This window comes from Polistes canadensis, unplaced genomic scaffold (genome assembly GCF_001313835.1).
Source record: "Polistes canadensis isolate GaletaPanama2010 unplaced genomic scaffold, ASM131383v1 scaffold_67, whole genome shotgun sequence".
NCBI lineage: Eukaryota > Metazoa > Arthropoda > Insecta > Hymenoptera > Vespidae > Polistes > Polistes canadensis.
In genome coordinates, this window is record NW_014569614.1 from 268,955 (window position 1) to 409,746 (window position 140,792).

At 34.2% G+C, this 140,792-nt stretch overlaps 10 protein-coding genes across 14 annotated transcripts in view; 6 read left to right on the forward strand and 4 right to left on the reverse strand.

The window, feature by feature from the left end:
* Positions 1 to 11,286, forward strand: part of LOC106786185 (ecdysone-induced protein 74EF) — a 214,458-nt gene extending 203,172 nt beyond the window's left edge. For all 3 annotated transcript variants that reach the window (XM_014747302.1, XM_014747303.1, XM_014747305.1), the window contains one exon: positions 9,705 to 11,286. In XM_014747302.1, the coding sequence (XP_014602788.1) occupies positions 9,705 to 10,255 (551 nt within the window). In that variant the 3' untranslated portion in view covers positions 10,256 to 11,286. The remainder of the gene's footprint in view (positions 1 to 9,704) is intronic.
* A 3,745-nt stretch (positions 11,287 to 15,031) lies between these two features.
* Positions 15,032 to 24,033, forward strand: LOC106786190 (spectrin alpha chain). Its single transcript, XM_014747323.1, has 9 exons — positions 15,032 to 15,119; positions 15,226 to 15,499; positions 15,618 to 15,849; positions 15,941 to 19,557; positions 19,937 to 22,464; positions 22,552 to 22,606; positions 22,700 to 23,078; positions 23,170 to 23,336; positions 23,436 to 24,033. Exons 2-9 carry the CDS (start codon positions 15,350 to 15,352, stop codon positions 23,562 to 23,564), a joined length of 7,257 nt encoding a protein of 2,418 aa, XP_014602809.1. The 5' UTR covers positions 15,032 to 15,119; positions 15,226 to 15,349; the 3' UTR covers positions 23,565 to 24,033.
* Positions 24,034 to 24,289: 256 nt separating this feature from the next.
* On the forward strand, positions 24,290 to 27,309 carry LOC106786206 (tRNA-splicing ligase RtcB homolog). Its single transcript, XM_014747346.1, has 11 exons — positions 24,290 to 24,426; positions 24,544 to 24,643; positions 24,726 to 24,921; positions 24,999 to 25,129; positions 25,209 to 25,335; positions 25,420 to 25,526; positions 25,669 to 25,828; positions 25,939 to 26,114; positions 26,193 to 26,327; positions 26,666 to 26,830; positions 26,925 to 27,309. The coding sequence occupies exons 2-11, from the start codon at positions 24,548 to 24,550 to the stop codon at positions 27,150 to 27,152; spliced, it is 1,521 nt and encodes a 506-aa protein (XP_014602832.1). The 5' UTR covers positions 24,290 to 24,426; positions 24,544 to 24,547; the 3' UTR covers positions 27,153 to 27,309.
* Positions 27,310 to 28,098: 789 nt separating this feature from the next.
* On the reverse strand, positions 28,099 to 104,196 carry LOC106786167. The gene is given in 175 exon segments (XM_014747277.1): positions 28,099 to 28,623; positions 28,807 to 28,993; positions 29,086 to 29,324; positions 29,430 to 29,700; positions 29,799 to 30,052; positions 30,149 to 30,301; positions 30,377 to 30,625; positions 30,706 to 30,858; positions 30,964 to 31,332; positions 31,422 to 32,369; positions 32,461 to 33,048; positions 33,113 to 33,295; positions 33,383 to 33,595; positions 33,715 to 33,906; positions 33,991 to 34,203; positions 34,282 to 34,650; positions 34,740 to 34,934; positions 35,018 to 35,215; positions 35,297 to 35,509; positions 35,599 to 35,952; positions 36,043 to 36,231; positions 36,313 to 36,582; positions 36,661 to 36,981; positions 37,091 to 37,414; positions 37,832 to 38,155; positions 38,251 to 38,550; positions 38,637 to 38,942; positions 39,036 to 39,335; positions 39,424 to 39,780; positions 39,865 to 40,191; positions 40,275 to 40,592; positions 40,690 to 40,995; positions 41,086 to 41,385; positions 41,467 to 41,799; positions 41,902 to 42,207; positions 42,297 to 42,620; positions 42,703 to 43,020; positions 43,092 to 43,397; positions 43,469 to 43,771; positions 43,850 to 44,182; positions 44,272 to 44,590; positions 44,669 to 44,985; positions 45,077 to 45,394; positions 45,486 to 45,791; positions 45,867 to 46,163; positions 46,243 to 46,578; positions 46,662 to 46,976; positions 47,054 to 47,374; positions 47,442 to 47,756; positions 47,855 to 48,160; positions 48,284 to 48,589; positions 48,682 to 49,011; positions 49,124 to 49,435; positions 49,513 to 49,824; positions 49,913 to 50,215; positions 50,331 to 50,636; positions 50,709 to 51,008; positions 51,090 to 51,413; positions 51,516 to 51,824; positions 51,906 to 52,232; positions 52,307 to 52,624; positions 52,717 to 53,022; positions 53,096 to 53,398; positions 53,471 to 53,800; positions 53,883 to 54,191; positions 54,290 to 54,613; positions 54,697 to 55,014; positions 55,088 to 55,393; positions 55,466 to 55,768; positions 55,840 to 56,169; positions 56,241 to 56,552; positions 56,644 to 56,964; positions 57,044 to 57,361; positions 57,452 to 57,757; positions 57,881 to 58,180; positions 58,271 to 58,597; positions 58,682 to 58,984; positions 59,086 to 59,385; positions 59,496 to 59,819; positions 59,926 to 60,231; positions 60,322 to 60,621; positions 60,695 to 61,018; positions 61,101 to 61,403; positions 61,507 to 61,821; positions 61,902 to 62,219; positions 62,306 to 62,599; positions 62,686 to 63,003; positions 63,086 to 63,415; positions 63,489 to 63,800; positions 63,882 to 64,205; positions 64,304 to 64,621; positions 64,702 to 64,998; positions 65,080 to 65,397; positions 65,476 to 65,796; positions 65,875 to 66,183; positions 66,289 to 66,612; positions 66,696 to 67,016; positions 67,118 to 67,420; positions 67,533 to 67,820; positions 67,933 to 68,262; positions 68,447 to 68,755; positions 68,866 to 69,192; positions 69,272 to 69,589; positions 69,788 to 70,093; positions 70,171 to 70,473; positions 70,565 to 70,894; positions 71,000 to 71,302; positions 71,405 to 71,716; positions 71,821 to 72,138; positions 72,240 to 72,534; positions 73,470 to 73,783; positions 74,092 to 74,415; positions 75,625 to 75,942; positions 76,034 to 76,339; positions 76,407 to 76,739; positions 76,826 to 77,146; positions 77,233 to 77,856; positions 77,936 to 78,253; positions 78,331 to 78,639; positions 78,723 to 79,034; positions 79,124 to 79,453; positions 79,529 to 79,831; positions 79,914 to 80,243; positions 80,328 to 81,293; positions 81,373 to 81,699; positions 81,778 to 82,086; positions 82,176 to 82,490; positions 82,566 to 82,868; positions 82,941 to 83,237; positions 83,342 to 83,665; positions 83,789 to 84,169; positions 84,267 to 84,587; positions 84,659 to 84,841; positions 85,321 to 85,398; positions 85,477 to 85,620; positions 87,281 to 88,066; positions 88,928 to 89,065; positions 89,205 to 89,447; positions 89,531 to 89,933; positions 90,054 to 90,322; positions 90,408 to 90,583; positions 90,655 to 90,856; positions 90,955 to 91,599; positions 91,701 to 91,883; positions 91,977 to 92,171; positions 92,251 to 92,506; positions 92,591 to 92,857; positions 92,946 to 93,142; positions 93,239 to 93,503; positions 93,598 to 93,850; positions 93,940 to 94,090; positions 94,171 to 94,586; positions 94,667 to 95,048; positions 95,129 to 95,317; positions 95,410 to 96,129; positions 96,221 to 97,261; positions 97,346 to 97,594; positions 97,679 to 97,972; positions 98,070 to 98,501; positions 98,584 to 98,835; positions 98,922 to 99,107; positions 99,214 to 99,729; positions 99,808 to 100,041; positions 100,135 to 100,269; positions 100,365 to 100,487; positions 100,577 to 100,814; positions 100,897 to 101,030; positions 101,355 to 101,474; positions 101,599 to 101,844; positions 102,326 to 102,575; positions 102,691 to 102,938; positions 103,072 to 103,188; positions 103,288 to 103,392; positions 103,867 to 104,050; positions 104,164 to 104,196. Coding segments are annotated over 175 exon segments (53,736 nt in total). The 3' UTR covers positions 28,099 to 28,387.
* A 16,322-nt stretch (positions 104,197 to 120,518) lies between these two features.
* On the reverse strand, positions 120,519 to 123,198 carry LOC106786203 (pescadillo homolog). Its single transcript, XM_014747340.1, has 8 exons — positions 123,042 to 123,198; positions 122,671 to 122,904; positions 122,093 to 122,600; positions 121,861 to 122,000; positions 121,527 to 121,786; positions 121,216 to 121,403; positions 120,947 to 121,143; positions 120,519 to 120,860 (listed from the first exon to the last, which is right to left on the reverse strand). Exons 1-8 carry the CDS (start codon positions 123,063 to 123,065, stop codon positions 120,597 to 120,599), a joined length of 1,815 nt encoding a protein of 604 aa, XP_014602826.1. The 5' UTR covers positions 123,066 to 123,198; the 3' UTR covers positions 120,519 to 120,596.
* A 145-nt stretch (positions 123,199 to 123,343) lies between these two features.
* LOC106786198 (translation initiation factor eIF-2B subunit alpha) lies at positions 123,344 to 124,919 on the forward strand. Of its 2 annotated transcripts, XM_014747332.1 has the most exons (7): positions 123,344 to 123,385; positions 123,516 to 123,617; positions 123,741 to 123,880; positions 123,950 to 124,066; positions 124,151 to 124,408; positions 124,495 to 124,620; positions 124,731 to 124,919. In XM_014747332.1, the coding sequence occupies exons 1-7, from the start codon at positions 123,373 to 123,375 to the stop codon at positions 124,878 to 124,880; spliced, it is 906 nt and encodes a 301-aa protein (XP_014602818.1). In that variant the 5' UTR covers positions 123,344 to 123,372; the 3' UTR covers positions 124,881 to 124,919. The 2 variants fall into 2 exon arrangements, with proteins under 2 accessions (XP_014602818.1, XP_014602819.1); XM_014747333.1 differs by lacking the exon at positions 123,344 to 123,385 and having other exon boundaries at positions 123,744 to 123,880.
* Positions 124,920 to 125,022: 103 nt separating this feature from the next.
* LOC106786197 (tyrosine-protein kinase Fps85D) lies at positions 125,023 to 131,575 on the reverse strand. 2 transcript variants are annotated; one of them, XM_014747331.1, is made up of 15 exons: positions 130,914 to 131,575; positions 130,640 to 130,813; positions 130,459 to 130,555; positions 130,182 to 130,377; positions 129,891 to 130,028; positions 129,599 to 129,808; positions 129,282 to 129,465; positions 128,768 to 128,938; positions 128,083 to 128,310; positions 127,769 to 127,945; positions 127,466 to 127,679; positions 127,238 to 127,390; positions 127,026 to 127,148; positions 126,820 to 126,942; positions 125,023 to 126,739 (listed from the first exon to the last, which is right to left on the reverse strand). In XM_014747331.1, the coding sequence occupies exons 1-15, from the start codon at positions 131,148 to 131,150 to the stop codon at positions 126,597 to 126,599; spliced, it is 2,568 nt and encodes an 855-aa protein (XP_014602817.1). In that variant the 5' UTR covers positions 131,151 to 131,575; the 3' UTR covers positions 125,023 to 126,596. The 2 variants fall into 2 exon arrangements, with proteins under 2 accessions (XP_014602817.1, XP_014602816.1); XM_014747330.1 differs by lacking the exon at positions 128,768 to 128,938 and having other exon boundaries at positions 130,914 to 131,568.
* Positions 131,576 to 131,740: 165 nt separating this feature from the next.
* LOC106786173 (cytochrome c oxidase subunit NDUFA4) lies at positions 131,741 to 132,683 on the forward strand. The gene is made up of 3 exons (XM_014747283.1): positions 131,741 to 132,000; positions 132,100 to 132,246; positions 132,355 to 132,683. Exons 1-3 carry the CDS (start codon positions 131,923 to 131,925, stop codon positions 132,406 to 132,408), a joined length of 279 nt encoding a protein of 92 aa, XP_014602769.1. The 5' UTR covers positions 131,741 to 131,922; the 3' UTR covers positions 132,409 to 132,683.
* A 333-nt stretch (positions 132,684 to 133,016) lies between these two features.
* Positions 133,017 to 134,818, forward strand: LOC106786200 (phosphopantothenate--cysteine ligase). The gene is made up of 6 exons (XM_014747335.1): positions 133,017 to 133,420; positions 133,501 to 133,631; positions 133,716 to 133,813; positions 133,934 to 134,148; positions 134,221 to 134,403; positions 134,496 to 134,818. Exons 1-6 carry the CDS (start codon positions 133,292 to 133,294, stop codon positions 134,703 to 134,705), a joined length of 966 nt encoding a protein of 321 aa, XP_014602821.1. The 5' UTR covers positions 133,017 to 133,291; the 3' UTR covers positions 134,706 to 134,818.
* A 103-nt stretch (positions 134,819 to 134,921) lies between these two features.
* LOC106786199 (vacuolar protein sorting-associated protein 16 homolog) lies at positions 134,922 to 139,011 on the reverse strand. Its single transcript, XM_014747334.1, has 16 exons — positions 138,882 to 139,011; positions 138,584 to 138,770; positions 138,368 to 138,496; positions 138,130 to 138,274; positions 137,927 to 138,054; positions 137,661 to 137,836; positions 137,189 to 137,561; positions 136,978 to 137,105; positions 136,753 to 136,897; positions 136,516 to 136,650; positions 136,278 to 136,439; positions 136,018 to 136,167; positions 135,704 to 135,945; positions 135,479 to 135,575; positions 135,299 to 135,402; positions 134,922 to 135,153 (listed from the first exon to the last, which is right to left on the reverse strand). The coding sequence occupies exons 1-16, from the start codon at positions 138,935 to 138,937 to the stop codon at positions 135,015 to 135,017; spliced, it is 2,496 nt and encodes an 831-aa protein (XP_014602820.1). The 5' UTR covers positions 138,938 to 139,011; the 3' UTR covers positions 134,922 to 135,014.
* Positions 139,012 to 140,792: the final 1,781 nt, after the last annotated feature.

Sequence of the window (140,792 nt, forward strand, 5' to 3'; positions counted from 1 at the left end):
TATATATATATATATATATATATATATATATGTATATACAACTTTGTACAAACTTTCCGGGTAACCCAATACACACATATATATATATATATTTAGTCTCTCTTTTCTTACCGAAGACATAACTATAGTTCTTCTCTTCCTCTTGACTCTTTCTGTCTCTTTTGCGCTTGCATTAGTTCTTTGTCACACGTATACGGAACCGTAGTAAGTATATATATATATTCCGGCTCGTTTAGGCGCGTACAGGTCTGGTTCGGTTGCATCTCACGTTTTTAGGGTTCCCTTCTTATCTCTGTGATCCCTGTCCTTCTTCCTTGCTAATATGTTTGCATATGTGTATGTATATTTTTATTTTTTTTTTTTTTTGTATTTTTGTAGACACCTTTACTTAAATATTATTATTATAACATATATATATATATATATATAATTTTTTTGATTACATTTTTATTCTACGTTATATATTCGCGCACATAATAATAATTTATATCCTTTGGTATAAATATTTGCGTGCAACTACAGTTTCTTATTTGAACGAGAGTATTTACTTATTTACTTACATGTACACACGAGGCCGCGTATGTAAACGCTCACTTTCATTCTCGCGCGTATAAGCAACGAGACGACGACGACGACGACGACTTTTGCTTTTCGCTTTTGTCCTTCTCTCATCTCGTCGTCTACTTCCTCTTTCTCTCCTATTTTATATATACACGAGCCTTTTTTCATTTTTATTTCCTTTCTCTCTCTCCTTTCTTTATCAACACCAACAAAGAGACAAACTTACACACACTTTTCCTATCTATTTATTGTCTTTCTATTTCTATTTTTCTCTCTCTCTCTCTCTCTTTGTCTCTTTTTCTCTTTCAGATATCTAAAAAACACTAACTCTTTAATTTCAAATATTTGGTTTCTCCTTTCGTGTTCCGTGATAACGGTCAAACTGTATAATCTCACACTACTTTTAACGATTGACGAAAATGCATTTCCTGTTCGCGAGAAACAAAAGGAAAAAGAGAGAGAAAGAGAAAGAAAGAAAGAGAGAGATCCAAAATGAAAGAAAAAGAATCGTCGCGTTGAAAATTGACGATTTTTAATGATTCATTTCCGGCGCTTGACGAGGACCATACAGCTCTTTTTCATCTTCCTATATACTCCTACACTCCTCTTCTCTTATTCGTAGTAGTAGTAGTAGTAGTGTAGTAGAGTAGTAGTTAAACGTCGTTGTATTGTATCGTTGGTTGTTTTGCGTGTAACAGCGAGATGACGCGCGGAAGCGGACTTTTGAAGAATAAGAAGAAGAAGAAATGGTGGAACGAGTGGGAAAGGACCAAAAGATGAAGAAAAAAAGAAAAAGAAAGAGAGAGAGAGAGAGAGAGAGAGAGAGAGAGAGAGAAGATACGCAGAGTTCTCTCGAATGAGAATATATTCACGAACACACCCGCGCACGCTAACGCGCGCGCGCGCGCGCACCCGTGCACTCACTCGTCTCTCTAAATATAATGTCGCGAGTTGAAAGAGTTTAGTAGGAAAGAAAGAGAGAAAGAAAAAGAGTACAAGAGTACAAAAGAAAGAAAGAGAAAGAGAAAGAGAAAGAGAAAGAGAAAGAAAAAGAAAAAGAAAAAGAAAGAGAGAGAAGTTAGAAAAGGTGACGCGTTGGCTTGCGCACGATAATCTTAGTGGCGCGTGCACGCAGCTGCATCGGCGGTGCATACTGCACGCACACGCGACGTTGCAGCTAGCCTAGACCTAGACCCACTGAGCTAGCCTAGACCCGCGGATATATATGGTCGAGGCAGCTTGGGTGGAGGAAGAGGAGAAAGAGGAGGAAGAGGAGGAGGAGGAGGAGGAGGCGGAGGTAGTGTATGCTCGGAGGAACGGATGGAGGAACGAACTAAACGAATGGACGGACGGACGGACGGACAGACAGACGGAAGGGGGAAAGCCCCAGAGCAAACAGCCTGTCTTCGAGTACTATACTTACTTACTATCGGAGAAAGTGAGCGGAGGAACATTCTGTCGCGACACTGTTCAACCTCTTCCTCCTCCTCCTCCTCCTCCTCAATTCACCCTCCTCTTTCTCATCATTCTCATCGTTACACGCTTCCATTTTCCTCTTTCTTTCTTTTTTCCTTCTTATTTTTTTTTTTAATCGCGTTCTAAATAAACGGACATAATATATCTTTTTCTTATCTTATATTTTTCTCTTTCTTTTTTTTGCACACACACATATAATGAGAGAGAACGTTTAACACCGTTTCTATAACCTTTTCGAATTATCGATTACGTCGATTACGTTAAAAGACCTGCTGCTGTGTTGTGTCGTCGTGACGTGTATTATTACACCATTACCATTACTATTAATACTAATACTAATACTATTACTACATTATTACACTGCTACTTATTCATACCTTGTTTCTCTCTCTCTCTCTCTCTCTCTGTCTCTCTCGCTTTTTCTATTTCTATTTCTCTCTTGTTTTCTCGTTTAACTTATTTACAATTTTCAGCTGCAATTGCCGGTTTATCATATTATTTGAATCGTAACATAAGAACGATAATAATATTGTGCGATCGGTGTCAATATTACTGACCCAAATCACCAACGACCGACGACGACCACTCAGAGTTTCAATATTATCGTTATTCGTTAGCTTTTGGCAGTGTCGCATTATACAAAAAGGTTATCGTTATGCTTGTAAGGAAGAGAAAACTAAAAGTAAAAAAAAAAAACTAAATAAAATAGAAAAAGTATCGCGATAATTCAATGCGTGATTCTGGTTTATATCGGAGAATGTAATATAATGTCTCAATTGCAAAAATCATTTTATATTATATAAATTGAACAAATTCGTAGATTTTCAATCGTTAAAATTCATTCTCTGAGGGGTGTACTTATATATATATATATATATATATATATACAAATAACCCTCCTTGTCACCGTCTCGTCGTAACCCTAACGCATATATAACACAAGAGACCTCCCGCTGTTTCCTATACCCGGCAGCGAAGAAAGAAAGAAAGAAAGAAAGAGACAGATAGACAGAAGAAGAAAAGAGACACTACTCGTGTAAGTAGTATTAGTAATAGTAACTCTCCTGCAAAGTATACCCTAAAGTCCAGAAGTCTCTTTTCTCATTCCCTATTATATCTCGTCGACATTTAAGAACATTTCTATATACATTCGTATATACCGATATATATACACATACTATACATACACCTACATAGATATACTGTCAGGATCGACGCGTTCCTTGCGAGCCGTTCTATATTAGCTCGAGTATATCGCATACTACGTTTACGAAGTATTCGTTCCGCGTCGCATTTTCCAGCTCGAAGAGACGCGACCCATCCTTAGATCTATCTATCTCTCTCTCTCTTTCCCTTTCATACTATTTTACTCCTTTACTCTCTCTCTCTCTCTCTCTCTCTTTCTCTTTCTCTCTAAGTCGCGCAAGAAGTCGCGCCCACCTTGTACGCGCTTCTCTCTTCATGGTCACTGACCTCGCACACGTCGCGTACGCGACGACGGAAGAAGACTCACGCATTCTTCCCATTCGACCATCCTCCTCCTCCACCTTCTCCTCCTCCACCTCCACCTCCTCTCAGTTCTTCTCTACCTCCACTTCACCCTCTCATCGTGCCATCGTCTTCTTCTTATTCTTCTTATTCCTCTTCTTGACCTCTGTCCACGTCGGCTCGCGAAAAGAAATAATGCGTGCGACGTAGGCAATGCACGCACCGGAGTTGGGACCGGTCCCCTAACGTATAGATAGATAGATACATACATATATATATATCTATGTGTTGTACATGGAATTGGTAGAGCTATGTGTATACGTGTTCTACGATAGAACACGATAATGGACTATGCGTGGTGAAGCATAGGGTGCACCTAGTACTACTCCTCTTTATCCTTCTTCATCTTCTTCCTTTTTCTTTTTTATTTTTCTTGTTATTTTTTCTTTTTTATTTTCTTCTTTTCCTCTTGAAACGCTTTCGAGACTTCCGTGTACGCTTTGCGAGCTCTTCTAGAGGTAACCTATAAAGAAAGAGAAAGAGAGACAAGACTACTATGCTGTACTGCCCACCACCAACGTGATACGTGCAGCAGGAAGCTGGCAATAAGAATCTCATCGAACGATCGACGAACCCGCGAAGAAACGTAGGCCACGATACTTCTCTCTTCCCTTTCCCTTTCCCTACCTTACCCTACCTTACTCTACCCTTCCCTTCTCTTCGCTTCCCTTTCTTCTTCTTCTTCTTCTTCGAGGCCCTGCGGGATATAAATCGAACGAACGTGCTCACGGGCGTTCTTTTCCATGGCCTAGGAACTTTTATTGGTTCTCGCGAGAATAGCTCACACAATCTCTCTCTAGTCTCCTCTTCTTCCTAACCTATGTATGTATGTATGTATGTATGTGTGTGTGACGGTAAAATAGAGGACGATCTTCCTTGATTTTTATTATTAACACCGATGACGACATTATAAGGATTCTCTTTGCCAAGACACAGATCAACTCCAACAGTCTTTAGTTATCTTCCTTTTCATCGTCCCATCCTTTTTTTCGTAGTTTTTCCTCGAATGAAAAAAAATGAAAAAAAAAAAAAAAAAAAAAGAAAAAAAAAACGTGAAGAAAAAAAAGAGTTGAAAAAGAGAAGAAGGTATGCGGTCATTGCGGATTCGTGAAACCGACACGACGATCGGGGTAAGGTAGGGGGAGTATAAAGTCTGTCTTTTGTACGCTTTATTACGAGTCAAGGTAGTCGCGTAGAAGAAAAACCACGCCTGTAGTCTGGAACGTGATTATCTCTCTCTCTCTCTCTCTCTTTCTCTCTCTATTTCTTCTTTTTTTTTTTCGTTGTTTCTTTTTATTTAACTTTTTCTGTCTTTCTTTTTTTTTTTTTATTCTCTCCTCGTCAGTAACCGCGAATAACATTTAATACGATGAAAACAGATAGGCCTGAGCAAGTTTCCTCGCCAATTTTCATTTTCGTCGTACGTAGGATACGTATGCTTGTATATCGCGACATGGAGATCTGCCAATTTTCTTCCTTCTTTTCCGGATAAGTTTCTTTCTCTTTTTATTTCGAAAAATAAAAAATAAGAGAAGAGAAGAGAGAAAGAAAGAAAGAAAGAAAGAAAAGTATTCACACTCGAGTGTAAAGAGAGCTGACGATTTTCAACGAGTTTTGGGGGGTTAAAGATAGTAGCTCAAGGCAGTGGGGTAACATAATAGGCTAAGAGAGAAAGAGAGAGAGAATAAGTAGGAAGGGAGGAGCAAAAGAGGAAGGGCTACTTTAGGCCTAAAATGAAAGAAAGAAAGAAATAAATAAATAAAGATAGAAAGAGAGAGCAAGAGAGAGAATGAGAAAGATAGAAAGAGGAGCGGGGTGGAGGGTAAGGAAGGGTGTAGGTAAAAGGCAGTAAAAAGAAAATAAAAAGATGAAGAAGAAAGAGGGAGAAGAGAGCGCATCGGCAGAGAACGAAGACGACGAAGACATGAGGACGTTGACGACGAGATATAGTAAGGAGAGTTGAGGGGAAAGAAGAAGAAGAAGAAGAAGACGAAGAAGAAGAAGAAAAAGAAGGAGGAGGAGGTAGAAAAGAAGAGAAAAAGGGGTGAGGAGGAACGTCTTGTCGCGTCGTCGGCGTCCGTGAACACCAAGTTCCTTCATCGTGTGTTCTCTTCTCTACTCTATACATATATATATGTACATACATATGATACGTATATATAATATGTGTGTGTGTATATATATATACTTATGCGTGATGGTAGCACGGTGCATCGGACTAGCCGCTCGCGAATGGAGGTGGAGAGAAGAGAGAAGGAGGAGAAGGATAGAGCAGTTAAGTTAGTCTGTCGGTCAGTGACTGCCTGACTTTCCCGGCGCAGCTGAAGGTCAACTCTCCCCTTCTCTCGACCTCCTCCTCTTCCTCCTCCTCCACCTCTTCTTCTTCTTCTTCTTCTTCCTCCTCCACCGCCACCGCCACCACCACCAACACCAAACCAATACCAAACCAACACCGTTGCATCTCTCCCGCTTGCACCCTACCACCCTGCTCCCTCCCCCCTTGCATCGACGCACACCGCCGTGGCCCATCTTTATCCTACTTCCCTCCATCTCCTCCTCTCTTCCCACTCTTCCTTTTCCTCCTCCACTGGTGTATGCACCGCTATATGTTGCACGCCTCGAGACTACACCAGCTCGAGGGATTCGTGATCCATGATCGCTTTGTTTATACCGTCGTCGAATACTTTCGGCTGTTCTTCTCCCGCCCCTCCCCCACCTTCTCTTCCTCCTCCTCGTCCTCCTCTTCGTCTTCTTCTTCTTCTTCCTCTTCCTCCTTCTTCCTTTTTTTTCTTCTTATTTCTTCTTCTTCTTACTTCTACTCTTCCTCACTTGCTACTACAGACACCATCGATATGCTTTCCATCCCACATCATCTATAACACATTCCCTTCTTTACTCGATCCACGCACGCACGCACGCACGCATGCACGCACGCACACGCGCTTAAAATCATCTTCCTCTCTTTCGTTTTGCTTCAATTCCCCGTGCTTTTAAACCGATCAACTTGTCTTGTTCTCTTACAATTAAAACCAGTAACCAATCCCGAAAATATGGTGGCTGTCGTATAAATGATCGAGTAAACTTTATAGACGGATTTCAAATAATTCAATCCATTATAGCATACACATCTATATATATATATATATATATATATGTTTTTAATTATTAGAAATAGTATGCTGTTATAAACTCATTAGTAGCGTACATTTACCTTCAAAAAAAAGTAAGGTCGCGACATTCCTTCTGCGTTCCTCTTCATCCATTTTTCTCTCTCTTTCTTTCTCTTTACGTCGCCTCTCTGTGGTATAGGTCAGTGAAGTAGTATTTCCCCCACTTGAGACCTCCTAGACAACGGGTCTACGAGATTGACTCATCTAGCCAGTCATACCGCGCGTAAACACGGTCCGCTTCAGCTGTTCTATCTCTTTCTCTCTATCTCTCTCTGTCTTTCTCATTCTCATTCTCATTCCCTCTCTTCGTCATTCTTTTTCTATCTCGTTCGCACAGCCATTCTTTCTCTTTCTTTCTTTCTTTCTCTTTTATATACATACACAATAGTATACGCGTACATATATGTGTATGCGTATGTGTATGTGTGTGTACACATAGCTCGAGAGAACAGTTCTCTCTCTTTATTTTTAGAGCCACGACCACGAAAATCCAAATCTCCCCCTATATTTTGTTCTCTCTATCTTTGTATATTTCCCTCCGTTCATCCTTTTTTTTTTTTTTTTTTACCCTTTTACTTCCCCAATTTCTTTCTCTCTATTTCTCCTACCAATTTTGTCTCTTTCATTTTTACAAAAGAGGCTAGAGGAAGTCAGGAAGGTTTCGCGAATAAAATCCCCAAGGAACATCGAAAGCTCTAACTAGAGTCCCCCCCAAGGAACTGCAATGAGATTGAGACGGTTAGGAAGAAGTATAGTGGAATAGGGGGTAAAGTAAAGAACGAAGGAACGAAAATGTGGACGAGGAACGAGAGAAAACGGTGGAATAGGGGTTGGGAGGAGTGTTAGAGGAGACTCTGAGAATGACGATGAGGAGGAAGAGGTAGAGGAGGAGGAGGAGGAGGAGGAGGAACGGGTGGTAGAAAGGGAGGAGTAGAAGAGGAGAGGTGAAAGCGCAGAGTTCCGATTTTAGCGCAGTCGCGGCGCTATTATGCACTAGTAGCGGCTTGATGGCGTCACCCGTGCAACCTTGGCTCGGGTCAGTCCTCTATCATACTACTGCAGGCAGAATCCGCTCTCTTTCTCGTTCTCTCCTCTCCTCTTCTCTTCTTTCTCTCTTATTATTCCTTTTTCTCTTCACCTCCTCACTCTCACTCTCTTTCTCTCTCTCTCGGGTTCTTATCCGTTTCTCTAACTTCTTCTTCTTCTTCTTCTTATTCTCTCCTTCATTTTGCAATGCTCTATACACATACCTACCTACCACGCTTATGTACATGTAAAGGCACTGACCACACGCGGTCAGTGGCGTATGTATAAAACGTTTCCTATTCGCAGGGTAACCTTGCTTGTCATGTACTAAATATAAAGAGAGAGAAAGAGAAAGAGAGAGAGAGAGAGAGAGATGAGTAATACAGTTAGCCGTCGTTGTCGTTGTTGTGTCGTTCGACGTTCGTAATGTTATTTCACATTAGCAAGTATTATCAATCGTTCGAACGTTTCAAAGTCGAGATTATATAGAAGTTGAAAAATGAAATCAATTATTTTTCTTATTGCATGCTTGTGTTCTCCTTTTTTTTTTTTATTCATATGTACGTTTCTGTACGCCACGCCTCCCTCTATCCCTCTCTCTCTCTCTCTCTCTCTCTATTTTTCATACACACGATATATATTTATATTCTTTTCTTTCTCTTAAAAGAGACAAATCGTACAACGAGAGAAAGAAAAAGAGAGAGAAAGAGTAACTCGTATCGTAAGAGTACGGATGCACCGAAGGAAGAGACAAGCAACAACACCCTGACACCGGGATCGAACCGGCACGCGGCCATAAACGATGTTTCCGTCGTCTACGGATCGTGAATTCGACTCCTCGTTCCTCTTTCCTTTTCCTCTTTCCCCTTTCATCCGCGTTCCTTCTACATTCCCTCCTTTTCCCTTCCTTTCCCTTCCCAACCCCATCCCATCTCTTCCCTTTTCTCCTCTTCCTCCTTCTCCTCCTGGTTCAACCAGAATAGTCGGTTTGTTCTCGTCGTTTTGTTAAAAAGAGATGGACAATCATTGTCAGGAAAAAGACGGACCAACAGACAGAATGATAGAAAGAGAAAGAGAGAGAGAGAGAGAGAAAAAGAACGAGAGAAACATGCACAGAGAGAGAAAAAGAGAGAGAGAGAGAGAGTGAGAGAGAGTGAGAGAGAGAGAGAGGACGCGGGGAGATCGATGGGGGAGTAAACAGGAAAAAGGGGCTCCGTTATCGAGCCCGGCCAACGCGTTCTCGAAACATCGATCATCCGGCGACAGAAAACGACGGCAGGACACCGCCGTCGCCGTCGGCGACGATCGTGTCCGTGGAGAAGGGCTATTAATAGTGTGTTTCTCGTTGCACGTTCAACCGCGACCATATATCCAAAGTCGTGGCGCGAAAACTCTCGCTCTCTCTCTATTCTATGAATGCCTTGTTTTTGTTTTCTTCAAATTTTGTAATTCAACCAATGATAAGATTTGAACATTTATAAATGAACCCGCGGTAACGTTAAATCAAAATTGGATCCTAATCCTGCATGATTATTTACGTTTTATCGTAATTACTGAAAGATACGATTGGTTCTTGAAAAGTCACAAAACAAAAAAAAGAAAGTTACGATATTTATTGAATATTTCAAATTATTCGAAAACGCGGCGTATAAAATTTGATTGATTAAAAAAGGGCTTTGTATCGTGAGATAATATAAGAGAGAGAATATTATTTGGAAATTTGAATTTTTGAATCAGGTGGCGCTATCTAGGTGCGCTATTGCGTAACTATCCGTTTATCAGCGGGGAAAGTTTTTTGAATTTCGAACGTACGCGCGATTTATTTTTTTAACGCGATGTGTATTATTATTATATTGTATTTTGAATTTGATAATTTTCTTGGAACGAATGATCATACTAACGTGTTATCTTTTCTCGTTACAGTATCCGAGAGTTATAGCAGTTACGTAAACTCGATGTACGGTAATGGAGGACAATTCGCGACACCTTGTACACCGAGCCCACCGAGAGGACCTGGTGGTGTACCAACGAGCGTAATCCAAGCAGCGACGAGTTCGGTATCGGACGATCTTTATCTTTTGGAACTTGGTTTTCCGCCACGTTCGAAGAAAAACAAATTGAAGAAACCACGTCAAGGGGAGGGTGCTACGGTTAAAAGGAAATCGCGGGAAGGTTCTACGACATATCTTTGGGAATTTTTATTGAAATTGTTACAGGACCGTGAATATTGTCCGCGATACATTAAATGGACGAATCGCGAGAGAGGAGTATTTAAATTGGTCGATAGTAAAGCCGTATCGAGACTCTGGGGTTTGCATAAGAACAAGCCTGACATGAATTACGAGACGATGGGTCGCGCCTTGAGATACTATTATCAACGTGGCATTTTGGCGAAGGTCGACGGACAGAGATTGGTATATCAATTCGTCGACGTACCCAAGGATATAATAGAGATCGACTGTACGGGCGCGTGAGATAGGTCTCGTTGCTGTTTCTCGAGAAATGAGTATGTTAAACGAATACGACGAAGAGGAGGAGGAGGAAGAGGAAGAGGAAGAGGAAGAGGAAGAGAAGGAGGAAGAAGAAGAAGAAGGATAAGAAGAAGAAGAAGAAGAAGAAGGAGAAGAAGAAAAAGAAGAGGAGGAGGAGGAAATTACCGCTACCTTGAAAACTTCATTTTTCTTAAGATATATCATTGTCCTCCATGGAGTACCAATGATTATTTATGTTGAGACGTCCCATCGACGACCTGCCGCCGGACACCCTATATAAAAATTGTCAAATATCAAGAGCTCGCCCTCTCTAACTCCCATACGTTTCTCTTCTATCCCCTTTTATACGGTTGAAACTTTTACGAGAGAATAATCGAATAACACGATGTTGATGATGTTTTCACACACAAAAAAAAAAAATTAAAACTATCTAAATATCTAAATAATTCGACGTAATCGTTGCACGATATATATATATATATATACAGTTCTCTCTAATCGTATCGTCTATCGTCCTCCTTTTGGTCTTTCTCCTTTGTTAAGAAAAAAAAATATAAAAATGAAAAATCATACATTGTTCTTGGCTGTGTGAGTGCGTGATCATTATTACTTGCGTCCACGTATGTATGCGTGTATGCGTGCGCGTATGTTTGTTGGATTACGATATATAGATTATGCGAAGGGGAAATAGTTTGAAGTGAAAGAAAGATAAAAAGAAAAATAAGGGGGCAAAATATTATTAAATAATAATCGAATCTAATTAATTAACGTCCACACGTATAGAAATCTTAAGCTCACGTATATACGAAATATATATGCATACGTACGTACAGACATAAATCGTATATGCATATAATGCACTTACGAGTGTATTCTTAGACTCTTTTACAAATTTGTACAAAATTTAGTTCTTATATTTACATATGGCAGTCGTTATTAATTGAGAATGAATAAACAAACAAAGATAAAAGATAGATAAATCATTGTGGAAGAATTACTTAAGAATTATACAACAAGAAAGAAAAAAAATAAAAGAAAGATAGATAGAGAGATAGAGAGAGAGAGAGAAAGAGAGAGAGAGAGAGAGTAGAAGTATATGCGAAAATTGTATATCGGGGATAAAAGAGATAAATTATTTATTATATATTAGATGATTATATATGTTATCTAGAAAATTGTTATATGTGACGTGGTGAGGTTACGTTTAAATAAAACCTGAAAAGTTTTAATGCGAAACGAAATGAGGGCTGTGAAGAGACTTGAAAAGTAGAAAGACACAGAGAGAGAGAGAGAGAGAGAGAGAGAGAGAGAGAGAGAGAGAGAGAGAGAGAGAGAGNAGAGAGAGAGAGAGAGAGAGAGAGAGAGAGAGAGAGAGAGAGAGAGGGAGAGAGAGCGAAAGGGGCGCGTAAGTTTGAAAGAGAGAAAGAAATTAAAATAGAGAGGGGACGAAAGGGGACAAATTTCCTTTAAATAATTAGAGAATGTGTCCGTTTAAAAAAAAGAAAAAATAAACATTTAGCGGAGCGAGCTCAGGGAGGAGGAAGAGGAGGAAAAGAAGAAAGAGAAGAGAGAGGATAGGAAGAATGGGGTAGAGACTATATTTTTTTAAATATAATCGAAGGGATGGATAACTCTTCCGTTCGAGCTGAAGGTTCAACAACGTAAGGTGCTGGCTATATACAAATGAGGTCCAAGAATGTTATTTAGCAAAAACCTAGTGTTACTGATTCATAAATATTATTGAAACGGAGAGACATTTAAACATCAGTGTATATATATATAAAAAAACAAAACAAAAAATATGTATATCTTAAGTATAAATAAATAAATAAATAATTAAAAAAAAAAAATATATATATATATATACATATAAATATTATTGAATATTATATATATTATATGAATATATATATTGTATGTTATGTAGAGCAAATCATGGGTGGGAATCGGGGGGGGGGCAGAGTTAAAGAGGGAAGTTAATGAGTCTACGAGAGAGACGATTTTCCGTTGCGTTGATATGCAGGTGTGTACGTGTAAGAGTACGGAATAGGAAGGGTGATAAATGTGGAAGTTAAAAATGCTTCACCGTCTCGTACGATGTCTCGAATTTTATCTATAAAACGTCTAAACGTTTTGAACTTTTTTTCATATATATATATATATACATATATGTTAGTGTTAAAGCGTAAAATTCGTAAATTCATGAAAATTCTTAAAACCATGAAATAACTACAGTGATCACGATTTAACTGAATTATACAATTTAACGCTGACATATGTATATGATTTCTTTTTATACCGATGTATAGTACATTGCGAATGTTGATTGTAATTTGTAATTAATCGTCGATTATTCGTATATTCGATGATATAACAAATAAAATACTTCGAATTGTAGCTATTTAACGCACACTCGCCGATTTGTTCATACTCACTACTACTACTACTACTACTGCTCAAGTAGTAGAAATCGAGGACATCGTACTTTTTTGTAATTGTAGATGAACCTTTCTAAAGTTCGGGAAAGGGGAAAGTGTATAATAAGGAATATAATATTATTATTAATAATAATAATAAGAAGAAGAAGAAGAAGAAGAAAAATAATGTTAACGTTAAGGATAATAATGTTAGGATAATTAATTAATAATATTATAAGATAAGATAATATAATGATAACAATAATAATAATAATAGTAATAATAATAATAATAATATTAATAATAATAATAATAATAATTTAGAGAATAAAAATTTAATTTATTGGACGCCCCTACGATGATGGCGGCGGTGACGTACGTATGAGTGCAAGTGTATTCTGTATATTAAATAAGTTTTTTGTACATAAGGATTCGTTGAGAGAGGATATTACTTACGAAAGATATAAACCAACAAATAAAAAAAAAAAGAATGAAAGAAAGAAAGAAAAGAATAGTATGTGCTAGTTTAATATTCTTCGTGACTGCGCAAGACAATGGGAAGTGAAAAAAAAATTATATATATAAATAAATAAATAAATAAATAAATAAATAAATAACTGTAACAAATCAGAGAGTATGTTGTGCAAAATGTTAAGACAAAAATGCTCTCTGAAGTTCTACATAAGTCGTTAACGATTAACGTTGGAATGGAATATTTTCAAGAAGATATGTGGAATACAGTGAAACAAAAACACATATATACACACACGCGTATACATACACATACATATATATACATAAAGTGATCCAGTGCTGCCAATAATGCCTGTAAAATGGTCCCTTACATTTGCCACTTTGAAACAAAATATATTTCAGTATCATTTAAAAAAAAAAATCACATAAATGTTCGTTGGGGGACGCCGTATATACCGATGATACAAAGCAAATTGCCTTTTTGTATTAACAAAGACATGTTGCCTTTTAACAAAAAAAAAAAAATGAAAAAAGAATGAAAGAAAGAAAGAAAGAAAGAAAGAAAGAAAGAAAGAAAGGGAAGAGGTAGGTAGAGAAAATATGAAAAGAAAAAAAAAGAATAAAACATAAAACTTTTAGCGATTTATATTGTAATACCATTACTTTGTCCAGGTACTTAAAGATGAAGAAGATAAATAAATTAAAGAAACGTTAGTACTATCCTCGTTTAATGAAATAAATTTTTGTCGACGAATAAAAGGTCTTTTGACGTATGAAGATTTTTGAAATAATCATTTTTCTATACAATACGGAACCATTGAATATATATAATATGCGTATTCATACAAAAATTAATAAAAAATAGAAGATGAAGGGGAAGAATAAAAAAAATATCAGAGTACAATGGACAAAAGCAAGTACCTATACCTAACGTACCACTTGTATACATGATAGCAGACACTTATAAACGATGAATGAAAACACTACAACAAAAAATCATATTTTTAGGTGAATTAAATTTATATATATACACACATAATGATTGACTACGCTACAAGATATTTTAACGAATAAGATTTTACTGTAATAGGGATAAATATATAATTATTTACCTGTAAAATATTATGAAGACACGATGGATTGATGTAAGGAACTCTAATGTAACGTTCTGTGATTCGTTGTTTGTAGGTGAAATTTAATAAAAGATTATTGTACCATAACGTAACAGTGACTCGTGCCTAATTTTTAATTATCTATTTCTCTCTCTATTATGTGTAAGTTAAGGGTTTAAAGTATAAATAAACAACTATCATAAAAATTCCTTATATTATCACCTGCAAATTTGAATATTTCCGCGCGAAATTCAACATTTATCGCTTCTTCGCTTTGATTCGTCCAACGCTTTAATATTTAAAAAAATATATATATACTATCTTATCTATAAATATACTTACATTTTTGAAGAACATTAAATATTTGCATATATAATGTTTCTAAATAACTTAAAGGAAACTTACTATCATAAATTATATATAAATATCACATCAATATTTTAAGTGAGCAAGACATTATAATCCAATTAAAAAACGCGATTAAAGTAAATATTATCATCTTATTTCGGAAACACCATATATATATGTTTAGGTACATGACGTAAGTTTCAAAGATAAACGTAACGTCATAATCATGATTGCATGTTGTGTATGTACGTGTATGCATCTTCTATATATATGTCATATACATTCTAATATATATATATATATATATATGTAAAGAGAGATTCAAGCAATGTGTATTTGACCTATTGAACTAAGGTAAGGTTAGATTGGTAAAGTAGGAAATAAATCGACCAATCACGTATCAGCCGCACCGTTACGTGTTTCCTCGAAACGTCACTGTGCAGAAAGAGCGCATCAGTAACGGATCTAACCGAGTTATTGGAGCGTACGAAGAAAGTGCGTATTCTTATTCGATATTATTCATCATTCGTAGAAATAAATTAAATAAAAGAAAGTATAGAAGTTATGTGAATCTATATTGTTAACAATAATTACTTTTCAGATAAGGGAATTGTCGATTTTTGAAGAGAAAGAACGAGTTAACAGCCACACCCTACGGCCATCTTGGCCGCAAGTGGATATCCATTTTTAAAGACGTTTGACGACGTTTAAAGAATTTTACAAAGATGGATCAGATAACACCGAAGGAAGTGAAAATTCTGGAAAATCCGGAAGATATTCAAGAAAGACGTGAACAAGTTCTTGGACGTTATGCTAATTTCAAGGCGGAGGCTCGTAGCAAACGAGACAAACTCGAGGACTCCCGTCGCTTTCAAGTAATATGATATTTTTAATTATTTACAAGATTTATTTTTCTTACCTAAGATATGATATACAATTGATGTCCTTATTTTTGTATTTTTTTAATGACCGAATTATTTGGTTTGCTTTTAGTATTTTAAGCGAGATGCGGATGAACTTGAGGGATGGATATATGAAAAGTTACAAGCAGCATCAGATGAAAGTTATAAAGATCCAACTAATTTGCAAGCCAAGATTCAAAAGCATCAAGCATTCGAAGCAGAAGTCGCTGCTCATTCCAATGCTATCGTGTTACTTGATAATACTGGTTCTGAGATGATAGCGCAACATCACTTTGCTAGCGATGTTATTCGTAAAAGATTAGGTAAATATAGATAGCTGACTTCTCTACTATAAATCATGATTAACGATATACTTTGAAATACCTATTTGTTATATACTTTGAATTTTTACAGAGGAACTTCACAGCTTATGGGAGTTATTATTATCACGATTAGCCGACAAGGGATTGAAATTGCAACAAGCTTTAGTACTTGTCCAATTTATCAGACACTGCGATGAAGTTATGTTTTGGATCCATGATAAGGAAGCGTTTGTAACCACCGATGAGTTTGGACATGATTTAGAACATGTTGAAGTATTACAAAGGAAATTCGATGAATTCCAAAAAGACATGGCAAGTCAAGAATATAGAGTAACAGAAGTTAACGAAATTGCAGACAAACTTCTTTTAGACGGTCATCCAGAACGCGATACCATTTTACGTAGAAAAGAGGAATTGAACGAATCATGGCAAAGATTGAAACAACTTGCTATCTTGAGACAAGAGAAATTATTTGGAGCGCATGAAATTCAGAGATTTAATAGAGATGCTGATGAAACGATGGCTTGGATCGCAGAAAAAGATGTTGTATTGTCATCCGATGACTTTGGACGTGATCTTGCAAGCGTGCAGACACTTCAACGCAAACATGAAGGTATTGAACGTGATCTTGCAGCTTTGGAAGATAAGGTATATACATTAGGAGCAGAAGCGGATCGTTTGGCAGCTATTCACCAGGCAGATCATTCCAAACAAATACAATCTAAGAGAGCAGAAATCCTTCAATCGTGGGAATGTTTAACTGCGAAGGCTAAAGAAAGACGTTTGAAACTCGACGAGTCGTATTATTTGCATCGTTTCTTGGCTGATTATAGAGATTTAGTTTCTTGGATGAATGATATGCGCGCAATTATTTCGGCGGATGAACTTGCCAAAGATGTGGCTGGGGCTGAAGCACTTTTGGAGAGACATCAGGAACACAAAGGAGAGATAGATGCCAGAGCTGATAGTTTTGATTCTACAATTATGGCTGGTAATAAACTTTTGGAGAAGAAACATTATGCAGCTGAAGAAGTTGCTCGTAAATTGGAGTCACTTGCAGAAGATAAAGCATCCCTTCTTAGTTTGTGGGAGAAACGTCGTATCTTATACGAACAGTGTATGGATTTACAATTATTTTACAGAGATACAGAACAGGCTGATGCTTGGATGGCAAAACAGGAAGCATTTTTAGCTAATGAAGATTTAGGTGACTCTCTTGACAGCGTAGAGGCTCTTATAAAGAAACACGAAGATTTTGATAAATCATTGGCAGCTCAAGAAGAAAAGATTAAAGTATTAGACGAGTTTGCTGGAAAGTTAATCGAGGGAGAACATTATGCAGCAGATGATGTTGCCCAGCGACGACAAATGTTATTAGAAAGGAGAGCCATACTTCTCGACAAGTCTGCCCAACGAAGACATCGTTTAGAAGATGCATACAAATTACAACAATTCGAACGTGATTGCGATGAAACGAAAGGCTGGATTAATGAGAAACTTAAATTTGCTACCGACGACAGTTACTTGGATCCAACTAATCTTAATGGAAAAGTTCAGAAGCATCAGAATTTCGAACAAGAATTGAACGCCAATAAAACTCGTATGGAAGAATTGGTAGCAACTGGAGAGGAATTGATAGGAAATAATCATTACGCCAGTGATCGCATTCGTACTCGTACGGAAGAAATTATATCATTATGGGAAAGTTTAGCACATGCTTCAGAAAAGAAAGGTGCGAAATTACAAGAAGCCTCTCAGCAACAACAATTTAATCGTACGGTTGAAGATATCGAATTATGGCTTTCGGAGGTTGAAGGACAACTCATGTCGGAAGATTATGGAAAAGATTTGACCAGTGTTCAAAACTTACAAAAAAAACATGCTCTCTTGGAAGCTGATGTAACATCACATGCAGATAGAATTGATAGTATTGCACAGGCTGCAGAACAGTTTGTTAAGCAAGGACACTTTGATGCAGACAACATCAAATCCAAACAGGACCAATTGCAAACACGTTATTCAGCCTTGCAAAGACCCATGAGTATTCGAAAACAGAGACTTCTAGACTCCTTACAAGTCCAACAATTATTCCGAGATATCGAAGATGAGGAAGCTTGGATTCGTGAAAAAGAACCAGTTGCCGCATCCACTAATCGTGGACGTGATCTTATTGGGGTTCAGAATTTGCAAAAGAAACATCAAGCTGTCCTGGCAGAAATCAATAATCACGAGCCACGAGTAGCTGCTGTATGCCAAGCAGGCTCAACTATGTTGCAAGATGGTCATTTCGCATCTGGAGAGATTAGTCAACGTCTAGCAGCTTTAGATGAACATTGGGGACAATTGAAAGAGAAAGCACGGCAACGTAAAAATGATCTTGACGATTCACTGCAGGCCCATCAGTATTTCGCTGATGCCAATGAAGCTGAATCTTGGATGAAAGAAAAAAGACCCATAGTAATGAATGCTGATTACGGTAAGGATGAGGACAGTTCCGAGGCTTTGTTAAAGAAACACGAAGCTCTCGTTAGTGACCTAGAAGCATTTGCTAGTACTATAACTGCATTACGCGAACAAGCGGCTTCTTGTCGTCAACAAGAAACTCCTACGATTGATATAACTGGTAAAGAATGCGTCGTCGCATTGTACGATTATGCAGAAAAATCACCGAGAGAAGTATCCATGAAGAAAGGTGATACCTTGACTCTTCTTAATTCTAATAATAAAGATTGGTGGAAAGTAGAAGTGAATGATCGCCAAGGTTTTGTACCAGCTGCATATGTCAAACGTGTTGAACCAGAAGCAGGCTTGAGTGCTTCTCAACAGAATTTAGCAAGAGAGCAAAGTTCAATTGCAGCAAGGCAAGCACAGATTGAAGGACAGTACGATGACCTTTTGAGATTGGCACGAGAACGTCAAGTTAAATTGAACGAAACTGCTAAGGCTTATGTTCTTGTAAGAGAAGCCGCCGAATTAGAAACGTGGATAAAGGACAAAGAGAATCATGCTCAAGTGCAGGACGTTGGTGAAGATTTAGAACAAGTAGAAGTGATGCAAAAGAAATTCGACGATTTCCAGGCTGATCTGAAAGCTAACGAGGTACGTCTCGCTGAAATGAACGAGATTGCTGTACAACTGATGAGCCTGGGACAGACGGAAGCTGCGTTAAAGATTCAAACGCAAATACAAGATTTGAATGAAAAATGGAAGAGTCTGCAAACACTTACGGCTGAACGAGCCAGTCAATTAGGTTCTGCTCACGAAGTACAACGTTTCCATCGTGACGTTGACGAAACAAAAGATTGGATTCGTGAGAAGGATGCGGCTTTGAACAATGACGATCTTGGCAAAGATTTGCGTAGCGTACAAGCATTGCAACGTAAACACGAAGGGTTAGAAAGAGACTTGGCAGCCCTTGGAGATAAAATAAAACAGTTGGATGAAACAGCGAATCGTTTGATGCAATCTCATCCGGAAACTGCTGAACAAACTTATGCTAAACAAAAAGAAATTAACGAGGAATGGACTCAACTTACAGCTAAAGCCAATAGTAGAAAAGAAAAATTATTGGACTCTTATGACTTGCAACGGTTCCTCAGCGATTATCGCGATTTGATGGCATGGATCAATTCGATGATGGGTCTTGTTGCTTCCGAAGAACTCGCGTCGGACGTTACAGGAGCTGAGGCATTGCTCGAACGTCATCAGGTAAACTTCTTTTATTGTTTATTCTATCAGAAAATATTTAATTCCTCGTAGTCCCACTAGATCGTTCACTGTTAAATGCGTTAAATTAATTGTCACTCATATATCTTATAATATCAAAGCTCATTGGAATAAGAAAAAAGCGATCGGGTTTTTTTGTCCGTGAAAATATTAGCTCATTAACCATCTCAATAATTTTTAGCTTATTAGTTTTTTGTTGCTTATAGTATTTATTATTGAGTGGATTGAAATGATACATAACAATATCATTATGCGTTTCATATATATATGAAGATACAGAAAAAATGCAGGGTTCTTTTTTTAAGCAAAGATATTTTTTCAATATCATTTGATTAATTTAATTTGTAATATTAATTTACAGGAACACCGAATGGAAATCGATGCCAGGGCTGGAACGTTCCAGGCATTTGAATTATTTGGCCAACAATTATTGCAATCGAGTCATTACGCCAGTGTAGAAATCCAGGAGAAATTAGAATCAATGGCTGAAGCTCGTCAAGAATTAGAAAAGGCTTGGATTCAACGACGCATGCAATTAGATCAGAATTTGGAACTACAATTATTCTGCAGAGACTGTGAACAGGCAGAAAATTGGATGAGCGCACGAGAAGCTTTCCTGAAAAGTGCGGATACTGTTGACAGCAACGATAACGTTGAGGCATTGATCAAAAAACACGAAGATTTCGATAAAGCTATAAATGCGCACGAAGAGAAAATCGGTACTTTACAAACTTTGGCCGATCAATTGATAGCAGCTGAACATTACGCAGCCAAACCCATAGACGATAAACGTTGTCAAGTGTTGGATCGCTGGAAAGATTTGAAAGACGCTCTTATAGAAAAACGATCGAAACTAGGAGAATCTCAGACTCTTCAACAATTCTCTCGAGACGCCGATGAAATAGAAAATTGGATAGCCGAAAAATTGCAATTAGCCACGGAAGAAAATTACAAAGATCCCGCTAATATACAGTCGAAACATCAGAAACATCAAGCATTCGAAGCCGAACTTGCAGCTAATGCTGACAGAATTCAGTCGGTTCTAGCAATGGGAGGAAATTTGATAGAGAAACATCAATGTGCGGGCTCAGAAGATGCGGTTCAAAAGAGATTAGCATCTATTGCCGATCAATGGGAATACTTGACCCAAAAGACTACAGAAAAATCCATGAAATTGAAAGAAGCCAACAAGCAACGTACATACATTGCGGCAGTTAAAGATTTAGATTTTTGGCTTGGCGAAGTTGAAAGTTTATTAACTTCTGAAGATGCTGGCAAAGATTTGGCATCTGTGCAAAATTTGATGAAGAAACATCAATTGGTCGAAGCGGATATTCAGGCTCACGAAGAAAGAATCAAGGATATGAATGCTCAAGCTGATTCTCTCATTGAAAGTGGACAATTCGATGCAACTGGTATTCAAGAAAAGAGACAGAGCATAAACGAACGATACGAACGTATCAGAAATCTTGCTGCTCATAGACAAGCGAGATTAAACGAAGCTAATACTTTGCATCAATTCTTCCGTGACATCGCTGATGAAGAATCTTGGATCAAAGAGAAGAAATTATTGGTTGGATCTGACGATTATGGTCGTGACTTAACAGGCGTACAGAATCTTAAGAAGAAGCATAAGAGATTAGAAGCTGAACTTGGTAGTCACGAACCTGCTATTCAAGCAGTTCAAGAGGCAGGTGAAAAATTGATGGATGTATCTAACTTGGGTGCACATGAGATTGAACAACGTTTGAAGCTTCTCAATCAAGCTTGGTCTGAACTTAAACAATTGGCTGCTAATAGAGGACAAAAATTGGATGAATCTCTGACTTATCAACAGTTCTTGGCGAAGGTTGAAGAAGAAGAAGCTTGGATCACTGAAAAACAACAATTGCTTTCAGTAGAAGACTACGGTGATACAATGGCTGCTGTTCAAGGTTTGTTAAAGAAACATGATGCCTTTGAAACTGATTTCGCTGCTCATGGAGAACGCTGCAAAGACATTTGTGAAGCTGGGGAGGCACTGATCAATGCTGGTAATCATCGAGCTGATGCTATTGGACAGAGATGTACGCAATTGCGTAACAAATTGGAACAACTTGGTGCACTTGCAGCAAGAAGGAAGACCCGTCTCAATGATAATTCGGCATATTTGCAGTTTATGTGGAAAGCTGATGTCGTTGAATCATGGATCGCTGACAAAGAAACTCACGTACGTTCAGAAGAGTTTGGACGTGATTTATCAACCGTTCAAACTTTATTAACCAAGCAGGAAACTTTCGATGCCGGATTACACGCGTTTGAACACGAGGGTATTCAAAATATAACATCTTTGAAAGAAATGCTCGTTGATGCTGGACACGATCAAACTCCGAGTATTCAAAAACGTCATGCTGACGTGATCACTCGTTGGCAGAAACTCTTGGCAGATTCTGACGCTCGTAAACAGCGATTGTTAAGAATGCAAGATCAGTTCAGACAAATCGAGGAACTTTATCTTACATTTGCCAAGAAAGCTTCTGCTTTCAACTCATGGTTTGAAAATGCTGAGGAAGATTTAACCGATCCAGTTAGATGTAACAGCATCGAAGAAATCCGTGCATTACGAGAAGCTCATGCTCAATTCCAAGCAAGTTTGTCTTCTGCTGAAGCTGATTTCCAAGCACTTGCGGCACTTGACAGACAAATAAAGAGCTTCAATGTTGGTCCAAATCCGTATACGTGGTTTACAATGGAAGCACTGGAAGATACCTGGCGTAATTTGCAAAAGATTATCAAAGAACGTGATATAGAGCTTGCGAAGGAAGCCCAACGACAAGAAGAAAACGATAAATTACGAAAAGAATTCGCTAAGCATGCTAATGCGTTCCATCAATGGTTGGCAGAAACAAGGTATATCATAATTTATATTTTCATTATTTAAAATTAAAATTGATTTCATGATAATTTTGATTATTATATCTTTTTAATATTTTATAGAACATCTATGATGGAAGGTTCCGGTTCTTTGGAACAACAATTGGAAGCAACTAAGGTATGTATAATATTGTAAGAAAAATTTCAAGATTATATCTAATTGTAAGATAAAACGATTAATCTTGGTATATACGTGATTAAATTATTACAGAGAAAAACTCAGGAAGTACGAGCTCGTCGTCAAGATTTGAAGAAGATCGAGGACCTCGGTGCAATATTGGAAGAACATCTAATTCTCGATAATCGTTATACCGAACATAGTACAGTCGGATTGGCACAACAATGGGATCAATTAGATCAACTTGGAATGCGTATGCAACATAATCTCGAACAACAAATTCAAGCAAGAAATCAATCTGGTGTTTCTGAAGACGCTCTTAAAGAATTCTCTATGATGTTCAAACACTTTGATAAAGATAAGAGTGGACGATTGAATCATCAAGAATTTAAATCATGTTTGAGGGCTCTTGGATATGATTTGCCAATGGTCGAAGAGGGTCAACCTGATCCAGAATTTGAGAACATACTTGGTACGTTGATTTCTTATTTACAACAATCATTTTTACATTTCAGTGTTTTCCATAATATCGCACATTTACCATGGAATTTGTTTATTCGCAGATATCGTAGATCCGAACAGAGATGGTTACGTTTCGTTACAAGAATACATGGCGTTTATGATAAGCAAAGAAACGGAAAATGTACAGAGTTCTGAAGAAATTGAAAATGCCTTCCGTGCAATTACAGCGGCAGATCGGCCATATGTAACGAAGGAAGAATTATATGCCGTACGTAGAATTTCATACAAGTGTATACTTTCATTCTAATTTGTAAATGATTTTTATTACATCGTTATATGTAATTTGTTTCTTTTATTAATTTTTCAGAATCTTACGAAAGAAATGGCTGATTACTGCGTGGCACGTATGAAAGCATACGTTGATCCTAAAACGGAAAGACCAATTACAGGAGCATTGGATTACATTGAATTTACTCGTACACTTTTCCAAAATTAATTATCTGCATATAGTATATAATATATATATATATAAAGTACATAATATATAATAATTGTTTGCACTGTTACTGTTTACAATATATACAATCTTTTCAAATCATAGCTTTAGAGGAATATTACAATATCCTCGTTTTGATATACGTACTTTATTACTATAACTTTCTCTCTTTCTTAATCTCTTTTTATACTCAATTATTTTATTTTCTGCATTTAAAAACATTATATAAATTACTATCACAAAGACTTGCTTCCAGCAACGAGCAAATGACAGCTTTTGAGCGATTTAAATTATGAGATATGTCATAAATAAATACTGAAATTTGTGACGTATATGCTTAATATATAAATCATTACAATAAAATTATTTAATTAATTTATAAATATATATATATAACATTTACAAGCAAAGTAGATAAAATATTACACGTAGTTGTAAATAGAATTAAAGAAAATAAATATTATTTGATCGCAATCGATTTTTATTACCTTACTTGTCAATTATGTGTTTTAAAAATACTTTTGCCTTATGTATAAATTTAAAAAATATATTTTAAATGTAGTATTTTTTTATAATTATTTATTTATGAAATATTAAACGAAAATTATATTTGATAATTCAGTATATGCAGTGTTACATTGCATGCGCAGAAATTTCTTTGGTAACACTGATTTTATCTGGTAACATTTAACATATGGTAAGACTGGTTACTTTTTTCAGACTGTCAAAGTAAATTTCAGTAGTCGTTGCATTATCTTACGAGATACAAACCGGTGTTTTAAAAGTTTATTAAAAAAGATCTTACGTGTAAATAATAATTGAAATAATTATTTTCCAATTTATAATTGCACACTTAATTATTGTAAGTTTAATATATTATCATAAAAAATATCATTTCTTCGTTAATCGTAATTGTTAACATATATTTAGTTATTAAATTAATTTATAAATATTATATTAATTGATATTTGATTTTTAGTAAAATGGTTGTCAGACAGTATCAGGAGGAACTTAAGTACTTAGAAAAAATAAATCAATGGTCTTGGAGAATTAAAAAAGGTTTCCAACCTAATATGAAGGTATACATTTACAAAAAATACTTTTATTCAAATTTATCTATTTAGTTTGTAAAGTTAATTAATTAGTATGAATATTATTTAGGTCGAAGGAATATTTTATGTTAACAATACGTTAGAACGTTTAATGTTCGACGAATTAAAAAATGCATGCAGGCCAGGTGCAGTTGGAGGTTTTCTTCCAGGTATGAAACAGATTGCTAACGTAGCTGCTTTACCTGGAATTGTTGGAAGATCAGTTGGGTTACCCGATGTTCATTCTGGATATGGTTTTGCTATTGGTATAGTATTTTCTTTCTAAATGTCTTTTTTATTTACATGATTTATCATAGAAATAATATATTAATTTACTATACAGGAAATATGGCAGCGTTTGATTTAAATGATCCAAAGTCAATAGTATCACCAGGTGGAGTAGGATTTGATATTAATTGTGGTGTACGTTTGTTAAGAACAAATTTGTTTCAAGAAGACGTTCTACCTATTAAGGTATTCAATTATATAATTTGTATATATTTTATAATCCAATTTGTTAAATTATGTTTGAATACAATATTACATGTAATAGGAACAACTTGCGCAAAGTATGTTTGATCATATTCCGGTAGGAGTCGGATCTAAAGGGATTATACCAATGAATGCTAAAGATTTAGAAGAGGCATTGGAGATGGGTATGGATTGGTCTTTGAGAGAAGGTAAATATTTCATTAAAATTTAATAAATGAAATGTCTGTTGAATAATTTGAATATCAAGATTATCATTCTGATGTTAATTATAGGCTACATTTGGGCAGAGGATAAAGAACATTGCGAAGAATATGGTAGAATGTTAAATGCTGATCCTTCGAAAGTGTCAATGAGAGCAAAGAAACGTGGTCTTCCTCAGGTAAATTTTTAAAATAACATCAATACTATATTAATAAGCCCTTTGCACTCGTAAGATCATCTGTACTACGTCCCAACGTATAATCAAATTGCTTGATGTGCAAAGGGTTGATGTCCTTGTAATAATAGTAATATTATTTTAGTTAGGTACATTAGGTGCGGGTAATCATTATGCTGAGATTCAAGTCGTAGATGAAATTTATGATAAATGGGCTGCATGTAAGATGGGTATAGAACAAAAGGGCCAAATCTGTGTGATGATTCATTCAGGAAGCAGAGGTTTTGGACATCAAGTTGCTACAGGTAATTTGAATGAAAGAAAAAATTTAATAATAGAGAAATATTTTTTACTTTATTTCATTATTTATCTTATAATCATTTCTTTTCTTTTTCTTTTTCTTTTTCGTTTTTAGATGCACTCGTGCAAATGGAGAAAGCTATGAAAAGGGATAATATCGAGACAAATGATAGACAATTAGCTTGCGCTCATATTAAATCTCAGGAGGGCCAAGATTATTTAAAAGCAATGTCGGCTGCTGCTAATTTTGCATGGGTCAATCGAAGTTCTATGACATTTCTTACTCGACAGGTTTGTGTCTACAAAAATATAAATATAAATAAAAAATTCAATTACGCGTACATTTTTCATTTTTGATTTTATTTATAGGCATTTGCAAAACAATTTAATCTTTCTCCAGATGACTTGGACATGCATGTTATTTACGATGTATCGCATAACGTAGCTAAAATTGAAGAACATTTGGTCGACGGCAAACCGAAAACCCTTTTAGTTCATAGGAAGGTAAGTTGTAATATATGATATATTTTGTCTTATAAATATACAGGGTATTCTACATAATTGGGGGTTGATATGTTGCTAATATTTGGTGAATGTAAAAGGAATGCACGTGAAGCAGCAAATCTGTATGCTGCAAAGTACCCAGAGAGGCACCTGTATACAAAATTTTTGTCGAACTTTTTTTTATTGCAATGTATAGTCAATCAAAAACAGATCAACTTTTGTTTAAAGTATTTTTTTGTCAGGGTTTCGCAAGTTCTTGAAAAATCGTGACTAGAGTTATGTGGGACACCCTGTATAATAGATAAAAGAAACTAACTTATTTTTTTCTTTCAACTAAGGGATCAACCAGGGCTTTTCCACCTCATCATCCATTAATTCCTGTAGATTATCAGTTAACAGGTCAGCCGGTTTTAATCGGCGGTACTATGGGAACATGCAGTTATGTTCTTACCGGAACTGAACAAGGAATGCAAGAAACATTTGGATCTACGTGCCATGGAGCTGTAAGTTATATTTTAAATTTATTCTGTTGTTTTTAATATTATTTAAACGAAAACAAATTTCATTAAATTTTGTATTTTTCTTTGATATATTTAGGGTCGTGCCTTGTCTAGGGCCAAATCACGAAGAAATTTAGATTACAAAGATGTTCTAAATAAATTAGAAAGTTTAGGTATATCCATTAGAGTTGCCTCACCAAAATTAGTTATGGAAGAGGCTCCTGAATCTTATAAAAATGTAACGGATGTTGTGAACACGTGCCATTCTGCTGGTATCTCGAAAAAGTGTATTAAACTGAGGCCAATAGCAGTTATTAAAGGATAATTTCTATAAAATGTGTTTGAATGAACTGCTTTTGTATTTAATGTAAGTTACATATGCTATGGAATTCTCCGCTAGACGGTCAACCAACTATCGATGATATTAAAAAACTTGTATAAGAATTTATTTAAATAATTTAAATTAAATTAAAATTATTTTATATATTTGCACACTTACCTTAATATCAATTCTTTCATTTGCATGTATCTTAAAAAATGAAAGATCGATTATGTTGTGATAAAATAGTAATTCTTACAACTTAAAAGTACAATACTAAATTATGAAATTCATATTTTTATGGAATATGGATGCATTTAATAAATATCGCATAATTATTTTGTAAAATGTTTTTTTAAATTTTGTAATCGCAAATGTTACTACTTTACAAGTGTTCGTATGTGATTTGTATGTTACATGTTTAATGTTATTTAATCTTATTATTTTGTCTTTATCTTCTAATATATATTATATATAATATATATATATGTACTTTATTTTAAATGTATAATAATTTGTCAAAAACTATTTTAACAATATCTGCACAATTATTTGGCATCGCGATTTCGCCACTTTTATAGAACCATTTGATCGAAAAAAAAGAACATTTGCAATATATTTTAATTGGCATTAGTTAAAATATACAATTGTCTATTTTTATAATAATAATAATAATAAAAAAAAACAAGTCTACATTAAACTACTTTGTTTGACTTTACACGCAAATAAATTCGCGATTTCGTGTATGTGAATGTGTTGTGTATAAAACAAATCCTCCACTGACTAGAAAAAATAATACAGAGGATGATGCTCATGAAAAATAAAATTGTTTCATGTATACACACATAGAAAGAGACCTAGAAAAAGAGAGAGAGAGAGAGAGAGAGAGAGAGAGAGAGAGAGAGAGAGAGAGAGAGACAGAGAGAAAGAAAGGGAGAGAATAAAATAATAAAGCAATCCCGTCACCTTAAATAGAAAATACATATTTTGTAATAGTAAAGTTATTTTTTTTTTAGAAAGATAGTGACACTGATTATGTAAACCCTTGAGAGCATATTCTAAAAAGTAGTCATTGGAGGAGTTGCATTTAGAAATACAAGACTGACCAAGTTAGGAAGAGTGGTCTGAAATGCATTCCGCGATAAAAAAAAAAGAGAGATTATAAAATTATATTATATATAAAATAATTATACTAAAAAAGGAAACATAGATAGAAAGAGATAGGAAGAGAGAAGATCTTATTATAAGTGATAATCAGGAGAAGGTTCAGCTACCGATTCGGTAGTGAACAAAGGATTTGGAAACTCTGGTGGATGTGGCAGTGGTCCAGCAGTCTTTGGCTGACGTCTATATGCCATTAACCAGCATGAAACAGCAATAGCAACAGCAACTAGTGCTAAAAGTGCTGTTATTACTAACGCTATGATAAATCCAACCATGGAAACACAAATGTCTTCTACCCTTTGAGCTGAAGGAACTGAAAATTATAATATTATATGATTAATTTATTGAACTCGCATAATATATCAGGGGTGGGCAACATACAGATCACTGGTATCACGATAATCTATTGGAATAGTAATCGATGATGAGGAGTGAATATAGTTTGAAACGAAGAAGTTGCCCACCTTTGTATTAAATAAATAATTGAATGGTATACCTTCAGCTGGATCTGCTGTTAATCTTTCTTCTCTTCTTTCTAAAGTAAATATTAAGTTAGATTCGATTGTTATTTCTTCACGAAGCTGTCCTTCGAAATCGTCAGAAACACTTAGGGCTGTATTGTTTGATTCTGCCTCGACGTCTCTGCGACGGCGACCAAATGCATTGTATCCACGACAATTGACCTAAAATTAATATTTAATTATTTATGAATATTTTTGTCAGGATTTATTTCAGAGATAAAAATAATAAGAATAATTATTAAATAAATATTTACAGGCTGACATCGTCCAAAACAGACTCGTATGTTACATTGGAATCTGATATTATCGCTACTGGGAAACTTGAATGCATTAAAACTAGCCATCAATGACTGAGTTTCATGATTCTGTTCCCATTCTCCGAATATTGTTGGATCCGTTGCACATCCATTTTCATCTGTCACGATATATTCGTTTTCCATATTATCTTCCATTGTTTTGGCAACACAATTTCTCGCGAAACCTCCATAAATTGCTATAGATCGAAATAATGAAAAATAAAACAAAAAAAAAAAGAAATTAGTTATTCATTATTATTGAAAAATGTATAGTATAAAAAAGAAATAGAAATTATACATACATGATGGCTGAACTTCAACTTGTAACATAAGATTATCTCCTATTTCGGCAGAATTGATTTCATTTCCGTTTTGAGTAACTATTTTCATTACACACGTTGGAGGTGGTCCAGTATTTGCAATAGTACCAGCAGTAGTTAACATTGAAACATTAAAACCAAGTGTAACATTTTGTTCGCCAGTTTGATAGATACATTTGATGTGATAGGCCTGTGCTTTGTATGTTACTAATTTAGGATGTTTCTGAACAACGAGTATAAAACTAGCTTGTCCCTGTTGATTTAATTGATAATATAATAAATATATTAAGAATGACAAATGTATAATTAAAATAATTTCAGAAAAAGTAGATTTACTCAAAAAGTACTTACGTTAACATGTATTAATCCGCAATTGCCGAACGCAACTTTAAATATTATATCAGTTTTATGTATAGTTTCAGCGGGTATTGAAACAACGCGTCTACATTGTTCATCTTTGCTGCGTCCTTTAACGTACAAGACCCCGTCAAATTCGTGATCTTGCAAATATATTTCAACTTGAACTCCGTCCGATAAACAACTGACGCCCATGTCCGGTGTTGGGAAATCTGTCTTGGGTGTTTTCTCTTTGGAGACATAATCTTCTATATAGAGAATATAATAAAAAAATTTCATTCAAATTTTAGCCATACAATATTATATAATCTATGTTAATGTGATTGTTTTCTTTTTATACTCACGGCAATGAGCTTTATGTCTCGTTACATTGCAAATTGTATTTACATTACAAGGATTAATTAATTTTAAGCAAGGATCTTCGCAAGTTCTTGTTGTTAAATCGCAGTATCTATTATCTGCGCAATCGTCATCTATCTTGCATCCTATTATTCCGACTGCAATATTATGTCAATGTTTATTAATATAATATTAAAAGAGGAAATAGTTTAATGTAAAAACTGTATGCTTACTGAGTTTGCAATATCCATTAGCGGTTATTCTGTATCCATTTTTAGTTGGACATATGCAACGACCATATTCGTCTATTAAAAATCCTTTCTCTAAAGCACAAGTACAATATCCTTTATTATTAATGATCATTCCAGTTTCTTCGTGACACGGTACGCAAACATCGTGTTGGTCTTTAGCCATATGTTGTAGACAAATGCAATTACCGTATTCGTCAGGTATTTGGCCTTTTTCGACTGGGCAAATATCTTCTGTAAGAAAAATAAATACATGTTATAATACACCGAATAGAATGTATCACTAAATACAATTATAAAATATAATAAATTACTTGTATCGCAGATCATCGTTCTGACTGGTTCGGTGTCTAATACTTTGCAAATAGCATTTACGCCGCAAGGTGCAATTTTGACGCAAGGATTTATACATTCTCCATCGAAGCATGCAGTTTGTGGTGGACACTCGTAATCCGCTTTACAAGTTTCTGCAAGCAAACGATAAAATAGTTATAATAAGGCAAAAAAAATATGTAACTACAGTAATATAGTAAAATTATTTAATGTTTTCTTATAAATATGTAATGTTTTACCTTGGATACATCCGGATTTGGAATCAGCAATGTATCCTGGAGGACAAGAACACTCGACAACATGATTATATACATTGCATTCAGTTTTACCAGTACATGGGTTAGACGTGCAAGGATCTTCGCAGCGATTGTTAATGCATGCTTTATTTGTAGGACAATCTGTATTGCTTCTGCATCCTAATAAAACACAAGATACTGTTGGATTGCCTTTCAAGCCTGGCGGACATTCGCAAATGGCTTTGTGATTTATAGCTCGACATTCTGCTCCTTTTCCACAAGTTATTGTTGTCGATGAACAAGCAGGAATGCAATTATGCCTCACGCATACGTGTGTTCCACTACAATCTTCATTCGTGCGGCAACTGGTGACTAAAGTATAGAATAAACGATTAGAGACACAAAAATAGTCATAGTAATAACTTGAAAGTTATCATTTAGAGATCGTAAATAAATATTACCTTCGGTACATGCGATGTCCGCACTTCCATCGTAGCCCAAGACACAAGAACATACTGGTTTATGATCGACTACATTGCAAATTGCATTGGGACCACAGGCACATGGATTTCTACATATACCATTGATACAAGATTTGTCATGAGCACAGTCGTTATCCTTTGTACATTCGATTTTAACTATTGGTGTGGTAGGTTGACAAGTTCCACTACCACTACTAACGTATCCACTTGGGCAAACACAAATCATCGTTCTTACAGGAGATGTCGGTAATACTCTACATTCTGATGGCGGAGTACAAGGTTGCATGATCGGACAAGGTTCTTCGCATTTGTGATTGAAACATGCTAATTTGTCTGGACAATCGCTGTCTTCTCTACACTCGGGTTGTTCTTCCAATTTGCAAAGGATATATGGATTTCCAGTATAATGAGATGGGCAACGACAGATCGGGATATGATTAAGAACTTTACATTCGGCACGAGAGGAACAAGGATTGTCGTGAAGACAAGGATCTATGCATTGCATGTTGATACACGAATGCTCGCTAGGACAATCTCCGTTACTGTGACAACCAATAACTCGACATTTGTCCAAAGGATTACCATAATATCCTTTGCGACAACGACAATCGGCTACGTGGTTTCTTACATAACATTCGGCATTCAAACCACATATATCTGTCAGTAAGCATGGATCAACGCAGTAATTATTCTTGCAGGATTTATCTTGAGCACAGTCGTAGTCATGTTGGCATTCCACCGAAACACATGAAATTTCAGGATTACCTTGGTAGCCTTCTTTGCAAGAACATATGGGCTTATGATTTTTTACGAAACATATTGCATTGGTACCGCAATTGCAAGGATCTCGGCATTGTCTATTCACGCAAGCTTCGTTGTCATTACATTCATCGTTTGTAACGCAAGCACCGATGTTTGTTAATTGTACTATAAAATACAAAGTGTATACACAGTTAAAACGAGCCAAAGAAACATTATCGTACGAATTGTTAACGAAAATAAAAAGTTAACAACTTACTTGGTCTACATATTCCATCAACATGAGTGATCCATCCTTCTGGGCATGTACAAGTCATGGTTCGAACAGGTACGGTGTCTAAGACATCGCAACGAGCATTTTCTAAACATGGTTTTAAGACTGGGCATGGATCGATGCATTCACTTCTGATGCATACTAATTTATCACTGCAATCAGCATCGATTCTGCATTCCGGTTCTTCTTCAACACCGGATGGATAACGTTCACAATACGAATATGGATTTCCTGATGGTATGTTTACTGGACAACGACAAGAAGCTTGATGAGATTGGACGTAACAAAGAGCGTTTTGGGCGCAAGGAGAATTTTCGAAGCATGGATCAATGCAACGTCCACTTTTACAAGCCTGATTCGACGGACAATCGTAATTGTTGTTACATTCTATTCTTTCACAATGTATTTGTGGATTTCCAACGTAACCAGGACCACAACGGCAAGCTGAACGATGGTTAGATCCGTAACATTCCGCATTGATGGCACATTTGTTGTCCAGGAGACAAGGATTAATGCATTGTCCATTGTAACAAGTTGCTGCATTATTACATTCGTTATCGGACTCGCAATCAACTGTAAATGCATATAAATTATTACTCGTACTGTATCAATGTATATAATTATGAGAAATACTTACGTTTGAAACAACCAAGTTGTGGATTGCCAGAATAACCATGTGGACACAAGCATGACGGATAATGATTGGCCACTATGCATTTTGCATTTGGTCCACAGTTGCACGGATTTATACAGACACCGTTAAAACATGCAGTATTTCCGGCGCAATCACTATTGGACGAACATTCCGTAACAATTTCAGCTATAACAATAATTTTAGTTAAGACATTAAATTTATTTTTTAATCAATATTTGTTATAATACTTTTTGTTAATAACGTTTAACTTACGTGGTATGCAATTTATTCTAGGATCACCGATGTAACTTTGTGGACATTTACAAATAGAATCATGATTTTCTACATGGCAAAGAGAGTTCTTTCCGCAGGGTTTAGCAGCAATACAAGGATTTAAGCAAAGAGAATTAATGCATTGTTTGTCTTGAGCACAATCGCTGTTGCTATAACATTCCGGTTGATTTGGTGGTAATGGCAGGAACGTAACTGGAAATAATAAATATATCATTTATAATTTTGTAAAACTTACGAAAAATCGAATGGGGCAAGTTCTAAACAATGTTTGATTTATTATATTCATAATTAAGAAAGAAAATTTGTTATACCTCTCGTGCATTCGACGTAACCATCGCCAGTAAATTCAGATGCACATACACAGGTAGCAGTATGATAAGTTGATTTGCATTGAGCATTATATCCACATTGTATGGTGTCGCAAGCTTCAACGCATCGTCCATTTAAACATCTCTCGTTGTCATTACAATTTTGATCCAAGTGACATTGGACATTAATCAATTCTGTATATCAGACAAATATATGATTAATATTAATCTAGAAAAATAAATTTGGCATATCTATATCCTAGACGTCAAAAGTATTACCTATTTTAACGCAGTTCCCGTTGATGTCCGTAACCGTGTTAGGTGGACACAAACAGATGATCGTACGAAGTGGAATAGTATTTAAAACTTTACATTCTTGATCTTGAGTGCACATGTTAGTTGGTCCGCATGGATCTTGACAGCGTCCATTGATACATGCCAAGTTAGATTGACATTCTATATCTTCTAGACACTCGGGTTGAATTTCTATTCCTGAAATAAAATTGTATTTATTATATCGAAACTGTTATTATAAGAATATGAGTATGTTGAATTAATCGAAAAACTTACGATTGCATTCAACGTATGGATTTCCCGATGTTCCCGTAGGACATATACATTTTGGTTGATGATCTCTGCCAACGCAAGTAGCAGTTTCAGCACATGTCTCGGAATCGCAAACGGGTCGACAGATTCTGTTCAATCTGTCGCAAAGTTCATGATCCGCACAATCTTCGTTGTAATGGCATATCGTTGAAATACATGCGACGTATGGATTACCCTGTTTGCCTTGAGGACAAACGCATTGAGCTTTATGTTCTGCAGTTGTACATTCTGCTCCTCGGCCACACGTAACTTCACCAAGAAGACAAGGTGAAACGCAATTGCCATTCTGGCATGCTTTGTCGTAAGGACATTCACGATCAGTTTTGCATTCAGCTGCAAATTATAGAAAAAAAAAACAACGTAATATTATTTAGTAAACGTTATGATTAATATTGGAATTAAATTTATATCATAATACTTACGTCTGAAACATTGTATTTGTGGATTTCCTGCAAAACCTTCTTGACAATGGCAAGTCGGGTGGTGTCTATTAACAATACATTCAGCATTTGATCCACATCTGTTACTTAAGCATGGGTCTTGACATAAACGATTCATACATGCTTTATTAGACGGACATTCGGAGTTTGATTCACATTTAGGCAACGCGTTGTTTTCTGTTTAGAAGAAACGTATTATGATTATTATTAACAAGTTCTATAAATTTGATATACGTTATAATATTTAATATTCTTATTACCTTCGAAACATATTACAAATGGATCACCAGTATGTCCTACAGGACATTGGCAAATACGACGATGGTTTTGTACATAACACTCTGCGTTGGTGGCACACGGATTAACAGCGCATGGATTGATGCAACGTTGATTTAAACACGCCATATCCGAATTGCATTCCGAATCACTTACACATACTACGCCAATTTGTTTGTCAACTATAATAGAAGAATAAAAATGAAACATTAATCAAGTTTAACAATAATTGTCGTCATTATTAATAGCGAATGTGATTATACCTGGAATACAGGCAACCGTTGCGTCTCCCATGAAGTTTCGTGGACACTCGCAAATCATAGTTCTCATTGGTAAAGTGTCTACGACACTGCACCTGGCACTAGCGATACATGGTTTAGTTTCTGTGCATGGATCTTTGCAAATTCCGTTGAAACACGCCAATTTGCTAGGACAATCTACATCAGTTTGACACTCGGGAACAGGTTTCTCCAATTCTATAGATATAAATATATTTTATAATTATAATTTACTATGTGTAGGCTCAATAAGATTATTTTAATCTTAATCAGAAGTATATGTTTACCTAAAATGCATGATGTATAAGGATCACCGATATAACCAGGTGGACACTGACAACTTGGTCGATGATTAATAACGAGACATTGAGCAGTCGAAGGACACGAGCAGGGATCTGTACATTGTAAATTTTGACATGCCAAGGATGGTGCACAATCATTATCACTGATACATTCTGGACGTTTGCATAATTGATAAGGATTGCCCAAAAATTTGTCAGGACAGTAACAACGAGCTTTATGATAACCATCAGCAGTACACAATGCATTGATACCACACTGCATTACTTGACAAGAATCGGTGCATTCATTGTTTATACAAGATTGAGTCGATGGACATTCGTTGTCACCACGGCATCCAACTAAAATAAGAAATTAAGATTATTTACAGTATTATATACAAAATATGTGTAGAATTATTTGTTGTTGTCGATTAAAATACTGATACATACTTTTGTGACAATATTGTTGAGGATTACCAGTGAAATCTTCATTACAAACGCAAATTGATCTGTGCATTTGAACAAAACAACGACTGTTGAGACCGCATGAATGAACACTGCAAGGATCTATGCATTTATTATTTGAACAAGTTTTATCGTTCGTACAATCGGTGTTATGTGTACATTCCAAACTCGGCACTGTAAATTTGTAATAATTAATTAATCATTTTACACGTAATATAAATAAAATTATATAATTTATATGTATTAATAATTTACCTTCTTGAGTAGTAATCGTGCATTTTATGTAGGGATTACCCATGAAACCACTTGGACAAGAGCATACTGGCTTATGATTAATGGTCTGACAGATGGAATCTATTCCGCACGCATTGATACAAGGATCCCTACATTTTTGCGCTAAACAAACTTTTTCCCTTGGACAATCGGAGTTTATTACGCATTCTGGATAAATGCAATAAGCTACATCATTTCTTACTTTACATTCGCCGTTATAATTGCATGGTGATGAACTGCACGGATCGATTTCTACAGCAATAAATATCGATTAGTATAAATTCGTATTTGTTAAAATCTTTAAATGAAGTAATAATGAGATGTACTAACCAGTTTGTTGATAACATTCGATGAATGGATTACCAATCAATGGAGGAATACAACTGCATAATGGACTATGATTGAGTACTTTGCAGGTTGCTTTGATTCCGCATACATTCAACGAACACGGATTAATGCACTTGTTATTCATGCATGCTTTATCAGCTGGACATTCAGAACTAACGACGCATTCTGGACGACAACCATTTATATCTGTTGGTGTACCTAACATACTAGGAAGGCACTTGCAAATTGCTGTATCTCGTACCGTTTCGCAGATAGTATTTGGTCCGCATGGTGAAGGATGGCATGGATTTGGTCTGATTGGTTCTAATCATAAGAAATATAAATTAATAATTATGAAAAATGTACTCTTTCTGTAGAAATTATTGCAACTGTATTAAGAATTGAATTTTAAAAATATATATTTTATTGTTACCTTCTGGTATAAAGCAATGAGTGAATGCATCTCCAATGGTTGGTGATCGACAGGAACAGATAGGTATGTGATTTGATACCGTACAAATAGCGTTAATTCCGCAAGTACCGATGCAAGGATCTTGACATTTCGTTCTGACGCATGCTTGAGATTTTGGACAATCGGTGTTCAATAAACATTCTGGTTGACAACTAAGATAAGGATCACCTCTGTAGTCTGGTATGCATTCGCAAACAGCAACGTTGTTTATTTCTCGACAATAAGCGTTGGAACCACACGGTGATGGACTGCATGGACTTAAATTCGACGGTGGTTGAGCAAACACTGCAATAAAATTCAATAATTCGTTATTTGTTATTATTAAATTACGTACGTATGTGTTAATCACAATTTGCCTTAATCTATGTAAAACAAATAATAATAACAGCAAGCATTTTTTTTCTTTTTTTTTTTACAAATATTGTACACGTACTAAAAAGCAATATTTAAAATATAAATTTGGTCAATTAAATATATAAATTGAAATAAAAATGTTTTTGATGAGAATGTATGATTGAAAATGTAATATATATATATGTACAATCTAAGGCTATTGTACACGATAGTGTAACATGCATTTTGTGCATATAATATCATTTATACAATATTTACAAACTCAACTGAAATATATAAGATATTATAGTATGTAATAAAAATTACATTACTGGTAGCATGACGAATAAAATGTTAAACTTTTCTTACTCGTAAATAAGTAACACATTCTAAGTGGGTCTCCTGTATATCCTTCTAGACAATCACAACGAGTTTGGTGAAGGGTAACTTGGCAAATTGCATTAATACCGCATAGTCCAACACAAGGGTCACTGCATTTTTTATTGATGCATGATTGATTGGCTGGACAATCAGTATTTATAGTGCACTCGGGTCTACAATTTGGCGGAGATCCTATGAAAGTGGATAAACAGGAACATAAAATTTTCTGCTCGGTTGATACTGTGCATTGTGCATTTTGTCCACATGGTGATGGTTTGCATGGATTTCTTGAAGGTTCTTCGTATGGCGGGTCTAACAAAAAATTATTGTTTATTTTTCTATTCAAGGAAACTTTGTTTTATCTTGGTAGGTTGTCAAGAATGTTTTAAAGGTTTAGATAAACTTACTCATACGGAAGCAATTGACGAACGGATCACCGGTATATTGTTGAGGGCAGCTACAAATGGCATTATGATTACGGACCGAACATAATGCATTGTAAGCACAAGCATTCTCACAAGGATTTTGACATTTATTATTGATACAAGCTTTGTCTTGTTCACAGTCGGAACTAACAACGCATTCCGATCTACAACTGGGTGATACTCCGATATAACCAGGAAGACAAGAGCATGATGCTTGTTCTCCGAATTCGTGACATACACTATTGGGTCCACACGGTGAAGGATTGCAAGGTGTTTTACGGGCTGTGTGATTATATTTTAAATTTAGATTAGAATATTTTTTGTCTGGTAATTATTTTATGATTAGGATTAATAAATAAAGGACTCACATTGTACACGTTTACAGATACTGAAAGGATCACCCTCATATTGTTCGAGACAGCTACATGTTGGAATATGATTAACGACAGTGCATTCTGCATTTTGACCGCAGATGCCAACACAAGGATCGAGACATTTATTATTTATGCAAGCCCTATTGAATGGACAATCAGGATTTTGTATACATTCTGGCTTACACTCTTGATATGGGTCACCATGATATTCATTTATACATTCACAAAGTCCATTACTACATATAGCGTTCAATCCACAGGGAGATGGATGACATGGGTCGGGTGATTCGGGTACTCCAACTGTAGAATATTGGAATATGTTACAATGTGAAGAACAATTGAATGTATCAATTTTCATAAACATATTGCAAGGAAATTTTTGAAGTCTCTTACATATTGGAACAAGAATGCAGTTGGTAAATGCATCCCCGGAATATCCATTTGGACAAGTGCAAGATGGGGTATGATTTATAACAGTACAAATGGCATTTGTTCCACAAGATCCAGGACATGGGTCCTTGCATTTGTTTCTAATGCAAGCTTTGTTACTAATGCAGTCAGAATTGATTGAACATTCTGGACGACAATTGGGAGGTGTACCTATGTAATCTTCCAAACAAGAACATGATGGGAAATTTTTATAATTTTGACATAATGAAAATGGTCCGCATGGAGATGGTATGCACGGGTTTCCAGGTTGCGGAAAATCAAATATCGCTAAAAGAGAAAAATATATTACGATTAAATAAATACGATTACACAATCTTTTAGAAGAGTGCATGGAAATCTTATGAATTTGGAATTGTAGTCGGTGGTTATCACTTACAAGGTATGTCAAAGCATCTAACAAATGAATCTCCGGTTTTATCGCTACCGCAACTGCAAATCGGACTATGATTGATGGTTTCACATCGGGCTTCGACTCCACATACACCAGGACAAGGATCTACACATTTTTTATTTATACACGCTCGGTTCATAGGGCATTCTGTGCTGACAACACACTCTGGTCTACAATTTGGTGGAGCTCCTTTGTAATTTAACAAACATGAACAACTAGCCTTTCCATTGGTATTAAGGCATTGACTGTTTGGTCCGCATGGAGACGGATCGCATGGGTCTTTGGAACTTGGCGTGACTGTGGAAAATATGTTATTGCATGATAATCATTTAATCGATTTATGGGTTGACATCAAATATTTTGGAACATTGCTAAACTTACGATATTGTTCGATAGGATTACAACGAGTGAATGGATCACCAGTGTACCCAAATTGACAATTACAAGATGGTATATGATTGGTAGTGTAACAAACAGCATTCAAGCCGCATGTTCCGGGACAAGGATCTTGACACTTATTACGTACACATGCTTGATTAAGAGAACAATCGGAATTAACAACACACTCGGGTCGACAACCTTCGTATGGGTTTCCATAAAATTCAGGTATACACGAACAGAATGCTGTCTCGTGAGATAGACGACATTTAGCATTTGTGCCGCATGATATTTGTTGACACAAATCAGATACCGTAGGTACTTCATATACTACGATCCAAAAAGAAAAAAGATGTTACTTATATTTATGTATAAAATGCATGTATGTATGGTATCCTTCTATTTAAACCTACATTGTTGCGGGTAGCACTGTGCAAATGGATTACCAGTGAAACCATTGGTACATGTGCATATGGGAATATGACTGACTGTACTGCATTCTGCATTAATTCCACATGATCCTGGACAAGGATCTCTACATTTCCTGTTGATACATGCCTGCTGAATTGGACATTCGTTATTGCTAATACATTCGGGTTTACAATTTGGTGGGCTTCCATTATATTCGGGAAGGCAAGAACACGATGGTGCATTATTTAAAACTTGGCACAATGAATTTGGTCCGCAAGGTGATGGTAAACAAGGATTTACCGGAGGTTTCGATTCTGATACTGAAACGTAAGATACGGAAAAGTAAAAATTAAATTTATATACGTTAGCAGTTATTTTCGAATAAAAATTAAACAATTTGGTTAGTGAAATTCTTACCTTGCGGTATACATTTTATAAATGGATCTCCTGTATATGATGCTGGACAACTGCATATAGGATTATGATTGATTACAACACATTCTGCAGATATATCGCATGCCCCTGCGCATGGATCGATACATCTTTGATTATTACAAGCTCTGTTACGAGAACAATCAGAGCTTACAACGCATTCTGGTCTACAAGAAGGTGGTGTTCCTTTGAAACCAGTAATACATGCGCATACAGCAACACCATTAATTGCATTGCAATGACTGTTCGGGCCACATGGAGATGGATTGCAAGGATTCTTTACTGTTACATCTAAATAATGTGTCATTAATTAATTAGCAATGAATATCAAATCTCTTTTCAATTTACCAATCTTGCGGATAATATTTCAAGAATACAAACCTTCGATAGGAGTGCAAGAAATGAATGCATTACCGGACATATTTTCTGGACAACTGCACATAGGTAAATGATTAACGATATTACATTCAGCATTAATGCCACAGACACCAATGCAAGGGTTTTGACATTTATGCTGTATGCAAGCCTTATTACGAGAGCAATCGGTATTAACAACACACTCGGGACGACAACCAACGTATGGATTTCCAAAATATTCTGGTAGACAGGTGCAAATACCTGCATTACATTGAGTATTTGATCCACACAATGATTCTTTGCAAGGATCAGTTGGTTCAACTTCTGTGAAAAATGATAAATTATTGATGAAGTTAAATTATGTAAATGTATATAAAAAAAATATAATTTGTTTAGGAATCTTACCGCTTGTTACAGGTTTGGGATAGCAGTTATCAAAAGGATCACCAGTGTAACCTTCAGGACATGTACATACTGGTGTGTGATTAACAACTGAACATTGTGCATAGAGACCACAAGATCCGGGACATGGGTCTCTACATTTTTCTCTCATGCAAGCTTTATTGGCAGGACAATCTGAATTAATAGAACATTCCGAGCGACAATTAGGTGGCACCCCAATATAATTATTCATACAACTGCATACTGGTACATCGTTAACAGTTTTACACATTGCATTAGGCCCACAAGGAGATGGTGTGCACGGATCTTTAGGATATACATCATCCGGTTTTGGTGCTGTTGAAAAATGTAATTAATTTTGTTTTATAATTGTCAATGATAGTTTGATTTTTTGTGAAAAGTATTTGAAAACAAATTAATCGATTGATAAATATTTACCCGAGAAGCAGTAAACGAAAGGATCACCCGTCATATCGAATGCGCAACTACAAATAGGACTGTGACGTATAACTTTGCATTGAGAATTGCGTCCGCAAGTTCCAGGGCATGGGTCTACGCATTTATTTTTGATACATGCTAGTTTCGAATCACATTCTGAATTAATTACGCATTCCGGTCTACAGTTTGGTGGAGTTCCTATAAATTCTGGTAAACATGAACAAACGGCTTGATCGTTAATATTTTGACATCTGCTATTAGGACCGCAAACTGGTGAACTACAAGGATCTTGTTCTTTATCGATAGCTACAAGTATAATAAATTATTATTTACTTATTTGATTATTATGAATTGAAAAGATATTTCATAGAAATAAAAATCATTAAGAAACTTACGTTCTACCATTTCGTAGAAACAATTTGTGTATGGATTTCCAGTGTATTGCGACATACAAGTACAAATAGGTAAATGATTGACAACTTGACAGTCTGCATTGGAACCACAAGTACCAGGACATGGATTTGTACATTTAGATCTAACACAAGCTAAATTAGAAGGACAGTCAGAGTTGATTGAACATTCAGGACGACAACCCTCGTAAGGGTTTCCTATATATTCAGGTAAACAGGAACAAGTAGCAACTTCTTGAAGTTTTCTACAAACAGCATTTACTCCGCAAGGAGACGGTTGACACGGTTGATCTAATTGTGGTGATTCAGCTAAAAAATTTGTATCAAAATGAAATCATTTGTTTCCCATGTACATTGGTTTTAGAGTAAACAGAATAAAGTTGTCGCTTACTCTGTTTAATTGTGCATTGTATAAATGGATCACCAGTATGACCATAAAGGCAAGTACATGTGGGTATATGATTTAATACGTGGCATTCCGCATTTAAACCACAAGAACTTGGACATGGATCAACGCATTTGCGATTGATACACGACAAGTAATTACTGCATTCACTGTTACTAATACATTCGGGTCGGCAATTAGGTGGTGTGCCAATGAATCCATCTTTGCAAGAACACGATGGTGCGTTATTTCGAACTTGACAATAAGAATTAGGACCGCAAGGTGATGGTTGACATGGATTTAAAGTTTGTGGTACTTCATCGGCTTAATAGAAAAATAGTTCAAAAATTAATACATTGTTGGTTCCATGAGAATATACAAATATTAATACTTACGTTTAGGTATACAACGGACAAATGGATCTCCGGTAAATATGGGTGCGCAACTACAAATAGGATTGTGATTAATTACTTGACAACGAGCCGATATACCACACGAGCCTGGACAAGGATCTCTGCATTTCATATTAATGCAAGCTTCATTTAATGCACAATCAGTGTTAACAGTACACTCTGGTCGACATGCTGGAGGATTTCCAATATATCCGGAAACGCAAGAACAAACGGCTTGCCCGTTAAATTCTTGACATCTGCTATTTGGTCCGCATGGCGATGGATTGCATGGTTTAACAATTTCTGGATCTATAAAATGAATTGTTTGTAAGGTATATATGAATGTATCGTATGTAAGAATTAGCATTATGCTAATTTACCTTTTACGGGATAACACGCAGCAAATGCGTTTCCTGACATTCCATCAGGACAACTGCACATTGGTGTATGATTTATTACAATACATTGTGCATTTTTGCCACATGCTTCTGAGCATGGATCAGAACACTTGTTGCGGACACAAGCTTTATCTAATAGACAATCTGGATTTTGTACGCATTCAGGACGGCATCCATAATATGGATCTCCATGATACTCTGGTAGACACGTACATGTGCCGTTATGACACATTGCATTTGAACCGCATGGCGACAAATGGCAAAGATCTTGTAAATCAGGTGTAGCTGTAATCATTTTTCATTATGCAGATAACTTGTGGGATATAAATAATACAAATTAGTTTCATAAAAGATTTCACATACGTTCTGGTTCTATGACACAATTGACGAAAGGATCTCCCGTATAACCATTGGGACATACACACATTGCCATGTGATTGATTACATAACAATTAGCTCCGATACCGCAGGAACCAGGACAAGGGTCTGTACATTTCTGTCTCAAACATGCTCTACTACTAATACATTCAGAATCTATTGTACATTCTGGTCGACAATTGGGTGGACTGCCGATATAATTTTCCATACAGGTACACGTAGGTATTCCACTATTTTTACTATCTTGACATACGGAGAATGGACCGCAAGGTGATGGAACGCATGGATTTATTTGTTCAGGTCGTGGACTGAGTGGTACTAAAAAAATAAATTCCATTTTGTAAATTAATTATACAATAAAATAAATGTTAAACACTTGAGGTAAATAACAATTGTTTTATACTTACGTGCAAGGTCGAAACATCTTACGAATGGATCACCAGTTGAACCTACTTTGCAACTGCAGATCGGGCTGTGATTGATTACTTCACATCTTGCATTAATACCACAAATTCCTGGACAGGGATCTATACATTTACGATCTTTACATGCACGGTTTGTCGAACAATCAGAACTAACAGTACATTCTGGACGACATGCAGGTGGTGTTCCAATAAATGTAGGCAAACAACTACAAATTGCTTGATTATTTGATACACGACATTGACTGTTTAGACCGCAGGGTGAAGGAACACATGGATCTGTTGGTTTAGCTATAAATGAAATCTAATTAAACCTATTTCTTTGATAAAATCATGTGTCTCGGATCAAATATTAATAATATAACTTACGTGTTTCTTCTACAATGTTACAATACAGGAATGGATTACCAGTATATCCACTTTGACAAGTGCACAAAGGTGCATGATTAACGACTTGGCAAACGGAATTTTGACCACAGAAACCTGAACAAGGATTTTGACATTTTGATCTAATGCATGCTTGATCGGCAATGCAATCACTGTTTATAATACATTCAGGACGACAGCCTTCGTAAGGATTTCCAATGTAATTTGGTAAACACGAACAAGATCCAACACTATTCGATTCACGACATAATGCATTAGATCCACATGGTGATGGTAGACATGGTGTTACTTTCATACTTGTGTCTTCGTCAGCTACGCATATGTATAATGTTTTTTTTTTTATTTTTTTCAATAAAAAAATTCAATTATTTATGCAACTATGACACGACTTAATATTACTTACGTTTTTTTGCAGTACATTGTATAAATGGATCACCAACAAATCCTGAAGTACATACACACATAGGTGTATGACTTATTACTCTACATTCTGCATTAACACCGCAAGAACCTGGGCAAGGATCTCGGCATTTTTGATTGATACAAGCCAATTGTGTAGAACATTGACTGTTGCTAATGCATTCTGGTTTACAATTCGGGGGTGATCCTATGAATTCTGGTAGGCAAGAACAAGATGGTGCATTGTTTACGACACGACACTGACTGTTTGCTCCGCAAGGTGATGGTTCGCAAGGATTAGTAATGCTAGGTTGTTTTTCCGCTACATTTAAAAAAATGTTGTTCGAATGAAATATACGTAAATTAAAAATATAAAAATGTATTTGCTCGAAAAATTATGACTGATTACTCACGTATGAAAATGCACATGGTAAATGGATCGCCTGTTAAATCTGCAGGACAGCTACAAATTGGATTGTGATTGACTACCAAACATTGTGCTCTGATACCACACGTTCCGCGACACGGATCTATGCATTTTTGATTATTACACGCCATGTTCGATGGACAATCAGAACTGATTATACATTCGGGTCTACAATTTGGTGGGGAATCCAAATATCCAGGAATGCAAGAGCAAACTGCTTGGTCGTTTATTTTTTTGCATTGGCTATTCGATCCACAAGGTGAAGGATTGCATGGATCTTTTTCTACAGATGCTATAAAAAGATATCATAGTTATTGATATGTCATGAAATATAAAGCTAAATGTGTGAAACAAAATTTTGTCATACCTTCTACAGGTGAACATAAAATAAATGGATTGCCTGACATTCCTGATTGACAAGTACAAATAGGAATATGATTTGCAACAGTACAAAGAGCATCTCGGCCACAGATTCCTGTACACGGGTTTCTACATTTGTTATTAATACAAGCTTTATCTCTTGGACAATCGAAATTCAAGACACATTCTGGACGACATCCTAAGTAAGGATCTCCTTGATATTCCGGTAAGCAAATACAAATTTCATTGATGCATTGCGTGTTTGCACCACACTGTGCACATGGATTTTGTTTATCCGTTTTGTCTATTAATAAATAATAATAATAAATTTATCGTATAATTGTAATACTTATGGGTTAATCGTTATTTCAATTTTATCTTACCATCTTCAATTTTCGGAATACATTTATCGAATGGATCACCACTGAATTTATCTGGACAGGTACATACTGGTATATGATTGATAACAGAACACGTTGCTCCGATTCCGCATACGCCATTACAAGGATATTGACATTTCTTTTGAATACATGCTTCATTACTTGGACATTCTGAATTGTTAATACATTCTGGTCGACAATTAGGTGGTGCTCCTATATAATTTGGTGAACATGCGCAAGAAGCTTGTCCATTAATGTCACGGCATTCAGAATATGGACCACAAGGTGAGGGAACACATGGATTAACATAAAGTGGAAGAGTATCGGTGGGTCTATCAGCTATAATGATACAAATTATAAAATTTATAGATGAGTTTCAACTCAAAACGCATCTCTGACGCATCAAGAATCATATATCTTACGTGGAATGTTAAAGCAGGAAATAAGTGGATCACCCATAAATCCAGGTTGACAAGAACATATTGCATTATGATTGATAACTTCACATCTGGCATTTAGACCACACGAGCCAGGACACGGGTCACTACATTTTCTATTTATACAGGCTAAGGCAGGAGAACATTCGGCACTGACTGAACATTCAGGTCGACATCTTGGTGGAACTCCTATAAAATCGGCTAAACAGGTACAAACTGACTGTCCGTTTACAACACGACATTCACTATTTGGTCCACAAGGTGACGGATTGCAAGGTTTGCTAATTGCATCTTGAATATCTACAAAAAAAGTATTAAAACTTATCAAATGTTGTTACATTGTTTACGAGCATTCTAAAGTTAGTATAACTACGTACCCATTCCTATTGGTTTACAAGACGTAAATGGATTGCCAGTGTGTCGGGGATAACAATTACAAATTGGTAAATGATTGATAACTTGACATTCAGCGTTTAATCCGCAGGTTCCAGGACAAGGGTCTGTACATTTGGAATTGATGCAAGCTTTACTTGCAGGACAATCAGAATTTAGAATACATTCGGGCCGACAACCTTCGTAAGGGTTGCCGTTATAACCAGGTAAGCAAGCACACGAGCCTACTCGATTCAATTCTTTGCAAATTGCATTTGAACCGCAAGGAGATGAATCACATGGCCCTGGTTCAGGAAGTGGCAAGGCTAAAAATATAACAATTGTTACGAAATGGTTCGGATTATTGGATTTATAATCTAAATTTATACTTACGTGCTTTAAAGGTACATTGAGTGAAAGGATCGCCAGTATAGTCATTCATGCACGTGCACATTGGTGTATGACTTACAACATGGCAATTTGCATTGGAACCACAAGCCCCAATACATGGGTCTTTACATTTTTGATTAATGCAAGCCATTTGAGTAATGCATTCATTATTATTAATGCATTCTGGTCTACAATTTGGTGGAGATCCCGAAAATTCAGAAAGACACGAACAGGACGGTGAATCGTTAATTACTTGGCATTGAGAATTAGGGCCACAGGGCGATGGTTGGCACGGATCTATTGGTGGTTGTTGTTCCACTGTATATAAAATAATCATTTGTTTTATTTAATGAGATATTTTGCAAATAAATGAGGAGAAATAAATGACATGGAAAAATAAATGAAATATATCTTACATAAAACCATGCAGCGTACGAAAGGATCACCGGTATAACGCAATGGACAACTACAGATTGGATTATGATTAACAACATTGCATGAAGCTTCTATGCCACAAGATCCAGGACAAGGGTCTACGCATTTTTGATTGTTACAAGCTTCATTTTGTGGACAATCAGTGCTGACTATACACTCTGGCCTACAAGTTGGTGGAATTCCTAAATATCCTTTTATGCAAGAACACACAGCTTGTCCATTTACTACACGACATTCGCTATTAGGGCCACAAGGTCCAGGGCTGCATGGATTAATAGGAGGTAAACCTAATAAAACAAACAATTGATTATAATATACGTCACTGTTTAATCGCAATTTTAATCGATCATTTACCGATTAACTGCAATTGATAAGTAAGAAAAATAATTATTAAATCATTTTGGAAATACCTTGTACTGGTACGCATTGACTAAATGCATTGCCAGTCATATTTCCAGGGCAACTACACATGGGTATATGATTGATAACATTACATAAGGCATTGACTGCACAAGCTCCCATACATGGATTTATACATTTGTTTCTAGAACAGGCTTGATCTCGTAAGCAATCTGAATTAAGGACACATTCTGGTCGACATTCTTGATATGGGTTGCCTTGGAAATCTGGTAGACAAGTACAGGTACCGTTGGAACATTTCGCATTTGGACCACATGGTGATGGATTACATAAATCAGCAGGTATAATTGGTGGTGCTAAGGAATTCAAGAATTTATCAGGGTTATCATTATTTTTCTAATGTTAGATTTTCGTATATCATCTGTTTTTTAACATGTAAAAAGCTTACGTGTTGCAGGTAATAATCGGCAAAGAGTAAATGGATCTCCGGTGTATCCTGTTGGACACGTACACATTGGAATATGATTAACTACAGCACAAATAGCACCTGAACCACATGAACCAGGGCAGGGATCTCTACATTTCGTTTCAAAGCAAGCTTTGTCACTTGCGCATTCGGAATTGATGGTACATTCAGGTTTGCAATTTGGTGGTTGTCCAATGTATGTTTCTAAACATGTACATGCAGGTGTACCGCCAATGTTTTTACATTGCGAGAATCGGCCGCAAGGGGATGGCACACAGGGGTCTTTTTCAACAACGCTAGGCATTGTTACAGCTGAAAATGATAAAAGTAATAGACAAAAAAATAAATAAATAATTAATACAAAAACTTGGCAAGTATAAAATGTTCTTTGCAGTCATAACATATAGATTATTGGGGATCTTACATGGTATGGCTGTGCACACTGTGAAAGGATTACCACTGTATCCAGGTGCACAACTACAAATTGGACTGTGATTAACAACAATACACTTTGTGTTTAATCCACATGGGCTTGGACAAGGGTTGATACATTTGTGATCCTTGCATGCAAGTTGAGACGGACAATCGGAACTAACAACACACTCGGGTCGACAGCCAGGTGGATTACCAACGTACGTTGGTAAACAGGAACATACTGGTTGACCAGATATATTTTTGCATTGACTATTTGGACCACAAGGTGACGGGGAACAAACATTCTTTTCCTCCATAAATGCTGAGAAAAAAATGAACATGGTTAATAGCTGTTCTTAATACTTGAAACACTTCAACAAGAATATAATTAAAACTTACTATCAATATTACAGAAAGAGAATGGATCGCCAGTGTATCCTGGACGACAAGTACAGAATGGTTGATGATTGACAACTGCGCATTCAGCATTTTGCCCACACATGCCGGGACAAGGATCTCGACATTTATTTTGTACACACATCTGATTAGATGGACAATCAGGATTGATAACACATTCAGGTCTACATTCTTCGTACGGGTTACCAATATAATCAGGTGGACAATAACAAACACCAACGTTATTCTGTTCTTTGCATATGGCATTCGTACCGCAAATATCTTCGGAACAGGGAGATGGTTCTGGGCGATATACTAAAACAATGAAAAATTATACATGAGAATGAATTGTATAAAGTTATTCCATGATTCTACATAATTATGATCTTACATATAAACGAACAGCTGGTATAAGGGTCCCCGGTATAACTGTTCGGACATACGCAATGTACAACGTGATGAACAACATGGCATTCTGCATTTGTACCGCACAAACTTGGGCACGGATTTGTACACTTTTGTTTAATGCAAACTTGGTTGGCGGGGCACTCGGAATTAGATATGCACTCGGGTTTACAATTTGGTGGTGCGCCTTTATATTCGGGAAGGCACGAGCAAGAGGGTGACTCATTGACAACTTGACAGATAGCGTACGGACCACATGGTGATGGTTGACAAGGATTTACAATTGGTGTGTAAACTTCGTCTGTAGGAAAGTATACGTAATTGTTTAAGTGTCATAAAATGTGGACGATTCGTGAATAATATTGTGAATGAATTTTTGTTTCGTTTTGTAAGATTACAAATTGATTGCAGCTTACTTATAATATCGCATTTGATGAAAGGATTTCCAGTATAGCGTTCAGGGCAAGAACAAATTGGATTATGGTTGACTACAATACATTCTGCTTGTAAACCACATGTTCCTGGGCAGGGATCTTCGCATTTTTGATTTCTACAAACTTGATTTATTCTACAGTCCGAATTGATGGTACATTCGGGTCTACACATTGGTGGTGTTCCAAGATAATTAGGTAAGCAAGCGCATACAGATTGATCATTGAAAGAATGACAAATACTATTGGGACCACATGGTGATGGTTGACACGGTGTTTTAATAGCTGGAGCTATATATAAAACGAATAAATATAAATAGTCTGTCCTATGAAGTGAACATTATTTCATTAAAGCATTAATACCTTTTATAGTCTGACACGAAATAAGGGCATTACCAGTTGTACCATATGGACAACTACACATTGGAACATGATTGAAAACGTTGCAAATAGCATTTTGTCCACAAGTCTGAAGACAAGGATCTATACATTTGTTTCGAATGCAAGCCTTGTTAATTGCACAATCTGAACTGAGTACACATTCAGGTCGGCAACCTACGTAAGGATCACCGTAATATTCGGATATGCAAACACATTTTTCCTGTTTACATTCGCTGTTAGGACCACACGCATTGCAAACATCATTTTCCAATGGGGCTTGAGCTATATTATGAAATATTACATTATTGATTTATAAATAAATAAGATGAATAATTTTGAAAAAGGTTTCACTTAGTTCCTTACAGATTGGTTTGTATTGACAGCTGACAAATGGATCTCCCGTGTAACTTTCGAAGCATGAACAAATTGGTAAATGATTATGAACTGTGCAAACAGCATTGAGACCACAAGATCCAGGACAAGGATCTTGACATTTCTGCTGTATGCAGGCTAAATTACTTGCACAATCGGTAGACGTTGTGCATTCGGGTCTACATTGTGGCGGAGAACCAATATAATTTTGCATACAAGAACAAGATGGTGATCCATTGATGTTACGACAATGCGAATTTGGACCACACGGTGATGGAATGCAAGGATCCTTTTCGGGTTCAAAATGTGGTATTGCTAAAAGTAACGAATATATATGATGAAAGTTTGTTTGTCGTGTTTGTTAGAATAATATTATGAATAAAAATGTTAATAATGCTAAAATATCGATTAGCTTACGTGATAAGAAAATACAGATAGTGAATGGATCTCCCGTATATCCAGATTTACAAGAACATATGGGATTATGATTGATCACTTTACATGTTGTATAGAGACCACAAGAATCGAGGCAAGGATCAATGCACTTTTTATTCCTACATGCTTGATTCGATGGACAATCATTACTAATCGTACATTCTGGTCTACAATTAGGTGGTACACCTATGTACGTTGATAAACAACTGCAGGATATTTGTCCATTGTTTTCTTTACATTGAGAATATGGACCGCATAAATTAGATTGACACGTGTCAACAGAATCTGCCTCTGTAAAGGATTCAAATTGAAGAAGACCGTAAATCAAATGTTCTCAAGATTTTTACAAAGTCGAAATATCAATATCCTTACGTGTTGGTAATATGGGATTGCAATTTATAAAAGGATCTCCGGTATATTGTTCAAAGCAAGTACAAGTTGCTGCATGGTTAATTACATAACAGTTGGCATTCGGTGCACACATTCCAGGGCAAGGATCTTTGCACTTCATATTGATACAAGCTCTGTTTGATGGACAATCTGAATTGAGGATACATTCCGGCCTGCATCCTTCGTAAGGATTACCAATATATTCTGATAAGCAACTACAAGAGCCAATATTTTGTTGCTCACGACATATTGCATTAGCACCGCATGGGGATGGTGTACATGGAGCAGGTTTATCCGTTTGTACATCAACTAAGATGAAAAGAAATGTTAATGTTTAATCCGATTAAAATTATTAAAGTAGTGTAATAATTCTATTATCTTACATCGTTCTGGTGAACATTGAGTAAATGGATCACCAGTGTAACCAGCGGTACATGCACACATTGGCGTATGACTGACTACGTTACATATGGCATTAGCACCACATGAGCCAATACAAGGATCTCTACATTTCTGATTTATACACGCCAATCGACTTGAACATTCGGAATTACTAATACATTCTGGACGACAATTTGGTGGAGATCCATTGAATTCAGGCAAACAATAACACGACGGATTATCGTTGATTATTTCGCATCTTGCATTTGGACCACATGGTGATGGTAAGCATGGATTTATTGAAATTTGAGGCTTCGTTGCTGATATTAAAAAGAAAAGAAAAAACAAATAATATGTGAATTATATAATATTGATTCTACTAATACGAATAAATTTAAGTTAAATTGCTTACGAATTGGAGAACAATTGATAAATGGATCACCAGACATTCCTGAAAGGCATGAACAAATAGGATTGTGATTGATCACATTGCAAATAGTATTGCGGCCGCAACTTCCGGGACACGGATCGATACATTTTTGATTGCTACAGGCTTTGTTCGGGGCACAATCTGAACTAACGACACATTCTGGTCGACAAGTTGGTGGTGCACCTATGTAGCCCTTAATGCAAGTGCATGTTGCATGGAAATTATGTTGTTTGCAAAGACTATTAGGTCCACATGGGGACGGATTACATGGATCAGTAACTGAAGGTGCTGTAGAAGTAGATAAATTAGTAATACGAAAAAGAACAACAAGTATTACGATAAAGAAAAAATTAAATTTTACCTTGGATAGGAGAACATAAAACAAATGCATTTCCTGACATTCCCAATGGGCAACTGCACATTGGAACGTGATTATAAACTTTGCATAAAGCGTTCTGTCCACAAGTTTCAATACATGGGTCAATGCATTTATTTCGTACGCATGCCTTTAATGAATTACAATCGGTATTTAAAATACATTCTGGTCGACAACCAGCATAAGGATCACCGAAATACTCCTCTAAACAAGTACAGGCACCATCTATACATTTTGCATTTGCTCCACATGGAGATGGTGCACATGGATCAACGTATACAGGTTCGGCTGTAATGATAAATCGCGTTAGGAATATATGTGGTCCAGGATTAATGTCAGGTGAAATTTATAAAAACTTACGTTGCTGAGGATAACATGCTCTAAAGGGATCGCCAGTATAACCATTGATGCAAGAACAAATTGGAATGTGATCGAGAACTTTACATTCTGACATGGTACCGCATGATCCTGGGCAAGGATCTTTACACTTTTGTTGTATACAAGCATTATTCGAAGAGCAATCAGAATTACTAGTGCATTCTGGTCGACAGTTTGGTGGACTACCTATGTATGTCGATAAACAGGCACAAGAGGGTAATCCTCCTGTATTTTGACATTCTGCGTAAGGACCACATGGAGATGGAATGCAAGGGTCTCTTAATGCAATATCTTGCTGTGTAGGGACTGTCACTGAAACGGGCATTTTCATTATTATCAATAAAAGTAAAGATAGGTACTTCGTGAAGTTCAGTTACTAATGAAAGTTACTCACAAGGTATTGGGAAACAAACTGTAAATGGATCGCCAGTATAGCCCATAGAACAGGTGCACAAAGGTGCATGATTAATAACTCTACAATCAGTGTACAATCCACAGGAGGTTGGACACAAATTCATACACTTTTGTTTCACGCACGATTGAGTTGCAGGACAATCAGAATTTGATACGCATTCAGGTCTACATGCAGGTGGCCTACCAACATATGTTGGCAAACAAGAACATACAGCAACTTCATTAACTACTCTACATTTACTATTCGGACCACATTCCGCATTATTGCATGGATCTGTTTTGTCTACAGCTGTATCTGTAGTTTAAAAAGAAATTTATGAAATAAATGTTTTTCCCATTGAAATCATTTAATATCAAAGATTATTAAAGACAAAAATCAAACTTTACCCATTGGTTTTATGAAACAATATCGATATGGATCACCAGTGTAAGAAGGAAGACAAGAACACGTTGCAATATGGTTTACAACGTTACAATTCGCATTGCTGCCACAAGTTCCAGGACACGGATCTATGCATTTGGAATTGGTGCATACTTTGTTCTGTGTACAATCAGAATTAAGAACGCATTCGGGTCTACATCCTTCATATGGATTTCCAGTGTAAGTAGATAGACAAGAACATGAGCCTGCGGCATTGCGTTGAACGCATACGGCATTGGGACCACATGGTGATGGTAAACATGGATTTATTTGCATCGAATTGCCTTCGACTACGAACAAATGAATATTTTGATCTCACAGAATTCTAGGAATTTGTAAAACGTCTTTTAATTAACTTTGACAATGAACTTACTCGGTTTAGTGATACATTGTACAAATGGATCTCCAGTGTATCCAATAGGACAGAAACACATTGGTGTATGACTAATTGTTCGACATTCTGCATTGACTCCGCACGAATCAGTGCACGGATCTTTGCATTTCTGATTTATACATGCTTGATGACTAAGACATTCACTATTGTTAATACACTCGGGTCTACATTGTGGTGGAGAACCAACATAATTTGGCAAACAAGAACACGATGGCGAATCATTGATTATTTGACATACACTGTTTGACCCGCAAGGTGTTGGTTGACAATGATTCACTTGTACCGGTGGTAATTCCGCTATGAGAAAATTATATTGATATAGAAAGACAATTATAACGAATCTATATGATAATAAACTAATGGATCTTACGGATTGGAGTACATCGAACGAATGGATCTCCTGTGTAACGATCCGGACAATAACAAATGGGATTATGATTTTTCACAATACATTTTGAACCAACACCACAACTTCCAATGCAAGGATTTCTACATTTTTGATTTGTACATGCCTCGTTAGGTGGACATTCCGTATTAACAATACATTCAGGTCTACACATAGGAGGTGTTCCAATGTAACCAGAAACACAACTACATACTGCCTGATCATTACTAGTACGACATTGACTATTTGGTCCACAAGGTGATGGTGTACACGGTGAAATTAAAATAGAAGCTGTAGAAAAATAGCAATTATAAATAACAAATAATTCTTTAAACATCTCCCCCCAAATTTTGTAGTATATACCTTGAACGGAATGGCAATAAACAAAAGCATTTCCTTCGTAATTAGTTGGACAGCTACACATGGGAATGTGGTTAATGACGTTGCATAGTGCATTGCTCGCACAAGTTCCTACGCAAGGATCTTTGCATTTATTATTAATGCAAGCTTTGTCACGAGAACAATCCGAATTGAGAACACATTCTGGGCGACAACCTGTTGTTGGATCTCCGTAATATTCAGGTAAGCATGAACAAATACCATTTTCGCATTGTGTGTTAATACCACACGGGGATGGATTACAGGCGTCTATTTCATCCAATTGGGCTAAAGATAGAAATATGTTGATTAGAATAAATGGTAATACTATTTTCAATATAACTGAACGAGTTGCTTACGTGGTGGTTGCTGATGACAATTATCAAATGGATCACCCGTGTATCCATCGAAACAAGAACATATTGGCAAATGATTGAATACTGTACATTGGGCATTAAAACCACAAGATCCTGGACACGGATCCCTGCACTTATTTTGTATGCATGCTTTATTACTAGGACATTCTGAATTAATTGTACATTCGGGTCGACAATTTGGTGGACTACCAAAATAGTTTTGTAAACATGTACAAGAAGGTATTTGCCCAACCGGTTGACATAAAGAATTCGGGCCACATGGCGATGGTAAACAGGGATCTTGTTGTACATCTGGTACTTTTTCTGGAGAAACTATAATTGAATTGAAAATTTAAATGGAAACATATGATGTATATTTTTCAAATGTATGACTTTATATGTACCAGTTAAATAGAAGCAGGCAGTGAAGGGATCTCCCGAATAGCCATTTTTGCAAATGCAAATTGGACTGTGATTGATAACTCTACAATCAGTGTTGATTCCGCATAAATTCGAACAAGGATTAACACACTTTTGCTTGATACAAGCTTTGTTTAGTGGACATTCTGTACTGACTATACACTCGGGTCTACAAGCTGGCGGAGAACCAATATAATTCGAAAGACACGAACAAACTGCTTGATTTTCATTTTTACGACATTCACTGTTTGGCCCACAAGGCGATGGATTGCAAGGATCGTTTTTCTCAACTACAGCTAAAAAAGGAAATAATTGTTTTATACACTAAAAAAAAAAAAATGTGAAATATGAAAAGAAATTTTAATTGAAAAATAAAAAGATTCTTACGATATTCTGTAACAATATTACAGAAACGGAATGGATCTCCTGTGTGTCCTGGTATACATGTACAAGTTGGAGCATGATTTATAACTTGACAAAGCGAATTTTGACCACACGCACCAGGGCAAGGATCTTGACATTTAGATTGTATGCAAGCACGATTAGCAGGACAATCTGAATTTATAACGCATTCAGGTCTACACCCTTCGTAAGGATTGCCTATATAATTTGGTAAACAAGTACAAGATCCTACTCCTGATTGTTCTTTACATATTGCGTTTGCTCCGCAAGGTGATGGTGTACAGGGTGATACTATTGGTTCTATATCTAACAATATGATTGAAAATCAATACGTCATTGTAATAGGTAATATCATTAATACGTTATCCGTGTAAAACGAACTTACTTTGAATTGTTGTACATTGAAGGAATGGATCTCCAGTAAATCCTGGACTACATGTACAAGTAGTTATATGATTATTGACATAACATTCTGCGTTTGCACCGCATAAACCTGGACAAGGATCTTTGCATTTTCTATTAATACATGAAAGTCGACTTGGACAATCACTATTTGTAGTACATTCTGGTCGACATTTAGGTGGTGATCCCAAAAATTCAGGTAGACAAGAACACGAGGGTTGTTGATTTATGACTTGGCATTGAGCATTTAAACCACATGGGGACGGATAGCAAGGATTAACGGATGCAGTTGTTGTCTCGACTAAAAGAATTCAGAAAATATAACTCGTCAAAATGAATTTGAATGATTTTTTCAATAATTATTTGGAGCCACGATGAAAATGATGCTTACCTATTAAACTACAGGCAGTGAATGGATCACCGGTGTAACCCTGACGACAAGTGCAAATCGGATTATGATTCACGACTGAGCATTCAGCTTTCAATCCGCATGAACCTGGACATGGGTCTTCGCATTTCTGATTAATGCAAGCTTTAGTTTGATCGCAATCAGAGCTAAGGGTACATTCTGGGCGACACGTTGGTGGATTTCCAATATAATTTGACAAACATTTGCAAACGGCTACTCCATTTATTTCTTGGCATTGACTATTTGGCCCGCATGGAGAAGGTATGCAAGGACGAGTTACTGTATCATCTAATAATTAAATTAAAAGAAAAAATAGATATAATAATCTAAACTATTGAAGGATCAAAGGAACAAGTATAAACTTGTAACACTTATGAAGATTTTTATACTAGCATATAATTAAATTCGTACCCTGCTGTGGATTGCAAGTAATAAAAGCATTTCCAGTCATTCCTATTGGACAATTGCACATTGGCACATGATTGATAACTTTGCATTCTGCATTGAAACCACATGTTCCTATGCATGGATCGAAACACTTGTTGCGAATGCATGCCTTGTCTCGTGGACATTCTGTGTTCGATATACATTCTGGTCGACAACCGATATATGCATCACCTTCGTATTCAGATATACACGTACAAATACCATCCAAACAATTTGCATTTGGTCCACATGGTGAAGGATTGCACGAATCGACAGATTCTACAGCTACATATATGAATTATTTGTTAAAACTATAAAACTTAACAAACATGAGGAGAATTAATATTTAACAACTTGTAAAGGTATTATTCTTACGTGTTGATTGTTTTAGAGTACAAATACTAAATGGATCACCGGTATATCCTTCGGGACAAGTGCATATTGGAATATGATTTACTACAGCACAATTAGCATCAACTCCGCATGAACCTGGACATGGGTCTGAACATTTGCTACGTATGCAAGCTAGATGACTAGAACACTCGGAATGTATCGTACATTCCGGTCTACAATTAGGCGGGGTGCCAATAAATGTGGATAGACAAGAGCAAAATGGATTGCCTCTAATGTTACGACATTCTGAATATGGTCCACATGGTGATGGGAGACATGGATCTTGTTGAATTGATGTTTGTGGTTGCTCTAATGGTCCTATTTGGTTAACAAAAAAATATGAAATATCTATTTCTAATTTATTTTAATACCAAATATTATTTTGATACTAACGTGGAAGTTGGAAACAAATTGAGAATGGATCTCCAGTAAATCCTGATTGACAAGAACACAATGGACTATGATTGATGACTCTACACATTGAATTCTTGCCACAAGAATTTGGACATGGATCGATACATTTTCGATTAACGCATGCACGATTAGGAGCACATTCTGTACTAGCAACACATTCTGGTCTACATCCAGGTGGTGTACCAACATATTCTGCTAGACAAGTACAAACTGCTTGACCATTATTTTCTCGGCATATACTATTCGGTCCACATGGAGATGGTTGACAAGGATTACTTATGTCTGGTGAAAGTTCTATTATAATAATATAAGATATAAGATATAAGATTGTAGATTTTTTCAAACAAACTTACTAATAACGTTCAGAACAACTCAAACTATACCTGTTATTGGCTCTTCGGAACAATATCTGAATGGATCGCCAGTATATTTGGGAATGCATGTACACATTGCTATATGATTAACAACTTGGCAAATAGCATTCTGACCACAAGTACCAGGACAAGGATCTTGACAACGCGATTTAACACATGCCTTGCTTGGTATGCAATCTGAATTAATGGTACATTCTGGACGACAGCCTTCGTAAGGATTACCGATATAATCTGATAAACATGAACAAGAACCTACTCCATTTCTTTCTTTACAAATCGCATTAGCTCCACAGGGAGATGGAACACAAACTTGTGGCATGTACATTGGTATATCTGTAAAAATTCAAATCTTACTCAGAAAAAATTCTATAGATATTTATCGAAAAAGTAGAGTTTAAAATATTGTTCATAATTCTTACGTGGTTGAACAATGTCGATACATTGAGTGAAAGGATCGCCGGTATAACCAACGATGCAAGTACACATTGGTGTATGCGATACTGTACGACATTCGGAATTAGCTCCACACGATCCAGGGCATGGATCTTTGCATTTTTGATTGATACATGCAAGATTGTTACTGCATTCGTTATTGCTCACACATTCTGGTCTACAATTTGGTGGTGTACCAATAAATTCTGGCAAACAGGAACACGATGGCGTGTCGTTAATTACTTGACACTGAGCATTTGGACCACAAGGGGATGGGGTGCAAGGATTCTTTTGTACCAATGTCGTTTCAGCTAAAATTTCATAATACTCCAATAATTTTCTATATCTTTTTGTGTTATCGATTGAAGTAATAAAATAAATTAGAATAAATATAGATAGAGAATTTAAAGAGCTTACGTTTTGGTATACATCTAACGAAAGGATCACCGCTTAAAATAGTTGGACAACTGCAAATTGGATTATGATTGACCACTTGACAAATAGCTTTGATACCGCAAGTACCAACGCAAGGATTTCTACACTTCTGATTAATACAAGCTTCGCTAGGACTGCAATCTGTACTGGTTATACACTCTGGCCTGCACGTAGGTGGGCTTCCCAAAAAGCCAGGAAGACAAGTACAAACTGCCTGACCATTAATTTCACGACACTGACTATTCGGTCCACAAGGTGTTGGATTACAAGGATTGCTTATAACAGGATCTATTTATAGAAAATATATTAAACAATATTGATAAGAGAATACTTTGATAAATTTTGAAAATAAACAAGGATAAACAAATCTATGCCAACCTCTGAATGGTAAACAGGATAAAAATGCGTTTCCTGTCATACCAATTGGACAAGTACACATTGGTATATGATTGTAAACATTACAAAGTGCATTCTGACCACAAGTACCGATACAAGGATCAACACATTTGTTTCTCAAACATGCTTTATCCAAAGAACAATCTGCATTAAGAACACATTCCGGTCGACAACCCACATAAGGATCTCCTTGATATTCTGTCAAACAAGTGCATTTCCCTTCATTGCAGTTCGTATTTGGACCACATGGCGAAGGATTGCACAAATCGGCTGGTAAACTTGCTACAATAATATGAATACATGTATTCGATATGAAAAATAAAACTAACAATTGTTTCGAACATATCATCCTTACGTGTTGGTGGTTGCAATACGCAACTACTAAATGGATCTCCTGTGTAACCATCTGGACAAGTACAAATAGGAATATGATTGAAAACTGAACACTGAGCGAATGTACCACAAGAGCCAGGACATGGGTCCAAACATTTTTCCCTTATGCAAGATTTATCACTTGGACAATCGGAATTAATAACACATTCTGGTCGACAATAAGGTGGGGTACCAATGTATGTAGATAAACAGGAACAAGAAGGTGTTCCGGCATTATTTCGACATTCGGAATATGGTCCACATGGTGATGGTATACATGGGTTTGTTGGTACAGCAGGTGGCAAAGCTGTAAAACAATTCAATTCTATGTTTCGAATCTATATATTTAACTCTAATGATTTAGAATCATTTTCGGTTATTAAACTTACGTAAGTTAGGGAAACATCTCGTTAGTGGATCACCGGTAAGTCCACTTTTACATGTACAAATAGGATTATGATTGATAACCGAACAATCTGCGTTTTGTCCACATGCGTGAGCACATGGATTGATGCATTTTTTATTTACGCAAGCTTTATTCGAAGGACATTCAGAGCTCATAACGCATTCCGGTCGACACGAGGGTGGAGTTCCGCTATATTCAGGAAGACATGAGCAAACAACGTTGTTTGAAATGACACGACATTGACTATTCGGACCACAAGGAGATGGATCACATGGATTTGTGTGATCTTCTTCTATAAATGGAAAGAAAATATTATTATAATTTTTGTTTATCTATTAAATTATTCATAAATTTGTATATTAAATTAAGTCGTATAATAAAAATGTTACCCTTTTCTTGAATTTGTTGACAATAACGGAATGGATCTCCGGTAAATCCAGGTACGCAAGTACAAGTAGGCAAATGATTTATAACTTGGCAATTGGCATTTGATCCGCAAGTTCCGGGACATGGGTTTTGACACTTGGATCGTATACAACCGAGATTTGATGGGCAATCAGAATTAATTAAACACTCGGGTCGACATCCTTCGTATGGATTGCCAATAAATTCTGGTAAACATGTACACGAACCGACACCGTTTTGTTCCTTGCAAATGGCATTCGAACCGCACGGTGATGGTGTACAAGGAGAGGTAGGTATAACTAAAGAAAACGTTAATCCATAAAGTAACACATACTTATGTGGATCTAATGAAAGTCGTAGTAAAATATCATTTTCTTACGTGGTTGTATGTTACATTGTATGAATGGATCTCCAGTGTAACCCTCAGAACAAGCACACATTGGTGTATGACTTACAACTCGACATTCTGCATTAGGCCCACAAGAACCAGAACAAGGATCTTTACATTTCTGATTTATGCAAGCTAATTGACTCGAACATTCAGCATTGCTGATACATTCAGGACGACAATTTGGTGGAGATCCTATGTGTTCTTTCATACAGGCACAGGATGAGGAGTTATTGATTACTTGGCACAAAGCATTCAAACCACACGGTGATGGTTTGCATGGGTTTATGAAAACTGGAGGTTTTTCCACTAAAAAAAATATACAACACTGTACTAGTAATTTGATTATAATAACTGGGTATTAATCAACATAAGGAAATATGAAAATATCTTACATATCGGATCGCATCTTACGAATGGGTCACCAGACAAATTTGGAAGACAACTACAAATGGGATTATGATTTACTACACGACATTGTGCACCAATTCCACATGTACCGATGCAAGGATTGATACATTGTAAATTACTGCAAGCTTTATCTTTATCACAATCAGAACTAACGATACACTCGGGTCGACAGGATGGTGGACTTCCTTTATATCCAGAAATACAAGAACAAACTGCTTGTCCATTTATTGTTCGACAATAACTATTTGGACCGCATGGTGATGGGTTACATGGATTATCTGATACTGTAGGTTCTAAAAATAGAAAATATTGCAAGTATTAATGAATGAACGTACAATCTTTTCGATCAATGAAAAAATGTAACGAAAGAATCTACCTTTAACAGGTAGGCAGATGACAAAAGCATTTCCACTTGTGTTAGGTGTACAACTGCACATAGGAATGTGGTTGTAAACGGTACAGATAGCATTTTGCCCACATGTACCAACACAAGGATTGACGCATTTATTACGTACGCATGCTTTATCAGTAGGACAATCTGTGTTTAAGACACATTCTGGACGACACGCGATATAAGGATTACCACGATATTCGGTTAAACATGAACAAACACCATTGTTGCATTCTGCATTTGCTCCGCATGGCGAAGGATTGCATTTATCCTCAGAAAGTTGTTCGTATTCTGTAACGAAAAATATTGAAGTATACCGTAGAAATATGATCAAACGAATTAAAATTTTGTTGATAAATCAAATTATTCTTACGTGGTGTAATCTTTGGATAACAATTGGTATATGGATCACCAGTAAATCCATGTAAACAACTACATGCCGGGATATGATTAAAAACGTTACATTCTGCATTATTTCCGCATGATCCTGGGCATGGATTTTTACATTTTTGTCTGATACAAGCTTTGTCAGTGGAACAATCTGAATGTATGGTGCATTCGGCACGACAATTAGGTGGACTGCCGATATAATCTTGCAAACAAGAGCATGACGATAAACCACCAATATCACGACATTCGGAATATGGTCCACAAGGTGATGGAATACATGGATTCGAAATGGACATTGACGTGAGAATTGGTTCTGGAAGAAATTCAGAGATAAATATATGTGTGTAGTTAATGATTCTCCATAAACTTGTCAAAAGTTGTCTTACGTTGCATTGGGAAACATTGAGTAAATGGATCTCCAGTAAACGACTGTTTACATGCACATATGGGACTATGATGAATGACATTACAGTCGGTATTCAAACCACATGGACCTGGACATGGATTAATGCATTTTTGATTCACGCATGCTTGCTTCAAAGGACACTCAGAACTTCCAACACATTCTGGCCTACATCCTGGTGGACTACCGATGTATTCAGGCAAACATGAACAAACTGCTTGATCGTTAATAACTCGACATTGACTGTTTGGTCCACAGGGTGATGGAGAACAAGGATTTGATGGTTTATATGGTTCTAAAGATGAAGAATAAAATTGTAAGAATACTTATCATTCAAAAATAGAAGTTAGGCAATAATTCAAATATATATTATTACCATTTTGTATCAAAGAACAGAATTCGTATGGTTGACCAGTATAACCAGCGAAACAAGAACAGGACGGCAAATGATTAACAACTTGACATTCGGCATTAGTTCCACATGCACCAGGACAAGGGTCACGACATTTTGATCCAATGCAAGAAAGGGTAGGTGGACAGTCGGAATTCATGACACATTCTGGACGACAGCCTTCGTAAGGATTGCCTATATAATTTGGTAAACAAGTACAAGAACCTACACCTGATTGTTCTTTGCAAATTGCATTTGATCCGCATGGCGATGGTACGCAAGGAGTTGGTGCGATAGATGGCACATCAACTAAAATATTCAAGAAAATAAAGTAAACGTAAGAATTCGTTGTAATAAAAAAAGAACTAACTATAATAGTTAAAAAAAAACTTTGATTATTTTCTTACGTTGTTTTTCAATACACTGAACAAAAGGATCTCCGGTATATCCAACAAGACAAACACACATTGCTGTGTGACTTACTACACGACATTCTGCGTTCGTACCACATGAACCAGGACATGGATCTTTGCATTTTAAATTGATACATGCCAAATGATTGGCACATTCGTTATTACTGATACACATGGGTTTACACATCGGTGGAATTCCAACGAAATCAGGCAAACAAGAACAGGAAGGAGAATCATTAATTACATTGCATAATGCATTAGGCCCACAGGGTGACGGCTGACACGGATTTATAGGTTTTTCTGTTATTTCAGCTAAAATAATTTTTAATTATATGTTAATATTAAAGATGTTTAAAAAGTAATTTAATTGTAGGGGTTAATAATATTCTTACGTTTTGGTTCGCATCTTACGAAAGGATCACCGATGAAACCTTGAGAACAACTACAAATTGGATTGTGATTTATCACTTGACACGTTGCCTTTATTCCGCATGTTCCTGGACAAGGATTTATGCACTTCTGGTTACTACAAGCCCGATCTTTTGTACAATCTGAACTAACGATACATTCTGGTCGACACGATGGAGGCATTCCAATATAATTACTAATACAGGAACAAACTGGTTGATTATTTATTACACGACAATGACTATTTGGCCCACACGGTGATGGATTGCAAGGATCCTCCGGTCCTATATAATGGTCATGTTATTATAAATATTTTTTTAAGATATACACAAAATACGTTTAATATTCATTTATAAATTAATCTATACCTGTGATTACGTGACAGGAAACGAATGCATTTCCTGTCATACCAGAAGGACAACTGCACATTGGCATATGATTGTAAATAGTACATTGTGCATTTTGACCACAAGTACCCGGACAAGGATCTATGCATTTGTTTCGTACGCATGCTTTGGATGCATCACAGTCTGCATTAAGTATGCATTCTGGTTTACAACCAATGTATGGATCTCCTTGATATTCAGCTAAACATTTACATTCTCCATTGTTACAAATTGCATTTGGACCGCAGAGTGATGTGAAACAAGGATCTGCTTCTAACTGTGGTTTTTCTTCGGCTATAATTAAAATACTTGTTACTACACATCTATTTTTAATATTCTATCGTAAGCATAGAAACAATAAATTTAGCTTACGTTTAAAATAACAATTATTGAATGGGTCACCAGTGTAATCATTTGAACAAGAACATGAAGGTGTATGATTGATGACCGTACAAATGGCTGAAATACCGCAAGATCCGAGACAAGGGTCCTGACATTTTTCATTAATACATGCCTTGTCACTAGCACAATCAGAATGAATGGTACACTCGGGTCTACAATTTGGTGGACTACCGATGTAATTTGAAAGACAAGAACAGGAAGGTATACTACCAATTTCGCGACATTGTGCGTATGGTCCACAAGGTGAAGGGAAACATGGATTCTGTGGTGTTGGTGGATTAACGGATGGTGCTAAAAATAAAAATCACGTTTATTCTATACCGATAGATATAGAAGAACAAATATCTCTAACTGTAAACACTATCTTACTTGATAAAAGGAAACATCTCGTGAAAGGATCTCCTGTATATCCTTGTTTGCACGTACAAATAGGGCTGTGATTTAATGCCACACAATTCGTATTTGTACCACAAGGTTTTGGGCACGGATCTATGCATTTCTGATTTACGCAAGCTCTGTTAAATGGACATTCCGAATTCATGACACATTCTGGACGACATCCTGGAGGACTTCCTACATATCCCAATAAACAAGTACAAACTGCTTGATCGTTTATTTCACGACACTGACTGCTCGGACCACACGGTGATGGTTTGCACGGTTCTTTTTTAATCGTATCTATTGGAAAATTTGAGATAAAATATTGTTTGAATCGTTTGAAATTATTTTTGATTTTGTTAACTGTTATTATTAAACGTCTAAGAACTGATAGATTTATATTACCGATTTGTAAAATTGGTGAACAATATGTGAACGGGTTTCCTGTATATCCAAGAATACACGTACACGCAGGCAAATGATTAATTACGTTACACATCGTATTTTGTCCGCATGCTCCAGGACATGGATTCTGACATTTTGTTCTAACGCACGCGAGATCAGAGGTACAATCCGAATTAAGAACACATTCTGGACGACAACCTTCATATGGATTTCCAATATATCCTGATAAACAGGTGCAAGAACCAGCACCATTTTGTTCTTTGCAAACGGTATTTGGTCCACATGGTGACGGTATGCAAGATGTGACACGATCATTTAATGATGCTACAGATAAAATAATTTTCAAATTTATACAAATTCTATTTAAATGGATATTGTTTTTTTTTAACCTGTGCAAAAATTCTTACGTTCTTTAAAGATACATTGCGTAAACGGATCACCACTATATCCAGTATGACAAACACACATAGGTGTATGACTCACAACACGACAATCTGCGTTAGTACCACAAGAACCTGGACAAGGATCTTTGCATTTTTGATTGATGCAAGCAAGATTGTTGTTACATTCGCTATTACTGATACATTCAGGTCTACAGTTCGGTGGTGATCCAATAAATTCGGGAAGACAAGAACATGAAGGTAAATCGTTCACAACTTGACATTGTGAATTTGGACCACAAACTGATGATTGACATGGATTCGTTGGTACTTTTACTGGTTCCTCAACTATTCCGAGAGAAATATATCAAATATTAAAACAAATCAGAAATATTCTAATACATTATATAAGGAGATATTTTGATCTGAAGATATTAAAGTTCTCATACTTATTAAAGTGCATCTTGAAAATGGATCTCCTGTATGTCCTGACAAACAACTACATATAGGATTGTGATTGATAACTTGACACGTTGTTCTAATACCACAACTACCGAGACAAGGATCTATACATTTCTGATTACTGCAAGCTAAATTTCGTGGACAATCTGAACTGAGAACACATTCAGGTCTGCACGATGGTGGACTTCCTAAATATCCTTGCACACATGAACATACTGCTTGATTATTTATAACTCGACATTGACTGTTTGGACCACAAGGTGAAGGTTTGCAAGGATCTCTTTCAATATCTATAAGAAATGTGTCGAATAATTAAAAAGTTAATTTTAAAAAACCTACATATGAAAAAAGTAGATGAAAGAAAAGCTATTATTTATAACAAACTTGGATTTTAAAACGTACCTAGCATAACTGAACAAAGGACAAAAGCATTTCCTGACATTCGTTCTGGACAACTACACATAGGAATATGATTATACACATTACATATTGCATTCTGTCCACATGTACCAGGACAAGGATTTGTACATTTGTTACGAATGCAAGATTTATCAAATGGACAGTCATTATTCAGAACACATTCAGGTCTACAGAGAGTGTATGGGTCTCCTTGGTACTCCAATAAACAAATACATACACCATTATTACATTCTGCATTTGTTCCACAAGGTGTAGGATTGCAAGGATCAACTTGTGTGTCCTCAATTGCTATAGATAATAATTAATAGAAATTTATATCAATCGATTTAGAATATAACTATGTGATTCCATTAATTTATAACAATAATATAAAAATTCTTACGTTGGATTGGCATTAATTGGCAATTATTAAAAGGATCACCCGTGAAACCATTGGGACAAGTACAAACTGGCGTGTGATTGATCACATCGCAAACTGCACCCAATCCACATGAACCAGGACAAGGATCTCTACATTTTTCTTGCATGCATGCTTTGTCGCTAGTACATTCAGAATTAATCGTGCATTCTGGTTTACAATTCGGTGGACTTCCTATATAATTTGTAGAGCACGCACATGATGGGAAACCTCCAATATCGCGGCATTCCGAATATGGGCCACATGGGGATGGCACGCATGAGTTTTGAACTGATGTCGTTACAATTGGATTCTCTGAAAAGATTTCTTATGAATTGGTCATTCTAAAAATTAGAAAAACCACATACTATCTTTTCAAAATATTCAAATATATAAGAATTGTAATTAATAAATATATGGTTTTTCTATTAACATTTATGGCGTATATTAACTGGTTAATAATAAATGTAATTTATAACAAAAAAAACTGTAATCTTACTTGGCATGGGGAAGCAAACAGTAAAAGGATCACCAGTAAATTCGTTCTTACAAGCGCAAATTGGGCTATGGCTAACAATCTTACAAATTGTATTAACGCCACAAGTACCAATACAGGGATCCACACACTTTTTATTTTTGCATGCTTGATTTAGAGAACACTCTGAACTTAAGACACATTCTGGCCTACAACTTGGTGGACTACCAACATATTCAGGAAGACATGAGCAAACTGCTTGATTATTTATCACACGGCATTGACTATTGGGCCCGCAAGGGGAAGGATTACATGGTTCTTTGACAACGATTACTAAAAAAAAAATATTGAATCGTTAAGAATATTTCAAATTTATAAAAAAAAAATAAAAACAAACAAACAATCACGCATGAATGCAAACGATACAATTGTAATGAACTTACGAGATGGTGGCTGCGGATGGCAATAATTAAAGGGATCACCCGTAAATCCAGATATGCATGTGCAACTTGGTAAATGACTAATGACACTACACTCGGCGTTTTGACCGCATGTGCCAGGACAAGGATTTTGACACTTGGATCTTATACAAGCTAAATTGGACGAGCAATCCGAATTGATCGTACACTCTGGACGACAACCTTCGTAAGGATTTCCGATATAATTATTTACACATGTACAAGATCCTACACCATTTTGTTCCTTGCATATAGCGTTGGAACCGCATGGTGATGGTAAACATGGAGATAATGGTTCAGGTTGTATATCAGCTAAAGAAGAAATGATATATAAATGATTGGAATATTTTTAAAGAAGACTATGCACGAAAATAAATGATCAAATTCTTACGTTGTTTTTCTATGCATTCTGTAAACGGATCACCGGTGTGTCCTATTTGACAAGCACACATAGCTGTATGACTAACTACGCGACATTCTGTATTGGAACCACAGAAATCTTGACAAGGATCTTGACATTTACGATTAATACAAGCCAAAGAGCTAGTACATTCGCTATTGCTAACACATTCTGGTCTACAATTAGGTGGAGACCCTATGAAACCAGGCTGACAAGCACACGAAGATTTACCGTTGATTGTTTGATAAAGAGAATTAGGACCACATTGACAAGATGGGCATTCATCTTCCGGAGGTAACGGAGAAGTAACTAATGAAAGAGAAGATACTACGTGACCATATTAATTCGTATTTTCTTTTTCTTATTAATCATCTTCATTAAAGAGCTTCATTCTTATCGTTAATCGTAACAAATTAATAGTTACAAATATTAATGATTAAAAATAATCTTACTTCTGCTCTTTAATCAAGCGATTATAATTTTTAATGTAAAGAGTACAATCCTTACTGATTGGTTCGCATCTAGTAAATGGATCACCCGTATAGTCTGGAGGACAATTACAAACAGGATTGTGATTAATAACTTGACAATTGACATTAAGACCGCAGGTACCAGCGCATGGGTCAATGCACTTCTGATTACTACAAGCTTGATTTCTTGGACAATCTGAACTAACTGTACATTCAGGTCTACATGTTGGCGGACTTCCAAGATAGCCTGGCACACAAGAACACACTGCTTGACCGTTCATAGGTCTACATCGACTATTAGGACCACATGGAGATGGGCTACATGGATTTAATGATGCTGGTTCTAACGAAATATAAAGTATATTAATGAAGATATAAAAATAATCCTAAAATTATCTATCTTCTTCTTATATAACATACCTTTAACAAAATCGCACGATATGAATGCATTACCACTCATTTTAGATGGACAGCTGCAAATGGGAATATGATTGAAGGTATTGCAAATGGCATTTCGTCCACATATCCCTGGACAAGGATCTATACATTTATTTCGTACGCATGCACTGGTCATAGGACAATCACTATTAAGAACACATTCTGGTCGGCAACTGACATAGGGATCTCCTTGATAATTTGCCAAACAAATGCATATACCGTCATTGCATAAAGCATTTGGTCCGCAAGGTGTTGGATTACATGGATCTTTAACTGGTGATGGCACTGAAAAATTTATTCATTGCAATAATGTTGGACCATTGTCATGTGGTATTTGTAGAAATGAAAAAAATATATATATATATAATATTCTTACAGGGTGCTGGAGATGGATAACAATTCGAAAATGGATCTCCTGTATAATCTTGAAGGCACGTACACATTGGAACATGATTAACAACTGTACATTGTGTTCCTATTCCACAAGAACCTAAGCAAGGATCAACACAACGTTGTTTAATACAAGCTTTGTTGCTCGAACAATCTGAATTCACTGTACATTCTGGTCTACAATTAGGAGGACTTCCTATATAAGTGGGTGAACATTGACAAGAAGGACCTCCGTTAATAACGCGACATTCTGCGTAAGGGCCACACGGTGAAGGTAAACATGGCTCAGGATTATGTATAGGTGATGGCAAAGATTCTAAAAAAATTATTCAGTAATTTAACAACGAGTAAAAAATTGATTTAATTCTAGAAAAGTTTCTGTTTTATCTATCATCAATGATTTTAATTGATATTTTCTTACGTGGTAAGGGGAAACATCTTGTGAATGGGTCTCCAGTAAAACCTTGCTGACAAGCACAAATTGGACTGTGATTGATGACGTTACAAGTAGCTGCAGTACCACAAGTATTCAAACAAGGATCTACACACTTTTGATTCGTGCAAGCACGATTTACCGGACATTCTGAATTGATGACACACTGAGGACGACAATTTGGAGGGCTACCAATATATTCTGGTAAGCAAGAACATATTCCTTGTTGATTAATAGATCGACAACGACTATTTGGTCCACAAGGTGAGGGATCGCATGGATCTTTGTATTCTATTTCTTGATCTATAAAATTGAAATAAAAGATGCTATACCTCGTGATACATTCATGGTTAAACACAAAAAAACTTTCATTAATTGAAGAAAAGTATTTACCGAATTTGGTACAATAATGGAAAGGATTTCCAGTGTATCCAGAGATACAAGTGCAAGAAGGATGATGATTGATCACTTGACATTCGGCAAATTGACCACAAGTGCCTGGACAAGGATTCTGACATTTGGATTGTATACATGTGAGACTGGGTGAACAATCTGTATCAACTACACATTCCGGTCGACAACCTTCGTAAGGATTACCAATGTAATCTGGTAGACAAGAACAAGCACCTACACCGTTTCGTTCTTTACAGATTGCATTGTAACTACAAGGTGATGGTTCGCACGGTGATAATTCAGGTGTAACGACTGCAAAATGATCATCGATTGAAGATATAGATTATCCTTTTTTTTTTGTCTGATAATAAAAGAGAACGGGATTATAGAAAGAATCGAATTAGAAACAAACTTACGTGTATCTTTCGTACACTGAATAAATGGATCTCCTGTGTAATCGATTGGACAAACGCACATTGGCGTATGACTGACTACGCGACATTCTGCATTTATTCCGCAAGAATCGATACAGGGATCTTTGCATTTTCGTCCTATACATGCTAAATTACTTGAACATTCGCTATTACTGATACATTCTGGTCTACAATTAGGTGGAGAACCTATAAATTCTGGTAAACAGGCACAAGATGGGGCATCATTTATCACTTGGCATACAGCATTAGCACCGCAAGGAGATGGTTGGCACGGATTTTCTGGTATAACAGGTTCTGGTGCTAAAGAAAAAATTTGATTATTGTAACTTCGTTCTCAAATTTAAATATATATATAAATATATCTGCCTGATTCCTATTCCAGTAATATGAAAATGTCTTACGTTTAATAAGACATTGTACGAATGGATCACCAGTCATTTCCGGTGGACAACTACAAAGAGGGTTGTGATTGACGACATGACAAATGGCCTTAAAGCCACAAGAACCAGGACAAGGATTGATACATTTTTGATTGTTGCAAGCTTCCGTTAGTTGACAATCAGAACTGATAGTACACTCTGGTCTGCATGCAGGTGGTGCACCAAGAAATCCTGACACGCAAGAACAAACAGCCTGTTGTCTTATTTCGCGACAAACACTATTGGGACCGCATGGCGAAGGCACGCAAGGATTCTGCTTCACTGGATCTATTTTCATTTTGTCAAAGTATTTATATTAATTGTAAAAACGTGTTTATTTAAGAAAAAGTGTTTATGTGAATTTCAATTAGCGTGAAGAAAATTCGAAGTACAATACCTTCAAGGACAAAACAACGCACGAAAGCATTTCCGATCATACTAGATGGACAACTACACATGGGAATATGATTGTATGCAACGCATTGTGCATTTTGACCACAAACTCCTGGGCATGGATCGACACATTTGTTGCGTATACAAGCACGATTTTGTGGACAATCGTTATTTAAAGTACATTCAGGGCGGCAACCAATATAAGGGTCGCCTTGATATTCCGCTAAACATTTGCAAATACCATCGTTGCATTGGGTATTTGGTCCACATATAGTTGTTGTACAAAGATCAGTGATACTGGGTTCTGCTGTAAATGTGTAATACGTTTTTTCACTTAGGATTTGAACTAAAATCGATCTAAACATTGCTACGTTATATCTTTTACTTTGAATCTTACTTGTTATTGTTGGACTAGGATAACAATTATTGAAAGGATCTCCGGTAAATCCTTCAGGACAGAGACACATTGCTATGTGATTGTAAACGTTACAAAGAGAAGTTACACCGCAAGATCCTAAACAAGGATCTTTGCATTTTTCTTTAATGCAAGCAAGATTTTTAGGACAGTCAAAATTGACACGACATTCCGGCCTACAATTGGGTGGGGATCCAATGTAATTTGGTAAACAAGAACAGGATGCCGTACCACCGATATTTCTGCATTCCGCATACATTCCACAAGGGGAAGGTATGCAAGGCTCTTTTGGTATTATTTCATCTCGTGGAATTTCGACTGAAATTTTAGCGACAATATCGATATTAAATTGATTTCTTTTATAAATGTAACTAATTAATATAAAAATTCTCATGTCGTCCGACATTGTTTCTCTTACATGGAGCGGGGAAACATTTGGTGAATGGATCTCCAGTATAACCAGAATTGCAACTACAAATGGGACTATGATTGATAACTCTGCATTGAGTATTGATTCCACAAGTATCTGTGCAAGGTGATGCACATTTTTGATTAATGCATGCTAATTCCTTCGAACATTCACTGTTCACGATACATTCTGGGCGGCAGTTGGGTGGGGTGCCAATATAATTTGGGAGACAAGTACATACAGCATGATCATTTATATTTCTGCATTTGCTGTTTGATCCGCAAGGTGATGGACTGCATGGATTTGAATCTGATAGGCTGGCTGTATGGAAAACACAGTAAATCATCAATTATAAATGGAATCACTTAATCGAAATGTGACTTATTCTCTTGACAATGCTTCTTACACTTTTTTTTAATAATAAGTGGATTGAAATAATATGATATAACAGAAAAATTCATTAATTCAAACTACAAAGAGTGTAAGAAGCATAAATACTGCGATAACAAAGTGCTTCCTTTTTTTACTTCTAATGTGAAGTAAATTAAATTGAAGCAAAATAATTTGTAAGGTTGTAAATTGTCTTCTTATAGAACTACAAAGGAAATATTGCTTACGGGCGGTGATATCTAAGGTACAGTGCCTGAATGGGTCTCCGGTATATCCTGGATTACAGGTACAAGTGGGCAGATGATTAATGGGGTAGCATTTGGCATTTGATCCACAAGTTCCTGGGCACGGGTCTCTGCATTTCAGGGTCATACAGGCCATTGTAGAGGGACAATCGGAATTTTGAGTACATTCGGGTCTACATCCTTGGTAAGGGTCACCTAAGTAGTCCGGTATACAGGAACATGAGCCGGCGCCGTTGTTTTCACGACAGATCGCATTAGCGCCACATGGGGAAGGCTCACATGGTTTCCTGATATCTAACGGGGTGTCTATGGGAAAGAGAAACTTTAAGTAAATTTAAATAAAATATGCAACGTGAACGTGTTTGAAGCTTGTGCAAAATGGCGTTGAACGGAGAAGGCGTTGGTGGTTGTAACGTGTTGGTTGTTTCTTTTTTTGTTTTAAATATTTTATTCAGCTGTGCAGTTTTCTTAGCTATTGGCAAATGTTGAAGAAGCAAAACATAAAATCTAATTATAAATATTTCGTTCGGTAGCTTCATGTGGTAGGGTCAGTGTGATCGATTATTTGGTGTTGAATTTTTTTTAGTAAGCTTTTTAATCTTATCGCTTGTGGTTAATACATCAAGCGTGGGTAAAGATTAATTTCAATTCTAGAAACATCCATACTTGTTTAATCATTTTTCTTGGTCGATTTCTATTTGGTGCCTGCATAGTTATTTCGGGGTTACGTTGTTATGTTAAGGGGAAAGTGCATTCGAGAAGTATCTTAAAACTATACGTGGTTTTTTATCAGTACGCTCTATCAGAGGTTGTCAATGAGGGTGGTGTTGATCTTATGGTTATGGAGAATACGCTTATGGGCATGTCATTCATTGTTATGGGGGTTCATTAGGGATGAGTGCATCTTAGAGCCTAATGTTTCTAGGCCCCGCCACCATTTTTTGTCATATCATATTTCGCATTTGTTCGTATTGAAAAGAAATATTGCGTAAATTGCAATTGAATAAATAAAACGTGCGAAATATTATATATTGGTTGATTAATCGCAAGGACTATGGGATCCGCACAATCTTTTCGATTTTCAGATTTGTGCGTTAAAAGCTTAACTTAAATAAATGCCATGGTTATATTAATTTGTCATCGCTATTATTATTAATATGGCAATTGTAAAAGAATTCATCTTCCCTTTTTGAAGATTTTCGAAAAATTGTTTTTCATCACAATTATTCATTGCAAATATTTTTTACGCACACAAGCAAAGCACTTACCTGTGTTGAAAAGTAGAGATTGGTAAAATATTAAAATGAAACAATATATAACTATATAGAAATATATAAAAGATTTTCTAATACTGTTCAAATGAAAAATATTTCAATAATTGTACAATGTGTATAAATCTTCAATTTTCTAATATTTTTCTCATCACGTTTCATTAGTGAAGATAATATTTTACCCAATCTACTTCTTCGTTAAACAATAATGCAAGCGTTATAAAAATATAACATATGTACTCACCCTTGAGAACAGGTTCACAAACGCTGAATGCATTTCCAGAGAAACCAGCTAGACACGTACAAACCGCGTGATGATTAACCACAGAACACTGAGCATTTACACCACACAAACCAACACACGGATCACGACACTTTTGTTGTATACACGCTAGATGAGCTGGACACTCTGGATTGATGGTACACTCTGGTCTACAATTTGGTGGTATGCCGATGTAATTCTGCATGCAGGAACACGCTGGACTTTCACCTCGTACATGGCATTCAGCATTCGGTCCGCAAGGTGATGGCATGCAAGGATTTGTAGGGGGTGGTGGTACGCCTGTAAAAAGTAAACAAATTAATTAATTAATTATCTGTTTATAATGGATTAAAACAAATAAAGAAAAGTATCGAATGAATAGAACACTTACTTGGGAGAGGATAACATCTGCTAAATGGATCACCAGTATTTCCTTCCGAGCAACTGCATATAGGATTATGATTGACAACTTGACATTTTGTATTTTGCCCGCATGTTCCTGGACATGGATCTTTACACTTTCCATTAAGACACGCTTGGGTTAGTGGACATTCCGCGCTAACGACACATTCGGGCCGACAAGAAGGTGGACTACCGATAAAACTTGGCTGACAAGAACAAACTGCATGATCGTTGACGATTTTACAGATGCTGTTAGGTCCACAGGGTGATGGTGAACAAGTTTGTTTTCCCATTTCTGTAAAAAGATAAAATATTGAACATTAATTAACGATATTATACTTTATCTTTATTCCATATTTTACTATAATCTTTCTGATGCATACCATCTGGCAAATATGGTCGACAGAAACTAAACGGATCCCCAGTATTTCCAGCTGAACAGCTACACATTGGAATATGATTGACAACGTTACATTGAGCATTTGTACCGCATGTTCCTGGACATGGATCGACGCAACGTTGATTTATACAAGTTTTAACACGAGGACAATCGGAATTCATAGTGCATTCCGGTCGGCAATAAACGTATGGATCTCCAAAGTGATTGGCAAAACAGGTACACTCGCCTGCGTCACATTCAGCGTTAGGTCCGCAAGGTGATGGATTGCATAAATCAGCAGGTATGTTTGGTTGTACTGAAATAATTATAATTATAATTAACAGAATTACAATTACATTGTGAAAAAGTATTGTTATAAATTCAATATTATTGATATTATACCTGTAATCGGTGAGCATAATGTGAAAGGATCTCCGGTATAACCTGATTGACATAGACAAGTAGGAATATGAGTCTGAACCCGACAATCCGCATTTTGCCCGCAAGATCCAACGCATGGATCTCTACATTTCTCAGAGATACATGCTTGGTTCGATGGACAATCAGTATTCACAACACATTCTGGACGGCAGTTAGGTGGCTGTCCAATATAATTATTTTGACAAGAACAAGCTGCTCGACCATCAACTATCTTACATTCGGAATACAAGCCACATGGATTTGGTATACATGGATTGCCATCCATGGGTGCCGGTAAATTTACTGTTAAATAATATAATAATTAATATTATTAATCGCGTAGTATTGATTAAATAGTGAAATTATCGTTATGAAACTTTTTCGCTTACTTGCAATAGTATAACATCTTGAAAATGGATCTCCAGTCATTCCATGTGGACAACTACACAAAGGATTATGATTGATAACTCTGCAATTGGCATCTACCCCACATGTTCCTGGACATGGATCGGAACACTTATACTTGTAACATGCACGATTTAACGGGCATTCAGAATTAACAACACATTCTGGTTTGCAATTTGGAGGTGTTCCAATAAAAGAAGTCTGACACGAACATACTGCTTGTTCGTTAATTACACGACATAAACTATTAGGTCCACATGGAGAAGGAGAACATGGATCGGTAATTGTTGGCACTGTTTCGGATTGAAGTATGCAAGTTGCAAATGGGTCTCCGACGTATCCAGGTACGCATGTACATGTTGGAATGTGATTGATGACCGAACATTGCGCTTGAATTCCACATATACCAGGACAAGGATCTTTGCATTTATTACGTATGCATGCTTTATTTGTTGGACAATCTGAACTGAGAATACATTCTGGTTGACAACCCTCATATGGATTACCATGATAATCTTCTATGCAAATACATGCACCGGTGTTTTCACGTTGTTGACAAATTGCATTAGATCCGCATGGTGATGGTACACATGGATTTATTTCTTCCTCTGTAATATTAATCGTGATATCATTTAACTGTAAAATATTATTTCAATAAAGATAAAATATATACATATTGATTTTTACCTTTACGAAGGACGCACTGTACAAATGGATTGCCTGTATAACCAGTTGTACACGAGCATGTAACTGCATGATTTATTACAATACACTCTGCATTCTCACCGCACGATCCTGGACATGGATCTTTGCATTTAGCATTTACGCATGCTTTATTTGTTGGACAATCTGGATTAATTAAACATTCTGGACGACACGACGGCGGCGTGCCTATGTACGATGGTAAACACGAACATGATGGATTTTCATTAACAATTTGACATTGTGCGTTTGGACCACATGGTGAAGGATTACAAGGATTTCCAGTACCCTTAGGTTCTAAGTCTATAAAACAACAATAAAATGTAATTAGGTAAGACAATTTGTTAGAGTAACACGTTAGTTTCAATTAGTATACTTACATTGAACAAAACAGCTCTTAAATGGATCTCCCGTTTGTCCAGGTAGACAACTACAAATCGGTGAGTGATTGATAACTTCACATCTTGCGTTCAAACCGCAGGATCCTAAGCATGGATCTGTACATTTTTTATTTACACAAGCACGAGTCGGTGGACATTCTGAACTTATTAAACATTCTGGTCTACATGATGGTGGGGAACCTAGATAGCCTTCTAAACACGAACACACAGCGTGATCTTCGATATTTCGACACTGACTATTTGGTCCACAAGGTGATGGATTGCATGGATTCGTTTTAGATTCCGGCACTGGAATTTATAAGTCATATTTTATACCAATCGTTCATAAAATAAATAAATTAGATAACTAATTGTTAATATTTTTAACATACTTTGTGGCTGCAAGCGACAGTTCACAAATGGATCGCCAATGTAACTGGTAATGCAAGAACAAACAGGTATATGATTTACAACATCGCATTCAGCGTTTTGGCCACATGTTCCAGGACAAGGATCAATGCATTTATTTCTGATGCAGGTCTTATCGCGTGGACATTCTGAATTAAGAATACATTCTGGTCTACAAGCTTCGTAAGGATTACCACCGTATCCCGGTAAACATTCGCATTCACCATCTCTGCAAATGGCATTTAATCCACATGGTAAATTGTTACAAAGGAATCCTGACTGTGGTTTCTCTGTTGCTAAAAATATAACAAAAATATTATTTTTAGGTATAAATAATAATGATATAAAATACATGAGAGATTTATTAAACTGATAAAATGCATACTTGGCGGTATAGTAGTGCATTGCGTGAAAGGATCACCAGTAAAACCTTCAATGCATGTGCAAACTGGTATATGATTGAGTATATGACACTGTGCATTGACACCGCACGATCCTGGACACGGGTCTTGACATTTTTGATTGAGACATGCAAGATTACTCTTACATTCGGAACTTAGAATACATTCTGGACGACATTCCGGAGGTACGCCAATGTAATTTGGAAGACAGGAACATGCTGGACTTCCAGATATTATTTGACAAAGTGAATTTGGACCGCATGGAGATGGATTACAAGATGGTGGACGTTCTGTAACTTGTTTAGTGGTTTCATCTGAAACAAACAAATATATTAAATATACTAAATAATGATCATCTTAAAATATAAAATGTAAATTTTATTATTTACCAAAAGAGCACAAGGTAAACGGATCACCGGTGAAACCAACAGGACAAATACATATTGGATTATGATTTTTCGTGGTACATTGTGCTTTCAATCCACAACTATTAGGGCAAGGATCCGCACACTTATTGTTTATACATGCAAGATGTTCTGGACATTCTGCATTAACTACACATTCTGGTCTGCATGATGGTGGTATACCCTTGTAATCTGGTAGACACGTGCAAACAGCTTGACCATTGATTTCCCGACATTTACTATTGGGTCCGCACGGTGATGGCGAGCATGGATCTATCGGTGGAGCACCTGAACAAAATTTTTTTAAATTATTACATATCTGAAAAATTCGATTAATGAATCTTAAAAATATAGTTACATGCATACTTACGTATTTGTTCTATTTCACAAGCTGAATATGGATCTCCTGTATATCCAGGTGGACAAGTACAAACTGGAACATGTGCTTGGACATTGCATACAGACAAAACACCACACGTATTGGGACATGGATCAGAACATTTAAATCCAATGCATGCCAGGTGAGGTGCACAATCAGTATTTGATTCACATTCCTTATGACATCCTTTCACGTTGTCGTATGGATCGCCAATTAGATCAGATGGACAAATGCATGCTCCCGCACCATTTCTTTCTCGACATTGTGCATTTGGTCCACAAGGATTTGGCATACAAGGATTTATTATAGTTTTTCCAGTTGCTATATAAATAATTCATCACATTAAAAAATATCTTCCCCAAATGCTATATAATAATTTTTTTATTTACTAATTATAATACTTACTTGGAGAAGAAGACAGTATGCAACCTAAGGTTGGATCACCTTCGTAACCGTCAGGACAAGTGCAAATTGGAACGTGATTTTGAACATTACATATTGCTTGTTCACTGCATGCTCCAGGGCACGGATTACTACATCTCTGATTTATGCAAGCTGCAGTATTATAACATTCAGAATTATCTGTACATTCTGCTCTACAGTTTGGTGGACGTCCGATATAGTTCAACAAACATGAACATGCCGGTTGTGATCCTATAACTCTGCATTGAGAATTTGGACCACAAGGATTCGGATCGCATGGATTTTCTACAGTCGGTGGTGATTTTACGTCTATGAGTAAACAGCCAGAGAATGGATCACCCGTATATCCAGTTGCACAGGTACAAATAGGATTATGATTTACTGTGAAACATTTGGTATTTTGTCCACACGTTCCTGGACAAGGATCCGTACATTTATTATCGATGCATGCTTTGTTTTGCGAACATTCAGAACTAACGCTGCATTCCGGACGACACGAAGGAGGTATTCCAATAAATCCTGGTTGGCATAAACATACTGCGTGGCCATTGTGAATTCTACAATTACTGTTCGGACCACAAGGTGATGGTTCGCAAGGATTTGTTGGTACCAATGGAGATGTTGTTTCTATTGGAATACAATGACTGAATGGATCTCCAGTAAATCCAGATATACAAGAACATGCTGGAGCATGATTGACCACTCTACAAGTAGCTTCTACGCCACAAGTATTCAAACATGGATTCACGCATTTATTATTTAGACAAGCCTTGCTACGATCGCAGTCATTGTTTGTTACACATTCTGGTCTGCAACCAATATATGGATCGCCAATATATTCAGATAGACATGTACACGATCCTGCTCCATTTCTTTCATTGCATATTGCATTTGCACCGCAAGGTGATGGATTACAAGGTGTACGAGGTTGTTCGGTAGTAATTGGTTCTGAAATTATAAAAATAAAGTTTCATAGGAATATCTGATTCCTATAATTTCTTAAATATCGAAAATAATGAATAATTACTTTCAATAATAGGAGTACATTCTGTGAATGGATCTCCTGTGTATCCAGCGTTGCAAATACAAATAGGATTATGTTTAATAACGTTACAATACGTGTTTACTCCGCAAGATCCAGGACAAGGATCAACACATTGTTCATTTTGACATGCCAAATTACCAGGGCATCCCTCATTTATTACACATTCTGGACGACAATTTGGTGCTCTACCAACAAAGTTTGGTAGACAAGAACATGCTGGGAATCCATCAATTACACGACATTGAGAATTAGGTCCACATGGCGAAGGAATACATGGATTATCGCCCGGCTTTTGTTCTGGTGATTTAGCTATTGATGAAAATCATATGATTATTATATTTCGAATAATACGTGCACGCAGGTGTACACAAAAGTTGACAAAATTACCTTCTTTGACGCATTCGAAAAATGGATCTCCTGTATAACCAGATGTACAGCTGCATATTGGATTATGATTGACTACTTGACAATTAGCATTCAATCCACATGTACCCACGCATGAATCTTTACACCTATGTTCGATGCAGGCTGTATTTTGAGTACAATCTGCACTAACCACACATTCTGGTCTGCACGAAGGTGGACTTCCAACATAATCTGGTTGGCAAGAACATACGGCATGATTATCTATCACACGGCAATTACTATAAGGACCGCACGGAGATGGATTGCATGGTTCTTCTGGATTTGGAACATCTATACAAAAATAATAACATATTTAACTGAAATGATATAATATATTCTAAATATTTATATATATTATTTGTGTGAACGTGACTACTTACCAATAAATTCGTGGCATGATTTCAATGGATCTCCAGTGTACCCAGACAAACAGCTACAAGATGGTTGATGATTATAAACATGGCACTGTGCATTTAAACCACATGCACCTAAGCAGGGATCTTTGCACTTATTATTAATGCAAGCTTTCGTAGGTATACAATCAGAATTTTGAACACATTCTGGTCTACATCCTTCGTATGGATCTCCAGTATAATCAGGTAAACATGAGCACGAACCTACTCCATTTCTTTCTTTGCAAATAGCATTTATACCGCATGGTGAAGGATCACACGGCAACGGTATTGGTAAGATAACTAAAATTTTAAATTTCATTAAAATATAAAACACTTAACACACAAACACAATGAAATGTTATTTGAATGATTTACCTTTACTGCAACCTGAGAAAGGATCTCCTTCGTAACCCTCGTAACATAGACACATCGGACGATGATTTTGCACTGTACAATTTGTATTTAATCCACAAGAACCAGCACACGGATCCAAACATTTCTTTTGAATGCAAGCCAAAGAGTTAGGACAATCTTGATGAATTAAACATTCGGGCCTGCAATTTGGTGGTGCGCCAAACATTCCACTCATGCAAGTGCATACTGGATGATCACCCTGTACACGACATTCGGCATTTGGTCCACAAGGAGATGGTAAGCAAGGATTCTTTAAACCTGGAACTATATTAGCAAACTCTGTTAGATAATTCACACACACACAAATCGAATTTTATTCAATGAGAAATATTATACCTTCTCTATTGCACTGTATGAATGGATCCCCGTTATAATCGGGAGGACAAGTACACAATGGATTGTGCTTGATAACTTGGCAAAGAGCATTTAATCCACATAAACCTGGACACGGATCGCTACATTTTTTGTTGATGCAAGAAAGATGTTCTGGACATTCGGAACTAACGAGACATTCAGGTCGACAAGAAGGTGGGACACCTTGATAACCTGGACTGCAAGAACAAACAGCTCGATCGTTCATTATACGACAAATACTGTGCGGTCCACATGGTGATGGCAAACATGGATTTTGAGCTGGAAGAGCTATAAACAAATATAAATATATATATATAGATAATAAAATATTTCTAATTCCCAAGATAGTTGAGAAATAAAATAATAAATTTTAATATACTTACGAGGTTTTTCTATTTTACAAGAACGGAAAGGATCTCCACTGTATCCTGGTAAACAAGAACATACTGGAATGTGATCAGATACTTCACAATGTGCATTGGAACCACAAACCCCAGGACAAGGATCTCTACAATGTTGATTGAAACAAGCCAGATTATTGGAACAGTCTTGATTGGATATACATTCGGCTCTGCAATCCTCCACATAAGGATTTCCAATATATGGTGGTATACAAATACATTTTGCTACGCCATTGTTATTCGTACAAATAGCATTTTTACCGCACGGTGAATCTAAACAAGGATCATATTGATCCATAGATTGAACTGAAAAATAATAATTAAAATAATTCACGTCATATTTTTAAGAAATGTTTATATATTATATGTATATATATATTTCGTTTGTTAAGATTATTGTAATAAATAAATTAATATTTAATTGAATACCTGAACAATTTTTGTAAGGATTTCCTACAGTTAAATTAGGACAATAACAGGGTGGCGTTTTAGTTGCATTGCACATTGCTCCAAAACCACATGGATTAAGTTCGCATACGCTTGATTTTGGTATGCATCCTCTGATTGTGTTAGGACTTTCAATATAACCGGACAAACAAGTACATTTGGCAAATCCGTTACTTAAAACAGTACATTGAGTGTTAGGACCGCACGGAGATGATTCGCAAGGATTTTTCGAAAGTGCGCAAGGCAAATGTGGTGGATCTCCCTCGTATCCTGGTAAGCAGAAACATTTCATTTGACCGTTTACAACTCGGCAACCTGAATTTGCACCGCACGAATTTTTCTGACATTTGTCTCCTTCCGGAACTAAAATATTTCAAATGAAATTATTACAAAAATTTGTCTCCATCCATAAGGTGTTCCAATAATCGTATGAAAAATTAATATCAAATCAGATACATACTGCATTCTTCAAACGGATTTCCAGTTAAACCCTTTGGACAGAAACATATAGGATTTCCATTATCATTTTCACACATAGCATCCAAACCACACGGATTAGGAATGCACGGATTAGTTGATGTTTCTTTGCATCCAATATCTGGTCTTCCCTCGTATCCGGATAAACATTTACATTGTGCTTCGTGATTGTCAGTGTAACATTTAGCATTTTCACCACAACTTAATTCCAAACATGGATTGATACATTGTCTGTTTAATCTGTCGCAGTATTTGTTAGGTGGACAATCTTCATTATAGTGGCATATATTTTTACCCTCCTCCACTAAAAAATACAAGTAACTTACAAACATATTCTTATATTTCATTTTTCTTAATAATGATTTATCGCGTTACCTAAATCACATTGTTTATATCCGTCTCCGTGATAATCTTCTTCGCAACTGCAATCCGTTCCATGATTTGTGTTGATGCAAATTGCGTGTTCTACGCAGGGATTCCGAACTAGACAGGGTTCTTGACAAATATTTCCAATGCATGCCTCTGTCAGGGGGCAATCTTTGTTGCTAGTGCAACTCGCTAAATGGAAAGAGTGAGAAAGCCCATATAGCCCCAAGATGTGCATAAGATAAAGATATAAAATGAAAAGATACTTTGTTTATTGCTTTGCTTGTAAAGAGTGAAATGGTCTTTATAGTGATTCAGCTAGTGACGTAAGTTAACTATTTATATATATATATATATATATGTGTGTATATTTATATGTGCACACATAATAATATTAAAAATTGTATAAATAATATTTATAATTAATTAAAATAGAAAAAACTATTTGATAAGATTCAGATTTTTGGTATCACATTTGTTTAACTTTCTATTAAAGTTATTAAATAAATGATCTATGCTATGTATAAAGCTTCGTCATATTTTCTAATCATTTTTTGGCTCAATGTTTATAATATGTACATATTTACAGCTAACAAATTGGCTGTAAAAGGTAAAGTCAAATGCATTGTAGTGTGATATACAAAATATATTCGTTCTATTAAAATACAAACCTCTCACGCATGTTTTTGTAACTTTGTCACATTGCATACCAGGTGGACAATATGGGCAACCTTCAACCTTGTCTTCGTCTGTAAAAATAAAAATCGATATTAATTGAAATGTATCATTTACAAATAATTATTTTTATTATTTATAAAATGACGTACCTTTAATGCAAACTGGTCTATGTTCATGGACATGACAAACTTCAACAAAATCACAAGGATTCCCAAGTGTGCATGGATTTAAACACTGTCGATCTATACAAGCCAACTGGGCAGGACAATCACCATGTGTCGAGCATTTGAGATCTAATGAAATTACAACGAGTTAAGTAACATTTGTAATAATAATAAACTGCGCGTCTTTTATATTTTAATTAAAACCAATGCTTTCCAAAATTGGTATTAAAATATATCCTCCAACGAATATAGCAATTAATTTATGTTAATTTATTTTTCCTTTTAAAATATTTAAAAAATTTTTTTTTAAAGAAATAATATAGTGTACACAATTTTGGTTAGCATTAGTCTACGTTAAATCGTTTGAAAAGAGCCTTCAAAATTCTGATCACGTAATATTTATCATGAAAACCTTTAAACCATATACATTCCTTAGATGTAAAAATGTATTTTAAAATGTCAATTATATATTATTCATAATTTTGAGAGTGCCTTATTTTTTCTTTTTTTTTATTGCATGAAATATAATGATTTTTGTGCGAAATGTATGAAACTTTGAATCCATGGTTTAATTACTTGTTTATTTTTATATTGAATATATATTATTATATTATGCCAACAAAAAATATAGCTTTTGTATATTTCATTAAAAATAAACAAGAATTAACTGTTTGAAATTTTGGGTGTTACCTATTTACAATTTACAACAAAGTCATGCGCATAAATATTAGCAAACATGCAAAATAGTATTAATGCAGTAAGTTTATTAAATAAAATAATAATATATACGATCTACGTAAGTAAGGCGTGCTATATTTTGTGTAATAGTAAATATTGTGAATATTTTTTCTTCCAAGAAACAAAAAGGAAAATTAAAAAAAAGAAATGACTATTTTTTTATTCATTTTCCTTAACATAGAAATATTTTCAATACATACTCTGCGAAAATGTTGAACGGTAATATTCGGCTAAAGACAAGAAAGTAAAATTTCAACTAAAATCTTATATAAAATTATAACGCAGAATTAATCGAGATTTACCTTTACCTGAAAGAGAAGATACTTTTTTTTTTTGGGAGAAAAGTTCCCAATATACCTTTTTTATCGATAAAATTAACACGACCATTGGATTTTTTAACGTAAATCATTTTATCTCAAATATAATGAAATTTATAGAAACATGGGTAATTGGTAATCGGTTAAATTATTAAAAGCAATTTGGATTAAACTAGATAACAGATTTCTACTTTTATATACTGTTGTTTTTAACAAAGTTAGCATGCACATACAAAATGACATGGGCTAATAATCAGAAATATCATTATTATTAGATTTTTACAGAGACAGATGTAATGGAAAAAAAATCCTTGAGCTGTAAGGAAGAGGAAAATGGTACAGAGTACCATAATAACAGAGGATTCATAGGTATTGGAAATATGTCCATGGCTTGGAATCCGTAATCGTAACATCCAGACAACAAAATTCTTAACAGATCGTTTGAAAGTAAACGTTACGTTTAATGTAATTATAAATCATAAAATTCTCTATTGAAAAACGAAAAATAACTATTAAACCAATTGGTAACAGTAAAACTAAATAATAATAAAATAAAATGTTGCTGTCTGAATGTTAAAAAAAAAAAAAAAAAAAAACAAAAAGGAAGAAGAAACACCTGAAAACTAGCAAACGTATGTATCGTGTAAGGCGAAGGCATTGGTAGTAGAAATTGGTATGCATAACGAAATCACGAATAAGATTGAGATAGATTGGTGCTGAGAAATGGTGTTTACCTTTCATGCATCCATATTTAGTATCTGGCACAAAGCCGGGGGGACAGAACTTGCAGATAGGCTTGTGCTCCTCCACGTAACAGGGGGCATCAGCCGGACAGGTGGAGTTTCTGCATGGATCCACACAGCGATAGTTGCGGCACGCCAAGTCTGGAGAGCAGCCACTGTCTCGCAGGCAAATGGAGAGGGAAGGATTGCAGTTTTGGGTGCAAATGCACACAGGACGGTGGTCCAAAACATCGCAAGTTTTACCGTCTGGGCATGGCTTTTTCTTTCTTACGTTACAGGGATTCTGACATTTCCCATTGACGCATGCGGCATTTGACGGACAGTCAAAATCTCTCGCGCAAGTCAGCGTATCGGGTGCACATGTTAATTCTCCGAGTTCATTGACGACGAAGCCGTGTTTACACACACACATGGGCCTATGATTTCGCACCTGACATCTCTTGTTAACTTCGCAACTGTATTGAGAACTTAAACATGGATCGCGACACTCCCCTGTCTGGGAGTGGCAAGAAAGACTCTCAGGACAGTCGCTGTCTTGGGAACAATCAATGTTCGGTGCAGGTCTGGGACTTAGTCTATCACATTTAAGATCTGGATGACAAGCCGTATTAGGCATACCGATATAACACTGTGGACACGAGCATCGGGGCTTATGTAGAACCACTCGGCAAAGGGCATTTATTCCACAGGCACCGCGCAACGCGCACGGGTCCAGACATTGCAGATTTATGCAGGCTTTTTCATTAGGGCACTCTAAGTCACTGGTGCATTCGCGTTCTAATTTCGTAATAGTGATGGTTGGTATCATGTTGGTGTCAACGACGGGTCATTGGATGGGGCAGGAAAAAAAAAGAAAAAGCATTTATAAGAACTGTGAAAAGAAACTTTCTCACAAATAACATAAACCACATGCTTTGTATTTATGATGGAAGTAGGGTAGTTCTGTGACAGAAGTATAGAAAACGACTTTACGTTATCGAATATTTTAAGGACACATTTTGTGGGCTACAATTAAATAAAACGGCAAGCAGCAATATTTACAACACAAGCCCCTGATAGAATTCAGAGAGAGGAAAATAACGACCCGTGAATTTCAGCAAATATCAAGCATGGGTATATGAGAATGTCCCTTTTGCAGTTCCCAATCTGTATTAATCCTAGACTAAATACAGTGTTCACTTAAATCTTCTACTATCTTATCTTTCAAGTTGTACTCTAAAGTACTGAAGTGTTCCTTTGCTAGCTTTGATCTTTCTATAAAAGACAGATTGGATACTGAAATAAACATTCTACATATAAAGTTATGTGTGAGATATGTGTAAGTGTTTTCTCTTAAGTAATTATGTACAGTATGCCTATTGTATATATGTACATGTATGCTGACTCTAACAAATGTAACAGATAAAACATATCCAGTGTTGTTGCTTGTTCATTGCAACTAATCCGATCACATCTGTCTCTCAATGTTAACAACTCACTGAATTAATATATCTATATATTGTTTAATTCCTACGAGACGATACATGGTTATTCTACAGACCATGTTCCTATAATCGTCAGTATTGCATACTAGTCACAAATGCTGTACATAAAATTAATCAAACTGCTTGGTTAAACAGTTAGTGGGCTAGTTCTTACCTGTTGTGCATTCAATATCTGGTGAACCAGTTGTACCTGGGGGACATCGGCAAACAAATATCGTACCATCCCGTATGCATTCCGCACCTTTTCCACAGCCAATTGTTCTGCAATCTCCTAGATTCGTATCAGGGCTACCTGTTTATACCAGAGTAAATTGTCTTTTATTATATATCATTTATATATTCATAAAAAAGAAGGATCCTGTAGATAAAACATATCTGTTTATGAGCATTACATAAACATAAATAATACAACAAATTTTCATTAAACTTACATGCGTGCATGGGATCACCAGATGGGAAGTTTGGTGGACAATAACACTGCGGTTGATTTTTATAAATACGACAAGCGGCATTGACACCACAATGAACATCTTTACAAAGTTCTCCACCATCGCACAAACACGCCTCATGCGGATTACCATGACATCCTGGATCACATGTACATTCAAAACCATTAGCTGTCTCTCTGCATTTGGCATTAACACCGCAATGTCTTTGCAAGCAACTATCTCCACCTTTGACGAAAATATCAGTAATCAAATTTACATAGAATTTCACGTACTCCTTCGTTTTCATAGCTGAAAGAATTAATTCATACCTATTTTGCAATTAACTTTTGGATTACCGAAATGTCCAGGTGGACAAGAGCATTGTGCTTTTCTGTTAACAACCCGGCATTGTGCATTGAAACCACAAATGCCATGTTGCAAACAAGGATTCGTACAAACACCATTTTCGCTGCATTGCTTATTCGATTCACAATCTTCATCTCTATGACATTCTAATTGATAACATTCTTGGCTTGGTTCTCCTTGATATCCTTCAGGACATAAGCAAACAGCTCGGTGATTAGAAACACGACAAAGTGCATTTATTCCACATGGAGATCCATTTGATGAGCAAGGATCGATACACTGTCCGCTTGTACAGGATAAAGAAGATGGACAATCTGAATGTGTACGACAACCAATCATACATAATCCTGCCTCGCATATATATCCCTGAATGAATTAAAATAAAATGAAAATAAATAGGATTTACATTGTGCACAAAATTAAAAAACCATAAATCAATTATTTCATTTAGAAAATTAATATACTAGAAATATTTTCAAGTGATACCTTAGGACAAAGATTATTACTGTCACATTTTACTCTGCATTTTCCTGTATGACAAACTTCTCCACAAGTACATTGACTTTGGCTAGTGCAACTTGTACTACAGAATCCTATCTCGTCGCATTCACAAGTATGATCGCAAGGAATCATAGATTTCATGCAACCTAACAATGCGTTGCCGTAATAATTAGCTGGACAACTACATTGTGCTACGTGATTAACTACACGGCAACCAGCACATTCGCCGCATGCTTTACCACCTTCGCAAGGATCTGTTTAATCGATCAATTAATTTGTAGATATAATAATAAAATATTGAAATATTATTCTCATAATTATTTCTTATTATTAACTTACTTCGGCATTGGTTATTCAAACAAGACTCATCCTTAGCGCAAGTGTTATCATTGCGACATCCGATATTACACAAACGATTCTGACAAATTTGATTATTAGCACAATGCCCGTCGTTGTTACAAATTGCTTTACAAATTCCATTATCGCAACGTTCGTCGTTCAAACAATCCACGTCACTAGAATTGTATTAAATAAATATTTGATTAAAATCTTGATCACTCTTCTGCAATATAATTCACCTAATTACCTTCTGCATTTCGTGTAGCAAGATTTCCCGTAGCATGTTTGCCCAGATAAACAATCTTGTTCAGTTGCACAAGGAAGGAATGCCTGTTTACAACCTACGAATGGATCTCCAACTAATCGCGGAGGACAAGTGCATACTTTGTGATGGTCAATAACTGTACATTTTGCATTAACTCCGCATGAATCTGATAAGGTGCAAGGATCTACAACAACGAATGCATTCCAATAATTAATATGACTTGGTTCTATGTTTTTGTAAATAAAAAACATTAATGATAATATTATTAAATGAAAAACTGACCTGTACATTGATTGTTTATGCATGCAGAATTATCTTGACATTCGATATCAGAGCGACAGCCAATAGTACAAATAAGTCCTTCACAAATTTCACCACTCCTGCAATCTTCGTCTCTTCTACAAAGTGATTTACAAATTCCTGAACTATCGCACCGTTCGTTACTCAAACAATTTGCATTTGTAGAGCAAACAGGTGTACAAATTCCAGAAATACATGCTGTTCCTGTATCACAATCTCTGTTCGCTTGACATACTCTTCCTGGTAATCTTAAGCAAGCAATTTTAGCTGTTGGATTTGGTATAAATCCAGAAGGACAAGAACAAGTAGCTCGTTGATTAAAAACAGTGCATTTTGCATTTGGTCCACATGGTGTAACTTCGCACGGATTGGCACACTTGTTTGAAATGCATGCTTGATTTGCATTGCAATCCTCATCCACGCGACATCCGAAGGAGCACATATTTTGCAAACAAATATGGCCAAGGAAACAATCGTTATCAAGTCGACAGGTTAACAAACAATTTCCATAAATACATTTTTCATTAAATGCACATTCGTTGTCCGTTGAACATATTGGCAAACATACGTTATCACGACAAGTATTACCTTCATTGCAATCGTTGCTACCACTGCAAGAAACCGGTACTGCAAGATAAATATTTATTACGAGCGATTACAAATATGATGAATCCTTGGGGAATTTTACTTTCAACATTATTCAATAAATAAATAAATCATTAACTTACGTCTTACACATTCCACTTCAGAATTACCAGTAAATCCAAGTGGACAACTGCACTGTTTGATATGATTTCTTACATTGCATTCCGCATTGATGCCACATGCTGCTCTTATGTCGCATGGATCTAAGCATTGTCCGTTTAAACATACGTCAGATAAGTTACATTCTTCGTCGGATTGGCACAATGCTACAAATAATAAATATTCGATTGTATTATATTTATTGTATAAATAAAAAGACAATAAAAATTAGCAATAACTTTAAAGATAATCAAACTTACGTCGGCAAATACCCTCGTAGCAATAAGTGTTGGCCAAACAATCATTAGCTGACGAACAGAGAATAGATTTAGGACGACATCCAATACTCAGACTGTTAGGATTTCCTTCGTAATCGGTTCGACACTGACAACTAGCTGCATGATTAGTTGCAACGCAATCTGCATTTGGTCCGCACTGTATCTTTCCGCAGACATCTGAAATTTATGAATACATTAATGCACAATTGTTCATTTTTAGTTTGCAATAATATAAACGTAAATATAATGTACTAACCGAAACACTTAGGTATATTGTTAACACTAATACATTTTGCTGTTAATGGACAATCCTCGTCTTGTAAACATTCAACAGGTTGTTGACAACCACTGTTATAAGGATCACCAATAGTGCCAGGTTGACAGTGACACTTGTAAGATCCTCGAGAATTTTCACATAAGGCTCCAGGCGCACATGGTGCATTTGCACAATAATCAACTAATGTGCAACCTAGTGTCGGTTCTCCAGTATATCCGGGATGACATGTACAAATCTACACAAAGACATAATTAATATGAATTTCATTCTGGATTAAAACTATCAAAGAAACAGCAAAATCTATTTGTTCAAGTCTTACTTGAGTATGTTTTTCTGCAGTACAAATAGCATTCACTCCACAAGGATTATGTGCAAGACAAGCAATTCTGCATTTGTACAAATCACAAATCTTTTCATCGCTACATTCATCATTTGTTTCACATTCTATAGGCTGACAGCCTATTTTATCGTCTTTAGCATTACCAAAGAAACCGGATTGACAAGAACACGAAGCAACATGATTGTCAGATTTACATTCGGCGTTACGTCCGCAAAATGTTAAATCGCATACTTTACGACATTCGGCCTAACAAAAAATAAATATGTGATATTATAAAAATATGAAATATTATTATTCTAATCTACGATGTCATAATATAAAAATATTTACGTACTTGTCCGATATTATTTTTAATACATTTTTCATCGTAAGAACAATCATCGTCAGATATACAACGTAATTCTTGAATGCAAATATTATTATGACAATATTGATAGTCTGGACAACTAGAATTACTTTTACACGTAGGTTGACAAAGTCCATTAATGCAAAGTTGATCTCCAATGCAATCCCTTGTACTACTACAAAGTGCTGAAAAATTTGTATAGAGTGTTTCAACAAAAATATTCTATAAACATCAGCAGATTTAGTGCCATTTTATAAATTAATTCGTAATACTTCTCATACCTGTACATATACCACCATTACAAGCTGAACCCGTTGCACACTGTGAATCTGTTTTACAATATTGTACTGGTGTACAACCGAGATTAGGATCACCTGTTCCACCAGGTTGACAAGTACAAACTGCACTATGATTAAGTGAAGAACAATCAGCTCCATGTCCACAAACGTTTGAAACAGAACATGGATCTACGCATTTATGATTGAAGCATGCATCCGATTGACCACAATCACTGTGATAGTTGCATTCCAAAGAAATACATTCCACCTAAGGAACGTAGAAAAATGTATACACATGAACAAAATTCGTTAAATAATAATTAAATGTTAATTTCAATATAATCGCCCTAATCGAAACTTACTGACGGATCCCCGGTTGTTTGATCGGGACATTTACAAATTGGTATGTGTCCTCGTGCGAAACATTTAGCATTTTTCCCACAGACCTTTGATGCATCGCAAGGATTCGTACACCTGTTATCAACGCAAGCAGCTGTAGCAGGGCAATCAGAATCCGCGAAACAATCACCTGGTTGCTTACAACCTGATTGAATTGGATCACCCACCAATCCATGTGGACAAACGCAAATGTACGATCCTTCTGTGTTCTGACAGCTAAAGATAATAATTTGTAAATGTAATTAAAATATATGCATATATATTTTTATCACACAAATATTAATTGAGACACGATTAATATTTACATTGCTGTTGCGTGACATGCATTTTGCAGGCATTCATTGATATCGACACAAATATCATCCACAAGAACAAAACCGGGATAACATTTACAAATGCCAGTGTGATCGATTGATACGCAATTACCATAGCCACAATTTACTTGATTGCAAGGACCTAGCAAAATAAATGAACAAATACAATGACTGTTCATCTTGAAATCCTTTTTTTTTTATATACCATTATGATATACTTACTACTGCACTTATTGGTTTCCTGATTACAGTATTTATCAGATGGACAATCATTGTTAGTTAAACATTCTACTTTAAAGCAACCACTACTGTCACCAATATATCCTGGTTGACACTGACAAGTAGCTGCGTGATCGACAACAGTACAAATAGTATTTAAGCCACAATCAACAAAAGAACATGGGTCTGAACAGTTATGCTGAATGCAGGATTGTGTTTCTGGACAATTTGTATCTAAAGTGCATTGATGTGGTATCACACATCCTGATATTACTGGATCACCTGCGGTACCTTGTGGACATACGCAACGATATGAACCATGAAGATTAACGCATTCTGCACTAGGATGACATGGATGTTCTTCGCATTCATTTATATCTAAACAATGTTCAGGACCATCGATGAATCCATGACTACACCTAAAATATTACGATAAATAAAGTAATAATAAGCTTAAAATGCTAAACATTAAAATACAAGTGGAAATATATATACATACCTGCACTTATTATTAATACACACTTCATCCGACTTACAACTGGCATCGGATGAACAACCGGCTTCGCACGTTCCATCCACGCACAATTCACCAGGCAAACAATTACTATCACTGTAGCATACTTTTACGCATACGCCATTTTTACAACGCTCCCCTTTAGCACAATTATTTTGTTCTTTACATTGGCACTGACATAATCCAGAAACACAAACGTGCTGACTTGGACAATTTTGTGGACCATCGCACGAATTTGGTACTCTGACACAGCCTTGTTCTGGGATTGGATTACCTTGAAATCCTAATGGACAGGAACATATTGTTGCATGATTGACGCAACTGCAAATAGCGTTGGATCCGCAAACATCTTTCTTTTTGCACGGATCTAAAATATAAATATTTTTTAATAATACATATCTTTTATTTGTTGAATTTATAATAAATTTCGATTGATAATTGTCATACCTTGACATTTGCTGTTTATACACGATTCATAAGACGGGCAATTTTTGTTATTTCGACAACCCAAAATGCAGACTCCATTCATACAAGCTTGATCAGGCTGACACTGAGAATGGGTAACACAAGGCACTGAACATCTATTATTTATACATTTTTCACCATCGGAGCAATCGGAAATAGATCTACACACAGCTAAAATGCACAAAATTGGAATGTTAATAAAGAATTAAAAAGCTAATACTAAATTAAAATATTGTTACTTTTAAAAGATGTATAAACAATACCTGTACATTGTCCGTCAAGGCAAACGCTATCTACACAATCAGTATCGGTGCTGCAATAATTTGTAGCACGAATGCAACCATCTTCTGGACTCTTAGATGAAGGAATAAATCTATGGATGCATTTACAAACTGGTTCTCCATTGATCACTTCGCATACAGAATTGGCACCGCAAGCATTCTCACAAGGGTTGATGCATTGATGTTTATAACATGTTGAATGTGTAGGACAGTCCTTATTGCTATTACAATAGCCTTCTGGTTGGCAGCCAGTACTATAAGGATCACCGACGTAATTAGGAGGACATTGGCAGGTAGGACTGTTAGATGCTCCCGGAACACAGAATGCTGATGAGTGACAAGGATTTGGATTACAAGTTTCTATCGCAACGCATTCAACATCAGCTACGGGATTAGGTTTTAAGCCAGGAGGACATTGGCAAATCGCTTTGTGGTCATCAGCAATGCAAACAGCATTTATACCACATGCATTTTCGTCACATGCGTCGTAGCATGTGTGCGTGAGACGATTGCAAAGTTGCGTAAGTGGACAATCGATGTTATATACGCATGGTACTTCGAGACAACCTTTGCTACGATCATTTGGATCTCCGGCGTATAATCCAGGTGGACATTCACAATTGGCAACATGATTGTTCACGATGCAAAGTGCATTAGGACCACAAGTAATAAAGTTGCAGACTGCTTGACAAGTCAATGTACCTTTGATGAAAATAAAATAAAGGAAATACTTATTGAATGAAGACATTATAATCAAATGATATAATATGAAAATCAAATGATAATAATTTACCTTCCGTGGTAGATCTACAGGCCTGATCTTCTGGACATTCACTATCACTGGAACATTTATTGGTACGTGGATGCACACACCCTCTACGATCATTTGGATTACCCACATATCCTGCCAAACATTCGCAACGTCCTCGGTGATGTTCGGCAATGCAATGAGAATTTAAAACACATGTGAAATCGGAACAAACGGGAACACATTTAAGAACACCAAGTACATCAGGTCTGCAAGCTTCTGTTATATGGCAATCATCATCCGATATACAACTAGGCACTGATGGTTTCTCACAAGAAGACAACACTGGATTCCATTCATATCCTTCTTGGCATTTACATGTTGCATGATTAGGAACTATGTCAGGCACACAGGTTTGATGAGCACCACACACGACTTTACTACATGGATTTACACAATCTCTAACACCATTGTCGAAAACAACGCATGAAAAACCAGTCTGGCAATCAGAATCATCAACGCAGCCTGGTGTTATCAATGATTTAGCTGGTAGACATCCATTAACGAGATTACTAGGATTACCCTGATATCCATCGATGCACAAACAAGATGACACGTGGTTTTGAGTAATGCATAAAGCATTAGGTCCACACTGAAGTTTACTGCAAGCGTCGACACACTTTCGAGTGCCTTTACCAACTTGGAAACAAATTTGTTGAGTTTCACAATCCAAATCGTTGGAACAATGACCCCGTAAAAGACATCCTTTGATATGATCATTTGGATTTCCTGTATATCCTGGTGGACACAAGCAAGCTCCATCTTGACAAATTGATTTAGGACCACATTTGATATTGTTACATTTATTGATGCATTTGCCATTAACGCAGCTATAATCGAATGGACACGGTAATGCTTCGCTACAACTGCAAATTGATGGATCGGTACAAGGACTCGTTTGTACTTGTTGACATCCGACAAAAGGATTTCCAAAAAAGTCTTCTTTGCAACGACAATCATAGCTTCCTATCGTATTAATACAAACTGCATTGGTACCACATGCATTTCCATTACATTCGTTGATATCTACAACAAAAATACAAACCGTACATTGTTATTATACGAATATTTGTATATAATCTAACTGTAATTTCAAATGTTTTTACAAACCGAAACATTGAATATATGGATTCCCAGCATATCCTGGGGGACAAACACATTCGACTGCATTAGTTGCTGTACTGCAATGAGCATCTTTGCCACAAACGGTAGTAGAACAATCGGATTTATATTGAATTTCACAACCATGATAAGGATTACCACTTGTTCCAGGATTACAAATACATTTAGATTCTTGAAGTCCATATTCACAGTGTGCATTTTTACCACAGTCCGGATTACAAGTTGGCGGTGCAATAGCTATTTGTATACACAAATGTTTGATGAATTTGATTTTTTCATGATATTAATATCAAAATAGATTATAAAACAATAATTACTTACGTGGCATACAAAGTAGATCAGGATTACCAACGAAATAAGGATTACAGACGCATTTGTTAGTTGTTGGATCACAAGTTGCACCTATACCACAAACGATGCCTTCACATCGATGTTTACATCGACCACTTATACAAATACTAGGTGCAGCGCATGGAATTTCCGCTGAACAAACATCCGGCACACATTGGCCTCCGGGAAATGGATTACCCATAAATCCTTCTATACATTTACAAGTTGGTCCGTCGTAACTGACAATACATTGGGCACCAGCACCACATACGAAACCATCGCATTCTGCATGACACAAAACAATGTATATGGTATGAACCCTAATGCATCAACGAAAGAAAAAAAACCTTTTTCTTTTTTATAAATAAAATGCATTACTTACGCGATACGCATTCGTTATTGCTTCCTTCAGTAAATCCAATCACACAACGACACCATGCAGCATGTTTATCAGGTTCGCAATACGCATTTGGTCCACATCGTATATTGTCACAAGGATTAATACAACTACCGTGAACGCATGCCAGATAATTTTCACAATCGTCGTTCGATGTGCATTCAGTTCTTGCAACAGCTACACCGTTACACCCATTGGTATAAGGATCACCTGCCATACCCTTTGGACATTCACAGTGATGACCACCTTTCGTATTGAAACAATATGCACCAGGACCGCAAGGATTATTAGCACATTCGTTCACGTCGATACAACCATGCTGTGGATCACCTTCATATCCAGCCACGCACATACATTTTGGTGGATCACTTGGGGTACATTTAGCGTTTATACCGCACGGGAATCGATCGCAAGGGTCTACAGAAAATAATCCAATCGTATTTTAAGATTTGTGTAACATGGATCAAACAAATGTTTAATTATTTATCTAATAACTTACTCTTGCAAAGATTTCCATCAAAGGGATCTGTATAGAATGGTGGAGGACATACACATTCACCCGGTTGTACACATTTCTCGTTAGATTTGCATTCATTATCTGTAGTACATCTCTTTTGAGCTGGAGAACAAAGCCCGTTGTAAGGATCACCACCGTAACCCCGAGGACAAACGCATTGATGAGAACCCAATAAATTAATACATTCTGCTCCATAACCACAGACTTGATGACCATCGATACATTCATTTATATCTACATATAATATATCATAACAATTATTAAATAATAATAATTATCAAAATAATTGTATTTAAATTGTGTGGGGGATTAGAAATTACCTTCGCAAGAACCATCTGCTTTAGTTGTGTAACCCTTAGGACAAGCACAATAACTAACACCACCTGCGATTGTTATGCATTCGGCACCGCTAGGACATTTCTCACCCTTCGAACAACCGGCTAACATACATTTACCATTGACAATTTTATAAGGTGGTTGACATTGACATTCAATGCTGTTGCATTCTGTAAAAAAGACGTTCATTCATCGGTTAAATAATTTATATAAATTTTTTATATTATCGAATTATATCTACTAAAGATTGAATATTATTTTGAAATTTCTCAATACCTTCGCAAAGTGAAAAAGGATTGCCGTTGAATCCAGATGGACACTGACATTCATAACTTCCAGGTAAATTTTTACAAATAGCATTTACACCGCAAGCTGGTTTTTCCCTAAGTTCCATGCATTCGTTTATATCTCTACATTTACCAGTTTCACTATCTCTCGTATAACCACGTTGACATATACAAACGCTACTACCAATAAATTCGTCCTTGATACACTGTTCACCAGCTGGACAAGGTGTGCTAGGACCACACACGTGTGGCACGTTTGATTCCCGACAATCACCATTATAGGGGTCTCCTGCTGTACCTCTTGGACACTCACACGAGAAAGAACCAGCTTCGTTTTTACAAACTGCACCCTGTGGGCATGGATTTATTGCACATTCGTCTATATCCCTGCAACCATCTTTGACACCAGGTTTTCCTGTGTATCCATTACTGCAAAGACAAGTTGCAATGTCGTTTAACAACATGCAATGTGCATTCGGTCCGCAAGACAAATCTTCGCAAGGATCTGAACATAAATAAAATCAATATTAAAAAAATATCTTTTTAAAATAAAATAAATACACAGAAATAAAATGAAACATACGTCTACAATCGTTTCCAACATTAGGTTCTGGACATAAACAACGTTTTTGTGGATCGCAAATTGAATTTCCAGGACAATCATCGTCAACCTCACACGTAACTACGCCTACACATTTGATATAAGGATCAGGATCTGGTATTGTCCCTTCTGGACAATTACACGAATAGGAACCTTCGTTGTTGAAACATGTAGCACCATGACCACATGCGTCGGATCGTGAACATTCGTCGACGTCTAATAAAATATTTTAAATATAACCGAAAAATCATATTGTGTGATCGCGTTATATGATATTAATTTATATTCAAATCTCGATTATATTTTTACCTAAACATTGTTTAAATGCGTTCCCAGAAAATCCAGATTTACAATGACAAGTAAAACCACCAGGTGTGTTAGTACAAATTGCATTTTTTCCACATCGACCAAAGGGTCCATTTATTGCATCACATTCGTTTATATCTTCGTATAACAGACAAATAAAAATCAATCAAAATGAAATACAAAATTAAGGTACCTTTTTTTTGTTTTATTACAAAATTTGATTTCTTACTCACCGACACATCCTGCTGCTATGTCATTCGGATTGAAGGTCCAACCATCTTCGCAAATACAATAAGCTTCGTGAACGTCGGCTTTACAAAATGCATGTTCACCGCAAGTAACTTCATCGCATGGTGCTAAAAAAGGAAAGAAAAGAAAAGAAATAATATATCTCATGTGAAATCTATTTTCCATATGGGACAATTGTTTATTTTTAAATAAATACCTTTGCAAGGAACGTGAGGTGGTGTTCCAATAAAACCAGATTCACATTCGCAATGATAACTACCCCTTACGTTGGTGCAAATTGATGAAGGGCCACAAGGATTCGTAAGACATTCGTCTAAATCTTCGCATTCGGCACCAACAGCTTTAAATCCAGATTTACAGAAACATTGTCCTTCAATACACTCGGCATTGTTAACACAATCGAAATTTGATTTGCATAAGGTAGTTACATCGGTCTAAAAATATGATACATTATTAATATCATTGTTATTAGATAACAAATGAATTATTAAAAAAATTAATAAAAAGAACAATTACCTGTACACAAGCAATAGATGGGGTAGGTTTTGGACTATAACCAGGTGGACATAAACATTCATATCCTGGTATTGCATTTTTACATATAGCGTTGGTACCACAAGGATTTTCGTATGCGTTACATTCGTTGATATCTATAACGTTATAATTAATGACAGAACATATTCTAACGTTATAAATATTATTACATTGAAAAATAATACAAGATATATCAAATAATTAGTTGTTATTATTATTATTATTATTGTTATTTTTTTAAATATTATTAATAACAATAATAACACTTTACTGGCCATATAAAATATGAATAAAAAAGAATGTAATTTTAAAAAAAATTAAAACGAAATGTTAAAACGAAGAAGAATTATATTTGTGATATATATTTAAATTTCCTTTAAGGAATAATAAAAGAGTGGTCAGTAATGTGTTAATTATAAGATTCAAAGCTAAGTGCTAACCACTGCATCCCTTGAATGGATCTCCCGTATATTCTGTTTTACAGCTGCAAATGAAGCTACCAATTGTGTCGGTGCACTCGGAATTCTCACCGCAAGGATTTTTCTCGCATTCGTTCACATCTATTAATTATTAATTATTAAATACACGGTTAATAATAGGATGAATATATTAATAATTATTAATTTAATGAAAAAAGAAAAAAGAAAAAAAAAAAGGTTTATTAGAATGTGAGGGAAGACTGACTTTCACACAGGGTCATGCCTTGACCGATGAACCCTTGAGGACATATGCACTTGTATGAACCGGGTACGTTGATGCATCTTGCATTTTCAGCACAAGCGTCGTTATGGATGCATTCGTTAACGTCAATGCAACGTTGCGTGGAATCCATTTGATAACCAATTTGGCATCTGCATTCGAAGCTACCCTCTGTGTTTACACATTTTGAATCTGCTCCACAGGGTGTGCCCGTGTCACACTCGTTTATATCTATTAGTAATCGGTTAGTGATTTTAGTCATTACACTAATCCAAGTGACGCAAGTTGTAAATATAACGAATGGTCATTTATCTATTATATTATGTGTGCTGCAACTATAATAGCTAATGAATCACGAAGCTTTTACATAGTAAATTTTTATCGGTTATATAATGTTATATTTTATTTGCTATAACTTGTATTAACAACAAGTGCATTTATATTATCGAAGCGCATTAGAGTTAAATTCATTGAAAATACCATAATACAAAATCTTTCGTAATCATTAAATTGCATTTGACATTTTTACTCAAATCGTATAATAAATATTCGAGTGTAAAGAAGAAAAAAAAAATTATAAAAGAATACATTTAAGAATTACGACATGTTTATGTTCGTATCTCATATACATTTATACATATTAATAAATATTAGCATAAAAATATTAATCAATCGACTATAATAATCAGTTAAATATAGAAAATAAACTTACCGTGACATCCCGTAGACGGATCACCTTCCATTCCTTCTGGACACGTACATCGAAAACTTCCGCGTAGATTGGTGCAAAGTGCTGAACGTCCACAAGGATTTCTCAAACATTCGTCGACATCGGTGCACTCATCTTCGGGGCTACCGTCGTATCCTTCCGGACACTCGCATTTATGTGCACCAGGCAAATTAACGCAAATTGCACCACGACCGCACGCTCCTTCGTAATTGCATTCGTTAATATCGATACACTAAAAATTAATAATAACATTATTTGGTTCCTATCAATACCATATTTTATAAACCAATCATCATTGGATTCAAAGTTTGATAAAAAATAAAATAAAATAAAAATATGAAACATACGTTGTCGTAAGGGTCTCCCGTGAATCCATCCTGACAGGAACAGGTATAATTACCAGGAATATTATGGCACAAAGCATTGTTAGCACACGCACCAGGTATAGTACATTCGTCAACATCCTCGCAATGTACTTCACCGTCACCTATATATCCGGATTTACACTTGCATAGAAAATTTGACGGAAGATTACAACATTCCGCATTTTCTACGCAACGTGCCGCTATAGCTGGCACTTCGCATTCGTTAATATCTAACAAATAAACAACAAAAAAGATATATTTTATACAATTATTATATTATTCTCTGATAGAGAGAGAGAGAGAAAAACACGTTCGTACAATTTCTTTTAAATTAAATTAAACATATGATATTTTTATGCGTACCTTCGCATTGAAAACCATCACCTTGGTAGCCAGGATAACAGGAACATTGAAAACTACCTAGAGTATTCGTACAGTGAGCAAAAATATCACAGGGTCTGTATTTACACTCGTTCTCGTCTAAAATAAAATGATAATGTAACACATTCGCATATGTTCAATTATATTATTGTAATATAAAATTGTTACGATAAATTGTTAAGATTTTTTTAAACTTACCTGGAACTTGACAATTGCAACCACCAAAACCATCGTTGCAATGGCATACCGAATCTAAACACACACCGTTCAAACATTTCGTACCATCTTCTTTCGTACAATCGTCTATAAAACAACAATATGAATTATTATTATTATTATTATTATTAAAGAATTGTTGTCGTAAGAAAATACGGCATTTTTTTTTTTTTTTTTTAAGTAAAAAAGATACTAATTCTATTTAATAATCTCGTGGTATATTATTAAAGTGACACACAAGGAAAAGGATAGAAAAGTTAACGGTAGTAAGTGAATTCACGTTGCGTATCGTCTCCGAGATTATTTTTCATAGTCACATGATTATACAATAAGCTACTCTCATCTTTCTTCCGGGATATGAGAAAAGATTGTATTTTTTGTTCTTATCTTTTTCTTTTTATTTTTTTACAACGCAATCATTATCTTTGACATAGTTTTTCACGTGAAAAGGAAAGAAAAAAAGGGGGGTAAAAAAGAAAAAAGGAAAAAAGAAGAAGAAGAAAAAAAATAGAAGTAAACCAACAGAACCATGCGAATATATCGACCGTAAAACGATCTCACCTGTACACTTGAGTCTTTCACGTTGCTCATCTGTACCCTGATAACAATCGACTTTGTGATCGCAGAGTTTCGAGAGTTCGAGCAATTGCAGAACATCCGTTGATTCGTTCACCTGACAACCGAAGTAACCGTCCTCCAGGTTGAGAAAAAATACTTCTCGTCTTAATCCTTTCAAAGATTCGACCTAAAAAGAAAAATATACAATAATACGAGATATACCTGTGTAATATTTGCATATTCAATTTCTAATTACAATTTTTCCAAATAAATACTTACGGGACACGAATAAAAAAGTACCCATGCCAGTAACAACGGCCAAAGATGTTTCATCTTTGCTGTGAACAATCAAATATTCTACGATAATTTATAAAACTATATATGACATCAATTATTATTATTATTTATTTATTTATTTCATACGAATCGATCTCGAATGTAATATATTAACCAGATACGAATTATTCCATAATATAATTTCAAAATATTTCTCTTTAACAATACTATCTTGTTATTTATTGATTTATTTAAACATATTTGTCAAGAATGACAAATGTAGACTAGTCGTGTTATAGTTTTCGTAAAAATACATGACAACTGGTATACGAGTTTAACGGGAATAACACAAGGATTTCAAACCATAAGAAACGACTCCCGCATGTTCCCCTCTCGTAACAGCTAAATTCACGATCAAACACCTGTTCCACCGGCAACTCGGCATGATGTCGATGTTTTCGAACCGTAACAAACTTAATCCCCCCAAAAATATTACATCTTTTTATATGGTTTTGTTTAGAAACAAAAAAAAATCCTTCTCTTGTGTTGTTACGTTTAGAACACATACACACACACATACAAATTCTAATATTTATAATAATATAATTCATTGAAATATGAATTATCATGATAACATGACGATAAACGTAAAGGTATTTGATTAATGAATAAATAGAGGAAAAAGTGGGGGGGGGGGGGGGAAAAAAATNAATATAATTCATTGAAATATGAATTATCATGATAACATGACGATAAACGTAAAGGTATTTGATTAATGAATAAATAGAGGAAAAAGGGGGGGGGGGGGGGAGAAAATAATTTGTTGATTCATCAATAGGAAGAAAATAAAATGGCGGTATATAAGGAAGAAGGAAAGATTGCAATATTGAAAGGCGTACGAGTACGATGCACCTGTGGCCTCTCTTACTTCTTCACAGACTTTATCTCATCGTTAAATTAATCTCTTGATATATTAAGTTGTCTTTCTAATATTAACTTTTTCCCTGACATCGAATAATCGCTTATATTATGTGTCTAATTATAAACTATTAAGAGTTAATGTCTTAATAAAAAAAAATCTCTCAATTCAAATACAAATAATAACTTCCTATCGCGTATAATTAAAATAATTGTAATACACAATACATAAACATATATATATATATAATAGAGTTAAATGAATTTCTGATACTGTATTGTGTAAAATTTCACGTATCTCTCCTAATGTTACAAGTTAAAGGAAATAGGTAAAATGAAACGTGAATCGTTGGATTTGGCAAAGTATTTATGCCAAGAGAAACACGTCCTCGATCTATCTGATTCATTTCTATGCATCTGTAAAACTATCTATCTCTATTCATCGGATTAAAACGTTAAAATATTCTAAACGCATACATCTAAAACACAACATGCCTGTTGCAACATCCGGCATGAATCAACAAAGATACAAAAGAAATAAGAAACGATTTGTGCCCTAAAACTTACTTACGCCCACTGTTTTCCAACGAAACAAAAAAAAAAAAGAAAGAAAGAAAGAAATAAAAAAAAAAGAGAAAGAGACGAACGAAGCGAGACAGAATTATTCTGTTGCAAAGTGAAAGTTCCTTTAAGTTACCAAGTAGTAACGCGAGTTGGGTGTTAAGGCCGAACACACGAGTTTTAACGCCCCTGCATGGATATCCTAACCAAATTTGGATTTGAAAAGAATTTTATGTTAGTCAATACAATTGACGAAATTAATTACATTTGTATGTATCATTGGAGAACTAGAAAATAAACATTTTGACGTAATCGATCAATAATTAACGAGGTATTATACGTTTTAAATTTAAATACAATAAGGTGGAATTACTTGATCTATGCATATAACACACGTTTAATAATAATTATATATTATAAACTATATAATAATATTTATATTATTATTAATAATAATTATTATTATTAAAAACAATAATTAATAAATAATAAATTATTAATATTTCAAAAAATAAATTTACTTCAGTAATATTAAACTTAATATCATTTAAATGACATAAAATGATTCCTATATTACATTTTATCAATTTTATAAATATTTCTGTTGTATAGTGATGTTAATCGTTTTGACAAATGATCGGTTACAGCATCTAAGCGAGAATGCATTTATGTGATTGATCATAGAAGAATCAATCGAAGATTACTTTTTTTTTCTTTTATAACCGTGAAACATTTCCTTGTCGTCATTTGTATGAAATGCACAAGGTTTCGATGAGAAAACGAGAGACACGCAACGTCACTGGTATTATGCACTCACGATTGTGATTATTGTCTAACCGACGATTACGTCATCGGTATGCACGATGCTAATTTAACATAGCAGTACTTCATTCAAAGTATATATATGTATAAATATATACATATATATATAAATATATAAATATGCATATAATGATTGAAGGAAGAAAGACAACCCTGACCATGCAATCGATCCGTTAATCTGAAGATAATGAACTCAACCCAAAAATAATTCTAATCGATATACATTATTTATGTTATATTCTATTCATAATTTTTATGTGTGTCCATTGATTATAAGATAAGTGAACAACAGAAATGAATTTTATAATTTATCTTACATAAAATGCATCATATTATATAATCAATGTTGTTTATAATTAATTTTTTCCAATTTTAATTACCACACGTGATATACATATATATATACATTACATTTTTAATATTTCTTCGATTTATTTTATTTAATAATTAAATCCAAAAGGATGTACTAAATTATATTGTATATTTACAAGAGATAATAAATATGGTACTGTTGACCATGAAAGATATAATCTATAACAGAACCGTGGAAAATCATACTGTCGGTTGAATCAAAAGAACAAAGAGCATCTTAAATCTTTCCTTCTATAAAATAATAAACGATTACACATGCATATATATATATATATATGTATGCATAAAATAAAGTAAAAGGATACTGTGTATGCCCAATTATGATTTTTATCTAATTGATACAACTAAAAAGAGAAGAAAAAAAAGAAATAATTGAACTAAGATGATTGTATTTTCAATAGATAAACACCACTTTTCTATTTCTAACAGTAATCTTTTATCCGTATATGGTAATAACCGTTCGAATACGTTAGATATACACGTTAGTATTGTATCGACGTAATTAAATGCGATTATATTATACAAACTTATGACAAATTATCCCGTTTTTTTTAATAACAGTAAACGAGTAACGTAAGAAGCACAAAAAAAGAAAAAGAAACCTCCTGAAACGGAAAACAACGCGTTTGAAATTATAAATTCAAATACTTTGATGTTTATTTATGATTATCTTATAGATTACGTAATATAACGTAAAGGTGATTAAATATGCGAGAAAATTAATAAAACCCGTTTACGATGTTGGATAACGTATATATATATATATATATACGTTATAAGTTTGACAGAAAAATAGAATGAAAGTTTACCTAACGGAAAACTAATGTAAGGTAGGAAAAGTGGCCAGTTTATTCGCGTCATGAACTTTGACACTGCCATCTCCAGAGGTACGAATAATTGCGTCGTAACCGTTAAAGGATCAGAGTTCAAGATGGGAGACCGTGTCCGTTTTACATCGAGAATGTGTCGAAGGATGCGTACAGAAAGGATGGCATCATTAAAATAAAAAGAGAGTTACACATCAACCTTACCACGTTAATTCGAATACGTATCTCTTTTACAAAGTGACGTTTACCACATCTATTTATCACAGCTTCCGTTGAAAGATCAAATATATCCTGACAGAATCACATTAATCGATTGACTTAGATAAAAATGAATATTACATTTATGATTACATTCAATTTCCCCTTTTCAATTTTATCTAGTATTTTTCTTTATATTCTTTGTATTATTTTATTTTATTTTATTTTATTTTATTTCTTTTCTTTTCATTTTTTTCCGAAAATGTTTCGCGTATTTGAACGATGGGAACAAAAAGATTTTACATTGAACAAAAAAAAAGAAAATATTCAAAGTGTATTATAATAAAAAAAAAGGGGAAAAAAAGATATTTTCCTGTGTAATACATCCTAAAATAAATTAGATGGATATATTCGTGTGAGAGAATGATAATTGATTAGAATAATATTTATACGCGAAGACACACACAAAGGCCCGGTATATAAGTTGTTAGGTTGGTTAAAAGGAGCGACCTCCTTGAGAACGGTCCTTGACTTGTAGAAACCGGCACGATAACAAGAAGATACTACAAATGTGGTAGTAATGTAGTAAATATATACACTAGTTATGTAGTAGTATAGTAGTCATAGTAGTTTAAATAGTAGTAGTAGTAGTAGTAGTAGTAGTAGTAGCAAAAGAAGAAGAAGAAGAAGAAGAAGAAAAAGAAAAGGAATAAAAGGAAAGGGCGAAGGACAAGAAGAGGGCGAACTGGAGACTAGTAATGGCGCCTCAACTAACACACAGTGGTTGAAACTTGCAAGAAATAAACTCTCGAAGAACGATTTATTTATTTAGAATAATAAAAATATACTAAAAACCTTGCATTACATTTCATTAAAAAAAAACACACACACACACAAATAATAATAATATTAATAATAATAATAATAAAATCTTGATAGTCTCTTAAGATCGTAAAAAAAAGAAAAAAAATACATATAAAATTAATATCAAGTTAATATGAATTCGTTCGCAAGGAATAATATAAAAAAAAAAAGTAACTTGAAAGATGAATTCTCGATTAGCATAACTTTCTAGAATTAAAATTCGTTGTAGGACTCATATATATATATAGAACTTATATATACATATATATAGAAACTTTTCAAAAAAATATCAGAGATTGCAATGCTGTAAATTGTACAACTTTGCTATTTCTTTGAAAAGTTTCGGTAAATATATTTTATACTTAGAATAAATAGATTTTAATGACTCTTATATTAGCAAAAAATACACTCTTTTGTCTACGCGTAGAATACTTTGTCGAGTTATAAATTGATCTACAAACCTTTGCTGATTGATTTATAACTTAAATTTGTATTCTACGTGTAGACAAAAGAATGTACTTTAATTTAATATAAAAATCATTAAAATCCATTTGCTAAAAGTATTAAAAATATTTACCGAAACTTTTCAAAGAAATTGCAAAGATGCACAATTTACAGCATTGCATTCTCTGACATTTCCTGAACTTTAAATGCTAAATTTATAACTCGATATGGTATTCTACGCGTAGATAAAAGAGTGTACTTTAATTTAATATAAGTTTCATTAAAATCTATTCACTTTCAGTATAAAAAATATTTACCAAAACTTTTTAAAGAATTAGCAAAGTAGTACAATTCACAGCACTGCATTCTCTGATATTTGCATTCATAGTAATGCCTAGGAATTACTAGCAATGACTGATTTCTGGCCTTGACGGTAACATATATATATATATATGTATGTAATTAATTACGATCGAAAGATCCTCGATTATAATGTATCTAGACATTAAGAACGATTAATTAACAAATTGGAACGATATTTACAATCGACTATAAACGATAATATACAATTCCAATAACTATAATTTATGTTTCAAGAATATCTGTTCATTATTCTAATTGACTCATCTTTACATTTTCGTGGATGGATCTACTTCCGGTGGAACATCGGGTACGCTTGAGGTATCAAGGTATGCGACTTGGAAGGTCAAAAGGTGTACTGGATCGTGACCAGAAATATTCTCTTAAAGAAAAAACTTGGAGAACAGCGAAGAAGAAGAAGAAGAAGAAGAAGAAAGATCAACGTTGTGCGTAGTATATATATATATATATACACATATGCACTAATACAAATCTAAAATATAAGCGAATCACATACACAAATGTTTCTATCTATGTATGCTGTGTAAGTATGTGTATAAACACGAACAAAGTGTATATGCGGAGGCACGAATGCATTTTCTCCCCCCACCCCTCTCTCATTTTCTTCCTTTCTCTCTCAAATAAAAAGAACGAGTGAGTGAGAAAGAGAAAGAGAGTTTTGTGTGTGTGTGTGTGTGTAGGAGGGGCGGGGGGAGGAGGGGATAGAAAAAGAGTGAACTCGAGTGCATGTTAAAAAGAAACACACAGATAGAGAGAGAGAGAGAGAGAGGGAAAATGTTAAAAGACTTAAAACAAGTGATAGACAAGGAAGAAGATAGTGGCGTTTCAAGAACGGGATGATGCCTATAATCGGCAATGAACGACCGCACCTCGCTACTTTCCCGTAGCTTAATGCGAATACCGGTCTGACAGATCGCCCAGTTTAATCGTCATCTTCGTTTATAGAACTCAACCTTCAATCTAACTATTCTGCATTCGTTATTAATAAATATGTCTCTATACAAATACACACCTTATCATTTAACTTGATACGGTAATCATGTTTTTTCTTTCTTTTTTTTTTGTTTGGTTTTGTTTATCTCGAAATAAAAACTTATAGAAAAATGATTACGAGAAAGCAACGTTGATCATCTCTATAAATATAAAATTATTCTCTCTCTCTCGTTATTAATGTTATTTCTTGAAAAAAGATTTCTTCAATTCTCTTTTTTTTTTTTTTGGATACCTTTTAAATTTCGAAAAAAAAAAAATAACACAATGCCGTTCGTTCAAAGTCCAAATTTCCGGTGAAGAAAAAACACTCCGTTGGTCAGGATAATGATGATGATGATGATGATGATGGTTGTGTGATATATAATTAATTATAAGATATATAAATTCGTGGTTTTTTAATTGATTCATTCTTTTTTATTAAAAAAAATATTAAAGAATATTCTTAATAAATCGTATGTAAGTCTCTGTTGGATATATGATTTATTTATTATTCTGATAGGTTCTCGTTTAATTTGTATTTTAATATCACTGTTACAGGATCGATTAATTGGAATCAAATAACTGTACTCATCTTAAATTAATTTCCCAATAAATAGAAAGAGAAAATCATAATGATTTTGAAAAAAAAAAAAAATAAAAAAACATAAAATGATAGTTTACAAATAGGATAATAAAACGTATATTATACATTCGCAATAATCTACAACTAATGATCGCGTTATGTTTGTTTATTTTTTTCTTAACTTGAACTTTGTAATTTTCTCTGTGGAAACTTCATTAGCAATTTAACGAATGCAATAATATTGGTGAAAGGATTAAAAAACAATTAAAATAACGAAAGTCTTAGGAATGAATAAAGAAGATTATAAAGATTTCTTCTGTCTGATGCGAGTCTAAAGAACGCTTGCTTAGAAGTTAACGGAATAGGGACATTGACTCTTCCAGATTTACATATCCATGAACATCCGTGATTCACTGCTGTTGCTTTAAGAAACGTTCGACGATTTTATCCAGAACGAGACTAAATACCCTTTCACAACCATACTTTTTTTTTTTGCATACATAATTATTATTCCTTACTAAATGTTTAATCTTACAAGACTAAAAAACCCTCGATCGGTCTCGATCGATTTTTCGTTAAGAAAATAATGCAAATATAATCGATGAAACGTTTGCGCATCCCATCCATGGGAAAGATAATGCCCCATTAAAACGACAATAATAAAAAACGTAAGTTGATTAACTTTCGACATAAATGAATAAAATCAAATCGCGATAGGTACGTCATTTATATATTTGCAATAAAATAAAACATTTTTCTTATTATTAATTATGTATTCGTTACACCTGTAAACGTTTTTCCATTCTCCCGTCTAGAAAAAAAAGAAAGAAATGGTTGATTCGTTTTGTGTTTAACAAAAGAAATATACGAAAGATTTTATAATTTTTCTTTGAATATATAATTTCTTCTATATTGGACGAGAGAACAATTGTTTGTAAAGTGCCACAATAAGATGAGTGATTAAACGTTACTAAGGATTGTTTCGTTACGCGTATTATTATTAATTATTTCCACCAACGGGGAACGCGCGCCTGTCGGATATGTTAAACAACTATGAGTACCTTTAAACGAGAAACTTTACCTTCGCGTGCGATATATATAGATAGATAAAAAGAGATACACGTTTTTTGTTATGTAACAAAATCGTTTGTCAACGAGAGGTTCAAATGAGGCCACTACGATGTGCGTTCAATGATCTTCCTTTTGATACCAACGTTATTCAATTACTTATTGTAACACGAGACCCTGAATTTCTTTTACATTATTTTTTAATATTTTTTTAATAATAACACATATTTTTTTTTTCTCAAATCTTGATTCAACGCAGAAAGAGATTAAATTATTTTATAAATATTTATATACTTTTACTTCGGATTAAAAATAATTATATTATCAGTTTTACGAGAGAACAATTTGTAATGCAAACCAAAAATAATAATAATAATAATAATCTTCTAGTTTCTTCTATTTTTGTAAAATAAATATTAACTGGAATTATGTTGAAAGTCATATTTTTAAAAATCTTCGAAATGAAATAGTAAATTGAGTGCAACGGGGGTATAAATTAGTACCGTTTACCTTAAATTTGATGCATTCGTTTTTAAATTGAGATTGAAAGGATAATAAAATTCAAACGATAAATTCGTTAGATGATTAAATTCGATAGTATCAAACAAAATCTGTACATTTTTATTCTGTACTATGCAAATAATAATTATGAAATTTTCGATGATCAACCGGATGGGGGTCTCGTGGTCGAGCACGTAATGGCATTAATTTCTAACATTTTCTGCTTGAAATGAAGAAAATGATAGTTCCGCATCGCGACCTCGACAATGTCGAACCTTTCGCTATCGATTTAACGTAATGACGTTCGAACGAAAGGGAAAATGAATTGTACGATCGTTTAAAAACGAAAAATCTTATTTATATCTTTCAATTTTTCAAATCGTATTCCGTCAATTTGCATCGTTCAACGCGATCGAATCGTCTATTCGCGTTTTTCGATAATTTTTCGTAGAAAAAAGAGAGAGAGAGAGAGAGAGAGAAGAAACTAAAAAAAGAAGAAAAAAAAAATAAGGTATCGATAAATCACACGCAACGCATTTGGAATTCACTTTCAACGGCGTTGTTGAAACTTTCCGTTTTGCGGTTCGTTTGAAAATGAATTGTTGGTAAAAATAGGTACTTGCGTTACCTTCTGTATGCGGTGGCTTTGAAGAAGCATCCATAAAACCACACTAAAAGGTAGAAAACGTGTCCTGTCACCACCGCGTATATATATCCTTTTTATTGCATAGAACTACTCACTCACTAAATGCTGTGACACTCCGTTAGATCCTTGTTCTTATTTTATTTTATTTTATTCGTTTGGTACCTCTTTACTCGTTGTTTTCTTTTTCTTTTTATTTGGATTTTAAATAATAAATCCATTGACACAGTCCGTGATTTAAATATCCACTCGCGTACGTCAAAATAATATGATCACGTTGATACGAAAATTAAATGGGTACTGTTAAGATCACCAACAACACTGGGTTTCACGTTACTCGTCTCTATGCAAAAATACTTCCCCACAATTAGATTTATATATAAATTGTATATGTTGTATACAAATTATATATTATATTAAGATTTTAATTATTACGAGTAAAATCATGAAACATTATGTGGGATTAAAGTTTTATCGATGAGTCATCATCTCAAAATATAATCAATCATTTCTTTTGTCATATTATTTAAAAGTTCAAATATTACTGTAGGTACATTTTCGAAATCATAAATTCATCCTAATTTTCGTCGAAGATGTGGGCGAAGTAAATACTTTCTAAAGTTGTTAAAAAAGGAAATGGTACGACGGTGACGAAATACGGAGAAGTTTCTCGTTGGATTTACCTTGCGTTGTATGACTTATATTTAATGACTGACCTTGAAATTAATTAAAATTTTTTGTTCCTTTTCTTTTTTGTTCGCTTTTTATTATATATTATAATATTTAATTTCGTACTACGAGAATTAAATTCGAACAAAGAAATATGCTCGAATCTGATATAAATTCGATGTTATTATTCTTACGTAAAAAAAAAAATGTTATTATCCGATGCAACGCGCCCACGTAATACGATTTCTAATCAAATGAAGAACACACCTAATGCATATCCTTGACACCGTATATCCAAAGGATGTGCTAAAGGTCGGAATAACTTACGCATACATAGATACATGAAAACGCATACTTACATCAACGTTTTAGTTATCGAATTAAATGTTAAACAAATGTGGTAAGTTCGCAAATAATTTCGTTCTGTTAGTTAAACTCAAAGACAAATTTTCGCTATGCACGAAGGACGTATTATAGAAATCGAAAAAAAGAAAAAGAAAAAGAAAGAGAGAGATCGAAAAAATAATTTATGCGATTGCAAAGTAACAAGGCTGTTAAAAAAAAAAAAAAAGAATCATTTGCATTAATGCTCCCAAGAAAGAGAGAGAGAGAGAGAGAAAGTTCGACGATGATCACTGTTCCCAAAAGTGATTGCAAATAAAAACGGTTGAACTCAATTCCATAAGAATATGATTTTTAATGATAAATTCCATCAAACGGAATCGCAACCATATTTGGAATGCCATGGAAACATATCTAACTTAAAATAGCGATGCTAGGAGGAGGAATGAAGTCGTGAGAACGTACGAAGACATACCAACCGGTGATATCATCTGCAGAAGAAGAAGAACGAACGAAACGAAACGAAACGAAAGGAAAGGAATGAGAGCAATAAAAAGAACAAGAAGTAGAAGAAGAACACAAAAAAGAAAAAAGAATAAAAATAAGAAAAGGGTAGAAAATAAAAAGAATAAGAAGAAGAAGAAGAAGATCGAAGGACTCGGAGTGGAGGATTCAAGGTTGAAGAGCAACCGGTACGAGGTTCTCCAACGCGTTCTTTAACGGTGTTACCACCACACCACGGTTGGTATATACCATCCAACAACGATAGACGCGGGCGAATAATCTCGACCTTGACTCCGGAAGGGACCACTAACAGAGAGAGAGTATCACGCTCGAGACCGATCGGATCTTTAAAAAAAAAAAAAAAGAACAAACTATAAACTCCCTAGGGAAGAAGATTGAACAAAATGTCAGACAAATCCAAAGAACAATTTCGAACAGATGGTAGCAAGAAAAAAGATCGGTTCTTTCAAGGTATAACAAAGGTTGGTGGTTCTCCTAATTATCCCTAAGAATAAAATTCTAAAAAAAGAAAAAGAAAAAATATAAGACGTTCGCGTGAAATAAAAGATACAATCATATATCATCATATATATATTTATATATATCAGAATTACTTTCAAAAAGGGAAAACTTTTGAAAGTGTCAAAGATGAGATATAGATCCAACTTGATGGTGATCCTAGAAACTTACCCGTCCCCATGGCTGATAGAGCAGCCACCTTACTCCACGAATCTTCCGCCCCGTTCAGGATCCAATCCTAGATGGGTTTCACTTTGCTGATGTAAAGGAGAAACATATATATATATATATATTAAAAAAAAAAAAAAAACAAAAAGGGGAGAAAAAAAGAAAGGAAAGATGGTCCGTAAAAGAAAACGTTCTCGTAAGGAAAAGGACGAAATTCTCTTCGTCCACACGGGAGACCGCGGACGAACTGGTATCTGTTGAGGACTTTTGCTGAGACTTGGAGGTGAGACAACGACGACGTCATCACCGGCCCGATGTCTCATTGGCCAACGATCCTTCTCTTTACTCAACTTGCCTCTCTCTTTTCTGAGAGCTCCCTCCACCACCTCCTCCTCCTCCTCCTCCTCCTCCTCCTCCTCCTTCTCCTCTTCTTCTTCCTCACCTTTACACTCCTTTCCATAAACTCCTCTCTCGATACTCGCGTCTATCTTCTTTCTTTTTCTTTTCACTTACTTGCTCTCACTTGCTCTCACTTGCTCTCCCTTCCTCTCCCTAATTCTCTCTCTCTCTCTCTTTCTCTCTTTTTCACTTATTCACTCACTCTTGGCACACCGTATCTACCTCTCACTTCTACGAACGACTTCGAATTATTCTGTTTCCTCCTTCTATGTTCTCCCACGGCAGGACTAGGATTCGTGTATAGAAAGAGAGTTTCTACGCTCAAAGTTAGAGACTTCAATGCCTGGGGAGAAGAAGACGACGACGATCTATCTATCTCTTATTTTTCTTTTCATTAGTCTTCTCTTCTTATTGTTAGTAGTTAGTATAATAAAACCATGAATTTCGTAGTCCCCCCTCCGCCCCCTCCCCCATCACCACCCAAACAAAATTGTATAGCACATTTCTTTCGTATTCATTAATAATTCATATATATATATATACGTCTGCACGAAATTAATAAAATATTTGTTCATATTTCATTTTTTCAAAAACGCGAAATATATACAATAATATAGTATATTATAACACTCGTTGATTCCTTGGAAGAAAAATCATTTTCTTAGAAAATTGTTACAATACCTATGTTACCTATAAAAATAAAAAGAAAAGAAACAAGAATATAAAAATAGTTGTTCTCGTAGGATGATAACGCTCGACGATTCACGGAAGCAGGATCTTTCTTTACTTCGAGTCTCTCTCATGGATCGCTGCTCGGTGCATCAGGAGATTGCACCGCCTATCACGGATCGTTGCTCTTATTTACGAGAGAAAGAGAGAGAGAGAGAGAAGGAATTCACAAGATCTAGGGAATACTTTAAAGGTGTATACCGTTTTGTAGATCGTGTCTGATATATCCTACAGTAACATATATCGCCAAATCAAATTGACGATATATACTTTGCGAATGTGATATTAGCAAAATTATAAATAAAATTATGGTTTCTTCGAAAGGAAGGAAATGATTAACAGTTTTGTGGTTTTTTTCTTTTTCTTTTTTTGTTTGCCATTCTTCTTCCGTTCAAATTGATCCAACAGAATCTTAGAAATTAAAAGAAGAGAACAAACTGACGCATTATCTCTACTTTGATCGCGTTGATCATCTTTTTTATTTTTTTTTTTTGAATCATTCTCTCTCTCTCTCTCTCATTCTTTTTCTCTTTTTCAAATACTCGTCAAAATTTTACGAATTTGAGATACACAAGCATAGTAATACGTTGCACACGGTTTTAATGATACTTCTGCAGTCCATAGTATCTCACAGTGTACGATGGTGTCGGTGAACTCTAGCGCCTTGAGGCATCTTACAGGCGGAGGCCGCGAAGAGAATCTACGAACGTACAACACGTAAGTACCTACCTATATAGTTTGCACCATTACGTTTAATCCACGTCTTACTATTACATATATATCTATATACGTTAGTTCAAAGCAGGTATACGCGTATATACACACATGTGCGCGTTAAACGCTTCACGGAGGAGATATGTCGTGCAAACTCTGCGATTCACGATGCACATGCTGTTTTCTCGAATGATTTCCTATAGAAAATATCTAACATTTTTATTTAATTATAATTAAAATATTTTTAAATTAGACAAGTTTTAGAAACATATATATATATATATATCGATGTGGAAAGAAAAAAGTGATTTTATTTAGTTAAATATATCTGAAAGGTATATTAAAATATTTTGAAATTTATATATAGCAATAGTAAAGTAGAGAATTTGTTAACAAATAAATTTGATTAAAATGCTAAGGCATATTAAAAAAAAAAGTAATTGTAGAAACATATTCGATGATCGTTTGTTTTCATTCTCTTCCATGTTTGGTCAAATGCAATCCTGAACTATAAACACCCTCTCGAAGTATTCAATATATGTGTATATGTATGTATATTCGGCTTATAGTATCTGTATCCTATGTTGTAGCATAGTATAGGTAACGGGTTCGCCAAGGCACACGTTCATTTCGTATTCTTTTCAACGATGCGTCATCCGCTTTGCCAACTCCGGATAACTTCGATGCCTCGGCACCGAACGATCGGAGATCGGTTGCACGATCAAATTTCAAAAAATTTCGAACCGCTTTCTCAACATGCAAGAAAACCTTCATAACAATTTGCGGTTTCCTACCGAGTTTCAAAATTAAATTGTTTAACGTGTTATTCAACATTACGACTAATTTTATTCCTTTAGGGGAAACATTTAAGTCTCTCGAGGGAAAGGGTAGAAATTTCATATCATTGATTATACTTTTATCTACATTTCAAAACTCCTTTTAGCATAATCTTGAATTATTTAATACCATATACTGTTTTAAAATGATGTTCATTAAGAGGCAGCTTCATTTTCAGGACATTTGACGTCAAAAATGGCTAAGCTATAGGCGAAAGTATGGTTCATACAGATAACTTCCTCCGTTGACCTTGGTATCGTGTATATACCCATGCATGCTGGTTAGTTACCTATGGGTGTAAGCATCGCCATTGATGCCATGTCACTGATTGCCCGATAATGACAATATTTAAGACTAAATATCTTTATTACCATCTAACTTCAACGAATAATTTCTTCTTATAGTCTTTTAATATACTGACTCTTTAATTAAAACCTTATTTTAGTGTTATTATAATATACTTCATTCTCTTCTTCTTCTTTGTTGGCTTTTTTCTTTTTTTTAGAAAAAGAAGAAAGAAACATACGAAAGGATCGTTCGATGGATATAATAAAAAAGATATTACTTGCATTATAATCTTGTATTATCTTACATTATCTGTATCTGTTTAAACAAATCAACGCTTGATGCAATTTATATCGTTAATTCATTTTCTGCATTTTTATAATAATATTAGTTTATTTATCGTATATATTTTTAATATAAGTTATTAAATAACCAATCTGTGAAATTAATTGAAATTGTTCGTGATTTAATCGAATTGTTAAAATAAAATTTAAATAATAAATAAATAAATAACAATATAAAATAATTTCATTTCAATTAATTGCACACTGTTTGACAAGTTTTCTAATATAAAAAACATGCAATAATTACGTCATACTTCTAAGATTTTAAACATGATGAGTGAGGTAATAGTTTCTTACCATGCATTCAAGTCACCGTATTCACCGCAAGTATATTAAAGACAGTGACCTGCTCATCCCAAATTAGTCAACGATCGAGTCTTTATCGAGAGTAAAATTTCATTCGATGAAAAGCGTACGTGTCTTGCGTGTGCACGATACGTTCAGAACTTTATATAAAGTTCTTTGAACTTATCAATGGCGAGAATCGTTCGACCGAATTTAAATTGAAATCTCATTACGCGATCATACTTCGAATAATAAATTTGTGTGCAAAAAAGAAATTCGTTATAGACAAGCAGAAGATTTTACAATCTAAAATAAATAACGACAAACTACTACGTGGGTAGTCCAATGCCCGCATACTGCCCACGTACGCGCCATCACATTTGAAAATAAATCGATAATTCTCCCCCAAAAAGAAAAAAGAAAGAAATATTTCTAATAAAAATGACATAAAACATAAAACAATAATGATCCTATAATAATGATAAATTAAATAAAAATATCATTGAAGAAAATAAAACAACTATAATGATTTTCTAATAATGTAAAATTAATGAAAGACTAAAATATCCACAAACTCGTACATATAATGTTGGTATAAGATCTTCAAGGCTAGCCATTCAGTTATAGAACACGACAAGAAAATTAGGATGTTAGCAGCCAGTTGTGAGCATTCGAAGGGACAAAGATATTTAAGGATACTCGGCGGAGACGAGCTGGAACAGGAATAGCAAGAATGACGTAAGCGTCCAATGTGTACACATCGTGCCACAAAGTATAGTCCTAACACATATGTGGATACACAGGATCTCGCATAGATACGTACGCACATCTATCTACCAAATTATAGAGTTGAATTAGCGTGGTAAAATTAGCTCTCCGTCATCATTTTCTTCGTACACGTCATACTCATTTTTTTATTTTTATTACTAATAAAACTGATCTTTGAATTATAATAAAATATCTATCCAATACAAAATATAATACGCAATATTTCAGAATAAAATGAAATCAGGTTAAAAGGATATTGAATTATTCAATCATAAAGAAAAAAAGAAAAAATTCACTTTTCAAGATCAATATACTAGAACAGAAATCCTTATGTTCGATGATATCATCGTTGTAATAAAACCACACTCTGTAAATATATAATATGTATATATTAATGCACGTATATACGTGTGAGGAGAACGCGTGGGTTTAAAAGTGTAGGAAGTCTGGCCTTCAAAGTCCTTCGATGGAAAAAGCAAAGATCAGGACTGTTGAATGCGTGGGTGCACTTTCGGTGGGAGGACTGGATCGAAAGCATCTTTCTCTTTCTTTCTATAATACATAACTGTATATATATATTGATCGAGAAAGTGACTGCATAAGTGATCTTACATTAGTTTGTATAAGAATTAGGAAAGTCATAAAAAAAACTATCATTTGTCTTTTTTTTCAATTCTTTTTTTTCTTTTTCATCGCAATTAAAATTATAATTATTTCGTCTCCCTCTTAGGTTTTTCTACTTATTCAATAAGATTGCGCTTTCGCAATTTACGAGCTTCCTTATATTTTTCTTTCTCAGTATTGTCGTGAATTCGCCTCTTTTTTCGCAGTAACCAGATTTCTTTAGCTCTCTCTTTACGACCTTGCATCATGCTCTTATACAAATTACGATGTTTTTTCTTAATCATTTTTTCTCTCAATCGATATTCCTGTTTATCTTGACGTTCCTTTTCGTAAGGATCTTCCTTCCTTATTTTACCGGCCTTCACCTGCATCGCTTTTTTCTAAAATTTATAAACATTTTTTTGTAAACAATAAAAAAAAGGAAAAGTAATTCATATTTAAATATATAAAACAGTTGTTTAATCACCTTTCGCATTCGTTCGCGTTCCTTTTCTTTTTCTTTTTCTTCATCTGATACCTGAATTTCATCCTTATCATCATCTTCCTCTTCTTCATCTTCTTCTTCTTCATCTTCTTCTTCTTCTTCGTTACCTTCTTCCTTGTCTGCTGTTTCATTTTCCTGCTTATCTTCTTCATTCTCAGAAGATAATTCTTCATCTTCAACTGCATATATATTATTGAATTAAATTATAAATATTGAAAGATATTGTATTAATTTAAGATTATATTATTTACCATCTCTGAGTTTATATTCAGGATTCATCAATGCGCGTTCCTCTGGTGGAATGTATGTTTGATCTAATCGACTCTCGTTAAATGGAGACAAATGTGGTGGAAGAACAGCGCCCATTAAATACTTCTGTATAGGCAACAATTCTCTTGCATTCACTGAATCGAACACCCATTGTGGTTGTACGTAATTTCTATATTATTTAACGAATTATATAAGTAAAATAAAGAAAATATTCACAGCAATAATTAGACAGAAAACAAAAGTACAATGAAATATATTTATAATTATATATATTTAAAAATAAATTAACTACCTAGACAAGAATTGTTTATCCATACTAGGTCTGTCCACAATCTGATGCGTGATTGTTTCATCATTTTCATCAAAAGTAGCACCAACGAACAATAGCTTATCCCAAGAAACTTCTCCGCCAAAGCAACGTAAAACAAAAACTAATGGTTCTCTCGGTACTTCTCTGTTCAAAAAGAATTTTAAACCTTTAAATAAAGTCTTCAATTTTTTTATTTTATCAGCTTCTAATTTAACTGCTTCCAATTGTTGAGCATCAACATCCTAAACAAATAATTACAAACGTTTATTGATATTTTCGAGAAGATGCATATTATTCAATAATTAAATTCTTTTACCTTAGAAAATTGATCTATTTCCATTTCTTCATCATCTATGCTTTGTATGGTAGGATCTAATGCCTTAAGTGGTACATTCAATGCATTTATTCTTTCCGATACAAATGCTTCCTCATCTACAAGATTCTTTTCGCATTGGCCTAAAAATGTATTACTTATTAAAATATCATTCATTACCTCTTTCCTTTTCGCTTAATAAAATATAGAAAGAAAATGAATAAAATCATCTTACCAGTATTATTAAATTGTGGTGGATAAAACAAATTAAGAGAATGATAAAGTCTATAATTAACAAATCCAAGCATTACGACATAAAATTCCACAAATATGGACATAACTTTGAAATCAACTTCTCTTTTCTCTTGCGGTTCAAAAGAGAAATGATGTGGTACGATCCAATTTATCGTTTGACCTTTAATTTCCGCTTGATAGTAATAACCTTTTATGGATATAAAAACTTTTCTTAAGGCTTTAGCCGCTATGACGAAATGTAAAAATTCAATAGTTAGTCTTCTGCATAGAGCTGATTGATCGCGTGGTATATGAGCTAATGATGGGAATGTACTGAACAAGAAACATAATGTTAAACAATCATCTAAATCTCTCAAAGCGTCTACAAATGTTGGATAGCGTTCTTTGACGATATGATCCAATTTCAAAGTCGGATGATTACTTAAATATCTTTTCATTTCAGCAAAATCTCTAAGTGCCCTTGCCCTTCCAACTTTTCTATTGAATATCTAAAAAGAAATTAGACATACATAGATAATGTTTCAAAGCAAAATATTAGAGTGATAGATATTAACTCACTTTGTAATCCCTTAATTTCCATATTATCGGTTCGTGCATTAAGAATTGAATATCCTTTTTATGATACAAGGTTTTTATTCCAACTTCACCTTTTTGTGCTCTTTTACGATTACGAGGCTCCCTTGGATAAATTCCTTTCAATATACATAGTTTGCGAAAATCATTTAAAGAAAGTTGCAATTTCTTCAATGCAGATTTTCTGGTCATAAACTGTGCTCCTTCTCCTGATTGATACTGTAAAATACGTAAAATACATGTTATTTAAATTATTTTAAAAACTATATATGTTATAATTATTTTGTTAAGCAGATAACATTATAACCTAAAATATTTTCAATGTTAATTATATAAATGTACAAATTAATTCTTACTTTCTTCTTCCCTATTACAACCATTTTGTTTGTTGCGTTTTTCTTTCACTATATGTTAACAAAAATATTAATAATTACAACAATATTAATTACATATACTAAAATCACACGTGCTAACAAGCACGACACTGTTATATAGATATCCTAGCGACAGACTAAGAAAGCTGTTTTTAAGTTTCTTGAAAGCAACACTATGAGGCATTGCAATCAAATCATATGTTAAAACATGCGTTTTTGTGATGGCTATACAAAATTTATGCTAAAAAATTAATAATAAAATTATAAACATATTTATATATATATATATATTATTGACAATAAATGAAAAAATATGGAGCAAACAGGTAATTTACTTTATAAGATATCTAAACAGGCAAAATAATGTGTAACATATGATTTTATGGCATACGATTCTATATATGATGTTTACTAAATTTATTTAATAAAAATTAATTTATTCATCTATTGTTTTAGAAATTTGTGAATATTTTAATGGTATTATTAAGTATGAGAAGGATGTGTCAGCTGGTATGGCTGCTATACGAACTTTACTAAAAGTCTTGGAACATTCTAAGTGTAAGTCCAATACAATATGTATATTAATTACATTGAAAATATTTTTTTTTAAGTAACTATATTAATTTATAAATATTAATTGATAAAATAAAATCTATGAATTTATTTATCAATTTTTAACAGCAGAAACAGTCCAAGAGCTAAGGTATTGTTTGCAAAATGCAGTGAATGCAATGAGGTCTACGGATAATCCTGTAACTGCTATCGCTTCAGGAAGCGAATTATTTCTTCGATTCATCACTTTAGCGACATTAGACACACCGGTAAAAATAATAATACAATAATTGTTAATTTGTACAATTTGGTATTATAATAATCGTTTAAAAACATAGTCATTCGCAGAATGCAAAGGAATTATGCTTCATAGAGGGAAAGTATTTTATGAAAAGTTAGTTGCTGCACGAGGAAAAGTTGCAAAAGTAGCAGCACATTTTATCACTGATGGTTCCGTATGTGTATTGTACAATTAATTAGTTTTATTTCAAATTATTTATATTTTTATTATTTTAAACAAAATTTATTTTTGTTTGCAGACAATACTCACTCATTCCAAATCTAGAGTTGTATTGCAAGCAATGAAAGAAGCAGCTGCTTGTAATAAAATATTTGAAGTATATGTTACTAGTTCTTCCCCTGATAATAGCGGAGTCGAGATGTGTCAAAATTTAACAAAAATGGGAATTTCTTGTACATTGATATTAGATTCCGCAATGGGATATATTATGGAACAGGTCGACATGGTAATGGTTGGAGCAGAAGGTGTTGCAGAAAGCGGTGGAGTTATAAATAAAGTATATATTAATCATTAACGTTTGAGATCTTGATCTCTCAACTGTATTAAATATAATTTGATTTATCTAGTATTTTATTTCTTAAGGTGGGTACTTATACAATGGCAATGTGTGCTAAAGAGGTAAAAAAGCCTTTTTACGTATTGACCGAAAGTTTCAAATTCTCAAGGATATATCCATTGAATCAAGTGGATCTTCCTGATGAATTTAAAGTATGTTATAAAATATATATTTTGCTCTTTCTCTCTCTCTCTCTCTCTCTATATATATATATATATATTTGATAATAATATTAATTATCCACTAAATATCTGCATTACAGTATATGGCGAGTACTTTAAAATCGGATCTCCAAAAAGAACATCCACTGGTAGATTATACTCCGCCTTATTATATTAGTCTTTTATTTACCGATTTAGGAATTTTAACTCCTTCTGCTGTTAGTGATGAACTTATAAAACTGTATTTGTAACAATTATATATTTTATATTGAATAAAACATGGCATACATGAATCAGTTTAATTTACTATTATTATAATTTCTTTTTTTTATAATAGAAAGAAAAAAGAATATATCTGTAACTATGAGAGATATTTATAAAAAAAAAAAAAAATAAGAAAAGAAAACATTTTTATATACTTGAAATATAAGATTAATTGTAAATTTTTTCATAAATTTGTATAATTATTTGCATAATAATAATAATAATAATTAAAAAGAAAACAATATGCAATAAAAATAAAGATCATAATAATATATATACATAACGTGAACACCAACATCTTTTGGGATTACAATTTTTGATTAGATTTATATCCAGTTCATTGAAGACTGAAAAATAAACACATATATGTAACATATTTCTAGTATTACGTTTTCCATAACGGTATCAATTTTTCTATATGATATTATAATATTATAATTTGCTTTACAACGAAGTAGATACTCATACATCATACAAAGTTTAAGGGAAAGTAATTTTACTTATTTACTTTTGCACACTTTATATACATACGATAATAAAATCTATATGGATAGTTCCCGTTTAACAAAAAAATTCCTTCGAGAAATTTTTTTTAACGATCGAAATCGATCTTTGATTTTATAAAAAAAAAAATGCAAGGTTTTTTCAAAGACAGGAGCTATCTATAAAATAGATATAATAAATATTGCACGCTTAAAATTAAAACATCTTTATCATCATCAAGCTCACTTATAATAAAATTCTTTCCAATAAATTTTGATGAGAAGTAAAAACTGATTGTGCACATATATATTGAATGGTATTTAAATAAAATAAAATAAGAGTTTCATTAAAATTGATTATATACGTAAATATATATATGTATATTTTAATACTGCTATTGAAATACTTCGTCCAGCAAGTATTGTATTGCGCTTGAACTTTTTATAAACAAAGCTAGAATAATAATTTTTATATACACAAGTATTTTCTTGTAAAGAAATACGAGGTATGTTTTCTTTGATTATTTTATATAAATAATATATTTTTAAAATCTTTTACAAATATTATAAATCGACTTTATTGTATATATCTAACGTAAAAATATATTTCGTAAGTAAAACTAAAGATCGTCCACAAAAAATTTTGTTTTTATAAATTATTTTTATGAATATGAAAGTATACTGAAAAAAAGATTGACTAAAATTTAAACTTAAGTGGATTAATACCAAAGAACAGAAATTCAGATTCTATAAAAATGTAACATGGACGGACGCTTATAATAATTTCTAATGCATAGCAATGAAATTTTGGATAGATCTTTTGCTAAGTAAATAAAATAATAAATTTGATAACGTAGCTAAAATTTAAACGATTATTAACATAGAATTGCAATAATTTCAAAAATCAAAGAAACTACGTTAAAATAATACCTAATTGTCTGCAGCACCTTGGATATGAAATATATCATTTATATCTTGTCAAAGTTATCAATTAAATATCGATCGTAAATGTTATATCTTTCATAAAACAAAAGAGAAAATATTCACTTATGTTAATTTTATAAAAATGTACAGATACAAAATATTATTGATTAAATATTAAGTTTTCCAAATACTTTACTTTTTTTCCTGATACGTCGATATTAAGATAAATTTACAATTGCCTTTGAAAACTACATTTTTCTGTAAATTTGTAAAAAAATATGTGCCATTGATAATTATTTATAAATAAGCTTGTGATAATGTTTCAACAACGGTATATATCTGTTCAAAATGTGGTCGTTTTTCTGGTTCATATTCCCAACAACGTAACATTAATCGATATATTTCATCCGGAGCATTTTCTGGTGCTGGCATGCGATATCCTACATGGCGAATATATATTTGAACCATTTATCAAAATTCAACAAATGTTATTAGACTAATAAGTTATATGATCAATTACCTTCGTCAATTTTTTCACGTGCCTGAGAATTTGACATACCACTGTATGGATTACCACCTTTAGAAAATATTTCCCACGTAAGAACACCATAACTCCAAACATCACAAAGCGAAGTGTATTTACCTAATAATAATAATAATTTCAAAAACAATTATATTTTAATAAATATATAATTTATCAACAAGTTATTTTGCATATATATTTACCAAAATTAAGTGCCTCTGGTGCAGTCCATTTGATAGGAATTTGTTTCATTCCATCCGATACAATATATTCTTCTTCTTCTCTTGACATTCCAAAATCAGAGATTTTCACTATCGACTCGTAACCTAAGATATAATTATTATTCATTAAAATATTTATTCTTTAATGTCAACATTTTATAATAAAAAGTTTCTTATAATATTTATTTATTTACCTACGAGACAGTTTCGAGCTGCTAAGTCTCGGTGTATGCAATACTTTGATTCTAAATAACGCATACCTGCAGCTGCATCCTTACACATTCGTAGTTGTTCTCGTTGAGTAATTGTGCTAGCATTTTTTCTTAAATATGTTAACAATGATCCCCCTAATAGATGTAGATATAATAATGTAATAACATCAATTAAATTTTAATACAAGTTTATAAAAATAAATATATTACCTGGGACCAATTCCATTACTATCATAATCGGCTGTTTTTGAACACAAATGCCAATAAGTTTAACTATATTTGGATGATCATACTGTTTCAAAATTCTACCTTCCTGCAAGAACTTCCTTTTCTGTTCATCTGGCAATGTTACTTTACAAGTTTTTACAGCTACATCAGTCTTGCATTTTTTAAGCTGTGCTTTGTATACATCTCCAAAATTGCCCTACGATAATGAATATTCTATAGTCACCATTCTATTTTTAAAGTATATTTCATACACGTATCAAATTGCATGGAAATTAAATTACTTACTCGACCTATTTTTTCAAGAAGAATTACGTCATCGTTATTAAGCTCCCACCGTTCGCGTAATATTGGTGTTTTAAGAATAGCCCCAGAACGACTGGTTACAGGTAAGCCAGACACCCATTGATGCCCAATTAATTCTTGTATTGATGGGAATGTTGGACCCTCAAATCTATAATGTCCCTAAAATTGGATTCATTTCTATTAAATATATATAAATAAATAAATAAATAAATAAATAAATAAATAAATTTAATATTTCTAATGAGATAAAAAATCTTGTATGTATTTAATATTAATTATTAAAATTATTTACATACCTCTGGCGTAGTTTGTACAATAAAATGTTTATGACCATCCCAACAAACAGATAAAACTATTTGACATTCGTCATTTCTTGTTGTTTCACGCACTAAAAAGTCTCCTTCATTAACAAGTAATCTTACAACTTCTTCTCTTGGTAGAACACCGTGGAACCATTCTTCTTCCATTAAATCTCCATTTCCTTTTTGATTATTGGTCAAATGTGAGACATAACGTAATGGTACCTGGATCAAACATGCGTTTCTAATAATTTATTGTAATATAAATAAGTAAAAAGAAATTGAATAAAATCAGTTTTTTGTTCTCTTCGTATATATAACTGCAAGATGTTCTGTGTTTGTTCAAATTCTGGACTATTAGTAAAAATGCTATACTTCAAATAAATACCGATAATTCAACATGCTTGACATAATAAAGTTTGATTAACTTTTTGGTCATATTTTTTAAATTAGAATTTATTAGTGCTAAATTAGCATTTTTGGTTATATCTTGAAAAAAATATAAAAATTTGGTTTAAATTTATGAAAGGACGAAAAAAAACAGTTAGTATAAACAGATGTGCTGTATGTATAATCGTTTAACTAATTAACTTTAACTTAATACGTATATATATTAAAGCATATAAATGTACAATATGTGCTTGCATGCACACACCACACAAATAAAATATACAACACATACAACTGGGGGAACACTGTCTGCTTTTGTTGTAACACCTTCACTACTGGCCCTAATTAATCCATTTTTCGAATCACTTATTGCTGGCAAAGACTTGAAAGGTGACTTTATTATCGTCAGAAAGCGTTGATTTCTTCTTAGTGTAAACAAACCATTATCTGCAACTGTGCTTTTCTGCAAGTGTAGTAGAGCTAACTAAACTTATTTAATGAAAAATTCGCGTATATTATATAAGATTTTTTTTTTTTTTATTACACTTGTGGGGAGATTCATTTTAGAAATATATATATAATTACACTTGATAAAACACATATGTGCGCATGGTATATGTGCTATAAATATTTAACATCGAATATTTGATTATGGAATAAATTTTGTTTCAATCGTTAATCAATAGACCAGCTCTTTAATATAGCAGTGCTAATAAGTAAATATTTTTAAAAAGTAAACTAAAAATAATATTTTATGTTTTAAGGATTATACACAAATGTATATGAAGATATATATTAAAACCTACCTTATTTATTGCCGGAGGGTCGGTGTACGAGCCTTCCATAGATAGATCACATCCTGAAGGCAATTCTTCGCATCCCAATTCATTAAGAGCAGCTCTGATAACATCAACCTGTCTTTGTAATTTTTTTTCTTGACAAAGTAGTCTCAATTCTTCCCTTTCAATAGAATAGTCTAAGGTAGAAATCCTAATGAAATAAGTGAAATGCAAAGATTCTTTTAAAATAACGATAGTATCGAACTAATGGATTACATGATTTCATTGATTAATTATTTGTTTTTTTGAAATAATTTTCTTAAAATACAAATTTATGATCTTACTTAGAATCGCTGTTATATCCAGGAGAAAATTGTGGATTCTGACGATTTTGTTGTGTTGCTTTAAGAGAAATTTCCAATTCGTTAAGTCTACTTCTTAACCAATCAATAGTTAAATTATCCACAGTCAATTTGTTGGGTAGTAATTTTCCTGAAGTATCATCTACGAGATTCTCATCGAAGGTGAATCTTATTGGTGAAACTGCCCTAGTTCTAGATTAATATTATAATATTCGTTACCACAGTATAATTTTTGTATAACAAGTTAAAAAGAAAATGTTAAAAAAAAACCTACTTATGTTTCCCTATAAAATCTCTATACTCTTCGATAGGTTTAACTGTATCGACGGCTTTTTGCATTCTTGAATGTATTTCTAAAAATTTATCAGTGGTAAAATCGGAATATTTTACTATATCATGAAGTATCTCTTTCCTGCAAATATAAAATAGAAATAATTATGATAAACAATATATGTAAATATTCCTATTAATTACCAAAATGACATTTTACTAGGTTTTATTTATATATTAATAATTAATATTTTAAAGCCTAGAATTTTTTGTTTATTTAATCAACTTGTCTTACCATGATGTAATAAACTCTTGGTGTATAGCTTGTTGTCGACGAAGTAGACTAGGCAAATAACAAGTCCTTAAATCATATTCGCATTCTGTTACAGCACCCAACAGTAAAACATATTCATTGTGCGTTAAATGTAGCTTCCTGCAAGCTTTTTGGTACTTTTCTCTTACTTCATCTAACTTCCTACCTCCTCGACCAGCTGAAATCAATATAAATGTTTTATTAATTAAAACTTAGTAAAAGAAATATTATTATTTTGTAATATTAAATATATACTCACATTTAATATAATGTTCTTCGAATCTAGACCTCATCAACTTATATACCTCCAAATTTTTTTGATACTCCATCTTCTTCCTGGCAACATCATCCGTCAACTAAAAACCATACTTTTGTAGATTAACCAAATGTATAAAAATATAATAATAAAATAACATTCTATAATATCAAATTTGCATTACCTGTTGGAATTGATTATTCAACCAAGTTTGCTCCTCTTGATAAACCTTTCTTGCTCTTCTTCGTTCAGAATACAAAACGCTAATGTGTTCTATAACAATATTTTCTATAGAATCTGCTTGCTGTTTAATTAATTTTGCAGTTTGATCTATCGATTCCATAATATCTTTCCAACTCTACAACATATATGATATATAAAAATTAAACACAAAAAAGTACTTACTTGGTATTAATTTCTCAATGAATGTAATGATCAATAGAAGTAAAAAGATATACCTGTGCAATCAAACTCCCAACAAGATCTTCACTGCGCTCTATTTTTTTACCCTGCAATGTTAAAGAAGTAATAGTTGCTGCATATTCACGATCAGATTTAACTTTCGTTGTCAAGCATCGTCTCATTGTTTCCAAAAGCTTGATTTCAGCATCTTGTCTACTGAGCAAAGCTTCATGCGAAGCTTGCCCTTGGAGGCTTGTCGAAAAGACCATTTCCTTGTCCGATAACCAAACCATATATACTGTTGGCAATAGTTAATACTGTACAATAATTAAATTCTTAACAATAATTCATATCCACTTCAATCTGTTGTCTTGACATTCGACGATGGTGAAATTAAATGAACAAATTTAAAATCAACAAAGTTTAAAGAAGTATTACATTTCAAATAGCTCATTTATTACTCAACACAATCAAAGTGTATATTTTCATACTCGTGCATGGTTGAGATCAACATTTATATTTATACGGACACCCGAACTGATAAAAATTAACTTTTACGGGCGGAATACCGCCGTGGGATATTCACGATAATAGATATTTGACATTGTCTACATTTTCTTCACAAGAAATTTCTAATCTCGACCAATACAGCCAACCAAAGAATATCAAGCATTTCTCAAAATCTGCCATTGTTGTTGTAATGGAATGTAGAATTTTGTTTTAATAAAATTAAAAAAATATATTTTACTATTTATTTCTTAATTAATTAATATGTAAACATTAGTCATAAATATACATATATGAATTTAATTAAAAAAAATACTATGATATATATTTGTAGGGAAAACAGTGTCCTCTACAGATAAAAATGTCAACTCCATCATCCAAATGCACTATTGGTTAATGCATCTACATAGTAAAAAGCAAACATTCCTATAATACGTAGTACTAACAAAAATAGATATTCGAATGCATATCTATTATATATTTTATGAGTAAAAGTTACCTTAGTCGGTGTTAAGTACCTGGTACTTCATTCGAAGACGAGAACTCTAAATTAAAAACATGGGAGAAAACAAAGTTAATAAACCAGGCCCTATCCTGGGTGGACTTACTCTATCTTCTTTAAAGAAGAATTATCCTGTAAATATTTATATTAATATATATTATAATATATACAATAGAAATTCTATATTTGTTAATACAAATGAACAGTATTAATGACGTAATATTTCCCTACAGCTGATCCCACTGTTCATTGCTTTAGGAGTTGGTATAGCAGGTGCTACATTTTACTCATTACGTTTAGCCCTTCGTAATCCCGATGTAACGTGGTCTTTAAAGAAAAACCCTGAACCCTGGCAAGAATATCGTGATAAACAATACAAAGTACGTAAATCTTTGAATACAAGATTTGTATTTCATTTAGATTCAGAAACACTACTCAAATAGAAGTATTGAATTTATGCTTACATTATTATTCCTTTGTTTTTTTAGTTCTACTCTACTGTGGATTACAAAGAACATGCCAACAAAGCACCCGAATACTAAACAATTTTCTATGTAGTATTGTTGTGTAGATAGGTAACTAAGAAAATGAATGAACTTTTCATACATTTTCTACATATTCTATTATCATACTTATGTATAGAAATCTATTTAATGTCCATAGTGTTGTTTTAAATCCATTAAAAAGTAATTTATAAATTTTTCTCAATAAAAATGACTAGTTATGTTTTAAGTTTATTTTTAAAATATATTGAATAGATGTAAGTTATTGAAAAATTTCATGATTTTTAAATAAATAGAAATACTATTAAGTATAATTTTCAGTTTTCTATTATCTCTTATTTTACCTTTCCTTTAATTTAGAATATAAAATCAAATTTGGATTATTTATAAATATCTTTATTGTTTCTTTTTTTGATAATAATTATTTTTATGCAATGAAAATGTTTAAAAATGTATTGTAAATGTACTCAAATGAAATGTTATAAAAATAACTTTTACATTAATGTCATTTCATTATTAAACATTTTATTAATTGTTTACGTTAATAAATAAATCAAATTTTCATAAAAAAATCAACAATTATTGATTTAAATATCCGAAGCAGAAGCATTTGTTTTTTCGATCGATTGGACACTGAAGTTAGCATTAAATAAAATTAGAGGTTATGTTAGATTTTTATGATCAATGTAGTAATCGTCACCAATGCATAATTGACAATTTCAAGTTTATGGAGTGATGTCATACGTCTATCGAAAATAATTAAATAAGTTTAAAGATAAGACAATTAAATTATCTTTCACTTGATTGATTGAAAATACTTATATATTTACACGTTATCAATTTCTTCATTTATATAACCTAATTTATATAAATGTACATATACATATAAATATTATTTTAAGTAAAAATATAAATAATTACTATGGCTTCAACATGGGAAGATTTTTTTGCCAAACATCCACCTCCACAAGATTTAAATCAAACCGAAAATCTTTTAAAAAGATTTATTGAAAAACATTTACAAGAAAACAATAAAGTAGTATTGATAACGGTATGTTAATTTAAAGAAACAATTTACTTGTACATTATATTTAAAAGCTTATTGAGTAACTACAATAATTAATATTGCAGAGCGGCGGTACAATGATTCCATTAGAACATAACACTGTTAGGTTTGTTGATAATTTTAGTGCTGGATCCAGAGGATCTACGTCAGCTGAATATTTTTTGGAACATAAATATGCCGTAATATTTATGTATAGGTAAAAAAACTTACAAATGATAAAGAATACATATATTTCTAATGAATGCGTGTTGCTTTAAGATATGCTAATATTTTATTATAGACTCAAGTCTTTAGAACCATTTACTAGACATTTCATCGGACATAAGGTTTTGGATATGCTCAATTTAACGGAGGAGGCAGATAAATGCGTTGTCACAGGTATAATGCTGTAATGTAAAGCTTATTTATCTATATATATATATATATATTACTCATTATATATTATATTAATTCTTATCATAATGATTATTTAAAAGCTTGTATAACTTATTTTTACAGTTGTACCTGAACATACAGAAAAAGTAGCAATGGTATTACAAAAATATAAAAAAACAATGCAACAGGATAAGTTAATACAAATTAGTTTTAGTACTTTGACCGAGTACCTTTGGCTACTTAGAACCGCTTGTCAAGCATTAGCTTGTTTAAAAGATAAAGCTCTTTTATATTTAGCTGCAGCTGTTTCAGACTTTTATGTACCATTTGATGAAATGGTATGTATTTATTTTTAATTTAATCAAATTATTCATTTTTGTATATCTATTATAACATTAAATTGATTCCAGTCCGTACATAAAATTTCTTCTAATGGTCCACCAACGATATCACTTCAACTAGTTCCAAAAATGCTAGAACCTTTAGTTAATTTATGGGTACCAGAAGCCTTTGTGATTTCATTTAAATTAGAAACAGATGAAAATGTTTTAGTCTCAAAAGCAAGAACTGCTTTGAACAAGTACAAACACAATGTAAGAATTACTTCATTTTAAAATAATGTTTATTTATCTATACTTCTATATTTGCAAGTAATTTTATGTTGATATAAATCATTCTGTTGCAGCTTGTTATTGCTAACATGTTACAGACTAGAAAGCAACAAGTAATTATTGTTAGCAAAGAAAATGATTATGTGTTGTCGTTAACAAACGAACAAATGAAGAACGGCGAAGAAATCGAAAAATTTATAGTCGCTGATATAGTTTTGAAACATAAGGATTTTTCAAAACTTAGATCTCCTAACTCAACATATAGACTTATTTCGATAACATGATTTTTCAATTGGACCTTACTATTTTTTTACTGTATTATTATTGGTAAATATCAGTTGCTTATTGCACAATTAAGGGAAAATATAATTGGATATTGTGTATCCAATTATAGCAATTTTTTGGTATGAATTATAAATAAATTTAATGAAAAATTATAAATACGATATAACAAATTGTTGTTTATAATATGTACAATTACATTTAAGTATAAATATAAGTTTATAAGTCTAATATGTTTTCAGTCAGATAAATTTTTATATATATATATATATAATAAAATATAATACAATCGTTTAAATTTATTGGAATCTTTAAGTTTTGATACTTTTAATAAGCATATTGATTTTATCTATTAATTGCTTTTCCGACTGACCACATTGTGCTAATACAAACGTCAGAGCAGAAACATCCTTTTGCTCTGCTGCTGTTTGGGCTGCTTCGTTTAACATTCTGTATAGATTATGAAATAGATTTAAATTCTATAGAATTATTACAAACGAACCAACTTTATATCATATCATTATGTTATAATTAATTTCTATTTATATACCGAGAAGTGAATAAAAATGATATAAAAATAAAATATCATACTTACTTTAATTTAACAAGATATTTTACTTTTAATTCATCTTGTACTTTTGGCAAATATTTCTTTCCTTCCCGTTCTTGATCATACTTTAAGCACTGATCAATAAATGGCTGAGAAAAAATGTATCAAATCACGCATAGAATTGTTCGAATGTTAAAATGAATTAGTAGTTAATATTTTCATTACCTCATAACCAATTGGAGATTTTTTACTCTTTGATAATTTTTCTAATTCACCCCAAAGACGTTGTTCGGCGAGGCATTGTATTCTTAACCACCAATATCTATAAGGAGTTTAATGAATAATTATTAAACTTCAATTTATTTCTAAATAATATTTTTTCCAATTTCTTTTTTAATTAAAACGTGTACTTTTTTTGATATAATTTAAAATGTTTATTATATACCATACCTGCGTTCAGGTATTCGATATTCAGATTTCAATTTATCCGCAAGCTTTAATTCATTTTGAAGTAATAATGTTTTGACCGTGTCGTGAAGAGATTTTCCTATCATTGTTTCATGTAATGTTTCTTCTAAAGATTTTTGATAACGCAACAGTTTAATTTGTTCTTCTGTCAAAGCAGCATTTGTATCATTGCGTGCTAATTTAAAATTTTCTTGTGCCGATTGAAGCAATGTATCTCGTGCATTCTATACAAAATAAATAAATACTATATTATTTAATATCATTACAATATATTAAAATGTATATTTTATATAAACCTTTTGTTGATAACTTTCTGCAATAAACCATATTGCTTGTGAATGAAAATCATCGTACTGATTATAAATATCTCGTAATGTTTCTCGATTATGATTTTGACAATATTTAATATACAATGCCATTGCTAAAGGACAATGCATTATAGACATCTGTAATGAGTAATAAAATTAATGCATATTTTATCAAATATTATGTATTGTTTTCTTATATACTATTATTTCAATATTAAGAAAATAATAGAGATTTTCTGTACTCTTACTTGAAAATCTCCAAGTGTCATATTTTCTCGAAGGTGAAGTATAACAGTATAAACGAGATCGGTATTACCACTTTCTACTGCTTTGTGTAATGCAGCTCGTTCTTCACCAAGTGTAAGTAACAAAGGTACTTGTAAATGAGCACGCGGTTCGTAATCTATCAACTATGAAATATTGAATAAGTTCATAGCTATTTGGTTTGAGAAAATTTGAAATTCTCATTAAATAAAATAAATTTACTTTAATAGCTAATTGCTTTCTACCACAATCTGCTGCCCTTTTTGCTATTTCACTATATGACACACCAGGAGCATATCCCAATTTATCAGCTATTTCTTCCGCTATTTGTTCTTTATCTAATCGAGTTTGTTTGACCTGCAAGTACAGCGAAAAGTTTTACTATTTAATAATACGACGATTTAATTCACACATATACATAGATACAATAATAAAAGAATAAAATTATAGAAAATTTACCTTGTAACAAGCCCAATGTGCTAATATCCTACTTTCTCCATCTATTTCAGGAAGTTGAAGATGACGTGAAATTTGTATACTTAAATAATAATGTCTTCTTGCTACCAATCGGTCCAATAAAACTTGGCTCGTTAAAATATTAAATCTGTTATAATTAAGAATAATCAAAATAGATTGCAATTGTTTAGTTTTTAATTATCACAGCAACAAATTACTAAAGGATACTGTATACATGTTAATGGTATTCCAATTGACGGATGTCTTACTGCATTCAATACCCTCAATGTTCTGCACATACTAACATAATTATCAGGATTCATTGTTCTACTGAATCCCTTACCAAATTTAGCTGCCTATATAAAATGTATTTTTCTCAATTATATAAAATTATTTATTTAAAAAGAAAATATTAGTAGCATAGAAACATGACTCTTACTCTTATTAATAATTTTTGTGTTTGAAAATCAAATTCGTGACTTGCTCCATCGATGCAAGCTATTATAGCTGAATCTAATTTATCTTTGACCAAGTCAATATAGCTGTCAGCTTTGTGACTTTTCTTCTGAAATTGTTTAGATGCTTCCAACAGATATGATGCAGGATCTGTCGAATTTATTCTAAATATTTTTAATACAACATTTGGAACTTTTTGTATCATTTCATGAGAGGAATTGGATAAGACACGTACTCCATCAATTTCTGGAATAAGATATACTGGTCCATCATAAGTATAAACTATAGTTTCAGCTGATCTTCCAACAACCATCACTGTACTATTCCAACTACAAATCACAGCTTCTGTTCCACACCTGCAATTATTTAATGTTAATATTTGTGTATGTTTCAAACTGTAAGAGAGTACTTTTATATTTAAATATTATTATTATAAAAGTATAGAATATTTATACCATGCTATACAAGATAATGGTTCTGTCATGTGCGTAGCACATTCACAATATTTCTCTTTAAAATCAAATGAACCAATATACAAATGACCAGTGTCTGCATAAAGAGCGATATGACGATTATTTGGAGACACAGCCATTGCATAAACATTATTTATCTTATTATTAAATAGATTACTCTAAAAAAATAACAAACTATATTATAACAAAGCAATAATAATTAAGAATTCACTTAGAATATTTCTTGAAAATCAAACCATCAAACTTACAAATGGTATCGATGTAGTAGTAGTATAAGGTTGATGCAAAAAGAATATACCTTCTCCATTAGAGAAAATAATTTGAGTTTCTCGGTCATAATGCACTACAAGCCAACAATCAATAGGGCCTCCAATGCCTACCACAAGTTTATATGTAATAAATAAATATAGAATCTTTTCCTATATTAAATATTACAAACAATTCAACTTACGTGGTATATTAGATATTCGTCTGATCTTTGGTTCCGATGCATTAGTTACTAAAAAAATTCTGTATGCAGATGTTAAGACAGCGACTCCTGTACCAACCGGAGTTGTGAAAAATTTTGCTTCTATAACCTTGGTATCTTTTGCTTCCTACATACAAGAAAGCAATAAATAAACCAATACTAGAATATATTTAATCAATAATAATGACCAATAATATTGTTATGAATGAACGTAGCTCACATTTCCCATGCCAAAAGTATGTTGATACGTTCCAAACATATCGTAAATAAGAACCATGCCATCATCTTGAACGCAAAGTAATTCTTCTTGTTGCGACCAACCTAAGTGAACTAACTGACCGCTATTCCACTTAAATATAAAAACAACCATTTGATTTGGAACGAATAGAAGTATCTTTATATGCAATCCATTAACGAATAACTATGTTTAATTTACCTGAAACTTAGCTGTTATTTTTCCTGCTGAAGTATAAATCAATACTACAGGTTTATTGGTTCCTTGGACTTTAACTAATTTTTTAGGATGTCTGGTAATAGCTATAGAACCTCCATAAGGAGCTGCTGCTATTAAATTAGTATTGCTTACTTCGTTTTGAAAAGTAAGTGGATAAAGCTCAAATTTTCTGCAACAAACAATTACATTTATATTATTTAATTATACTTCTTTGTGTGTCGTATACAAAATTATAATAGATGTCATTGGAAGGCACGCATTAAATATATTATTTAATTACCGAAAGTATATGTCACGTCCTAAAGGAAACCAATCAGCAGTTATCATCGCAGACATTTTTCTAAATGTTTTATTTTAAATAAATCGTTATAACAAATATTTTAAACAATCGTTATAGCAAAGAATACAGAAGTACACAGAAACTCACAAGTCCCCTTTTTTATCTACTCAGATTCATCTTAGTTACTACCGAGACCACCAGTGGACGATACTAGAAACTTAACGCGATGACGGTACAATCCAATCAAAGAATACAATATTCTTTGATAGTATATGATAGTACATGACATATTCTTTGATAGTATATATATAGTTTAATTATATTGTAATAAAATTTTAAATAATTATATTCAATTTTTAGTGTATAAAAATGTGTGTGCCTTCAAAAATGCCTTTATAAATATATATATTTATATTTTAAAAAGTAGTCATGCCGTTCAAACAAAAATAATCTCAAAATATTGTTATTAAATCCAACGATGATCACCTGTAACAAAAAGAAAACTATATTATTCATAGAATCAAGTGATAAAATAGCCTGACATATAAATCGTCCAATTCGCAGATGCACTTTTCAATTGAATTCTTTATTTACTTTTATCAAATCTCTATTAACCGATGCAATGAAAATTAATTTTAAACGCGTGATTTTTTTACATTTACAAAAAAAAATATATACAAAACAGAAAAAAAGTACAAATATTAAATTACTATAAAAAATAATATCTAATAATTATTATGAAATACTTTTAAATTGCATTTTACGAAAAAGAAAAATTGCAAATTTAATAAAATACGATTACAGTAAAAAATCTTAAAGACAAAACAAGAAAATAGAAATTACTGTAATATTTACCGAACGTTATTCAAGCTTGAAAATTTAATAATACGAAAATTTTAATATTTTTGACTCTAACTATAAACACATATGCATCTTTTTGACGATTTTTAGGAATACAAATTGGAGCTAAAAACTATAAAACAGTTTTTTATCGCGACCACGAACGCGAACGCGACCGAGACGTGCTTTACCGACCGCACTGCACRTCAAAAACGWCTGAAAGAATRCACAAGRTTAGTGTTCCTATAAAATAAATCGAGTATTTTAATGTGGGATATAATATGAATGTAGTATTAAAGTGGAAACAATGAAATGAATTGTAATATGTTATTGATTAGGAAAATGAAAGAAACTAGTTATTATTATAATGTTTTTGGTAAGCAGTCTTTGGCTAGATTTTACTTGTAATGTAATGTATAGCATATHAAAATATGATAAAYATTABACGGAAAGTAATATCCATTGCCCGGGTCTAACCACGAGGAGGTAACCGCTTCTGAAGACCCACGAGGGATGTGCATCCTRAAGATGTCCACATCCGAATTAAATTGAAACCAAAGAAAATGATCACCTCGAGAACGTTTTTTAATGAGCCCCACTCTTAGACCCCACCCTAAGAGTTTAATTCGAAAAATTCTTATAATTAATTACTATCAAAATTGAAGAGAAAATTTTGAAAACTGAATAAGAAAATAAAAACGAGGAGTGCATCTGAATAAAATTCAAGTTACATCAATGATTTTATTGAAAACTAATACACTTTAGTATAATTTCAATATATGCACATATGGAAATTACAAGTTAGGAATATTTTATATTTAATCATTTGCAATCTACCTAAAATATAGTATAATAAAAATAAATGTACATAATTTATGGTGCATATCTGTAAAAAAAAAGAAAAGAAAGTGCTTAAAAAAGTAACTATCCTACATATGTGATGCTATCTGAAAAACCATAAACGGTTTAGAAATATTCACACACATTTACTTATAGAAATAATTATTTTCTGCTGCCGTTTACCAAAGCTCTGTCCACTTATGGTCATCTTTTAAACCATTTCCCCTTCCT

Coding starts and splice junctions, on each gene's coding strand:
- LOC106786190 (XM_014747323.1), top strand. CDS start 15,350: ATGGATCAGATAACACCGAAGGAAGTGAAAATTCTGGAAAATCCGGAA. Junction 15,500..15,617: donor AGGACTCCCGTCGCTTTCAA/GTAATATGATAT, acceptor GTTTGCTTTTAG/TATTTTAAGCGAGATGCGGA. Junction 23,079..23,169: donor AGAATTTGAGAACATACTTG/GTACGTTGATTT, acceptor GTTTATTCGCAG/ATATCGTAGATCCGAACAGA.
- LOC106786206 (XM_014747346.1), top strand. CDS start 24,548: ATGGTTGTCAGACAGTATCAGGAGGAACTTAAGTACTTAGAAAAAATA. Junction 24,922..24,998: donor TGGATATGGTTTTGCTATTG/GTATAGTATTTT, acceptor TTTACTATACAG/GAAATATGGCAGCGTTTGAT. Junction 26,115..26,192: donor TGACATTTCTTACTCGACAG/GTTTGTGTCTAC, acceptor TTTTATTTATAG/GCATTTGCAAAACAATTTAA.
- LOC106786203 (XM_014747340.1), bottom strand. CDS start 123,065: ATGGTTGTAATAGGGAAGAAGAAA. Junction 122,001..122,092: donor ACCACAATTTAATAATACTG/GTAAGATGATTT, acceptor ATACATTTTTAG/GCCAATGCGAAAAGAATCTT. Junction 121,787..121,860: donor AAATAGATCAATTTTCTAAG/GTAAAAGAATTT, acceptor TTATTTGTTTAG/GATGTTGATGCTCAACAATT.
- LOC106786198 (XM_014747332.1), top strand. Junction 123,618..123,740: donor AGTCTTGGAACATTCTAAGT/GTAAGTCCAATA, acceptor AATTTTTAACAG/CAGAAACAGTCCAAGAGCTA. Junction 124,621..124,730: donor ATCTTCCTGATGAATTTAAA/GTATGTTATAAA, acceptor TCTGCATTACAG/TATATGGCGAGTACTTTAAA.
- LOC106786197 (XM_014747331.1), bottom strand. CDS start 131,150: ATGGTTTGGTTATCGGACAAGGAAATGGTCTTTTCGACAAGCCTCCAA. Junction 130,814..130,913: donor TTGGGAGTTTGATTGCACAG/GTATATCTTTTT, acceptor TATATGTTGTAG/AGTTGGAAAGATATTATGGA. Junction 129,466..129,598: donor GGATATAACAGCGATTCTAA/GTAAGATCATAA, acceptor TTATTTCATTAG/GATTTCTACCTTAGACTATT.
- LOC106786173 (XM_014747283.1), top strand. CDS start 131,923: ATGGGAGAAAACAAAGTTAATAAACCAGGCCCTATCCTGGGTGGACTT. Junction 132,001..132,099: donor CTTTAAAGAAGAATTATCCT/GTAAATATTTAT, acceptor ATTTCCCTACAG/CTGATCCCACTGTTCATTGC. Junction 132,247..132,354: donor ATCGTGATAAACAATACAAA/GTACGTAAATCT, acceptor TTGTTTTTTTAG/TTCTACTCTACTGTGGATTA.
- LOC106786200 (XM_014747335.1), top strand. CDS start 133,292: ATGGCTTCAACATGGGAAGATTTTTTTGCCAAACATCCACCTCCACAA. Junction 133,421..133,500: donor ATAAAGTAGTATTGATAACG/GTATGTTAATTT, acceptor TTAATATTGCAG/AGCGGCGGTACAATGATTCC. Junction 133,632..133,715: donor GCCGTAATATTTATGTATAG/GTAAAAAAACTT, acceptor ATTTTATTATAG/ACTCAAGTCTTTAGAACCAT.
- LOC106786199 (XM_014747334.1), bottom strand. CDS start 138,937: ATGTCTGCGATGATAACTGCTGATTGGTTTCCTTTAGGACGTGACATA. Junction 136,651..136,752: donor CACATTGGGCTTGTTACAAG/GTAAATTTTCTA, acceptor CTGTACTTGCAG/GTCAAACAAACTCGATTAGA. Junction 135,154..135,298: donor AAATATCTTGTTAAATTAAA/GTAAGTATGATA, acceptor TAATCTATACAG/AATGTTAAACGAAGCAGCCC.